The sequence below is a fragment of the Enhydra lutris genome, unplaced genomic scaffold, assembly GCF_002288905.1.
Source record: "Enhydra lutris kenyoni isolate GAN:26980312 unplaced genomic scaffold, ASM228890v2 scaffoldscaffold48, whole genome shotgun sequence".
In the NCBI taxonomy this organism is placed as follows: domain Eukaryota; kingdom Metazoa; phylum Chordata; class Mammalia; order Carnivora; family Mustelidae; genus Enhydra; species Enhydra lutris.
The window spans coordinates 81,559-223,431 of record NW_019154132.1 but is presented as its reverse complement, the minus strand read 5'-3'; the positions used below and the strand labels follow the sequence as shown (position 1 = coordinate 223,431).

The window sequence follows — 141,873 nt, the reverse complement described above, 5'->3', positions numbered from 1 at the left end:
GACTTTATCTCATTTGATCTTCCAACCAAATCTGCCTAGAGGGCAGGGCAGGCAATATTCAGCCCCATCGTACAGATAAGGAAAGAGGTCTGCTGAGGTCCAAATAGTTTGCCAAGGGACACATTCTGGCCAATAGTTCTTTCTCATAGTCTACAGGCATTTGGCTTCTTGTTGCATTGATCTTTCAGAACCAGCCTATGAATACAGGCCTGTCAGTCTGGAGGTGGCATGTTCATTCCAGTTGGGCACTCACTGGTTAGGACAACTCGGGTAAGATGTAGTCTTCCTGACCTTGTTCTCCTTGTCTGTGAAGAGGAGGTTGGCAGCAGGCAATCACTGAACCTTCCTCCAACCCTAAATACATTTTTTTTTCTGCTTTAACATGAAACCATTAATGATATTCCAGTGGCCTTTTTGGTTACGGTAAATTCCAAGTAAGAAAAGCTGTGTTTTTTTTTGTTTTTTTGTTTTTTGTTTTTTAAGTAACTGACCGAACCACTGGTCTTCACTCTTTATGAAGTCATATTCACTTTGAGGAAACTGGAGGAAAAAAGTACTGCTTCTCAGCCACTACTCTCAAGTCTTTAATCCTTTGAAAAAAAAAAATCTAACCTTATAAGCAACTTAAACAGGAGATGGAATACACTGGAAATGAACTTATATGTTAAATGCTTTGACTGAACACCCAGTTTAAAGGAACTGATTTGATCTTTCTTTGTAAAGTGATAAATCTGAATACCAATATGGTATGTAAACATGATTTTTTTTTTTACACAGAGTAGCATACACTTTCCTAATTTAATTTGCAAAGTCCTCTGAATTTCTTCAGTGAAAGAACTTTGCAGAGTTCCATCATGAGCATTTCCAGAACACAAGCTGTTCAGGACTAGTTTGTGAACTCTTTTAGGCCACAGAACTAATACATGTGGCTTTTCTTAGGCAGGGTATAACCCACTTTCAGGTTTACAGGAAATTGTACTGGTCATTTTTATCAATTATACAATAAAAAGTCATAAAGTCAAAGAGGTTAAGACAATGTTGTCTCCTTTCCCTTTGTTTATAAACAACTGTTCCTTTTCGTCTCCTCTTCTTGCCAGTATTCCAAGAAGTCTCTTTGTGACATTTCTTTTCTCTCTGACTTGTTATGCCTCTACATAAATAATGACGTGGTTTCTAACTTGATACTGCCAATTCCCTTCACCAAGACAACAAAAATTCAAATGCAATAACTCTGGGTATTTTCTGAAAATTGAAGCAATAGGTGAAAACCAAACAGGTTTGTCTAATTCCACCCATTTGTAGCAGTTCATAATGTAGGTTCGTCATCAGCTGTTTTTTCAGCTGAATATTGTGAAACAACACACCATTATTTTTAAATAAAGTTCTGCCTCTGAGATTTAAGGGCATTTTGGGAGGTAAAGTATATCTTCAGGAAAGGTTAGATTATGCTCTGATAGCAAGTCCCTGAAATCTCAGGGGCTTACTACTAAGCAGGACTACTACTTGTTTACATGAGTTATTTGCTGGCTGGTTATCACTACTCTGAGAATATGCTTTGGTCACATAGCATAGAGAAATAATACAGGTAAAAACACAAACTGATTCTTTAAGCTTTATATCACCAGGACTCATGTTCCCATTATGAGGTAAGAACTACACTGAAGGAAGAATTGCCTGGAAGTAGCATCTATAAGGTAGGAGAGAGGAATGGCCTAGGAGTCCTGGGAGGACCCAGGTGAATGACAAGTTCTCAGACAGGGGCAGATGGAGAGGTAATTAGAGGGAAAGAAGAGTACATAAGAGGTTCTGTGGATATGGTATAACAAGGTCAGAGATAACTGGAGATTTTCCAGGCTCAGAGATTGGGGGAATGATATGACCAAGAACCTAAATAAAGAAATCTGAAGGAGGAAAAGGTTCATGGGAGACTAGACAGGGGACATTTGAAATGACATCCCAACATCCAGGCTGATCTAGGTAGGTGCTGTAGTTCCTTTGGGGTCACTGTCCCTTTGATCCCTTAGCATTTGAAAACACAGGATTATTCCTTGCTCACCTTTGAACCATAGCATCTAAATGTGCTAAGTGCCTTGTAGCAATAAGCTCTAAAAATGAATGTTGTTTTGCCTTTAAGGGGATGCTTTGGGGGACAAGAATACAATGGGATCCTCACTTAAAGGCTGAGGAGTCTCTGGTGAAACAGCAGCAGACCTGTAGATGGAGGTTAGCTTGTGGGACTTATAGGAATTAGGGAGTAAAAACCTATAGGCTAAATACCTATGGAGTCAGGAGAAGGAAGAAGGACGGGGCAGGAAGAGAAGCTAACTAAGAGGCAATGTCTACCAGAAAGGCCTCAGCCAAGGCTGCAGAGAGGTTTAATGGAAGAAGTGATCTTAGAGCCGAACTTTGCTGGGAGAGCTGGGGTTTCCAAGGCAGGGTAGGGTGGAGGTACATTACAGGTAGGGGAACTGTGGACAATGACCAACAGGCTAGGGAACCCGAGCTTTGGTGTAGGAACTAGAGGGAGGTTTGGCACCTGGAGCAGGTAGAAGAGGAGTGGGTGGGAGAGGAAAGACATTCTGGCCATTTGGGGAGGATTCACAGAGGGTGTTTTAGAGTGAGAAATTGTTAGTTCCTCCTTTGCTCCATACTTTATATACTAGAATGGCCTCTGTCACACAGGAGTTTAAGGGCTTTACACACATTAAGTGATTTTTTATCAAGAGTGACTAAGTTTATTTTAACTTGGGTATTAGGAAACTCAAAAAATCCTCTTTTCAACACTCCTCCACACATGTTTAGCTTAAAAAATCTGAACATATTTTCTTTTTAATGTTCCAAGGCATTAATAAAGGCAGCTGATTTGTCCTGTTCTAGAAGTGTGAGAGGGCTCCCAGGCTAAGTCAAGTGGAAATTGGATTTGGACAGTGGTTTTGATACGTTCTCCACCTATCCTATAAAGCCACTGGCAGCTCGGAATGGACATCTTTGGAAGTTTGATGTGGGATCCCTGCTTTGGATCTTGAGCTAGAATAAAGGGCTGGCCCTCCAAGGGCCTTCTGAGTCTGCCTGGGGGTGAGTGGGTATTCCCCTAAGGCAATGTAGCAAGGCACATGCCCACGAGGCCACACACTCATTCAAGTCTGGATATTTGGGGGGAGCACAGAGGGCAGCACCAGGCCTGCCCCATCTGGTTTGGAAGTCCATCCCACTCCCCAAACAGGATTAGATTAGAACTTCTGCCCTTTCAACCTCACTGGTGCAGCTTGGAATTTTCCCTTTAGACTCTTGTCCACCAGTGTCAGCCTGTTGGCAATGCCAAACCTCATTTCTGATACTTCAGAGAGGCTTGTGACATATTTGAATATAGTCTTAATAATTTTTCACTATAATCCAATGGAGAAGTAAAGCAGGCATTACAACTCTACTTCAGAGAGGAACATTTGAGATCAAGGGGTTTTTAGAGGTGTCCCTGTCAACAGAAGGAACTGGGCAGCAAAGAAAGCCCTTGGCCACATGGCTTGCTGATGTCCACAACCCCCTGACCTCTGAATTTGCACCTGCCATTCTGCCAGTCTTGCTTTCTCTCCTCAGGCTGGTCCTGAGGAAACAAAGCCACTCAGACTTGGCCTTTTCTGTGTTTTGGTAGTCCTGCAGGCTTGGCTTTTGGCCCCTGCTTTTTCTTGCTAACTTACTCCTCACAGTGCAGAGTGCTGCATGATTTTGCCCCACTTGCCCCTCACCCCCACGCCCCTCCCCTACAGAGAAGATGAGGCAGAAGGTGGGACTGCCCAGAGAGCTTCCCTTCCGCCTTACCTTCCTGTCCAGAGGGAGTTTCTGCTTCCACTTATAACATGTTGATACGGCTAGATGAGTGAATAAAGTAAAAACTGGAGGCAGCACCATGATGCCAGTTCTGTTTCCCTCTGAGCATTGCAGTCAGGTCCAAGTGCTTGGTAAGATGTATGTTTGGACTCTGCCTAGCCATTTCACCTCAAACTTTCAAAGTTTTGAAAGGGTGTGTGTGAACAGGGTAGTAAGACTTGTGAAGGGGCTCACGGACCCTCAGGGCTGGACATAAGTCATTTTGGTGGCATTCAACTTGACAGGGTACAGTTGCAGAAAATGTTTGGGCATTCTTGAAAGGCATGTGTTGTTATAAGTTGTTTCCATAGTGCTTACCTCATAGCACCAGATAATGGCACTTTTTATGAACAGCAGAGGGCTTTAAAAGACTGATTCTGCTCACAAGTGCCTGCACTCCTCCCTGCTGACCTTGTGAGTGCCTCACCAGCCCTTCTCTCCTCCCACCCATCTGGGTCCTTTGTGTTAGCCCCACCCTGGCTATTCAGGCTATCTTTGTTCTCCTGCAATTCCTCCCAGGCATCCAGCTCACAGAGCCAACCTATGTTAGTGAACTAACCTGTGTCCTTCTTCCAGTTCAAACTGAAATTGTGGTTTTGAAACTCCCTTCAAAAATTCCCCCTTTCCTCTAAATGTAGTGGTTTTTTTTCCTTCAACTCTTTACAAAATATTATTTAAAGCCAGTAGGCAGTACATTTTGAATAATCCCATGGATTCATCTGTCCTTTTCTGCTCACCAAATTTGATTCTCTGTTTTTTAGTCTCATCTGTCAAGTGTAAAAAGGAACCAACTTCTATAAAAGATAAGCCTCAGAGGGGTTATGCTGTGAACATTTCAATTAAGCTTCTTTGGCAGATGTACTTTTCTTTTATCTTGAACAATTAATGTGTCACTATAGTCCCTGACAATGTAGTCACAGTTCATAAATGAATTCTTAAATGTTGTACTTGGGTGTGTTCATCCTGGGTGACCTACACAGAACTTTTGGGAGGCTTAACATGCTGTATTTTGTGAGTCTGTGATATATATGACTCTTTATTTTATAAATTAATATGCTGTATCTTGTTTGGGTAAACTTTTACTGTTTATTGGCTTCTTTCTGCAGCATTTGTAACAAAAGTCCCCCCAGTACATCCTTTTTTGCCACCATTTTTATAAATTTGAAATCAATATTCTTTTTTTAAATGGAAATTTCCCACTTCCTTCAATGTTTCTTCATTTTGAAAATCAAGTTTAGGGTCCATCAGTAAAATTGAGTTCTAGGATATGTTTATTTTGATTCCCATGCTAAAACACCCTTTAGATAAATGTATATTTTGTAGATGCTATTTTTGTATTGACCTATCAAATAATTTTTAGAAAAAAAGTCTATCCTTGAAATACTGAATTACCATGCACAGATCTCAGGAGTTTTAGCTCTCTCCTCACCATGGGTTTTGTAGACACATGTCTCCCTACTATTTTGTGATCAGACTCCATGAACTCTGCTGCGGTGCATTCCGCCCGCACCCTCAGCCTCATTGCTCTTCATGGCTGTCAGAAAGAGATTTCTGTTCACTTTCCTTTGTCCAGTTGCAGAGTTCTCAATGTGCAAAAGTATAGCCACAGGAGGCACTTACTTTTCCAGGGGCTGCAAACCCCATTGTGAGACCAGGTCTCTTAGAGAAATATAAGCAGGTGCCTACATTATGTGATTTTGGGGCATTGTAAGTCCCACTCAACTACCACACCATTTATTCCCTCTTCAGTGGTGTCCTGGGCTGTTCTTTCCATGTGGCAGTAAATATTCCACTGTGTTTTTCAGGTCCCTTCTCTAGAGTGGTTGTGTGAACTGTCTAGGGCACCCATTCTCTCTCAATAAGACATTCTGCTGCAGGTTCCCTCCCTCTTCTCGGGAGGCAGCTTGCTAACGGAGAGTCCTGAAATTGACAGGAGGACACAACATTTCTCTTGTACCCTTTCAAGCTGGAATTACATCCTGATTCTCAACGAAGCCTGATTTTATTCTGAGACTCTCATTTATTTCAGATAGGGTACTTTTATGAGGCATAGCACAAGGCACCTAGGAAGACATAAGGATAACCATTACATGGAGCCTACCACACTATGGACCTGGACCATGCACACACAATTTACCCACAGGAGGAAATACAAAGCAGAGTGAAATATAATTATGACAAAATGGAAAAAGAGAAGGGCAATTGAGGGAACTAGAGAGCCTCATGAAAATGGCATTTGACCTGAACCTTGAAATCACAAGGTTTCAATACCATAGAAGAGAAAAGGACACTCTAGGCTGAGACCAAAATGGACAAAGTCCTGAAGTATGACAGTGGGGATATTGGTAGAAGAGCATAGTCCAGGGTAGAGGTGAGGATTCAGGGTAAAGAGGCCAGAAAGGACACGTGAAGCCCATCAAGGGAGACCATGGAAGGCCTTGAAACAAACTATTTTGTTGGCAGAATGTTGGTTCTTTATCATCACTGTGATCCTAGAGATTCAGACTCAGTCAGTAGAACTAGGAATCTGCATTTCCATCAGACAATGGAAATTTTGATTCAGAGGTCCCAGGACCAAAAGACTTTAGACAACATATAGCAGCAGGGAGGTACATTAACAGTTTTGGAGCAGGAAGTGTCACAACCCAACTCAAGTTTCAGACACACAACTTTGCAGTGGGTACAGCATGGATTGCAGGTACAAGAGCATGCAGGTGGAAGGTCTAGGTATTTCTGGGTCTGGGGCACACCCTGGGGACCAAAAAGGTCACAGAGAAGGAGGCACTGGAGCAGTCATGACTCTGAGGTGTGGCAAGAGAGGGAGACACCAGACATACTGAGAACAAGGAACAGGAAATGATGACAAAGGAGTGACATTTAGGATGGAGGGTGTTAATTCTATCTTGGGAATTTGGGCTTGAGGCACCAGAAGGATGTTTGGGCTGATTGTGCTATAAAAAGTAGTTGGAATTCAACTTTGGAAGCAGGTTAGGTAGGGGATAAGGCATATATGGCCTACTGGCAGACAGGGAGATAGCGGAGGACTCGTTAACTATCTTAAATATAGTGGATATTTCAGTTAACAGCAGGCTTCTCTATTTGCCTGCCCCAAACTTGTAAGGTTGGAGGCAATGGGAGGTCAGGAGGAACTAGGTTTCCTCTGACCATGGATGCTGATCACTTCCCTCCAAGGAGGTTTCATTCAGTGTGGCTGTGGAGTGGCTCTGGGTGGGAACGACCCAAGGTAACTTCCTTTAAAGGCTGCTGTAAGTTCCTTTGTCCTGGAAGGTAATGCTGCTCTATGCCATGCCCAGTCAGAGCAGACTTGTTGGGAGTTGTGAGGTAAAGAAGGAAAACAGGTGCCAAGTGTGAGCCGGCAAAGGAGGGAAGATGGGGGAGCTTCCTATGAATACCGTGACTTTTAGGAGGATTCTTCTCCCAAACTGTTTTTGAAACATGAAACTTTTCTGCCTTGCCCTGGAATGAGGGCGTCTGGGAGACAAGCATTTAGTCAGGGACCCGTTTGCATGGTCTAGGTGGACTGTGGGGATCAGTGTTCTGTGACAAACTACAAAGAAGCCGACCTAACACCTGGTCTACAGCTTACTACGTGTGTTTTTTTTTTTTTTTCCACTGATTCCGCAATCATGTTTCACTACAACCTTATGGAGAAGTGAAGCAGACATTATGATCCCATTTTTAGAGATGGACACACTGAGATATATGGGGTTATTAGAGGTGTCTGATGTCAACAGAAAGAACTGAAGAGTGAGGACAGCCCTCAGCCACATTCCTCATTATGAAATGGGCTCAAAATGATTAATATTGAAACAAATGTTCAGCTTCATTAATAACCTCTCTTTCTGGAAAGTTCTTTGCACTTATCTGTGCCTGCTCTTTGCCTTTCATCAGGTGTTTATTCAAAGACCACCAGGCAGGGGAACTCTCCAAGCCAACACTTGCCTAATCCTGCCTAATCTTCCCATGTGGCTCTTCACAATCTACTTCTGTAACTTGACTTTTTTAAAAAATTTTTTAATTTTAGATTTAACAGAAGAGTTGCAAAAAACAGTACAGAGAGTTCCCATACACCTTTCATCCAGCTTCCCCTTAGGTTAACATTTTATTTATGTATTTATTCACTTACTTACTAACTTAGTTACTTACCTATTTATATTATGTTCAGTTAGCCACTGTATAGTACACTTAGTTTTTGATGTAGCGTTCAATGATTCATCAGTTGCGTATAACAGCTAGTGCTCATCACAACACGTGCCCTCTTGATAACCATCCCCTGCCTACCCCATCTCCCCACCTGAAACCCTCTGAAACCCTCAGTTTGTTTCCCAGAGTCCAGAGTCTCTTTTGGTTCATCTCCCTCTCTGATTTCTCATCCTTCAGTTTTCCCTCCCTTCCCCTATGGTCCTCTGTACTATTCCTTATGTCCCACATATGAGTGAAACCATATGATTAATGTCTTTCTCTGCTTGACTTATTTCACTTAGCACAATCCCCTCCAGTTCCATCCATGTTGATGCAAACGGTGGGTAGTTAATCCTTTCTGATGGCTAAGTTCTATTCCATTATATATATGAACCACATCCTCTTTATCCATTCATCTGTTGAAGGGCATCTCGGTTCCTTTCATAGTTTGGCTATTGTGGACATTGCTTCTATGAACAAGGGGGTAAAGGTGCCCCCCCTTTTTTACTACATCTGTACCTTTGGAGTAAATACCTAGTAGTGCAATTGCTGGGTCATAGGGTAGCTATATTTTTAACATCTTGAGGAACCTCCATACTGTTTTCTTGAGTAGCTCTACCAGCTTGCATTCCCACCAACAGTTAGAGGGTTCCCCTTTCTCTACATCCTCGCCAACATTGTTGACATTGTTGATGGCTTAACTCAGCTTACTAAAGTGTGAGCCCCATGAAGATAGGGACTTTGATGCTCTTGCTGATTGGCATAGCCAGTGCATAGAACAATTTCCACCCATATTAGATACTCAATCAGTGTTTTCTGAATAAATAAGCAAATGATCACTGAAAAGAGAAAATTCATACCCATTTAAATGAGATCAAAGACAAACCATATGAGACCCTTGACTCTGAGAAATAAACTGAGGGTTGCAGAAAAGGAGGTGGGTGGGGGAATGGGGTAACTGGGTGATGGGAATTAAAGAGGGCATGTGATATGATGAGCATTGGGGTGTTATATTCAACTAATGAATCACTGAATATTATATAAAAACTAATGATGTACTATACCTTGGTTAATTGAATTTAAATAAAAAATAAATAATAAATGATACTTTATGAAGCAACATCTGTATGGCTGAAATAAACAGTCTTTCTAAAAAGCAACTGAACATTCTTAAAAAATGTTTATCTCAGCATTTGTTACATAAAGTTTGGAATTAATTTAAATATCTAATCATTGAGGAGCAATTAAATATATGTTAGTACATTCACACAGTTGGGAAATTTATTTATGAAAATTTTTGTTAGTTTGGGGAAAATGCTTATGATATAAAGTTAAGGGAAAAGAGCAGAATGCAAAATCGTATGCCTGATATAATCTTAACTGAGAAAAATGCACAAGAGTTAGGGAAAACCCCAACATGTGTGGTGAGGTCACACATTATTTATATAAATTGTTTTTATCTCATTTTTTTCTGATGTTTACACTTTTAGGGGCATTGAATGATATTATAATCAAAACCATCAAACAGTTCCTTAAGAACAGAAAATTAACACATATTAAGATTCACTGACCAGGGGCACCTGGGTGGCTCACTTGTTGGGCATCTGCCTTCAGCTCAGGTCATGATCCCAGGGTCCTGGGATCAAGCCCCACATCAGGCTCTCTGCTCAGTGGGAAGCCTGCTTCTTCCTCTCCCACTCCCCCTGCTTGTGTTCCCTCTCTTGCTCACTGTATCTCTCTCTGTCAAATAATGAATGAAATCTTTAAAAAAAAAAAAAAAAAGATTCACTGACCATGTTGATTTATGTCAAATGCTGTGACAGTATCTCTTGACCTCCACTTTTACTCAATCCCTCAATCTATGCCAGCCCTCCATTTTCTTCCTTCTTACTACTAAGTTCATTTCTTAAACACATCTTTGATGCAAATTACTCCTATTTTCACATATATGTTTTTTTCTGCATTGCTTGCAATCTGGTTTGAGTTGAAGCTCTTGGCAGGGAAATATAGAACTTCATTGTCAAAATTTGAAGATGATATTCTGGGTTAGGTATTTTGGGGAAATACAAAGATATATTAGAGCATGGTTCCTTTCCTTAATAAATTTTCAGTTGGGAGCTCTAGTTCTTTGGTCTTTGCCTTGGAGGAACTACTTTTATTAAACCACCAATGATATTCTTTGGCAAAAATCCAAAGGCCTCATCCCTTTTCTGAGCCTCTGAGCTTCTGAGTTTTGTTGATTAAACTGACCAGCCCCTATTCTGTGACATCCTACCTAGACTGGTCTTCAGCAGGAGTCTGCACCCTTAATCATAGCTTTCATAATCCTTTGGGCTCTAACAGAACTCCTTTCCTGCTTCTCAGAATCTCTAGGGCTCATAGCACTCTTGAATCAACCCCGATTATCTGACCAAATACTTCAAAGATGTTTATCGTCATGACACCAATTACTCTCATAACCTTGGGCCCAGTGGCCTATGCTGCCCTTTTCAACCAAAAAAATTTATTCTCAAAGTTTCCCTCTAACCTCTACCATACCCCTGTCTCCTAATGATTCAAGTGCTTTGTCTTTAGCAGGAAAAGGCAGGTTTCTCTGCATCTGGGAATATTTTCTTCACAGCCATAATTCAACCATTCAACCACAGCTTTCTACTTCCTCTTCCTGGACTAATCCTGTCTGTTCTACTCACCTTGATAGGCTGTCCCTTTTCTTTACACAAAGTCATATCTTAGAATATGTGTAATACCTATGGACTTTTTTTTTTTTAGGGTACAGTGATATGTAACTTTAAAAAAAATTTTTTTATTTTTTATTTTTTCAGTGTTCCAAGATTTTTTTTTTAAGATTTTATTTATTTATTTGACAGACAGAGATCACAAGTAGGCAGAGAGACGGGGAGGCAGGCTCCCTGCTGAGCAGAGAGCCCGATGCGGGGCTCGATTCCAGAACCCTGGGATTATGACCTGAGCCGAAGGCAGAGGCTTTAACCCACCGAGCCACCCACGCGCCCATGGGTAATTTTTTTTTTTAAGATTTAATTTTTTTATTTGAGAGAGAGAGACTTTGTGGAGACAGAAAGAGAGAGAACAAGAGCAAGGGGAGGGGCAGAAGGAGAGGCAGGCTGTCTGATGAGCAGGGAGCAGGACACAGGGCTCCATCCAGGACTCCAGGATAATGACCTGACTGAGGGCAGACACTTAACTGACTGAGCTACACAGGTGTATGGGCATGGTTTTTTAAATTGATTTTTATTTATTTAATTTAAAAACCACTTTATTGAGATATGATCGACATGTAAAAAGCTATACATATTTAATGTATATAACTTGAGTTTGGGGGTAGGTATACATCTGTGAAAATCATCATCAAGATCAAGGATGTAAATACATGCATCACCTCCCGAAGTTTCCTCTCATTCATTACTATTGCTATTGTTGTTGTTGTTGTTATTGTTATTGTTATAATTTTGTGATAAGAACACTTAACATATGGGATGCCTGGGTGGCTCAGCTGGTTAAGTGTCTGCCTTTGGCTAAGTTCATGATCTCGGGGTCCTGGGATCCAGTTCCACATCAGGCTCCTTGCTCAGTAGGCGCCTGCTTCTCTCTCTGCCTGCCCCTCCCTCTGCTTGTGCTCTCTCTGTCTCTCTTACTAATAAATAAAATCTTTTTAAAAAATAGAACATTTAATATAAGATCATCCTCTTGGCAAAGTTTGAGTATGCAGTACAGTACTATTAGCTATAGGCACTACACTGTATAGTGGAACTCTAGAACTTACTCATCCTTCAGGAAAGTTTGTACCCTTTGACCACCACCTTCTTCTATCCCCCTCCTCCTGGTTCCTGGCAATTTCCATTCTACTTGCTGCTTTTATCAGTTTGACTATTTAAATTCTAATTATTATTGAGATCATACAGTATTTGTCTTTCTGCATCTGGTCTATCTCAGTCTAATGTCCTCCAGACCCATCCATGCTGTCACAAATGGCAGAATTTCCTTCTTTTTAAAAGGCTGAATAATATTCCATTGTATGGATATACCACATTTTCTTTATGCATTCAATATAGTCATGTTTTTAATCTTTGTTTTGTGTATTTCTCTTGTAATATCCTTCTTCCATCTAATAAGTTCTAAGGGCAAAAGTGTGTTTCCTATGTCTTTATTATTTTCCATAGGACTTAAAATAGCACTCTGTACAAAGTAAGCTGCCTGACAGGAAAAATGAGAATTTGGGGAATTTTTCAAATAAATGTTACTTTTTCAACCTGCTATTGAGACAAATAAGATATTTGCGTTTGCACTATCTTAAAGGTCCATCTACACAGGCCAAATTCAGGTGCTTTTTCTCTTATACTTCATTTTATCTCTAGAAACCTCAGAGATACATTTTACTTGACTCTCAACCTTGTCAGATGATATCCAACTCCACCAGAGTAAGATTAAGCATCTCTGTATCCAACTCTTCCCCTTTTGTTTTTCGGACAGCAGATCACCAGAGATGTTTTTTTGATGTTTCCTAAGCCTTTCCTTGTTTTTCATGGCTTTGACACTTTGATGGTGCAAGTGAGTTTGTAGAATTTCCAAAAATTTGGATTTGTCTGAAGTTTTCTCATTATTGATTCTATTGAAGTGATGTGTTTTTGGCAGGGAACCCATGGAAATGCTGTATTCTCCTATGTGCATCTTATCAGGGGTGCACCAGCTGACAGATCTCCTTGGTGATGTTTCCTTAAGCACTTCGTTAAGGTGGTTGCAGAGTTTCTTCACTGCAAAGTTACTATTTTTCTCTTACTGATCAATCTCTTTGGGGAAATAGGTTAAGACTGAAAATATCCTGTTTCTTCTCAGGCTTAGCCCAGTGTTTTTTGTATGCATCAGAGAATCTTGCTTGCAATGATTATTAGGATATTTGTCTATTGGTGATTTTGTATTTCCCTTATTTCTTCCGTATTTATTAACTTGAATTCTTATGTAAGGAAGAGTTGTTCCTTCTCTGTCATTTATCTATCTACATCACTATAAACCCATGAATATTTATTTTTTCTGTGGATTAGGATACATTATCTCTAATTTATGGATTAGAATCCATTATTTATTTGTGAGATTATCCGGTAAACTCAAATTATTCTAATCTTTGCCAATGGGAGCTCATTCAAATGGTCTCTTGTTCCTTCCCTTTCTTTTTCAAACACTTCCTATTTTCTGGCCCTGCAAGTCTCAGGTTTATCTGGCACTTTCCTTACTCCAAACCTGGAATCAACCACTTCTTTTATTTAAATTTAATTCCAGTATAGTTAATAGTACAGTGTCATATTAGTTTCAGTAGTACTATATAGTGGTTCAAAAATTCCAAACATCACCTGGTAGTCATCACAACAAGGGCACTCCTCAATCCCCAAAACCTACTTAACTTTCCCTCCCCTCCTCCCCTCTGGTAACCATCAGTTTGTTCTCTACAATTGAGTCTATTTGTTGCTTTGTCTCTTTCTCTTTCTTCCCCTTTGTTGGTTTGTTTTGTTTCTTAAATTCCACCTGTGAGTGAAACCATATGGTATTAGTCTTTCTCTGATTGATTTATTTCACTTAGCATTATACTCCCTAGCTCCACCCATGTTTTTGCAAATGGTAAGATTTTATTCTTTTTAATGGCTGAATTATATTCCATTATATATGAGAGTCAACCACTTCTCCACAAAATCCATCCTTACATTTTAAAATCTCTGCTTCCCCATCATAGTTGCATTCCAGTCACCAACTTCTCATGGAGACTTTGGTCCCAGGAGAGTGGGGACCTTGCTTGTCTGGTCATAGCTATTTTCATACCACCCAAAGCAGCCCCTGACACAGTTTAGGAGCCCACTCTTATCTCCTTTGGGGACTTCTCTTTACTCAGTAGAGAGATCTGGTGGATGGCCATCAAAGAAATTGTGGCTTTGAAGCAATTCCAGCTTTTGCCAGCCTGGGGAGCTTGAAACTAGGAATCAAATCTCTATACTCATTTCTCTAAAACCAGTTTTTAATGCAACAGAATTTAGGAGAGCATGTCACTCCATATACTTGAATGCTACTTTAAGCAGTCAGGAAACAGGAATATGGTGTAGGACACCTCAGTAACTATTTACTCATTATGCCTGGTATATAATATGCAGTACTGACACAAATTCCAAATAATTCATTGGCACACACTCACCAAATTTATAAGCCAACAGTTGAGAGCCAGGCAATGAGCTGTTCATTCAGGTTGTCAAAGATGTACAAGAGTATTTGGAGTAAGGATGACTCCAAATAACAAGGTATGAAGCATTATAGCTGCTTATTGTTGTTAAATGCATCAAAAATAAAGTACTTTAAAATTTATCTCATTGACAAAACATTCTAACTAAATGAATGTTTCAAAAATAAATCCTGAACGTCATAAGATAGGTCAGAACAATCTCTCCATTTGCTATTATTGCATTGTTAAACCAAGGAGTTTCACTGCTTGGATTCACGAAGATTGATGAATTGTGGCATATGACAATGTAAATAATAATTCTATACACCTTACAATGAGGAGCCAAAGGTTTTGCTATCTTACAGAATTGGTAATTGTCAGTCCTGGCTCCCAACTCACATTGCAATATTGCAAGATAACAACTAGGAAGCTATTTGAATTTTTGGACTCACCTTTGGGAGCTAGAAGTAAAAAAAAAAAAAAAAGTGGGCAGAGTTGAAAGAGACACCCTTATGTTCAAATCCCAGCTCTTATTCCCAGTCTTACTCATTAGGCACCTACTATATGTCATGTATGTTAGACCCTAGAGAGATAGAATAATGAGTAGTAGGCAAGAGAGGTGAATTCCTCCTCTCATGGGTCCATATAGACCCATGGACATTTATTTTATTCTATGGATTAGAATCCAATATTATGATTATAATTATTTTTCTTCTCTCAACTCTTCCTGCTTTTGCCATTGGCTTCATCAGGTTGAATTTTGAGCCCTTTTGGTTTGTCCCCATCCTTTTTTGAGTGCTTTGCTCTTTTCTGACTCCATAGGAGGAGATAAAATGTTAAAAGAGCAATTACAACAACACAGCACTACCATGCCTGAGGTGCTTTCACCTAATAGGACTGACTATACTCTAAGCCTGTGGGATAAAGGAAGGGCTAGGGAGCTGGGAATAGTAAGACTGGTGCCTATTCCTGTGTACCATGCACAGGGGAGTGGACAGAGTGTGCAGGGGAACTGAAAGAAAGATGCAGACTGAGTGCTAGTGTGGCATGTGGCCAGAAGACAGCCCAGCAGGGCTAGATGCTGCAAAGGGTGTTGGAAGTCAAGTTAAGGAGCTCAGACATCATTTTAAGGGCAACTGAAGCTTCTAAGCATTTTAAACATGGAAATTTTTAGGATTAAACTAGATTATACCTAAGATAATGTTTTGCATATAAGAAGCATTCAATAAAGAGTGACTACAGCTACCATCCTGCCACCATATCTACTGATACTGTTGCTACTATAATTACTGTTGCTGCTACTACTATTACCACTACCACCATCACTGCTACTTCTACTGCTGCCACCTCTGCTGCTGCTATTCTGCTACAACTATCCCTGCTACTACCACCACCACTGCTACTGCTTTTATTGCTCCTACAACTATCACTGGCATTGTTGTTACTATTATTGCTACTTCTGCTGCTGCTGCTGCTATGACTATTACTACTTTTATGACTTTATCCCCAGTTGGGAAACTATAACCAAAGGTTTTTTTTTTTTTTTTTAAGATTTATTTTATTTATTTGAGAGAGAGAGAGAACAAGAAGGGAGAGGGGCAGAGAAAGAGGTAGGGAATACTCAAGCAAGCTCTCACTGAACATGGAGCCTGATGCAGGGCTTGATCCCACAACTCTGAGATCGTGACTTGAGACAAACTTAAGAGTTGGATGCTTAACTCACTGAGCACCCCAGGAGCTCCCAAATTTTTGCTTTTAGTGAAATCTTTGCATATCTGAGAGCCTCCAAATTGGATACTAGCCACTCCATTACCCCCTCTGTTAATTTATAGGGAACTTGTTCAGACTCAATGAATGTAGTATGTGAGAGTCTGGGGAGTTGGTCCAAGGTCCTTCCAGATTTGAAGGAGCTCCAGGCTGGAGAAGACTGGTCTACACATGAAGTTAGGGCTCCACTTGAATCTTTATTACCTGCTACCATGTTAGTCTTTGGTTCATAAAAAGGTTATTTCAATCCAAATACATTTTCTCCTTTAGTAAGCATGTGTTGAGTATCTACCACATGCCAAGTACTATTCTAGGGGCTGGTATACAGTTTGTATAGGGTAAATCCTGGCACCCTCAGAGCTTACATTGTTAGTGAGCAGAGCATGAAAGGGGTGTCAAAATAATATATTAGAATATCTATTTTGATTTGTTTTAATGTTGAACTCATCCTTAGCCTAGTGACAATGGCCCCATTTTGGCCACCCAGGTGGCCACAAGGCTCTCTGATCCATACAGGGTTGTCATAACAGGAGGTGGGCCTTCCTGAGGCAGACACTGGTAATGGTAACTTCCTTGGTGATCATCTCAGTACACTGCAGGGACCTCCTTAAGAGGATTTGCAGGTAAAGTCTTCTGGTGTTAAGTAGACAGCCCCAGAAAGAACTATTTGCTAAGAAACTATGAACAAAAGGCAGTAGTAAAAAAGAGCAAGCAAATAGAAGAAGGCAGAGCCCGTTTTCCTAAGTAAAATCTCTTTGTCAGCTGTCTTTTCAGATTAAAAACATTAGGTACTAATATGACAAGATCTGACAAGAAATCAACCTGCCACATTTAAGAGTCTAATGAATGGGATTAGTATCTCACAAAAGACTCCAGCACCTTGTATCATGTGAAGACACAGTAAAGCCAGGAAGAGGGTTCTCACCAGATATCAAATCTGCTGGTGCCTTGATTTAGGTTTCCTAAATTCCAGAAACATGAGAAATAAATGTTTATTGTTTAAGCCACCAAGTCTGTGGTAGTTGGTTACAGAAACTCAAGTAAATGAATACAATATATTTCCACCCTTTGTCATTAACATTGAACTTCATACTAGATATATATTTTACTCTAAGATATTAGCTAGTGATTTCAATCCTATGCCAGGGGATGAGGAGTGTGAGCTCAAGCTTTTTCTCCCTTGACAGAGATGCATTATGTAAAAGTTTGAAGTACACTGGCTTAGAATCACCCCAGTCTTACACTCATCAAATGTATGATTCATTTGATAACACTTATGCCAGGCAACATGTTGGAAGCTGGGGGTGCTGAGATGAGTAATACACCAACCCCAGCCTCAAGGGGCTTTCACACATGCACACACACTGCATAATACGGGTGACATGTGAAATGCCAGTAAGTTCCTGAAGGATGAAGTTCTGTGGGTGCAACAAAGGATGTGGTGGGGAAGCAGGGAGGGTTCAGGGGATAAGGAGTTAAGTCCAAGAGGAGATGGGGCTTAGTTGCTCCCTCTGAGACAGGCTTCTCCAATGAAAAAGAAGCAGGCCACCCTGAGGCGTCAGTTCACTCAGAATCAAGGAACATCTAGGATGTACAGCATACTTCAGGGACAGCAACATGTCCCAGGAGGGAAGCTGGCAACCTGCAAGCTGTTGACAAGGGCACATGTTTATGGCCACCAGACTCTGTCAAATTGTCCCACACACATCCCATTGCCCAGGGGCCACACAGCCTCTCCTAGGGAGCTGAAGGACTGTAACAAATGCCAGATGAACTTCCCAGAAATTACCTACAGACCTTGTGGTTTCCAAGTGAATCTCACTGTCCTGGGAAGGAGAGTGCCACACATCTCTATGAACATACTGGCTTCATCGGGAGCCACCTAAATTTCAGTTTCTTTCACCTCAGTCCTACCCCCAGACCCTCCCCCGGAGGCCACTACAACTGTGATCTGGGCCCCTCATTCTCTTAACTATTTCTAGCCTTTATGTGTCCATGTGTGAAGAAAAGATTAAAATTTTTGCTTGTTTTTAAAGGTTATAAAAATTATATTCATAACATTTTCTTTTATAGTAAAAAGTAAATATGACAAAATATTAAATTACCAATTCTTATAGTAGGAACCTGGCTATTTGCTAGATTGTACTTTGTATATTTTACATTTTAAAAATATTTTTATATTTTTATTTATTTTGTAGTTCTTGTAGATCATCTTATTAGATGGCTTAGGATTTTCCAGTAAAGCTCAGGGACCTCAAGTGGCTGACAGCCCTGCTCCTTAGCTCCATTCCATTAAAAGTTCAGAATCCAGACTTTCTTAGCAACTTCTCTGAGACATTTACATGAGAGCTTACCAAGGGTGGGGCAAGTGCTCCTTCTGAAGCTGTCAGTATGGTCCTGCCCACAGAGCACATCTCACAGGGAGCCATGCGGACCTGTATACAAAGGATCCACTGATCTCTTTGGATTCCTGTTGGCCTCATCCTGGCTCCAGGACAAGGCATGAAATCATGCGGGCATTTTTGCCTCACACCTTATAGCACCTTGGCTCCTATGCACTATGTGGCAGGGTCAAAAACATGCCGACGGGGCTGCCACATTCAGTTTGAGTCCTGGCTACACAATTTCTAATTATGTGAGCCTGACCAAATTCCCAATAGACTGAGAATGGAAATATCAGTGCTAATATGACCCTGAATGACATGAGGCTTATAAAACCCTTGACAAGTTGGTGATACCATCTTCCTCTAGCCATCATCCTGCTCTCTGTGATGGAATAAAAAATGAAATAGACCTACTTTCCCTTCAGGACCAATAAAAGTACTTCTTCTTCCTAATGATAGTATTGCATGGGTTAAAAAAACTCTTGTCAAAATGTTTGTGCTTTTTCAGTGGAGGAGACAGTATATAAATACAAAATAGCATGTTCTCTCATTTTGAGGTGCAGGAAGCCAGTCTGCCAAGCATTGGATGACTTGACAATATTGCACCATCTACAATTGACGTCACTTTTCCCTCCTGGTTGCACTTCAGGTCATGGTATGTCTCCAAAGTTGGGATAAACATTTCTGGAACACCATTTAAAAAATAATAGTAATTGATAGGGTGCCTGGGTGGCTCAGTTGGTTAAGTGTCTGCCTTCAGTTCGGATCATGATCCCAGGGTCCTGGGATCCCTCCCTGCATCAGCTCGCTGCTGAGCTGGGAGCCCACTTCTCCCTCTCCAGCTCCCCCTGCTTGTGCTTCCTCTGTCTCTCTCTCTCTGTGTCAAATAAATAAATAAATAAATAAATCTTAAAAATTAAAAAAAAAATAATAGTAATTGAAATTCTCTTATTTAAAAAATGAGTGTCTCCAAAGAGGACCTAAGAATGAGAAAGAGATCATAGAAGTCAGGCTTAAAAATAGGAGGGAGGTACTGAGCAAAGGGGAACTACTGTCAAGATAGAGCCGGGGAAGATGTTTAGGAGTAAAGTTCTAAAAAGCAACCATTTCCTGCTGAACTGAGAGTTTCTGGCTCCTAGAGATTTTTTTAGTTTTCCCGGGTGCACAGAGTAGCCCCCAATGGAAGAGCAGTCACATTCTTAAGGGAATAGTAAGAACAAAAAACAACAACTGCTCCTTTCTGAGATTCTAAGAGCTGCATCCATTCATCGGTTCTGGAGAGAGATGAACACAAGTAATTCTAAGAACACTTCCCTTCTCCCATCATTGGAAATCAAAATACTTATCTCTGGAAAATTTTTTTTTTTTAAGTTAAATTGGGGGAGGAGGACTTCACTTACATTTCCTATCCTTGAGACAAAGAGAGAGAGAGAGGAAAGAGAGAGAGAGAGAGAAGTTAAAGGGAAAGCCACAATCTAGTATTCTACTCTACTGTGTGAAATACAATTTGATCTGGTATTTCTGAAGAGTGTTTAAATACGCAGATCCATGACTCCAGATAGCACTTCTGAAAAATACTCTTAAGGAGAAAATCACGACTTGTAAAACTATTGTGTGAGGGTGTGCAGGGGAATGCTGTACACACCAGCCCCCTACACTCCCTAACTTCCTTTTGTGGAGATTGACTTTCTTTTTTAAAGATTTTATTTTATTTATTTGAGAGAGAGAAAATCTCTAGGAGACTCTGCACTGAGCCTGGAGCCCAACTCGGAGCTTAATCTCATGACCCTGAGATTAGACCTGAGCCAAAACCAAGAGCTGGACTCTTAACCTACTCCACCACCTAGGCCCCAGAAATTGACCTTCTTTCACCTCTCACTAGAAACCATGTTTGTCTTGTTTGCTGAGGTATCCCTGACCTAGAAGACTGAATGGTATATAGTAGGTGTTCGGTTAATACTTGTTGAGTAAAATGAATAACACTGAAAAAATTGGCTGCAATCTCAATGACCAAAAAAATAGAATCTGTCTTCCCAGGATTTAGCACAGAGTAGAAACACATTGATGCAAGCAAGGAGATCAAGCATAAGATCTTGGAATCCTTTCTAGAATGAAGGAGAGCAGCTCAGAGAAATGACTGAGTCTCCAGCTGAGGCAAGAGTCTTTCTGAGCTTCTCTGTAGAATGGAAAACATGCTCATGGGATAGCATGGACTCTTAAGTTCATAAGTATTCACTGTATTAGTTTTGGTGTCAAACGTTTGCATTAGTGCAAATCTAGTTGTTAGCAGGTTTAGCCAGGCGTAGAGAGTTTAGGCTGAAGGAAGCTCTACAATTTTGAGTAATAAGAAATCAAGAGGTTTTGCCTTGGTAAAGGTTTGTTTCATGCAGATGGTGCTGGCTTGATTCCTTTCTCAAAAGCATCCTTTGCCCCATTGTTGGCCACTTGAGATCTTTCTGTCTTGTTCCAACTTCACAATAGGGCTTAAAAAAGGAGAGAATATAAATCAAGTAGATTATAGTTATCAATCAGTGTGGGTTTTGTAATGATGATATAGAATTAGACATATTAACAAGAAGTGTCACCTTATACTTTTGGGGGTAAAAACATCTGCTGTAAAAAAATATCTCTACTATATCACTTATACAAAACTCTACCATCTATTTATCTATCTATGCATGTATATATCTGTGTACCTGTCTCTTTACCTACCTAGAGAAAAGAAAGAGAAATGTTCAAGAGATGTTAAGATTGCTTATCTCTAGGTGAAGAAATGGAGAAAATTTTTTACTTTTTTCTTTTATTTCATATACATATATACTATTTCAGTAATTAGCATATGTCATTTTTATCTTTAGGAAAAAACTCTACTTGTTTCATTTTTTCCTTTCTTCCCCTATGATCCTCTGCCTTGTTTCTCAAATTCCACATTATCATTGAGATCAAATGATAATTTTCTTATTTCGCTTAGCAAACCTCTAGTTTTATTTTGAGAAACACACATTCATGTGCACACACACACAGACTAAGGTTTATCATATTCTTGAACTTCAAATCCAGGTAGGTCATTTGATCACTCAGTTGAATCATCTGTCTTGGAATGACTGAGCTGGAACACTTCCATGTGAAGTTATATCTTTTTTTTTTTTTAACAAACTGTACTTTTTTAGGGCGACTTTAAATCCACAGCAAAATTAAGAGGAAGGTATAGACATTTCCCATATGCCTCTTCCCTATGCCACCATCAACATTCCCTACCAGAGTGGTACATGTTACAATTGATTGGCACATCATGATCACCCAAATTCTATAGTTCACAGTAAAGTTCACTTTTGGTGTTGCACATTCTATGGGTTTGGACAAATGTATAATGGCATATCCTTCATTATAATATCATAGAGTATCTTCACTGCTTCTATGCTCTCCCTATTCATTTCCCCCACCCCTGCATCTACTGATCTTTTTATTGTTGGAGTTACATCTTTTTAAAGTCAAATTTTTTCTTCATTTTTAATATGATTTTATTAATTAAAATTTTTAATTAAATTTTTAATTAAAATTTAAAAAATTAATAAAAATGTTTTATTATGTTATGTTAGTCACCATACAGTACATCATTAGTTTTTGATTAGTATTTCTTCTCTCTTTGGAATTTGGATTTAGATAAAACTTGGTTTCAATCCTGGCTCTACTACCAGCTGTGTGGCTCTAAGCAAATTACTAAACCTCTCACAGTGTAAGTGTCCTTTACTATAATATAACACAGACACATAAAATCTATCTGGCAGTGATGAATAAATGTGTACAGAGTGCTTATGGTAATTCTGAGTAATATGTGTATGTGTGCACACATGTGTGTATGTATGTATTGTATGTTTTATATGTTAACACATATATGCATACATTTGTGCATGTCTCTACAGGCACGTTGTGTGTGCAGCTGTGTGTATACATGTGTGTGCATGTATTATGTGTGCATGTTTATGTATGTACATGTGTTTGTATATGGATGTATATTGCCTCAGTTTACTTCCACCACATATTTCTGATGTGATTTACTATTAGTGTAAACAGAAGGTGCTAATGAGACTCAGATATTAAAGGGCATTAAAATGTAGAGGAGCTGCCAGAAGACTCCATTCTGCTTCCTCTCTCCTCTCAGCCAGCATACCTACTCCCAGTCGTCCACCTCCTTGCCCTTCTCTGTCCCTGCCTGCATCTGGCAGGACTGAGGTGGAACTGCTCACTGGAACAAAAGAGGGGTCAGAGTGAGGAGAAGTTGCCCAGGGAAGCTAAGACTCCACTGTTTATTTGTCAAATTCCCAAAGGTACTCTCTGCCAAGTATGGTTTACTGACTCATGTCACATCAGTCTCCTTTTATGTTATCAAGCTCCAAACAGAGTACTTTGTTTCTAATTCATCATCATACAAAACTCAAAAGACCTAAGAGATAGAATTCCTCCTCTTGGCATCTCAACTACCCTAGAGAAAAAAAAAAATCAAGCAGTCAGTGAGTCCCTGGTCTCAGATGAAACAAAATATTTTAATTCTGGCTAATTTCTTCTTATTCCCAAGAGGGGTTTTAATGCACCAAATGCTCGTGATAAGAACCCTTTATTTTTGTTTTTTCAGATCTGTTTTCTTTTCATCTCTGCCCCTATGAACCAAGATTAAGAATAACACATTAGATTCAAAATTCTGGAGCTGAACTGACAAAAGATAACTAGAGAGCGTAACATTGGTGGTCATGTCACAAAAATGATGGTGCAATTTGTTGTTAAGTAGACAATGTACTTTATTAAATGCCTTTATTATGAACCTTCCAATAGTTCCTGCAGCTTCCTGGGAATTTATGTCGTATAAGTCATCACCACTTGCTTATTTTTTGTTGTTAAATTATCACAAACAGATTGTATTGAGATCTCAACCAGGAAACAAGAATTGTGTACTCTTCTTTTCTTGTTCAGTGCAACCTACCAAATAAGACTTTAGAAGGTTTTAGAGTTTTCCTAAATGGTAAAATAATAAATAATAATAATAATAATAATAATAATCTGTTTCACAAATGAGTTAATTTTTAAACATACATAAACATTAGACAAACAGAACCCTAATACAAAGACATGTAGTGTACATCAAAGGGAGGGTTTCCATCATGCAACATTTGGTTGTAAACATGTAGCCTGATGATAAGTGAAAATTCAGTGACGTTTAACTCTAGGATTCTCAATCTCAGCACCACTGACACTGTGGTAATTCTGTGTCATGGGGGCTGCCCTGTGCACTGCAGGCTGCCTAGCAGCATCACTGACCTCTTTCTATTAGGTGCCAGTATCAGCCCCCATTTCAATGGGTGACAATCAGAAATGCCTCCAGATAACCCCCAGTTAGGCCAGTGTCAAACCACTGGTCCAATCTACCAATGATCAGCCCTCAACTCCAATAAAGGACAAACCAGGCTATTCAATAAACATGAAAGAAACACCAATACTTGCTATGCCAAAACTGTACGCTAGGTGAAGGAAGCCAGACAAAGAAGACTATACACTGTATGATCCCATTTATGTGAAATATATTGCAAAGGCAAATCTACAGAGACAGACCGTAGCTTAGAAGCTGTCATTGTTGTGGATGAGAATGAGTTAACTGCAAATGGTCATGAAGGATCTTCCTGGGATAACCAAGTGTTCTGAATCTGGATTATGGCTGTACAACTTGGTAGGTGTACTAAAAATCACTGAATTGCATACTACCGATGATGAATTTATGGCTTGTAAACTTGATCTCAATAAAATTGTTCTTTTTTAAATGGAAAAATAGGAGGATAAAATATATTGCAGAAGAAGAGAAAACATGAGGAAAACCCAATTCCATATATTTCCTTTAACTATGGGAAGTAGTCACCTAAAAACAGAGAGATCAGATTCCCCACATTCTATAAACCTAAATGACCGTTAGAGCAAGCCACAATATTTTGCTAGCCAGACAGCTGCAACGTCTGTTAGCACCTGATGCAACTCAACGGGCTGTTTAATTAGTTCTGGTGTGTATCTTTCTATGGAAAATAAAGTGTATGCATGGTCACCCATGTTCAACATGGCAAGAAAGAAGACAGGGTGATTATTAGGGGTTTGTCTTACAAGACATTCTATGTTTTCTGTTAGCATATAAAATAATTCACATTCATGATGAAACATGCCTAGTGTGACACGATATATGAAGTGTAAAAAAGTCTGAAACCACCCAGAATCTCCCTGTTGCCCATTCAAATCTCTGCCACAGTAAAACAAACAAACAAACAAACAAACCCTCTTCTTTGGTGTGCATTAAATGACAGCTGTTGTTGCTACTCAAAGAAATTCTGGGGACTCTCTTATAGTAAAAGGACAGCACATGTCTTCTTGGAGAATGTCCAGTTGCTGTTTAAATTATTTACTGTATAAAATGTGCATTCTTTGTTTAGAGGTCTAGTCATTTTTAGGGGGTTCATGACTTGTCTGGGGTGTTAGCAAAGGCGTGGGGGAACCTTCCCTGTCAAGTTAGAAATATTAACTTGGCCATATACAACTTTAAGAGAGGCAGCACTTGAAATTTCTAGAATCTTCAGCTCTGATGGAGCTAAGAAAAGAGAGAAATGGGTTAGAATTGGGCCTTCTGGATGGTTATCCCAAGACTTTAATCTGGCAAATTTTTTGCATAAAGGAAGGTATTGACAATAAATTAATCCTCCCCACCCATCCCCCCCATTCAGCTAGAAACTATGGGATCATGAAAGGGAAGAGATAATTTCAATAATTTAAATTTCCCCCAAAGGCCACACCACAAAAGATACTTTCTTCTTTTAACAACTCTATGTATGCTATGTTACAGAACATTACAATTCTGAGAAATTCTGCCCCTATGATTCAGGGCTAGTAATAAACTCTGCCCCCATGATTCGGGGCTAGTAAACCAGAGACATCATATTCAACCTGAGCAAGAAGGCAGCCAGGAAGGCCATATGTCCAACCATGATGCTTGCCAACATTTCAAGAAAGTATTTGAAACAATAAATAATTCTAATTAGGCCCAATTTACAAACTGGAGTCTGAGAGCAGGAAGGATGCTGATCTACCTGATTAAATCCCACCAATTTCCTAGAAAATGTAATGTAGAACATTCTCTTTGATTTTTGCTGATCAGCTATGATAACAGGCACTGAAATATTATCAGGAGAACAGTACTTGCCCCACGCATAGTCTGTGAAATGTACAAACAATTTTGCTAAGCAGGATTCAGGCAACAAACACATTTTAAAATTAAGCATCTCCTAAAATATGGAACTAAGGAAAAAGTGACATTGCTAGAGAAGAACCAAACATTTTTTTTCACCTGAAATGTTACTTTTTTTGTTAATAAATAAATATAAGCATCAAGTAATTTTGAAAAATTTTCTTTCCATGTATTGACAGTTGCCATGCTCCATAATCAGGTAAAAAAAAAAACCCATATTGTTTGGACAAAATAAAATCTTAGTTACCTAAGTGGTATAAATTAGGTTATTTTCTGAAATACTAAGTTGTCTTTTACTTCCAAAGAACATAATAGTATTTTGCTTTTCAACCTTAGTGTTTTAAACTTATAGAAACCGAAGTGTAGGGGTATTATTTCAACCTCTTGACTATGTTTACTCTAGCTAAGAAAGTCAGAGATATATTCACCATTATACTTAATCGTTGTTGTTTAAAATATTTACTCATTGTCTCTCAAAATGGTTGCCATAACCACTTTTCAGTTACCCCATTGCTTCTTCTCCTACTCAAACTTTTCTTTGGAAAAAGTTGACTCTTTTCTGTGGAACTCAGAAGTTTTTTGGGGTGTTTTGTTTTTGTTTAGGAAAAGTTTTAGGGCAAGACAAATTTTTACCTCTGGATAAGAGGACATTGACTCTATGGTCTTTTTTTTTTTTAATTTATTTATTTATTTGAGAAGGAGAGAGAGAGAGTGCATGAGTTTGGGGAGGGGCAGCGGGAGGAGTGACATTGCTAGAGAAGAACCAAACATTTTTTTGGAGGAGGAGAGAATCCTCAAGTAGACTCTCTGCTGAGCATGGATTCCTAATGTGGGGCTGGATCCCTGGAACCAGATATTGTGACCTGCGCTGAAACCAAGAGTCAGATGCTTAACTGACTGAGCCACCCAGGTGCCCCAACTCTATGGTCTTAATGGTATATTAACTTATAGCTGATGATTTGGTATTAAACTGAATAGCTGTCAGTGGTCCAGAATTATATTTCTTAAAAAGTGTAACTACACATTTGATGTCTAACTATAGATGGTGACCAACCCTTCACTCCCCCGCACAGAGTCCCAGGAGCACATGGGTACTCCTTCTGTGTGAGCACCTGCACCTGACCTGGATCAAATTCCCTGCTGTTTGCTCAGTTCTTGGGCCACACTCCCTCACTCCCACTCCTGTATAGCTTCGGCTTTGCTCCTTGCTTCTTTCCCACACTTTTGTCTTTCTCAGTTCTTCTAGCTTGGTTTTTCTTTGCTTTTCCAGCAGTGCTCCCAGACAGACCCCATCTCTATCTGCTGCCCCTCCTAATCTAGATGTCACCCACTGGCTTGTCCAGACTTCTTCAGTGGATCCTACAAAACCAGTTCAAATCCATACACCTCAAAGACAAGATCAGATTAAAATCCTTGAGAAAAGGAATTTTCTTGCATAAATGTATCATGTAGAGACAACATTCCCTCATAGTCTAGTTAACTGTGGCCTCTTTTACTATTTGTTTCTGCTTCATTAATTCATAAATCAATCCATTGAGAACCAATTATGTCATATGATAAAGTTGCCTCAATCTTTGTTTCTAAATTATTTTGGCAGGTTATCTTTGTGTTTTGCTCAGATGAAGAGCTCGTTGTCCATTGGTTCCAACATGGTGTAGTGCAAAGAGCACTGGACTAAGAGTCAGAACTGAGTTCCATCTAGATCTGGATCTGCTAGTTAGCCCCTAAATATGGATGCTGGTAATCCCATAGGTTTGTTGGGAAAATGAATTAATATATGTGAAGTATTTCCTAGATGGAAAATATAAAGCATTATAAGATTGACTGAATAAAAGTAATTTTTCTTTATTTGGGTGGGGGGGCAAATTTTCATAATCTCAGAAAGAAGCTATTGGACAGAAAATTGAGAGTCTAAACTTTTGCTCAAGAAATCTGAAGAAAAGATGTTGTAAACTAAAACAGACATATATACCTGGATACTGTTCATGCATAGCACTGTACGAAAGACACTTCAGATCTGAATCTGAAGTCTCCCTGGGGACCCTAATCATCAGTGTGTTGGCTTAGGGCTCATCAATCGTGTTGTTCGATGTTAGCTCACACCTTTTCTAGAGAGGTGGGATTCCAGTAATAGACACTATGTATCTCTAAAAAGTTGCTTTAAACAGCCGTTTCAACTGGTACTGTGAACTTTGTTCAGAGCTAGTTTCACAGCAAACAATCAGCATCAAACTCTTCTGAGAAATGAGTGTAAATTGTGAGAAAGGCAGTGAATGAAGAAATCCAGGAAACAGAATAAGACTATCAGATAGTAACTGCCTGGATTTGAGTGAAAGGTGACAAGGTCAATGATAGTCTAAGAAATATATAATAATTTAAAAATCAAAGCCACAAGAAGATATGTGAAGCCAGCAAAGTACGGATGGACTCTGGTTGAGGCTGCAGAAGCAATTCACACAAGGAGACACTTTCATCTGCACCCAGAGGCAGTCTTCAACCCTCTTGAGTAGACATGTAGGCTCAGCTGGGCAGGGGTCTGACCCATTGCTGCACGCATGGTGGGGCTGTCAAAAATTTGGATTGATTGGGGCGCCTGGGTGGCTCAGTGGGTTAAGCCTCTGCCTTTGGCTCAGATCATGATCTCAGGGTTCTGGGATAGAGCCCCGCATCGGGCTCTCTCCTCAGCAGGGAGCCTGCTTCCCCCTCTCTCTCTGCCTGCCTCTCTGCCTACTTGTGATTTCTGTCAAATAAATAAATAAAATCCTAAAAAAAAAATTTGGATTGATTGACTTAAACACACAAAAAAGGAAATGAATATGCTAGCCTCTTATTTGTTTAAAATGCAAAATAGCAATAGATTAGGAGGCTGGTGCAAAGGCCTTGATAATAGAAATTTTAAGAGACTAAGATTGAATTCTCAAATATTTGATTTTATTATTATTTTTTTAAAGAAAGGCTCAGAAACAAATGATGTCAACGTGTAGGGAAGATGTTGAAGCTCCAGGTGCTAAACCAGGTCCTGTCCATTCCACAGAGTGCTCGTATTTCTGCAATTCCCAAAGAGGCAAAGAAGGTCCCAAGTACATTTCTTAAAAATTGGGTTGGTGGGCAGGAAGGACTCAGTGAACAGAGGGGCTTTTTATTCACAGATTGCTGGTCCAGAACATAAGAGATGGCAAACATGTGGCTCCAAGGAGACACATTGGCAAGGAAACAGGAGAAAAGTTGCAGGAGTAAAAGCGTAGATTTTGGTGCCCTGGAGTTCTTGAGCTGGAGGACAGAGAGGGGAGTCAGGGGACTCTTGGCTGCAGCGGGGTCGGGGGATCGGGGACTGAAGCCATGCTTGCTGGCCCAAGGAGTGTAGCAACCACCTAAATAAAGCAAGGCCACAAAAGGCTCTGACAACAGGCAAGGCTGGGAGGAGCAGAGAAAACTACAGGACCAGTGATTTGAACAAGAGTTCATGGTAGAACAGAATATGAGCACCTACTATGCACCAGGCCCTACCTTCAAGAAGCTGAAGGTCCATTGGCAGAGGCTTATACTTTATGTTAGAGAAATGGACTTAATGATTTTCAGCACAGGGGAAGGACAAATTTTATGACTCGGCATCATCAAAACTTCACAAATATTTAAATTAGGTCCCATCAGCAAACAGAGGTGTACTGGAGGGGGTGGGGTGCCTGGGTGGCTCTGCCGGTTAAGTGTCTGCCTTTAGCTCAGGTCATGATCTCAGGGTCCTGGGATAGAGCCCCATCTCAGGCTCCCTGCTTGGCGGGGAGCCAGCTTCTCCCACTGCGCGTCCCTCCCCCAGTTTGTGCTCACTGTCTCTCAAATAAATCTTTTTTTAAAGATGTGTACTGTGATTTTTGCAATAGAAGAAGTAATCTTAATAAATTATATGTACATGGGATTATTTTATATCTGACTCTATGAAACATATTAAGGGAGATGGCAATTTAAAGACACACAAATGGGCATTCTTTGACAAAGAGAAAAGGGGAAACTTTAGCCTCCATTGGCCTCTTGTGAAATGTAGAATTTCTTACAATGAGCCTCTTAATGGAAGGAATACCCACAAGAGACTAGCACAGGGAAAATAAGACAGCTTTCTCACCCAGTGTCCTCAAAACTAACCACAGTAATCTTTAATTATCTTTGAAGAAAGAACACAGAAAAAATGAAAGAAACATGTGAAAAGCTGGAGAATTTTCATTATTTTTTCACTGCTGTCTCTACAAGGAAAATAAAATGGAAACAGTTAGCCAAATCTTAGGTGGTAGGAAATGTGATAAAAGTAAATTAGAATAGGGAACAGGGCACCCACTGACACAGGCTCTAGTGAAATCATACAGGTTTTCAGGGCCTCCATTATTGCTTAAGGAGAGAGGACTGATACAGAATGAAGAAAAGTGAAGCACATAAAAATGTGTATTGTTTTTCAAGAAGGACCTTGTGAACTTAGAAGCATACTTGTGCATTTGACACGTGATACTCTGTTACAAGTAGTGATCGTGGAATGAAAAAAGAATAAGGGACATGTTATGCATGCTGTAAAAATGTTCTTTTATTGAATTTTATATTGGTTATCACGTCAATAAATAAAAACAGAAATATCACAGTAAAATGAAAAAGCCATGTATGAATACTTTTTAATTACAATAATGTGTATGTTGAAAAATGGGAGAAACATATACCTAGTTGTTGGTCTGTGACATTAATGAATAATTACAATTTGTTTTTGAGCCTCCTCAAATTTATTGATGACTTCGTCAAAACAGAACTTCTCCTTATGTTAGATTTGTCGATTGATCTTCACTCTTCATGGATCATAGAACACTTGCTTTATTTTAATTTTGAAAAATTGCTTTCAGTGGAGCAACATACATACGAGTAGTTAAGAAAGGTGTTAAACAAAAGGATAAGATTGGGAGAGATGCAAAAAAAGAAGACATTTCACATCAAATTCCATAAATAGCACATCTGTATTTCTTTGGGGCCAATTCTGGTGGTCTTCTAATATGTCTGCAATCAAAAAATTGTAAGGACAAGCAAAAATCCAAGTGGCCACTCAGAATGCCAGACTGAAGGGACTGCATGTAAGATCCTTGGGTATGTCAAATCTACTCTGCACATGCAGAAATGCAATTATCACAAAGTTTGGATTCCAGATCTTTCTGAATTTACTAGAAAAGAAAAAACAAACAAAAAACCCCCAAAACAATAGACAAGCTGATTCCCTATGTCCCAGTCCCGCCCATTAACTGGGAGTTCTCCACATTTATTTCCATACAGAACACGCTGTTAATAAAGGATATAATAAAAACATGGACATTTTAAGCTTATGCATACATTGTTTAGATTTGGAACTTAGATCAACAGGGGACCTGGGTGGCTCAGTTAGTCAAGGCTTGGACTCTCAGTTTTGGCTCAAGTCATGATCTCGGGGGTCATGGGATCAAGCCCCAAGTCAGGCTCTGTGGTCAGTGGGGAGTCTGCTTGTCCCTTTCCCTCTGCTCCTCCCCCTGTTCTCTCTCTTTCTAAAATAAATAAATAAGATCTTTAAAAAAAAGAACTTAGACAAATAAAATAATTTTTTTTGGGGGGGAGATATATTTTATCACTGGAATGGTTTAAGACTGCGGGCTCTGGCTGGTAATAAAAGACAGATTATCTTTTAGTTGTTACTAAAATTTGTTTTTTTCAGGGGTGCCTGGGTGGCTCAGTAGGTTCAAGCCTCTGCCTTCGGCTCAGTGGGTTCAAGCCTCTGCCTTCAGCTCAGGTCATGATCTCAGGGTCCTGGGATTGAGTCCTAGATAGGGCTCTCTGCTCAGCAGGGAGCCTGCTTCCCCCTCTTTCTTTGCCTGGCTCTCTGCCTACTAGTGATCTCCATCTGTCAAATAAACAAATAAAACCTTAAAAAAATTTTTTTTCAATAAATCTCTGGTGGCTGCTGAGGCTGCAATCATTGTGAGGAGGGACATTTGGAATCCCCTAACTCCTGGTGTTGCTTTCATGCTTCCTCAACACCCAGCTCTAATCTGAGAACTGAGGAGAGAGGAATGAGAGAGGAGTGAGAATGGGACAGGAGGACAGAGAGGACAAGGGGAGAAAGGGAGAGGAGGCATGGGGAGGAAACAAGGGGAAAGGGCTTCTAGTTGCCAGAGACACCCAATTGACCAAGCTACATTGGAGGCTCCAACACTGGAGTTTGGGTGTATTCTGGGCAGCCCTGCTGTGTGAGACACTGGGGAGAAGTATCTCTGCAAGGCTGCACTTTAGCACCAGGTGTCCCTGGAGAGTGTCAGGCTGTCTTTCCCTGCAAGCATGGTAAGTGTCGCTGAGCTCTGGCCTCTCAGGGCTGCCTTGCTTGGCAGCTCAGGCCATTCTTCTGGGGCAATCAGTCATGCCTGCTCTTAGGCTTCTCTGGTGGAGAGAAGGTGGGGCTATTTTGCAACCTGACAGCCCCACTGGCCCATAAGCCTCCTGCCCTCCTGTCACCAATAATCTTTTGTACCCCTAACTCTGTTTTTGCTTCTGGAGAAAGCAAACCAGCACTGTCTGTCACTACTTCAAGATGGTCATTATCTATGTTGCCTCACTTGGTAGATTCATCTTTGGAGAGGTCCCATGGGGCATCTGGTCCAGGCTATGAGCCTGTTTCCCTCCTAACTGCTCTACCTTCCTGCTTCCAGCCCATTCTGATGGGCCCAAATCAATCCAAGGCCCACCCACATCTACCCACAGTTTACAGTTCAGGACAAGATTAGCCATTTTACTTTCCAACCCTCACCTCCCTCATAGTCATCTCCAAGACAGGTCCTGGACTCCAAGTACACTCTGTTCACTCTTGTTTGTGCCTTTGCTTGCATGTCACCCTCTGCCCAGGATGTCCTTCACTCTTCTTCCAAGTTTTCCATCCCCAGCAGGACACTCTCCATGGCCTGCATTCATGATTCTGTGCTCCGCATTTGTTCACAGAATATTTGTGAATATACACAAGGCTCTCTCCAGCTCAAAATCTGAAGACAAGGCTGCCCTGCCGAATTTGTCCTTTCCCTCATGGCACATAGTGCTAACTCTGTAAGCATCTCATGACATAGTTTTCCCAGTGAGCCGCAGGCAATATGGCATGATTGAGGCACTGCAAACTATCCTCCCTCCTCTTCATGGGCTTCAGTACAGGGGGTAGGGGCCTCTCACATGGGCACAATTTGTAGCAGAGGCTCAGATGTCATGGCTGATGGCCTTAATGTTAGAGGGTGTCATTTCTCCAGAGAGGCCATAAGAAAGCACAGATCAGCAGGGGCATACTGGCAGACATGGATGCTTCTAAAAGCTTTCTAAAGATGAAAGCAGTGAGTCACAGGCCAAGCTCCAGATAGCATACTTCAGGACAAAGTGTGTAGGAGAACCCAGGCTCCCCACTCAGGCCCACTTTTAGTATCAGCTTGTTGACACTTAGATACTTCTTGGAAGCTTGTGGCACTTCCTCCATCCTATCACTGTGTCTCCACCCACCAGGGCTGCCTATTGTACGGTAATCACACTGTTCTGTCCCCCGTGGACGTGGCATGCAAAATCCTCTGCTGGCCAGCTTCCCATTAGGTACAGGGAGATAGGACAAGAGGATAATAGATGGCAGACTTCTACTCTGCTTCCTCCCAGTCTCCTTTACTTCTTAAAGACCTGCCCTGCTTAGGCACCCCTTCATGGCTCACTTTTTACTTGGCTCTAGTAACTTCATCTCTCAGCCCTGGCCCTCAGCCCCAGGGATTGGAAGGAGGTCCTGTCAGTCTCTGGTTGCTTTGACATCTACTGTTGCTTTCCACGTCTCTGTCCTTGATGAATGTTTCCATGTGAGTTATTTGACTTGGGTGGCAGCAAATCCCTGAGCTTCTTGAAAAAACTTCACTGAGGTTCCTCTATTTGTATAATGATGGCACATCAAGGACAGAATACCATCTGCTTAAAGTACCAGGCACTCTCTTTCCTCTTCCTGAACACACATTGCCATTCTATGTTCTTGCAAAGGGCCTCCTGGGGCCCTAGGGTATCTCAGTACTCTGCCTGCTACTCTAGGCTAAATCAGAAATACCCAGTCAGAGGTATGTGTGGCAGCAATAGTGTACACACAATGGCCAGGCTTTGATGGAAAGAAAAAAGAAATGCCTTTCTCATGTGCCTATTTAACTATACTTAGCAATCTTCCACCTTAATCTTCCCACTAGGCCTCTAATCTAACATAAACCCACCTTCAGAAAAAAACTTGAACATGAGTACACATGACTGTTGGCATTTTATTAGCTTAGCCTCCCAGGGGTAGTGGCATTTTGAAAGAAGTAGTGACATTTAGGCACACCTGAGCCAGATTCCTTGGATTACAATCCTCACTTGGTCACTTTCTGGCCCTGAGACTGGGTAATGCTCAAGTTTTCTAGAACTTAGTTTCTCCCATAGTAAAATCTATCCCATAAGATTGTTGTCAGAAGAGATTTCAAGAAAAAGTCTCAATGCCAGCTTCTCTCCCACATTAAGTGCTGAATAACTGTTGACCATCAAGAGGCTGATTGTCTTGTAACCTACATGGGAGCTCTTCACAATTAGAAAGGCCTTTCTAGACACATAAAATGCTACCCAGAAAGGCTATGAGGCTGTCTCTGGGCACATCACTGTGCCATGACACATGGTATCCTCTAGCTCTGCTCATCTCTTCTACGGAGCTTCTTTACTCCAGTCTTAGAAGTTCCCCACATGAGTGGGTTGCCTCCTCTGGGACTTCCCCAAGGTATTCCAGAGAATGGGGATTAAAATGGACCTTAGTCAGGCCTGTCTGGCCTGTGACTATCTTGGCTGCCTGGTCACCAGAGAGACCTTGGCCTCTCATCTCCTCCAACCTACTCTATCAGGACCTGTGCCTTTCTGCTCTTGGAAGGTGGAAGATGATGGGGAGGGGTTCTGGCAAAGCAGAAAATAGGCCTGTCTGCTGTAGGATAGTGAATTATCAAGGCATGAAATGGGCTTTAGCCCACATCTTCAGTACACCTCTGGGATGCACCTGATTTTGGGAGATTCATGAAGGCTTCTGCAAACAGTTGAGAAATGGTCCTCTCCTTTCACACCTTCTTGCCTTTCTCTCTGCCACCACATCAGTGTGGCTTAACATGAACCAAGGAGAATACAAACATCTGACCCCTGGCACGTGACAAGCTTCTCTAGGGACTCCCATTCTGAGGAAGCTCAGTGCTACTTGGGTCTCTTGCCTTGAAGGGCACACCCTTTGCAAAGCAGAAGGTGACATTTCTTTAGTGCACATGTGGAGGGTTTTTGATTTTTATTTTCCAAAAAGGCTCCATATCAGTGCCTTGGGAAAACCCATAGCCAACAAACAAAAGGCAAACCTGCTCACCAGAAAGTATGGTTCCTGTTTGTGCTGGTTTGGCCACTTCTGGTGAAGGGCACAAGAGGCTGAGGGCAAAGCACTTGGTGATCGATCAACAGACTTGAAGGGGAGAGAGGGACCAACACCACGTTGATGGCAATGTTCCATTCATGACATATTTGCTTGTCACTGATATGTGTCCTGGAAGACTGAGAAGCTAAATGGAAAGGCCACTGTAATGCGGCCTCCTTGGGTCAAGTTGGGCAAATAGACAAATGGTGTGATCAGCATAAACTACATTATTTCTAGAAGAAATTGTTAACCCCACAAAAATCAAAGTTATATATTTTTTTAACCTCTGGCTCCTATCTAGTTTTCTTAAGTAGGTCTTTGAATGAAGGATGTGCTCAGGTACAATCCCATTCAAAATTATCTCCTAACCCCACCTCTAACTAGTCAACATCACACTCAGAATGTTGAACTGCCTAGTAATTTCAGTCACCTGCTAAAATAGCTCTTTTGACACCAGACTTTAATAAGTGAACTGGAAACTTCAGGAAAATTAACTGCAAATTACTAACTCTTGATCAACAGTTTGCATAGATATCCAGAGCCAAAATAAACCCAAACTTGCAGATGTTCAAATACGGACTGGCAGTTCTTTCCCCTGATGGAAAGAGACACAGGCACAGCACTTGCAACGTTTAGTCGGATGCTTATTAGGTGGTTAAGCCTTAGCTGCAAAATAGATACTAATTTTGATTACTAATTTTGGTACTGGCTGAACTAATTATGTCCTGTTACTGCAGTGACAGGTCTCAAGATCTAGAGTGGGGATAGGAAAACAAGAGCAAAGTGTCAAGATCTGTCTGCATGATGAAATGTGGCCAGTGCATTACATGCATCCAAGTCCATGACAGTCTCAATGAGCCCAAGGCCTCAGGAGACCCTACTAAATTCTAAGAAGTGAATGATTGATATGCTTAAGCCTCTGGTGACAAGTCAAATGCAGCTTTTTTCCCCCTCCTTCTTCGCAGTTTCTCTCTTTCTCTGGGCAATAAAAAGGAAAGGGAAGAAGAACTTCCCTCTGAAGTCTTGGTGATTTCTTGTTAAGTACATATATAAATGTAAGCATGTTGAAAGCACATTCTTAATAAAATTATTAATAACTTAGGGTCAGGATGGGAGGAGTCATCTAGTGTGGGATCACAGGGTTTTGATTTTTAGTGTGTTCCCTATTTTTATGACTAGATACTGGTGTGCAGAGCAGCTCTTCGTGACTAGCTCTAGTTGTGCAATATGGGCTCTGACATTTCCTTGGGTGCCCCAAGTACCTGCCATTTAAGGTACCGGAGCTCAAGTTACCCTTGATGTAGCACACATGACTCCCCTGAAAGCTAAGGATTTCTCTAAAACTAATAAAAACATAAGACACAGGTGTATGTGCACACACACACACACAGACACACACACACACACACACACACACGCACACAAATCACCAGATTTTATAAGCTGTCTCTATGCAAGAGGAACACAAAACAGACCCAGAAGTTGGAAGTGAGGTTCCCTGCTGAGACAGAAACTAGAAAGAATAGGCACCCAATAAATAAGAAAAAAAGCCACTAGTGGGAACCTATCCCCACAGAAAAGCATAAATGCTATTGAAGACACATAAGGATACCCAAGGTTAATGAAGGTGCTCTACGTATTGCAAGGAACACTGGGTGTGGTGCATGAACAATGAATCTTGGAAGACTGAAAAAAACAAAATAAAATTTTTTAAAAAATGAAGTTGCTCTAAAAATGTGATTTAAGTCCAAGATCACCTTGGGCAGAGAGAGTACATAAACTTGATGGTCCACTAGACCCTGGAAAGGTAACTTCAGGGCGCAAAACAGGAGCCTGGTAGAAATACCACTTAAGTATGTTATGGGAATATCAATCTGATTATGGGGCACACCAGATCAGGATTATCCCCCGCCTCCTGCCAAGGCTCTTAGCTCCATGTCCATCTCATAAGACAATGCCTAATGACTAATTTGTCTTCCTCCAAAATCCTGACACTGAAAGAGAGATAGCCTAGTGAATAAAATTGGTTTTCATAAAGCTACTTTTTTTTTTTTTTATCTTTCACAAAAAATTACAAAATTGGACATTTGACTTCCACATTGTTATGAATCTAGTTCCTGGGAGTCTGTCCTGGGTGCATGGATAAATTTGACCTAATTTGCAAAGCTGGGATGATTGTCCTTGGAGGCCCCAGGTCTGGCAGTCCCCTTAAATCTAACCTTGACATTTCAGAACCCACACACCGACATCAAAGGAAAGTAGGATGTTGACACAAAGGACCATTGTGTTGGAAGCTAGATTCCAGAGTGAAAAGGCCACAAAACCCATAGTCCCCCACATTCAATCCAGTACTGAGAGCATTTGTTTCTCCCTTCCCAAACTCCCTCAAGCCTAAATCTATTTGCCTTCTTGGTCCCTCTTCATCTCCATCACCATGATCCTGTTCAGGGCATCATCTTCCATCACCTGGATGACTAAAACAGCTGCCCCTGACTGGCCTCCAATATGGACCCTCCATTCTCCACCTACATGCCAACCAACCATGGTACCTGCTTGCTCTAGCAAGTTTAGCCAGCCCCCACCTCTACTCATTACATCTGCATAATGGCATGCATGCTTCTTGTGAGGCTCTAAGCTCAGAAATCAGCCCTGTGGGAAGCTGGCAGGGCACGACCTCTGAGCTTGATTAGCTCCAAGGGCTAGTATAAGAAGTAAACCAGTTACTGAATACTAATATATATACAGATACTAAGCAATGGTATCAACCTGGCTGACTGGGCCCTTGCTTGTGTATACAGTTTTGTCTGTATCACTTACTAACACTGCCCACTCCTTGGTTCTTGCTTTAGTCACACAGAGTATCTTAGGGTCATCCCAGTGCACTGTGCTCCTTCATGCCACCATGTTAACACACATGCTGGGCCTCTGCCTGGACTCCCCTTCCTCCCACTATGCCCAACTAATTTTAGCTCTTAAGCTTGAAGTCTCAAATTAGGTATTACTTCTTCCAAGATGCCTTCCCTAAACACTGCCTTCCTCACCCTGAAACTGGAATGGTTTTTCTCTTCCCCTCCCCTGCCACATAGCACCAGGAGCACCTAAACTAGTCCTTATGACCCACTCTGTAATTCTCAATTTTCCTAACTGCCAACTCCACTGTTGGGGCCCCAAACAAACTCCACAAGGAGAAAGGGGTGTGTGTGGGGGTGGAAGCAACCAAAGAGAGGTTCTGGCTTCAGCAGCCATATTGCTTTGCTGCAGGGGTGCTGGTTCTCCCTTGACCCTCATTAGAGCCTTATAAATTTCTATGTTCAAAGTGCAGGGGCAGCTCAGCTCCTCCCTCTCACTTAACCCACTGATTCGGAATTAAAAGATCAAAATTCAAGCAAAGCAGAACTAACATTTTCAGTTTTGGGTGTATTTTTTGGCCTCTTTGAGACGTGAATAAATAAAATAATACCCTCTGTGAGTTTATAAAGCTTTACAGTGATAGTTTGTAACCCACAGAACACCAGACAATTATTAGAGGATTATTGTTGGTGCCAGATCTGGTCCTATGGCAAGAAGAGGGGGACAGAAAAGGATGTCACGCTGTGAGGGGTGGGTGACCCTACTGGACTGAGGCCATCACCAAAACACCTATTTTCCTAATTCTGCTGCCTCGTGTCCTACACACAGCACAGAGGTCTTGCTGAGGCTCTGTGCTTTTCCACAGAGACAAGGCTCTGGCACACCCTCACGAGTGGGAAGTGGAGATATCTCAGGGCTTTTAAGGCTGGCACATGAGAGTACTCAGAGGTTCCTACAACTGGATTACCTGGGCTACATCTAGACAGGCCTGTTGAGTCAGAATAAGCATTTTAATGACTGACACTGATCAGTGAATATCATCCCACACCGGCAGGGGCTGCTGCCAGTACAGAGGGTCATCTCCATTCCAGCCCCTTTCCTGTGCCCTTGTCAGGAGCTTCCAGGCATTCAAAGCAGACACTCAGAATACAGGTGAAGCCTGCCACCTACAGTTAAAGGGTCCACGTATATTAGCTCCTGTATCCACCTGCCCTTAGTTCAGGCCCAAATTATCCCTGGAGTCAAAAGTTAAATCTCCTTCTTCTTCCCCTGGATTTAGACAAGGACAATTTAGGAAATGGACTTAAATCGCTCTTCAAGCCAGTCTGTGTTTCTTCAAATTAAAAGCTAAATATGGAATGAGAGTAAACTTCATTCAATAATGTGCAGCCAGTGTTCATGGAGCACCAGGGCTACGCAGCCTTGTGGCAAATGCAGTAATTCCATTAGTGCCACATAATCAGTGCTCATGTGTGGGCAAGAGAAATACGAGTCCAATTTCTGGATTTCTTTCTGTTCACATTGAGGATCAATTTTTCTCTCATGGTGAAATTAATTCACTTCTCCTGAGTGCTCTCTGTGCTACCTTCTGGAGGAAACTGTGGCCTCTGCCATTAAACCAGCATTACTGCTACAGGAGCAGATTCCGATCCTGCTTCACAACCCTCACAGGCAGAAACACATATGACATCCACACTTCAGCCAAGGAAGAGTGCATTGCATATGAAGTTAAATGCTCGGTTGCCCTTTGTTAACAAAAATGTGTAGCTTTTGGTAAAGTCCACCAAGGAGAACACAAACCGTGGGTAGAGCACACACCAAGAAATATTTCCCAAGCTGGGGAATTTAAGAGCACATGAGCAGAGTTTACACAGCACAATTCTCATGAGAAGCAATCATGATTACTAAACAGTTACCAAAACAGTGCAGCAGGGCTCTTGAGATTGCTTTATAAATCCCAAAGTTAAGGTTAAAGAAGTTGCTGTAGCAGTGGCATTAAGGTAAAAATATTTTCTCTTGCTGAAGAGTATCTTTAGTTCTCAACATATATCATTACACATATATTCAGTTTAAAATGAAAAACAAGTTACACATCACTTCTGGAAACTTAAAAATAAACTCTAGGTTGCTTTTCTTTTTGGCAGCACCAGCCTAAACTCTGCGGCTTTGCACTATTTCAGAAACTTCAGGTATATTACAGTCTTCTGAGAAAGGCCCAGTACTTCAGAATTCCTGCAGTAGCTGTGGAGAAAGAACATTACTGGCAACAAAAATTAAAACAACATTTCAAGACCTACAGGAATATATTTAGATGTTCATAAATGTACATACATATTTAAGCATTTCAGCTAATATCCTAAATACTTTTTTTTTTAAAAGATTTTATTTATTTATTTGTCAGAGAGAGAGAGAGAGAGCGAGAGTGAGCACAAGCAGATAGAGTGGCAGGCAGAGGCAGAGGGAGAAGCAGGCTCCCTGCTGAGCAAGGAGCCCGATGTGGGACTCGATCCCAGGACTCTGGGATCATGACCTGAGCTGAAGGCAGCCGCTTAACCAACTGAGCCACCCAGGCGTCCCAATATCCTAAATACTTTTTCTGTGACCATATTTACATTTCTTTTTGGTTCAAGAAAAAAAAAAAAAAACGTACTTAATAGACAAATTGTTTCAGCTGTAGGTAGAAAATTCCATGGCCATGCTTCTCTTTCCTGGTGTATATCTGGGGCCTTTGTGGGTGAGTAGAATTTCCCCTGGTCCCCAAAGCAGCTCACCTGTGACATATGCTTTATATGCATGGGGAAAGCTGCTCTTCTTAGTCAGAGGCTCTGTTGTTGGTGGGATTTGGAGAAAGTGGGCTGCAACATCTTTTTAGGGAGAAGGCAAGTAAACTTTTTCATTCTTGTGATTTTTGTGTGCTTAAACAATTTGAGCTGGCATAAAAGACTGGACCACAAAATTGCTCACAGAATTCCAGGATCCTGTTGCTCCATGCTGCAAACTGCAGATGCTCTCCAGCCCTGTTGGGCTTGGCCTAAATGTAGAATTTTACCCACCAGAAAGCATTACTGGAGCTCAAGTAGAAATTTTAAATAGCTCAATGATACTGATGCTTTTGCCCTTTGGATTCAAAAGCAATCATGACGAAACATTTCCAACAATGAGCTGATTATAATAACAAAAATACTTTTTCAAAAAAACATTTAATGAGGTAGCTGAGATCAAATATCAAATCCACAGGATATACGACGGTGCTTAATAAGTACGCAGGCGTTTTAAAATGTATTTTTAAATGCAAACTTGCTACAGTGCCTAATAAATGCTCTTTCTTTCCAATTCCTGAAGATGCATGCAGATGTTGCAAAGACACCCTTGCAGAATTACAACAGCAAGAAAACAAGAGGTTGAGAGTAAGTGAAGCTGGACAAGAGGAGAATGGAAGAGAGCTCTGGGCATATAGCTTGGGCTGATGTGGTGTGGTTCCCATGGAACTGAAATATGGTCAGTGCCACTGAGAACTTACACCAAGAAGAACTCAGGGACATTATGGGTTGAGATGAGGGTCTTGAGGTGGTAGGAATCACAGCTTAGAGCACTTTCATTAAGATTGAGGCAATGTTCAGAGCACAGCCCCACACACCTTTCAGGGCCCCTGGAACTACCCTCAGGAGGGAGTCTGGCTTCCTGCTGCCCTCACCATGACCACTCTGGGTTCGGTCTGCTCCCAGCCACAGGCTTGTTTAGGCTGAACAGCTTTTAAGATGCTAACTTCAAATGATTTCCATGTGGAGTCTTGGACAAAAGGAAAGGTGGTGACACCAAGCCTGGCATCATGGATTCTGTGACTGTTCCAGCAATATGAACATTTGGAGTTCACACGCCCACCCGCATGGGCACACACGCTCACTTGCCTGCACACAGGCGCATGCATGAGATGGTGCGGGGCAGTCAAGCAGACTCTCCAAACTCAGGCAGGGCAGGAGTGGGCAGGATGAAGGGGCCTGGGGCAGGGCTGGTGGATTCATGGAGAGGGAACCTGGATCCACCTTTGCCACCCTCCCTTTCCTGTCCTCCATGGGGGCAGCCAGCACACCCGGGCACCCAGCAGAAATGCACTGAAGACAAGGGATGGAAAGGTAGGCACCAGATCACTCAGTTACTAGGTCTCCGTCGTATAGTTGCTGTAGGCCAAAGGAGGCAGGGTCTGAAAGCTGCTCCACCGCCTTGTACCAGGCTGGGACTCCACACGCCCTTGCTCTTTATATTTACCCAGAATGTTTTTGGCTTCTTCTGCATCCCGCAAAGGGCTCTCTCCATATTCTTCCTTCAGCCACTGCCGGTACTGGAGAAGTTGAAAACATAACCAAAATGTCACACACACACACACACACCCCTGCATCTACACAGATTATGCCTGTTACTTAATGGTACAGATTTTGTCACATGTAAACAACGAATAAATGGGTGTTGGGCAATCATAGGTCTGTGGTTGGCCAGCCAGTGTCAAGCCAGAGAAATAACTGCTTCTTCCAGGTTTTAGCCTGAGGACACGAAAACAAGCCAAACCAAGAAAATGGCACTTGGCCCAAAGAGAAATAAACAGACGTTAATATGGGGTCTGAAGATGGTAAAAGACAACATCCCACAGCTGCAACTGGTGAACAAGGGGCCAGTGACGACTTTAATTGGGATGCAGGTGGGGCATTCTTGTCCTCTCTGGGCCTTTCAAACTCCAACCTCCATGATCCTAGGTGTGTACAGAAAGACTGAGGCATCTTCCCAGAGGATGCTGCTCACATCACCGAAGTCCCTTGAGCATGGTTACCTGGTGGACTTCATGCTTCTCGAACTCCTGGAGCTGTCTCTGGAAGCCCAGGTTGGGGTTGGCACAGGATCTCCCTGCACGCACAGTGTGCAGGGCATCCTCCCAGCCAAAGTCGGTGACGGTCATGATGTATGCGATCACCAGAGTCACACTCCTGGAGACGCCCGCCAGGCTGCAAGGGCCAAAAGAACCCACAGAGGCAAGGGGTTTTAGTCCATGAGTCTATCTCTTGATTCATTGAGATCAGGGGATTCTGTGGATCTCATTTTAGAAAGTCTTCCTGCCTTGGATTATGAGTGGACAGCAAGCCAGTATGAAATTACTCAGAAACATAGGCATCAGTGTCTGTGTTAGCCTCTTTTTTTTTTTTTTTTAAATTTTTTACAGATTTTTCTACTATCGCTTCTGGCACCAGTTTTATGATTCTCTATGCTCCTGAGCCCTTCTTCAGATAGTCCCCATTTCCTTGGGCAGAAAAAATAACTAACTAAAGCACGTTGAGGGAACTTGAAGGGTCTGGGATCTATGCAATAAATCTATTTACAACCTGCACAGTTTAGAAGGTTTCATTTTTTTTTTAGGTCTGGTTTTCTTAGATAAATGAAGGCTAGGTCTATAACTGAAAGCCCATTAAATACAGAAGCTCTTATGAAACAGTTTGTATTCTTCTTGAAATAACTGAGCAGAGCACAAGAGTGGTTACATTCCACGTGCTCTGGGATGTGGGGGTCAATAACGGTTAATTATATCTAGCCGGCTGAGTAAGGGGACCAATTTTAAATGCATATGCAAATTAAGGTGGTCACAGAAGGCTGTGCTGCGTCAGATTTAGAGTGTTCTAGCAACGGTTTAAGATGGGGAAGTTTAGCAAAATTCTCATTTTTAGAAAGGCCTATCTTAGATTTATATAACCATATGAAATACAAATTCCTAGAATATCAGGGCTACACATATTCAAATGATGATGATAATAGTAATAATAATATAACCATTCTTACATAGTGGCTCTTCCTTAAGCTTTTATATCAGAAATACTGAGAGAGCTTTTAAAAAATACATCCTCTTTGGCTGCAAACCTGGAGACTCTAATTCACCAGGAGCCACAGAATCCCAGGGACAGGATTATAGACCTCCCCTTATATGGCTCCAACTGCATCCCCTCAAATTCCTTAAAGCAATGTAGATGAACATAATAAAATCTACAATTTGTTACATGTCCTACTCTTTTTTAAAGTAAAAAAAAAAAAAAAGTAAATCACACAATCTTAAGAACTGCATAAAACCAGCAAACTATTTCTTTCTAAAGCAATCAAACTACTATCCCTGCTTTCCTAATATAGATTACAGACCCTTAGAAGAGATTAGTTTTCATGAATGGCTCCTCTGGATATCATGCACTGGATCTCTTCTGTCATAACAGAACTGTCACCAACTTCAGCTGCAACCCAGCCCAGGAGACATCACTTTACATTTCCAAAGAGCTTTCACTAAAGTAGCAACTTCTCTGGGGAAACTCAAAAGACTGTTAAGCCTTTTTTTTTTTTTTTTTTTAAATCTATTTCACAACATAATATTGTCTTTTAAAATATCCGAGTATAATCGACATGTGTTACATACTTTCAGGTGTACAACACAGTGATTCTATAAGTTTACATTATGCCGTGCTCACCATAATTGTAGCTGCCATCTGTCACTATCCAACCCTGTTAGACCATTGACTGTATTCCCTACACCTTTATTCCTATGACTTGTTCATTCCATAACTGGAAGCCTACATCTCCCACTACCCTTCACCCATTTTGCCCATCCTCTTCCCCCTTCCCCTCTGGCAACTATCAGTTTGTTCTCTGTACTTATAGGTCTGGTTCTGCCTTTTGATTTTTTTATGTGTTTTGTTTTTTAGATTCCACATATAAGTGAAATCATATGGAATTTGCTTTCTCTGATGGATTTCACTTAGCATAATACCTCTCAGTCTAGCCATGTTGCTATGTTGCTGTAAATGGCAAGATCTCTCTCTCTCTCTTTTTTTAATGGTTGAGTAATATTCAATATGGAGTCTGACTCAATATAGAGAGGAAACATGCTCAGCCTGCACTTTGATAAACAGCAGAGTTCTGGCTCCAGAATGTTGGCTGCTGGTTCCTTTGACATAACAGTTATGTAGATGAGTATGAGTACTAGCGGTAATGAATATTTCATAATGCATATTTTCAATTCACTATATTGTACACCTGAAAGTAATGCCAACTATATTTCACTTAAAAATAAAACAAATAGGGGTACCTGAGTGGCTCAGTGGGTTAAGCCACTGCCTTCAGCTCAGGTCATGATCTCAGGGTCCTGGGATCGAGCCCTACATTGGGCTCTCTGCTCAGCGGAGGGCCTGCTTCCCCCTCTCTCTCTGCCTGCCTCTCTGCTTACTTGTGATCTCTCTCTCTCAAATAAATAAATGAAATCTTAAAAAAAAAAATAAAAAAATAAAAATTAAAAAAAAAGTAAAATATGAGAGCTAACATCCACTGAGAGCCTACCATGAGCCAGGCACAGTGCTAAGAACTTTGTGTGCATTGTCCTTGGGTTGCGTGTATTATAAAATTTTCTTTGCAGTGTGTATGTACTCATTTATATGTATTCATATCCATACAAAGTATAGCTGAATGCAGGTGGAGAGCTGTATATAAACTGTTTGATTCTAAGAGTCTATTCAGATCTTTTCAAAGCAAAGTACTAAGCTAAACACATATAAAATCCCCCATCTGTAAATGGAGAAGAAATGGTCATTCTGGTATTACACTCATGCAGTGCTAAACACGTGCTAAATACGTGATCAAAACTCTCCAGAAAGAAACAGTGTTTTGAAAGAGCACTGAGGTTTCAGGGATGATCCCACAAAATCTGTACCCTCCATAGGAGGCTATTCTAAGGGAGTAATGGACATGAGCTAGAAAAGAGGTTCCTGTCCAGTAGCCTTGACAGACCCTACAGAAATCCTAACTGTGAAAATGAAAATCCTAAGTGAAAATGAAAAAAAAAAAAAAAATATAGCGTTCTCTTTCATCAAAAACAAATGATGACTAACAAATGGCAGGGGTCAGATGGAGTGTGTATTCAAGATTCAGAGAGCAGACAGAACTATTAGGAGATGAAGTAACTAATCTAAACACACAGAAAAACCCTTGAGAGAAATCAGGCTGAGCAGAAATACCAAGCTATGATTAGGCAGAGGCATACATACCAGTGTACAAGACAGCCCTCACCCCTGAGGCGGCACTCGTGAATGAATTTAATACTTTCTTTGAAATGTCTTGTCCTGTGGGGGGAGAAAAAAGAGAGAAGTGACATCTCTCTACTTTACTCAACATATGATGAAAAGAAAAATCCGCCTGAGGTTTCTTGAAAAGGTCTCAGAGTCCCACAGCTTCAAAACCGTGGTCACACTGTCTGGGGCTGGAGCTGCCTCAGCTTTAGAATCTGTCACACACAATGCTGGGACCTGGGGAGGGCTGCCCATCTTCTGGGATTTTCAGAATTTCTCCGCAAGGAATCCCTGAAACACAGAGTTGCCACTGACTGGTATGTGTGGGGGGTGGTTTCTGCCTAGCCCAGGGGTCGGTTGGAGCCACTGAATGTTCAAGAGCATACTAGTGACCCCACAGTGATGATCTACACACCAGCTGTGCACATTCAATACCATCCAGGTGAAGAAGGTGCCTGTATCCTGCAGGCTCCCCAGTGCTAAGAGGTAGTTTACTTTTGATGATCTGAAAAACCTAATAATACTCTCCCATATTGGTCTCCCTTGACTTTGTTACATCCTGTCAGCATGTTGTCAGAGTGCTGTAGGAAAAGGGAAAAAAGAGCTCCAATCCCTGCTCAGCCACTTACTGGCTGTGTGACCTTGGGAGAGTCACTTAGTTTCCCTTAACTTCAGTTATAAAGTGGAAATAATGTCTTATAGGGTTGAACAAGGTGATATATGTCAAAATGCTTTGCAAACTCTGAAGTCCTTTATGACAATGAAACCATGATCCTTACTTCTTCTGACTCTTAGCTTTTTTAACACTCTTTCTCCTGCATGCATGTACCAGCATCATTTAGAGCATGTTCTGGACTGACTGGTGGGTTAATTATAAACACTCCAAGGGCACCTACAGAGTACACGCTTTTGGAGGTCTTCTGCCTTTGATTGACTTACAGAGCAGCAAAACACCTAAAGTTGCCCATGGTATAAATTCATCCTCTTTTAAACACCAACTGAATACTATTTACTGAACACTGCAAAGCTGCGGGAGGTTCATGGAAGACTGAAAATTATTTTCCAACCACACAAGCTAGGTCTATTGTTTCATGAAGGATAACAGGACAAATGAATGTAACAATGAGAAATTCAGGTATGGCATAACAAACTCAGCCAGGTATTAAATACAGAAGAAACTTAGCAACCTAAGTAGAGGTGTCCAGCTAGATTAAGGTGGAGAGACAAAACAGGAAACTATAAATGCACATGCATACACATACATATTCCATAACCAGCCATAAGGCATGATCAAAAGTCCTAGGGAATCGAACCCAAGGACCCCAGACTCTTAGCTAAAATCTTTAACTATGAGAACATTACAAGACACACTTCCGCTAACTTTCCCAGGCACAAATGCTCCCAGACATACACTTATAAAATGACTCCAGGCATTGCAACTATACTCACAAACACTGGCTTGCTCTAAAGCAGGCAAGAAAAGATTCCTGCTGTAATTCCTGAAATCTGAAATTCAGTACTGAAAGAGATCTCAGAAAGGATTGTAAGGCAGAAGGCTGGAAGCCAGGCAGTGAAGCTGAATGCACAGAGGGGTGAAGGGATGGGGACACTGTGATGTGACTGGCAGAAGCCTGGCCCACTGGAGATAGGAAAGAAAGCTCGGTGCTGTTAGAGCTTGTCTCTCAAGCAAAAATAGTCTGCAGTGAAGCCTTCCAATTTTTAAGTATTGAAACTGCAGCAGACATCTTGAGTTGTGCTGATTTCATTTGGGGCAGCAAAGTTTGTCAGGATAGTCCCCCTTCCCTCTAATTCCAGCCATGGAGAAGTAAAGAAAAGGTTGTGGGGTGGGGACTACTGGAAAAGTTTTCTCTTCCTAATGAAAGTTATCTATCTCTGCCCCAGTTTTCCTGCTAGGAAACTGGAAGTAAGCGTCATGTTTATAGCTGCATCAGCTGCCCTGTAACCACAGGTGATAAGCCCCTGGGGTGGAGAGGCAGCAGGATGCAAAGGAAGACCTCAGGGTACTGATGGCCAGGCCTGGGAGCACCCACTACCACGTTTCTTAGTCAAGGCTTAAAGTAAATTTCTCTGTAACTTAAAACATCATCACCCTGCTACTTTAGTCAAATACAATCTACCTGATAGCAGCAACCAATTCAACAGTTTTAAAAACACTGAGCTAGGTGGCAGCTGAGTGGCCCAGTTGGTTAAGCTTCTGACTCTTGATCTCAGCTCAGGTGTTGATCTCAGGGTTGTGAGTTCAATCCCCACATTGGACTTCACACCTCAGTGTGGAGCCTACTAACAAAATAAAAATAAAAAATAAAAGAAAGTAAAAACATTGAGCCAACTCATCTGGCCTAGGAGTGGCTACAGGCTGCCCACCTGCCGTCTGCTTCATGGTTTACACAACGCAGCCTGTCCTCCTCTGTTGGTCACTGTACATACCAGACATGCCAGAGGGTAGGGTGGGTCTGACTGCAGATCCCAGTACCAGGACAGGCTGCCCAGAACTCAAAGCTCATCCCTGACTTCAGTCTAGCAGTGGCCTAGAGGGTACACATTTGTCCACTAGGTCGGCCATGCTGGGGGAGCCAAAGGTTCTGAGAGTCCTCTCCATGCCTGCCTATACTCATGCCTGTCCTTTACGGGTCTCTTTCTAGTTGAGCAGAGCTGCATCTGAGACAAGATGGGTAGGGAAGAACACAGCAACCAGAAGAGGAAAAACAAATCTCGAAATGAATGACAACTGCCTGAGTAGTGAACAAACCACAGACTGCTCCAGAACACAGTGCAAAGGCCCGAGTAACGTGAAAGTTACCAGGGCCCTTGAAGTGAGTAGGACTTCGTGTTTTAGGGGAACACGGTCAGTGCCGTGGAACTCACCAAGATCTTGCAAAGTGATAACAAACAAATCCCTTTACTGAAACCTGAGAGTGGGAACAACTACTTCTATCTGGCTTTTATTCCTGCATGTACCAAACCACATGCACGATGAAACCCAGGTCTTAAATACTATCGGGTATATCTGGATTCAAAAGTCAGTCTTTCCTGTCCTTTCTCAGGATAAGACAGTGGGGTGGGAGTGGGGTCAGTAGGGCAACATGCAAACCTGCCAGAGCCTAGAGAGTGTGTGTGAAAGAGCTGAAGGGCCAAGGAAGTCATGAGGAGGTGCCCCCACTTTGCTCCTTGCCAGCCCTTTCCTCTTTCAGTTCTAAGTGCACCAACCTTAAGTCTAGGACAAACCTATAGATGGCTCCTGCCCACCACCATGTTGGCGCAAGGGCTGTGGAACCCCAGGGCAGACATCTGTGAGAGGACAGCTCACAGCCCAGCCCAGGAGTGTAAATGATGCCACCGAAGAGATGGCTCAAAGCCCCACCACAAAACTTGACTCATAAACACAGTTGGGCACAAGGCCACACCAAGCAGACATTCCTAGAAGTGCTTTTTCCAAGTAAAGCCAGGAGGCAGGAACATTTACTACTGCTTTGGTGTGTTGCAGGGAGCGGGGGTTATTTCCAGGGAAGCTGATGACATAAACTCTAGCGCTGGTCATTAAACTCCCTCCTCCACACAGGAAATACCCGCGACTCTGGCTCTTGTTGCCCAATTCTCCGATGTGAAGCAGAAGCACACATCTTAAGCACCATCCCACCACAGGCTGTTACAATGAACATAGGTTCCCTATTCTTGCTCTTCATTTTGTTTCTCTTCATTTTGTACCCTCACTTCCGTACAAAGACATGTGTATAAGTTCTGTTGGAGGAAAGCGAGTGGGGCTCATCCACCTATATGTGTCACAAACTTACCTCATAGTGCTTGCTGCTGCCAGCAATCTGAAAAGAACACCTTGGGTAGGGCAGAGGGCACTTCAGAGGAGAACCCTCCTCTGTGGGGGCTCAGCAAACTCAGCCCTGCAGTTGCCACTGTCCCCCTTTCTCAGTTTGTGCTGGCTGTCCTCCCCTTGAAGAGCCTCCCCCCTCTCTCTGTCTGGAGGTCAAGAGACAGGACCAGCCAGGTTTCCCTGACCTTCGGAGATGCACAAAACAGATGGTGGATGGGATCTAGCAAAACTACACCCCATGATGCTCATTTTTTGAGGCTGACAACTAGTTCTTATTCCAAGACTATGAGATATGGAGGCTGTGAGATCACAGACAGCCTGTGACAGCCCACAGGCAGACTGTGGGGTCAGAGACAGCCTTCTCCTGCTGAGGACTCTGCTTATCTGAGCAGTAGCCCAAGGGATCTGGTCATGATCCCTTGATCATACCCCTTGAATGGTAGCTGGGCTTACTCCAAAGCCAGCAGTATCAGAGCAGGCTGTACTGAGAGCAAAAGCCATGGAGACTCAGGACACTTCTCCTTCTCACATACATACACATGTGTGTATTTATGTGTACACACAAACATATATGTGCATGTATGTTGTATATGAAAGCAAAGGAGGAGAAAACAAGAAAGATAAGCACTCTTTATTTTTTTCCTCCTGAAAAAAGAATGCTTAAAAAAAAAAAAAGCAAAAAAGCAAAAAGCAAGCCGGTGGAAAGTTCTGAGTGAGTGAACCTGTGCTCTGGAAGGTGGGCTAGGATCAGAAAGCTGTTTCTCCTGGGGCAGGATTAGCACAGGCCCCCAGGCTCTGTGTGGGCCCAGCTGGAACACAGTAAAGCTCTCACCCCACCCAGAAGCAAGCAGGAAGGAACATTATACAGTAGTACATGGCAGAGCTGCTCTATCGGCACGCAGTTTTGAACACACACAAACTACTCATATATCAATGATGTCCCAAATTTCATATGTCCTGCACTTAAACACTGTTTTTAACTGGGGAGAATTAAAACACACATGTGGTATGATCATGCTTTTCATTTTGCCACATAAGTTCATTTTGAAAACAAAACAAAACCCTCTTTACCACCTACTATAATGTAATTTCACAAAGAGTAGCTGAACACTAGAAAAACAAGGAGGACATAGTTTAAGATTAAAAAATAGTTGGGGCACCTGGGTGGCTCAGTGGGTTAAAGCCTCTGCCTTCGGCTCGGGTCATGATCTCAGGGTCCTGGGATCGAGCCCCATCGGGCTCTCTGCTCAGCGGGGAGCCTGCTTCCTCCTCTCTCTCTGCCTGCCTCTCTGTCTACTTGTGATCTCTATCTGTCAAATAAATAAATAAAATCTTTAAAAAAAAAAAGGAAGACTAAAAAATAGTTAAATTCAAAAAGTCAAGTCTTATGGAAAACTCAATATGCCTTTTCTGAGTATTTCTCATTTCTATGGGCTGCAAAGTCCTCAGGGGTCACGGGTGAGCATGTGTGTGTGTGCACACAGATGCTCAGGTAAGTATGCTTCTGTCTAGAAATAGGACCACCACAGCACTCTAAGGGCCCACATCACTTTGATCTTGCAAAGTTGCTTTTTAATAATTAAAACAAAAACAACTGTAAATGAGTGAAAGAGAGAACTGGATGTACAGAAGACATCAGCTAAACTAAACAAAACATACACAAAAAGATAAGGAGGTAGAATAAGGCAAGGAAGTTTTACTGATACTTTAAATATAAGCTTACTGTATTGCTAATACCTCTTCTCCCCACAAAAACCTCAAAAAATTTAGAGACCTGCTCAATACTCAAACCACTGAATGTCACAAAGGCTCTATTGTAATGATGCAATGCTACCAACTCCACAGCACAGATCAAACTTTCCTGGACTTCAAGAAGATTAAAAAAGATTTAAAAAAAGTAATTATTCCCTTAACAATGTCTAAATACAAAATACCAATTTAATAAATATTAATATAAGAATGAGTAGTTCTTTATTCATTGATAAATTAGTTATTTATTCATTAATTAAAGAAGTATTAATGTATTTTCAGAGTGAATTACAGTAATTCCCTCTCAACTAGTTCACTCTCAAGTAGTTCACTCTCAAAATACATTAATAGTTCAGTAATTCACTCTCAAAATACATTAATACTTCTTTCTTGGATAGACAGCAAATATAATCTTATTTTTAAAAATGCTTAGAGTTCATAAAAAACACTTTCACTTATCTACCTTATACTACAAAAATTGTGTTAGATAGGTATTTTACAGATGAGAGAAACGAGGCTAAAAATGACCTGTATAAGAAACTACAGAGAGAAAGCAAAAGCAACTATTTCTCAAAGTCTGAGAAATTCTAGCCACATCGGCCAGAGAACATGTGGCCTGTGCATTTGATATAAACTCAAGGATGCCTCTAATTGTGACAAATCATGCAAAACATACCAACCTGGGTCTGTGGGGTTATAATGACTATGAGAACTTGAACTTTCACATTTCCTGACTTTGAAAGGCAAGGTGGTTGGGGGAACTAAGCTAAAATTTTAATGTACTAATGTTATCTCCACCAGGTTTCTGTGTTTTAAGTTCCTGGAAGATCAGAGGGGGAGTTTATGAGGATTAAAGCCACGACAGAAAAATGACCTTTCTGGGCAGTTTACAGCCACTGAATACCAAGTGAAGCAGTTAGTTTCAAAAGGTCACAAACCTCTTACTAAGCGTAATTGGCAAGAAGAATTCCTGTTGGTGTAAGTATCTGTGGGGAGAGACTTAGGATATTATATTAAATATATATTATATGTATTAAATTATATCCCAAGTGAGAAATAATTTTAAAAGTTTGTAAGTTTAAAACAGGGATACAGTTTTCTAGAATTTATTTTGTCATTAAATATAAGAATTCTAGGCATCCGTAATTGAAAATGGCTAGACTAAAGAACTACTAGTTCTACTCATCTGAGTTACCCAGGGCATATTTTCCAAATGACAGACATGATTTCTCCTGTTTTTGTTAACCAGAGCATTAATATTATTTATCTCCTGACCACCTACATTGGTTAATTGTACAGAAAATAAAGGTTCACATTAGCCTATATGTTCCTAATATTTGCTGAGTAATTACTTCAGGCTACCTGCAGTGAGGTGGGTCATATAAACAGAATTAAGTGTTTCACTGGCTATGGTCTAATTATATCATGAAAGCATGCTCACTGTTAAAAGGCACATTATGCTTCCAATAAAATATTTGTAACAAGTAAAGAGAAACTCAAGCTATTTCATAGGCTGTCTCTTAACATACAAAGTATACTCATATTCCAAACTTAACTCCACAATTCCCATGTAACTTCAGTAGAGCAAGAAGTATTTATAGAATCATGGACATCGATGTGTCCAAATCCTTATTTAATGCATAAATTTGCTATTACTAATGGATTAAAACTAAAAGTTTCTCCAAAGAATCACATGAGTGCCTATGAACATAATTCCCAACAAGAGAGTGCCAGCTTTTCTGCCTTTCGATGAGTTATGGCCTTGACTTTATTTTCCAACTGGATCAGAGGTTGTACTGCTATAGGACTTCACTCAAAATAGCAGCAGTGGCACATTCTCCTCAAGTTCTCTCTGTCATTAGCTTCACACTTGGGTGCTATAATAACCACCTACTGGAATCCTACACTACACTTTCACCAAGATGTGAGGAAAGGGCTAAAAAGGGAAATCACTCATCTTAACAAGACCTCTGCACATATTTGGGATGGGAGAGAACAAATTCAAATCTTATGGGCTGGTCCTCTGGACCCAAGGTGACTGTGTTTGGGCTGGTTTTGCCAGATCTGAACTGACCCATGAGACACTGCAACTCAGAGAAATATTTTCTGTCACTCTGGCCTTTCCATGTAAAGAAATCTTTCAAATATTCCACTGAAGTGGGCCTCCTGAGCACCAAAAATTGTTATTTCAACTATCTTCTTTTGTAACTCTCAAGATATATTTACACACCCTGAAGACAGTAAAAGTATACTCTGATTTTCAAAAGTGCTTAGAGTTCATAGATATGTGATCTGTCTTCAAAAATCCTGAAGGCAGGAATTTTTCAAATGAGGGAACTGAAGCTCAGATGGGTTTAAATGACTTGTCAAGGTAGATGCAACTAGTTTTAAAGGTAAGATATCTAACATCAAGGTCTACTGCTTACTTGTTTATATAGTGTAGGGCTGCTCAATGCTCAATCTTCATTTCATACATCAGTCATTGTCCTGGACATCAAGCCCAGTGCTTGGCTCCTAGCAAAGCTGAAAAATCCTGGGGGCAATCGAGTACAGGTGGCTACCTTCTCTGACAACAAATGCCCAGAATGTGTTACAATCTGATTCCTCCAAAGAGTCATTGCCAATCAGGTATTGACAAGTTCACAGTACATTAGAATCTCAGTTTGAGATAAGAGCAAAGCAACTGTTCTAAAAATAGCCACCAAAACATGGGCAGAAGATTGCTGTGGTCTCCAGAGAAAGGCAGTGGCTCACTTCCTTCCGTATACGCCATGCCCTTCCAACCACTTCTGTTTCTTGACACGACTAGTAACCAAGGAAGTTCTCTGGTGCTTCTTCTCCTAGACGTAGGCTGCTACAGTTTTCCTAGTGATCCTAGTAAAATCTTTCCTCCACCATCCTCGATTTTAAAGATTGACTTTTTCTGTGAAATACAGAGTTAGTGTGAAAACAAGTCGTGCATAGAATGTTATCTGTCCCTGCTTTCCAATCTACCTTTCCTGGTCTAACTCTATACCACCTGTCTCCTGTCCTACCCACCTGCTTTCCCACATCTTTCCCCACAGCAATCGATCTGACTCTGGCAACGTTTTTTGTTTTTTCTTCCCCCCAAACAGGAAGATCTCTCAAAATTATTGTATAATCTGTGAAAAATCTGCTGTCCAGCAATAAAAATCAAGATTGGCTGATGTTTCAGTGTTCAATAGCTTTTAGAGATGCTAGACAATTGGGATACTAAACAGAAGATTATGTGGTATGTAATTCCAATGTGCAGGATTTGTAAGCAATAGAGCTTAAGAATCGTGAAGGATGAATCCTGATAGGTCTGCAGACTCCCAAATTTACAAACGCCACCTTAGCTTACAACTTTCCTAATAAAATGCGGTAATGTGTAATACTAGCAGGGTTGTTGTATGTGACATGCAATGTAAGCATGAGGCCAGCCTGAGAAGCAGAGGCTGGTGTCTACTAGATACACTGAATGGCTCAGTACTTCAATTCTGCTCCAGTCCCTCAACCTGCAAGGTTCAAATCCATGCTTCAGTAAAACTTAACTCCATACCGTGGTCTTTCTAGGTCACTTTTAGACACCAAATAGTGTGAATGTTTAAAGCTGTGAAGTGCTGTGGGTCTCCAAAGAGCTGTCCCTCATTCTGCTGAAGCCTAACCACAACCTAATTATTGTCACCTTTCCTTTTTTACTCTTTAATTTGGCTCCTAGAAAATTTAAAATTACCTGCATGGCTTACATTTGTGGTTCATAGTCTATTTCTACTGGATGGTGCTGTCTTAGACAAAACCCATTAGCTTCTTTAAACCTTTGCTTCTAGAGAGAGGATAAACATGCTAAAAGTTTGGTTTGAGGCATCGTTTCTAAAAATGAGCCTCTTCTTGTAGATATCCCATCAGTCAGTGTTATATAGTTGAAGGACTGGTAAACAAACAGTGTGCCTCCCGCTACGGCTCTAACTTCGCAGCACAGACCTCTATGCTTGGCATCAAGAGTCCCATGGCTCTGATGATGTCACGGCACTTAACTTGCTTGACTTTACTGGTCTTTATTCATTTTTAATATCTCCAAAAATATAGGAAAAAAACCACTTACAGGTTCTGAGATGGTGAATCCGCTGCTGGAATGCACAGGTATTTAACCCCCTGTAGAATAATAAAAATAAAATAAAAAGATGATACTTAGTGGAGAATACTAGTTAAAGGAACTGTTTACTCAGATCAAAAAATAAAAAGTAAAAAGGAGAAGTTTTTCCCTCATCCTTTGTTGCCAAGGAACCAGGGGAAACTTTTTAATTAAGGTTCCTGGTTATTTCCTTGACCGTGCATATGAATATTCATGCTCTGGCTTGCAAACCGTTTGTAGGCTTATATAAGGTTTATCAAAAAAGTGAAATAATTGAGTGCTTTCCAGTAAGTGTCAACAAGTTTCAAAACTATCATTTCAGATGCTTGTTTACATATTCAACATTTTAAAAAAATCTATTTCATTTAAGATCCTAAGTGACCAAAAAGGAAGCACTTTAAGTAAAATCCTTAACATGATGACTAAATTACAATGTTATATTACAGAGTATTCTACATCAAATTTTAGTAATTGGAAAATTATAGTTTCCCTGATACATTATTGGGAATTTACACATTCAAAATATCTTGATTTATTTTTTTAAAGATTTTATTTATTTATTTGTTATAGAGGGAGAGAGAGAGAGAGACAAAGTACAGCAGGGGGAGTGGCAGGCAGAGCAGGCAAAGGAAGAAGCAGGCTCCTCACCGCCCGAGCAAGGAATGCAATGTGGGACTTGATCCCAGGACCTTGGGATCATGACCTGAGCTGATGGCATATGCTTAATGATTGAGCCACCGAGGCATCTCTATTTTGATTTTGCTTGTTTTTCAAAAGAGTAAAAGTTTGTGTACCAAACTCACATTTTTTTAAAAGAATGGCCTAATTTGAAAACCAAAAAAATGAACTTCATTTAGGTCTCCATAAAAATCTATAAAAAAATGTCTGTGTAAATTCATGCTATAAAAAGCCATGCTAAATTTAAGTTTTATTAAAAACCTGGTTGTTTGGAGCACCTGAGTGCTCAGTCAGTTAAGTGTCTGACTTCTCAGGTCATGGTCTCAGGGTCCTCAGATTGAGCCCCACATTGGGCTCCCTGCTCTGCAGGGAGGAGTCTAGCTGTCTCTCTGCCCCTCCCCCTGCTCATGCTCTATCTCAAATAAATACATCAATTAATTAATTAGATAATTAATTAAATATATTTTTAAAAAACCTGGTTGTTTCTTCTTCAGAGGGATTTATAGTTCCAAAGGTCTTCAATGTCATGTAAAAAACAAAATCTAGAAATCTCAGCAATCTTTGCAAAACAATATGGTTCTGTGAGAACTTAGAGGAACCATTTTTAAACCCTTCCTCCTTTGATAGCCTAATCTCATAGGATCTTGCCACCATGTCATGAAAAATAAGTAGGGGAAGAAACACATCAAACACTAAAAATTAACCAATCTAAGAGAGTTAATGAAGGAGAAACATATAGAAATATATAGACTACCACAAGTACCTCAGCAAATAAAGTCATAAAATAACTTGTCTTTTAGAATTATTTGAATTTTTTTGCAGTTGATCATTAAAATTTTATTGCTAATTCATATGAGGCATTTCTGTGGTGTATTTACTAATGTAGTCTAGTAAGGAACATCCAAATTTGTGGTTGCCCCAAACTCTTCTAGACCTCCACACTTTGATACTTCAAGACATTGTGAATTCTACTTTTCCAATACAGAATCCATGTAAACTACATTTCTCAATCTCCTTTGCTATTAGGGTGTAGACTCAGGACCTGGTTTCATCATATGACACACCTACTTGAGGTGGATTTGGAAACAGGACATGGGACAAGTCAGATGGGTAAAGAGCACCTGCTTGGCAGGTGCAGGTGGCAGTAGAAGCAGGTGGTTCTGGGGGCAGACGTGGCAGCAGATCTCACCAGTTGTGTGATGTGGTCTGAGTGTTGTTCCTTTAACTTCAGCTGAAAGTCTGTTTCTCCAGCTCTTCTGAGAACATAAGCTCTCAACTATCTCTTAACAAACACCTTCCTGCTTAAACCAGTTGTCTCCCACTAAAACCTAAAAGATAAATTCTCCCACTAAAACCTAAAAGATAAAATTCTCCTAGTATTAGGAGAGGTCAGAAAAAAAAAAAACAAAACATTTTTCCTGCTTAATTCATATACACATACATTTTTTTTCCCCAGCTCTGGGTCAATCATTACATCTTCCAACAAACTCTTGAAGATGAGTTTTACTACTGCTTCTCCATGTGAGAATACTTTACATGAGACCTAACAGGTTTGAACATGTCAAGGGTAAAGTTTAAGGATAAGCTGCCAGACTATGCTCCTCCCGCATTCAACCTTCACTTTGTCATCCCTAATTGCCTCCTTCTGTCTGTCCTCATTTTTTCCTGGACTCTGGGCACTGGGCTCTGTTGGAAATAACAAGGCAGTTGTCTGAAGTTCTAAAGCACCTCCAAACCCAGAGAGGTATTAAAGCAGTGATTTAAAAGGAAAGAAAATGGAAAAGGAAATGATACTGTAAAAAAAAAAAAAGTAATTTCACTACTTCCCTTCATCAGGGCCAAACAAGCTTATTGGTATAGATACACATACTGATCATTTCATAAATCTGTCACTGGAATGACTCATTTACTTTTTTTCTTTTACTTTTAAGTGAGAGTTGGCCATGGATCAGGTCCAGAAGCTTATGAAATTCTTTCCTCCCACACACTTCCTCCAATTCAGACCAGAACTTCCAGAGGGATGGGAAGGATTCTCAGGTTTCCACCCTCCCTACCATTGTGACTGTCACCTGGGTAACTTAAATCAATCAAGAATGCTGAGGTGGAGCCCCTCCAACATAGGATAAAAATGCTTGCCTGTCACACATGCTGATGGACAGCCACTTAATCCTAACAGAATCTAAAATCACCCCAGGCCATACGATGAGAGGAAAGAAAAAAAAAAAATAAAAAAGAAGGAAAGGAAGAGAATGGGCCAGAAGAGGAGGCTAAATAGCTCTTAGCTTATTAAGAGCATTCACCATAAATTCCAATGGCAGTGTGATTGGAAAGCACCTCACTTCCTTCAGGTGTTCCCTGAGTGGGGTCCCATTCCCCTTTTTGGTGCCTGATGAGAAAAAGAAAAGGCTGCTGGCCCCATACGGCAGGAGTAAGATGCAGGAAGATGGCAAAGGGTATCCCTCCCTTCAAGCCCACAGATTGATGAGGAGGCAACTTTCAGCCATGCTGGGCCCCTTACCCTCACTAGCTGGGATGGGCATGTGGCAGCTACAGCTTCCCATCTGTGAAGCTTCTAAGGAGGAACAAAGTAGCTCTCAGCCACAAGTTTGGGGATCCCCTACTGTTAAGGAAGGACAGAGAAAATAGAAAACATAAGATCATGTTCTGTCAAAAGTAGAACAACAACAAGAACCTTCCTTGCCACATAGTAAACACTAAATATCTGTTGAACAAGGTGAAAACCAATTAACATGAAGATCACACTACAGGAATAGTACACAGGAAGAAAACTATCATAAAGTGCCCATGCCTGGGGACCATAAAAATAAGAGAGCTGAACTTTCAGCCATGACATAGGAAGGGCACACTGCAGGCACATGCTCCAGACACCAGCCTCCTGCCTGTCCATACCGCCAGAACTTGGTTAAGAATCAGCTCACCGTGATCTACAATAAGAAGGGAACAAACTATGCAAATACAGTAAAGAAAGGAGTCAAAACTGTCAAAGAGGTTCAGCTGCTCACTGCCCAAGAACATCTATTTATCTTGGCTTAGTCATTAACAAAGCACGAAAAGTATCTTTCTTGCAGGCCACAGACTGCAGAACAATACAGTACCTGAAAAAAGTCTTCAGATGCCTGCACATGTGTACAATTCATGGCAGTTAATTACTAATTCAGAAAGCAGCAAGAGTGCTGACAGCATTAAGGACCTCAATGCTACAAGCTGGAGAGACTTAAAATTGTCCTAGTATTAATGGAATCCCCTCCCCCCCCCCCGAAAAATCATTTTCTCATATTGAGGTTTTTAGAGATAGAGATATGGGGCAGGATGTGTTTAGCTAAATTATGGAAAACATGACAAATGAAGCAAAAAAGTAACAGATCTTATTCTAGGACAAAATTCTAGAATAATCTGAAAATCATAAGTAATAAAAATAACAGAGGGGAGGTGGATGTGGAGATGAGTGAAATAGGTGAAGGGGATTAAGAGCACATTTATCATGATAAGCACTGAGTAATGTACAGAATCCTTGAATCACTATATTGTACAGCTGAAACTAATATAACACTGTATGTTAACTACACTGAAATTAAAAAAATAACAGCAATGTTTCCATTCCTACAGGATTTGCTATGTGATATTTGCTCCTACATATTACCTCTTAAACTAAAAAACAAACAAACAAACAAAAACCCAACATTAAAACTAAAATTATCTTCTTTGAAAGAAAATTATTACATAGATAAGAATTTAGTACTTTTCATGATGTTCCAAAACAGTGATTGGTGGAAAGCCAATTAATATTAAACTTCATGGAGCTAGTAAGTGTCAAGTTACAGATTTTCAATTTAGGCAGCTAGCCAAAGAATACAAAAACCAGTTTAGCTAAGGGAAAGGGCTCAGTCTATGCTTTAAGACTGTCTTGATTTCTAGGAGGGACAAAGAATGAGCAGATAATTTCTTCTGACTACATAGCATTTTAAATGGCCTATAACATCCTGAGAATGCTATTAATACTGATAAGGTGAGGACCAGAAGGAAGAAAAGGCAAAGAATTAAGAAAAAGGCTCATATTTACACTGACCACATATACACTGAATATTCATAATAACAGGCAACACATCAGTTAGTATTACATAGTGTGGAAAGACATTAGGAAAATACCAGAAAGAAGTTAGATTTCAATGGGATCATCCAAAGAAATTTTGGGGGGTGAAGTTTTTAGGTTAGGTTTTGAAAGAGACAACAAATATCAATTGATTGAAAAGAAAGTTAGAAAGTATTTCAGAGATTCTTCTTGCACAAAGTTTAAGGCTTTCTAAGTCCTTATTCTCAAAAGTTCTAATATTTTTCTGTTTTCTGTTTCAACAAGCATAGTAACCACCAAAAGTAAGGTTTTTGCCTTTCTTTGGGGCTGAAACTAAAGATTACACTTAAAACGATACATCGTCAAGTACTTGAGAAATGGGCAAGATTCTGATTTCAGGACTAGTAAAAAGATCAAACTCTCGCTTGTTTCAAGTACAATTTCTAAAATTCACTGATCTTTTCTTTCTGAAACATAAGTAAGAGGCTTCTGGAGAAGCTAGCTGACATTCTACTTTTCTAAAGAAAAGAAAGATCAAGGCCTTCAGAATCTGTTTTCTCTCTCTCAGGAAAACTAATAAAATCAGTTTCTGCAAGGACTTATTCACAACCTAAGAGGAAACATGAGTAGGAGATAGAGTTACTAAGAGGCCAGAATCAGGAAATCCATGTGATGGAAAAGTTATTTTAGCTGCTAATAAAAGTGACTTGATCTTGGATCTTGGTTTCTCATCTGATCCCATCCAAATACCAATAGCAATATGGGTGTACAAAGGAGGAGTCTTCTGAAAGAGATGACATTTTTTCTTTGACAGTCACATTTATGAAGTAACAGAGTGGCACGCTGAAGTGGGCTCTGCAATTCCTACAGATGGAAATCTATTAACACTGATAATCTAATGCCCATTAATGAATTAAGCAAAGTAAGCTGGGGACCCCACTTAGAACTAATTCCCAAATTATCCAAAAATCTGACTCCAAAAAAGAAACAAAATTAAAAAAGAATTAAGTTTGATCAGAAGCAAGGCCACAGTTTATACACCACTATAAAAAACAAAAGTCTCTCCCACTTGAGACAATCATTCTGTACTTTTTATTGTAGTAAAATATACATCACATAAAATTTACCATTTTAACCATTATTAAATACACAGCTCAGTTGCATCATGTATAGTCACATCCTCATCACCACCACTCATCTCTAGAACTCATCTTCCCAGATGGAAACTCTGAACCCATTAAACACTAACTCCCATTAACCCTTCTCCCCATCCCCTGTAACCCCCAATTCTACTTTCTATCTCTATGAATTTGACTACTTCTACACTTTTTTTTTTTTTTTTTTTTTGACAGAGATCACAAGTAGGCGGAAAGGCAGGCAGAGAGAGATAGGGGGGAAAGCAGGCTCCCTGCTGAGCAGAGAGCCCAATGCAGGGCTCCATCCCAGGACCCTGGGATCATGACCTAAGCCAAAGGCAGAGGCTTTAACCCACTGAGCCACCCAGGCACCCCACTTCTGCATTTTTATATAAACCTAAAGGCAGGTAATCTGAAAAAATTAGTCTAGCCACACTCCTGAAGGTCATAGACCAAGAGATGGCAACTGCTGACTTGAAATTGCTCAGATGTACCTGCCAGGTTTGACAGCCTTACATTTCATGGAATATCTTACTCCAGAGAAAGCACAGAAAGATCTCCACCTAGGCTATGTATATGGATGCCATGTACATAGATGCTGAAGCCGGTACCTGGCCCATGGAGTTTGATCATTATTTCTCCTCAATTTAAGAACTTTCACATAGCCAGTAACATTTTTTAAAGGGAAAAAGTAGAATACAAAATTTTACCTGTAGAAAGATTACTTCTGGAAAAACTTTTGTATGTCTGTGGACTAAGAACTGGAAGCAGGCATAAAAGCAAAAAACAAAAAACAAAAACAGGGCTCCTGGATGGCTCAGTTGTTAAGCATCTGCCTTCAGCTAAGGTCATGATCCTGAGGTCCTGGGGTTGAGTCCTGAGTCAGGCTCCCTCTCCAAGGGAAATCTGCTTCTTCTGTCCCTCATCCCACCCATTCTCTCAAACTCTCTCTCTCTCTCAAATAAATAAGATCTAAAACAAAACCAAACCAAACCAGGTAAGGTCTAGGGGGTAAGATTCTTGATAATCTCCTTTTTTGTTTGTACTATAATAGAAATCTCATAGGAATTACTGTAGAAAATCACCACAGAAGATAAATACAGTCCTTGAGTTGTGCTACGTAACACATGTTCTGAGTCTAGGCTCTAAACTGAAGATGCATTTTCTTCAGGCACCCATTTGCCACTGATTCTTCCTGCACCAGCTAAATTTAGGAAACACTACTACAAATAACAACTTCCAAGAACTCTGTGGTACTTGATGGGGTGGGGAGGGGTGGGAAGGTCAGAGTGGAGAGACAAGATTTAGCCTTTGGTTTGATTTTGTGAGAAAAAATGCAAATGAGAAACCTCCAACACCTGTTGGCTTCTTTCAGGTTAGTCAAAAAACGACATACATTTGACTTGTCAGATCAACAGATGAGGACCCAAATGCTTATTTTTGCTCAAGTTATTTCAATGAAAGGCTAAAGCAGGCATGGTCAGCACACTGAATTTCCTTGAGCCAGCATGGGTGGGTTATAGGAAGGTGGTGAGGGAGATTCATGCCAGCTCCAACCTACCACTGAAAGCCCTCTTCTGTGATTTCAGTTGTGTCTGGCACCCTTGATGTATCCAGTGTGGCTCATGAAAACAGGGCCAATTTCAGCAATTTCTCCAAACCAAGTAATTCTACAATATTACTTAATGAATGTTAATGATAAATGACCATACCAAAAAAATTACCATGATTGAAAACTGATGCTTGGAAATCAGGAGAAATCAGCAGTAGCTACTTCAGAATCACAAGCTACCACTTGTTAAAGATATAAAGGTAAATTTGCCTCAGCTGCTAAAACATATCAGTGGATTCATCCTGTCTGCAAAGTAAAGATCCTCTTCAAAATCCTTCAGCACTTGTCTACAACTCACCTCCCAAGCTCACCTCCACCAACTCACCAAACTCCAGGTACCTGGCTGCCTGAGAATCTCTCCAAATGTTCTGTACTTTCCTGCCCACTCCTCCCCAGGATCTCTTCTTCTCCCCCGTGTTTGTTTCCTCTGGAATACCCTTCTCTTTCAGGACTCCTCCCAGGGGCACTCCCTTAGTGGAACCACACCTGATGTAACCCATCAGCCCTACCCACAGAGCTTTCCCTGACATCATCTCCCTCCACCTCAGGCTGGCTCCGGCTCCCTGTTCTAAATGCCCTGACACCACCCCACATGGCTGGCACACAGACTCCTGGAAGATGCCAGCATGGTTGGCAAAAAGGCCCATGTTTACTGGGACACAGTCACACCTGTTCATCTATGTATTGTCTAACGCTCCTTTCATGTAGAGGAGAGAGCAGTGTACTGTCACAGGAAACTTAGGACCCACAAAGCTCAAAATATTTACTATCTGTCCCTTGATTTTAAAAAAAAGGGCGCCTGGGTGGCTCAGTGGATTAAAGCCTCTGCCTTCGGCTCAGGTCATGATCCCAGGGTCCTGGGATTGAGCCCCACATTGGGCTCTCTGTTCAACGGGGAGCCTGTTTCCCCCCTCTGTCTGCCTGCCTCTCTGCTTATTTTTGTCTATTTCCCAAACATAATTGGGGGGGGGGGCATCTTCCTTGCTCTGTTTTAAGGATTGGCTGGTCAACATTCCACAGACTTCCTTTGGGGGCTTTCATTCCTTTGAAAGGGCAGCACTTCACCAAATCTTCCCTCCCCCACAGCTGCCACTGAAAGCAATCTGATGGTCTATTTTTATTTTGACAGCTGCATCCTCTTGCACTGGTCATAGAAGGAAGTCCCAGGCCACCTTCATTAGAGCCTGAGTAGGACTCGCAAGGAGTGAGTGAGCACTGGCTACCAAGGAGGCCAGAGATCCTTCCCTCACTGGGGTCATTAGGACCTCAAGATGACTGGTTGAGGCTATTCAACCACAATGCCACCACACATGCAGGAGCAGCAGCAAGAGAGGTTTCCATGAGAAAAGGTGGCTAGCCTCAGTTTAAAGGAACACTTAAAAAAACCCCAAATACTTGGAAATGTTATTTTGACTTTGTTAGCTACAAGATCATTTTTGTTCTTTAGGGCATAGTATCAGAGCATTCTATAATGCAGTTTAAATTAACCATTTACAGTAGATTTGGAATTGCTATCTGCTTGGGTGCTGTGGGGCTGGTCTCCTTGACAAGGTATTTCATTAATGTAAGGTAAAGTCCTTTTGGACCAGTTCCACCACTGTTAAGCCCCAACTGCTTTAAAAACCAGTACACTCTGAAACGATCTCTGTAATATTGTGCTTAGGAATAGTTTCCATAACCAGAAGGCTCACTTCAAGGTCTGGGCTCAGCTATGTTTGTCTGAGATGCCTTCTCCATGATCACACAATATCAGAAAAACTATCTCTTTGCAACCATTTAAAGGATAAGAGGACAATCCAAAGGCAGCTTTTCCACATGTTCTCTTCCTTCTTTGGCAGCTGGCTGTGCTCTTCACCAAGGGAATCTTATGAATTATCTCCCTTTAATTGGGGAAAAATCTGAGAAGCAAACAAGCATGTCCATATTGGTCCTCAAGAGAAGGAGGCTCTAATTCAGATTTTAGGTGCATCTACTTCTTTTCCCTCACTAGTGCTGTATGCAGGTATGGCTCGACTAGCTCAAACTTTGACCATGCATTTCGTTTGTTTTCCCATTAGAAAAGCAGATTAGAGCTAGTTGAAAATGCCACTGCTCAGTACTGAATGTTGAAACTCAACATCTGTACTAATTGTGGTGATAACTGAAAGGAGAAATAATTTCTCAATTCAAACCCAGGGCTTGACAGCATCCTCTGCCCCAGGACACACACAAAGGTCTACAAAACATGTCAGGAGTCAGACCACAGAGAGGGGGAAACACTTCAAAGAGCAGTACAGGCACGACGTGTCCACTTAGCCTGTGCTGAGATGATGACACTAGCTAGGTGCCACTGCTTTAGTCAGTTTGGATCACTTCCCTTGCAGCTGTGGCAGGCACAAGGTCCACCTGCAATGCCTACCAGCAATGAAGTATTAGGAGCACCTGAAAATGGCAAATTTGCTTAAACCAGTCTTCAGTAAACCACGCTACATTTAAATCATTCTTTTTCTTATGGCTAAAAACAACAGCACCTACAGAGCCATTGTACCCTGCTTTAGGTCTTAACCAACAAACCAACCAACCACATATAACTTCTCATTCCAACTCTTGACTGCAGACTCAAAGGCCCTTCACCTAAGAAGCCTGAAACCTGTTCAGTCCTCTTGGGCTACATGTCCTCTGCCACTACCATCATGATGCTCAGATTTCCCACGGGCTGCCAGCCACATGTTGTGCTGTCCTAACCTGCAACTACAAACATATTTCCCTTGGGATACTGACTTTGGTTGTTTCTTCCACACTAAGCTGCTCTTCACTTTTAAACTCCTTAGCAAAACTAGGCCCCTATTAAAGCTTTCCAGATTTTGCTGCTATATCACTCTCCCCCTTCCAGTGCTCATGGCACCGGAAGGGTGCCATGTTAAGGGTCGACAGCCAAAGAATGGCCAAACTGCATTGTATCTGCACCAGAGCTCCTTCTCTCCAGCCCTTCTGTGCCCTGGGGTGCCCCTAAGGGGATTTCTGTGCCTGTCTCTTCTGAACACTAAGCCCCATATTACTTCTCTTTGTATTTTATTCCCAATCCTTACTACAAGGTAAGTAAATATCTGCTGAATCTGAAGGAATACCTCCTAATTTAGCCAAAAAGAGAACTGAATATGGCCCCACCCTTACCCCACCACGCTGACCACCTTCTCCACTCTATAATCAGCCAACTTCCACACATCTTCTATGGCTCCAGGGCTTATTTCCCCCTTCCTGACCAGCCCGGAAGGGCTGCTCCTACTCAAGACATATCTCTCCACTGAACCAAACCATACTAGTCCTACAAGGCTGCCTAAACACCCCTCTTTACAAATCCTTCCCCAAATTCCCCAGTCTATTAACCTAAAGATCTTGTATAAATGGACAGAGCTTTTACCCTGTGCTTTAGCATTTATGGGCAATTTATGTAGTTGTGTCAATGCCTACTATCACTCCAGCTAAAGCACAGAGGGGAGACCATGTGCTACATTCTTTTTCTGAAGTCCTGGTTTGGAGATACCAGGAGATCTTGCCACTGGTATATTTCCCACTGAGGAAAAGGAGGGATGCAAACAAGGCAAGCCCACTTCAGAAACACAGCCCTCAGCACACAATGTGCTCAGGACTTGATTGCACGGGGAGTCAGGACAAGATGGACAAGACAGGGCACTCTGCAGGAAATATTAAAAAACAAAACTGGGACTTGAGGTAGAGAAAATTTTAGCAGGAGTGTTTTATAAAAGTCCAGTTTTGTGGAAAGGCTGGTCAGTAAGTTTGAGCACTAAAGAGAAGGTCCACACCTAAAATGCATAGTACTCTAGAAAGCCAGAGAAAAGAAAGATTAACATAGATCTGTTTCAATTAGAGACAAAAAAGCACTGTTTCCTTTCTAGAATCAATGAGGTACTAGAATATTTCCAGTCCCATTTAGTCCATTCATGCTGGAATTCTGGTTTTAGAACTCCATTTGCAAGTGAGCTTGTCACAGAAGGGTCAGCAGCCAGATGGAGCTGTATTATGCACTTGACTGCCCACACACATGGAACTCAGATACAGCTTGATTCAAGAAAGAGTGATTACTAGACAGTTTTCGATACCTACCATAATCATTTCTATTTGAGTCATTTCTATTTAAGTCTGGGGTTGGCTTCAAACAAATTTACCTCAACACATGAAAGCTGCTGCAAGACTTTGGTATGGTAGGTACCACTGATACTTGGGTGGCATCAAAGAGACTTTCTTAGAGAGGTGAAAACAACCGGGGTTCACTGGAAATAGTTGTCAACCTGAAAACCATGGTCAAACAATGATTTGTTTTCGAAGGCCCTGGACCTCGATAGTGTGATGTTTTTTGCAATGCCAGTAAAATAACAAAAATCATCCACACTGGATACAATGGCCAATCCAAACAGGAAACCTTGCCCAATGCTTCAAGTTGCATCACTAGGGAATCTGTGAATCTTTAAGAAAGGACATAAACTCATTTAAGTGAAACAATCAAGTAGAAGATAACTGATACCAAAAATAAAATCTATACAGTTGAAAGGTTTTTCTTGGGCTATCTTCTCCCTTTTAAGATTAAGATGATTGAAATGAATGGTTTATACCCCCTGATCATGGGCAACAAGGATGCAACTTGCCTAATGTTAAACATGCACATATGAATGCATAGGGAAAACTGTTACCACAGAACCCATTCCGGCCAAACCTGAACAACCAAATGCAATCTACTAGTCACTACTACAGACACCAAGAGTATGGCCACCCACCTGCTTACCTTCCTTCCCTACCTCCCTTCATTCAAAGAGAAATTATGAAGATACTTCTATTGTGAAAAATAAATAAAAATAAAGACAAAAGTGAAACTTATCCTTCCTACCCTCTTCTCCCATCCTATTCCACTTTACGATTCTGAGCAATCTAGTATGGTCCTTCTAGACCCTTAGCTGTTCATTTACATGCATATATATGTACCCACAGAAATATATAACTAATATTTAGTTTTACATAAATGGGATCATATTATGAACATTATTCTACAACTTGCTTCTTTTGCTTAACAATTACCTTTTCCCTGTGCATACATATAAACCTTACTCTTCTTTTTGAATTGCTGCAGAGTATTTCTTAATATGGATATATCATAATTGAACATTACCCTTCTGCTGAATGTGTGGGTTGGCTCCAATTTTTTGCCATTACAAACACAGTTGCAGTGAACATCATTGCCCATACCTCTGTGGGTATAGGATGAAACATGTGGCTTTCATCAGTTATCTCTCCTCTTAGGGGAAATATACTATGAGAAATGTGGCCTATAGCTCCTGTGATTTGAAGGTCATGAGCAGGGTGGGCCCCGGGTCCCAGGAGCTGAGGACTGACATGGGCCGCATGCAGAGCTGGGGGTGACACCATGCAAGTCTCCTAAGTGGCTGCCAAAGGAGGACCACAGGCAATGAGGATCTTCCTCCTGAACCAGAACACAAGCCCATGTACCTTGAATGTTCTCCCAGCTTTTCATGATCTGCCTATAAACTCCTTAAAATCTGAAACAATGCCTCAACCAACTCTGCCTCCACTTCAAGCTTGCTGCCTTGGCTGTGACAAACCTTTTAACTTTTCATTCACTGTGTCTTAGATATACTTTCCTCCTCGTAGGACCAAGCTTCTAATGCAAACCAAAGGTAGCTGAAGGATCCTTAAGAAATCAATCAGAAAGTCACAGAAGTGTCACAGGGGATTCTTGTTTCTAACTTAGCAAGAGGTTAATTCTGAACTAGAGTCCATTTGCTAACACTAACTGACATGGGAGGAACGGAACAAACAACCCACATAAGTGAGGTCGCATTGCATTAACCAGATCCTCTGGCTTCACTTATTACTCATGGTTAATAAATCATTCTTGGTACAGCTCTTTTTTCACACTCCTTAATGAGCCACAAATGACCAAAGATATGGTTTCTCACTTTGGTATGGAGCTGAAAATGCATGTGGCTCTCAGTTCATCAGTAAGCATCTGCAGAGGGGCCCCTGTGTGCCAGGCCCAGGTTGAGTGCTGGGGAAGACCAAAGAAATCCCAATGTGGCACCTGCCTGCAGTGAGCCTGAGGCCAGCTGAGGACCTTGGACACAGGCAGTGAAGAGCTAGTTCATCAAACAGTGGTTAAATGGCCATTCAATAAAATATAGAAGCTGTCAGAGTGTATACAATTCATCATCCAGTTAAGAGTACAAACTATAGCTTCTCTATAAAATATTATAGAGAAAAGGGAAGAAGTCCTGAGGTTGGAGGGTACTGGGAGTGTCCTTCTCAGAAGAAGGAAAGCTGGGGCTGAGCTGTGAAGAAGGGTAGGGCTTAGGGAGGCAAGAGGCTAGTAGAAGAAAGAACACACAGAAGCATAGTTTCTTATACTTTAAATACCATTTAGCACCTTGGTTCTAGTTTGCTTTACACTTGGGAAACCAGCTAAACTTTTGAGGTAGTGAAATGGGGTGGGTCACCAGACAGACATACAGCAGATGACCAAGGTCTGTCAAGGAAGCTCTCAGTCCCCCAGCACTGCTGTCCAAGTAGAATGAACATATCACCATGGTGAGAATTTTCTCATAAATAAGTGGCTAATAAAGACAGCAGTGTAGACATGTAAATAACAAGAAGTTTTAGAACCAGAAGACATGACCAACTATAAAGAAAACTAACAGAATTAAATTGTGAGCTAGGGCACCTCAAAAAAAAATGTCTTTAGTGTTAAAGGAAATACAAAATAGAACCATCAAGAATATGTGCCTTCTATGGCAACATCTTTTTCTTTGGAAAAAAAAAAACTTTGGTGGTTCAAAGTATAAAAGTCAAAACTTAAAATGGAAAAAATATATAGCCAAGCTGAACTCAAGTTCAAAACCTACCTTTTGTAAACATACAAAACCTTGGTTTGAATAGATGCATATAAACTACTGTTTTTTCTATTTAATCCTAAAATACACAACTTTTAAAAATTTAAATTATTTGGAGAATTAGTCCAGCAAAGGAATAAGAATACTTTTTAAAGCATTTTTGTTGATAGCAAAAAATAGTTTTGTTTCCTGCAGGTGCTCTGGTTAAATACACAGAATGAAAAATGAAACAAACTCTGAAATTTTTACATTAGAAAGATAGAGTTTTGTTTCTTTTTTCAGGGGAAGGGAGAAATCTTTCATTGCTCAATATTACTTCCTCAGCACCTATAAACAATATGGGGTTCCTGATATGAAAAAGCACCATCGTTGTGACAGCAATTTTTATCACCCTACAAATCTGGAGCAATCAGTAGGCACTGAAGACACACTCACAAATAAGGAAATACCCCAGAAAAAGCAAGCAACCCCCCAAACCAAGTCTTAAACATAGAAAGAGACAGAGGTTTTTTTCCTCTTAAATATTTTAATTACAGTTCTAGACTTAATTCCAATGTGAAATTAAGAAATGTGGCAATTAATTTTTCCACCTGGTCCTGTCACTTGTTGGAGGTGATATGAGCAAGTCACCAGGTCTGATTATGCTGTGAAGGAACTAGAACAATGCTATCTGCCTTGCTCGGCTCTCAGAGTTCTTAGAGGATTGAAAGAGATTGGTGTGACTGTCATGGATTCAGAGCTCTACCAGAAGTCATATCTTGGCACGACCAGCTTTCTTCTGGTTGGAATGCCACTGACCAGATTTTTCAAATTCCCAGTCATTTCCAAAAACCCAGTCAAACGTCTCCAAATTCATGTGGCAGAGGAGGGACCTTATTCTCTGAGCTTCTATAGCCTCTGTTCCTACTTGACCTCTAGCACTGAGGGCCTGTCCTAAGCCAGAGCTCTTCCTTCACTGGACTTAATTATTAGTCGTATTTATAAAATATCCACAATATATATCTTGTTTATACTCTAAGGGCTTCACTGGGGCAAATATTGGTATTGATTCACTTCTGTTATCTCCAGCATCTGTTCCAGGGCCTGGCATGTAGCAAGAACTCAACTGCTCAGTTAATCAATCACTCTTTGTCTTCAAAGGAAAGAACTGTCTGGACAAGAGGCTTGATAGTGTGAGGATGGCATTCACAGCAAATAAAACGAAACAAAAATTTTATTAATTAATAATAATGAAAAATAAAATTCTGTGCTGGTGCGAGTATGGGAAAACAGTAACTTTCATACGCTGCCAATAAGGGCACAAATGGGATAACCCTTTCCACAGCCAATGTGGCAATATCTACTAATACTATTTGCAGATTCACAAGCATCAGTCATGCAAGGAGAGGACCAAGACAGTAAGGCGCTCTGGGGGAATCTCTGGCCTGGGAAAGAAGACTCAGGTTTCTACCAAGCCACCCAGACCAACTATGGAATTATAGGCAAGTCCCTTCATGTCTCTGAACTTCAGCTTCTTTGTCTACACAGTGATAGAATCAAGGTAAGTGATTCTTGTGAATCTGTTCAGCTGGGATGTCTAAGTCAAACATAGAGCAGTAGGCATGGAAAGGGAGTCAGAGCGCTTCAGAATCTTAGATTTTAGTTAAGGGCTGACTCAAATGAATATAAAGGCCCTTAAGTTTCTACTGTTCCTAAAAATCTTCATTTTGGAAGATCTACTCCTCAGATACTCTTTTGCAGAAAGAGGAATTGGGGCTTTGGACCTCCTTCTCTTGGCTCACCACCTTGCCCCATGGTTCAAAGGATAAACAATCTTGTCTCATCCACTGGGAAGCACCAAAGATCACCTGGCTTCACTAGATGACCAGAGGTGAGGTGAGGCCCTGCCACTGCAAAGGCCTGAGAACAGCACCTTTTATTCTTTCATTGCTTTCCACCTATAGGGTTGCTAGAAAGGATACAAAACCCTGCTAACACTATGTTGGGAAACCTGTCTAAAAAGTACCCGAATAATAGAGAATCACATCTAATCTAAGTGAAATCACGATTTCTTTTAAAGTCCCTGCCAAAGTAAAATCAATAAATGCATACTAAAGATGAACTGAGCATGTTCATGAAGCTTTTCACAGTAAGTGCACTTTATAGTATCATCATTGGTCAGTGCAACAGGCTACAAATCATTACAGCCACAGAGGATGTAACAGGCACAACAACTGTGTAATCTTCCATTCTACAAATATTAGGCTCTCACAACAATCTATACTATGTTAATCTATACAGCCTCATTTGGTAATAAGATCAGGTTTGGCGCCTTTTCCTTGACCACAGTTGGCTTAGTTTACTAGTTATATAAGCACCCCTCTTAAAAAGTGTTCATCCTAGAGTCTCACCCTGGACTCTAAGGGATACCAGATCCCTTTCCTGAGTCCTTAATCTGAATGTTCACGACTGTATTCAGCAGAACATAGTCCCATGGGATGTTAATAGGTAGTGTGTCACATAAGCAGGCACACACACAAACTGGTTCCCTATTTAGAGTGACAAATGTGTGTCTTCAATGCAGAACTTGGAAGATTGTATTCTGTCAATAAATCTGTGAATCCTCCGGAGGAGCCTATGGTGTGCTAAATTCCCTAAACTTCTTTATATTTTTGAAAAGCATCATATCCCAGGCATACTGTTCAACTATCTATCCTTTTAGAATCTTCACGAAGCCCTTGACCTATGACCTCTGCTCTAGAAACCACATTGCACAATATGACTGCCCTCTCTCATTTAGCCTCCATCAGATTAAGAGCATACCTAATGATTGCAAAAGCCTTTGATACTTGATACTAAGTACCCAGTGCTTTTAAACCCATTCAGATATTTGCTGGAAATGAACCAAAGACGTACCTACAGTGTAGTGACCAATATACAGCTACCTGACAGCAGGGCTTGGAGAACTCCTGCATGGAATAAGTAGCACTGAAACCCTTCAATTTTAAACAATAACAACCTTGCCATTCCCACCTGGCCCCAGGCTAGTGCTGCCCAGAGTAAGTTAGGGGCCATTCAATAAACATGCATGGAGCTTTGAAGATCTTGGAACATGAAGGAGGTCCTAGCATCCCTTATCCTTCCACCTCTTATTAGGGCTTCTTATCAGGTTGGGGTTCAGCTTATTGCAGTTGCCTGGCTCTGAACACAATCTGTCCTCTCACCATCATCCCTGCTTTACTTCCTCCCAGAGCTGCTGAAGAATAAAATCCATCCCTCAATTCACCACCAACTCCAAACATTTTCCCTGACTCATCTCAGGCTGGGTGAGATCATGACTTCTGGAACTGAATTTAAAATTTAAGACTGGGGGCGCCTGGGTGGCTCAGTCCATCAGGCATCTGCCTTCAGCTCTGGTTGTGGTCCCACAGTCCTGGGAGACCCGTGTTGGGCTCCCTGCTCAGTGGAGAGCCTGCTTCTCCCTCTGCCTGCTCCTTTCCCTGTTTGTGCTTTTTTTTTTTTTTCTCTCTCTCACTCTCCCTCTATCTCAAATAAATAAATAAAATCTTTAAAAAAATTAAGATAGAAGAGTGCCTTTATGAAGAGGCAGAGGAGTAAACAACATTCTGAAACTTCGGAGATCCTGGCAAAACTCCTTTATCCCAGTACCTTATGTGAGCACATGAGTTCAAATAACTTTCAGTACCTGAGTTTTCCCCACTTCTGCAATCTGAGAGGTACTATTTTAATTTTTTTTATAAGAATGTATTCATGAATTATTTGTAAACTTAAAAATGAACAAAATGAGAGGGGCAACATTAACCTATGTTATGCTATAAAACAATGGTCTTTTAATGAATATGAAATCACAGGAAAGTACTTATAATTAAGCTGAGGGAATAATAGCATTCAAAGACTACAACAGGATGTTGCTAAGTAAAAGCTGTCTCTGAAGGAAAGGTATGGTTTCTCTTTTTTTTTCCAAAGCAGAATTTGTCCTTATAGACTGAAATATGAGAGAATAAAAAGGAATACTGAGGAGGGAAATGCAGTTTTCCCACAGCTCTGAGGTTTTTATACAAACAGTGTCTCTTTTTATGGGGTTACAGTCCCACCTATTTTACTTTCTAGGCCTTGTTTCCCACATGTAACCTGGAGAAGGTTGGACAAATAAACACTAGAGTTCTTTTAATTTCTAAAATCTGAAAGTCTTGCATCTAAACAGAAGTTACAATGTGAACATATTTAAGGCCCATGTTCACACATGGCAATGTGTTCCATTAAATGAAACATGAAGTAGTGAGGCAGGCCTGGAGGGTGAGAGTGGGAAGGACACCTATGTAATTTATTAAAATAAAGGAAACCTCAAGCCTCATCTTGTGATTTAAAGAGGAAGTTAATCATGACCATTTTGCATTTAACTTATTATCTTGGCCATAGCTTGGCTATATTTTAAATATAAACTATTGTTAATGGAGATGAAGAAACAGAGTAGCCATTTTCAAAGAAACTGTTAATCTGGAAAGAAATGATGTGCTGTTGTTCCTGTTTCCAACAAAATCATTCTGTCACACAAATTATAGCACCTTAAAAAACAACAACAACAACAAAAAACAGAGCCCAAACAACAGAAGGAAGTATGAGTTCACAGGTCTGGAGAAGTGAACGGAGGTTTCTTCACCACCTATGGCTCTCTGGTACTATTAACATTTAATAGAATCACTTATTAATCCATGTTCCCATTTCTTTTACAATAACTGAAAGCCAGCAACTCTAATGGCCAAGGAAAATAGATAAATTTAAAATGAAAAGTATACTATCTACTCTTGCATAATATGAATTTAAATGAAAACAGCTTGAACTAGGATTATTTCTTCTAGAACCAGTCACACCTCCCCTCCTAAAACCCACCCTAAAACAGAAGAACACGTAGGCACCCCAACCACACACATATTATTTTCTTTAAAAAGGTAACTTGGGCTCTGTCGAGGCTAATAAACAGAAATAGATTACTCCTGGCCAACAGCTCAAACCGTTCATTAGCATAAAATTGAAGATACGAAAATGTTTTTGGAATTAGTGTACAGGCAGACACACCCTGTTTACTTGAAAACTTAAACCTTAACAACAGCTTCTACACAGATAGCCTCTGTATCAGAAGCCCTGGAACTCTCCAATGACAATTTATCTTCTATTGTTTTTTTGTCTTTAAATGCAAATGGTATATAATTGAGCCTCAATGGAAAAAAAAAATCAAGAAATGAGGAACCTGAATTCTTTTGGATTCTAAAACCAGGGATAATATTGAAGGGAATGCAAATAAGTTTTAAACATCCTTAAAATCCAGAAGTAAATGCAGCATCAGCTTATTCTTTGGCATTTAGCCAAGAAAGCCAAACTAACAATGTAGCAAGAGAATAATCAGAGAAAGAATACACTCTTCCACCATGCCACAGACAGGGCACAGACACAAAATTATGACCTGGAAACAAAATTAATACGACCTGGAAACAAAATTAATATGGCCACAGGTACATAGCATTAACAGGGGCACACTAATGTCAGAGAGAACATGGTTGCCTTTGCTAATGTTTTACGCACTCCCAGGGAATACAAAGACACATGCACGTAGCTCTCCCTTACCTCCAAAAGAGGCCTGGCACTATCATGGACAGACAGAATATGTGTCACCTTGTTCTTACTCAGTTGCTCTGCATCTCTGGCGTCTGTTATAGAAGAAAGAAGATGATCATTTTATTCTTCACTGCAAGTGAATAATTTACAATGTTTAGCTAGGAAAAAATACAAAATGCCTTGCATATTTTTTTTTTTTTGCCTTGCATATTTCTTTCTTGAAACCTCAAAACTGACCATACCCAGAAAAACCTAGACCTAGGGAATTTCAGACTATTGCTTTAATGTATTACGCAGATAACTAAATTTATTTCCGATTGTCAGATTTTTTGGATATGAAGTGGTCCACTTAAAACTTTAAATGTATTTAGATTAATAAACATTATAATCATGATTGTTGCTCTTTAAAGAAAGTGAACCTATAAGGTCATTTTGTAGTTGTCATTTGTTATTAATGATCAATAATTTAAGTTAAAATCACATACAAAAGACCCACTTACTATCCACCCTCATGTCAAAGGCAGGGATGGGCTTAAACGCAGATTAGACTGTGGTTTATAACATCTATGATTCACTTCAAGGCAAAAATAAAAATGGAACATTTTCTGGAAATCCCAAACGGAATAAGTTATCAGTTAGCTATTTAATTATCTGCATATAAAACTAAGGAGACACCAAAATTTACATTCCCTTCTAGTGCTCCTACCTAATGCTGCATGAGAAAGACTGAATAAGTATCTTCAACTTGAAACCCTTCTGTTAATCTACAAAACAGGAGTCCAGCAAAAAAAGGCTCCCTGCATGCCCTTGTCCTAATCTGGGACAAACTTTTTTAAATGATACAGGGTAAAATGGACTGACTGAAATATTTATTTATCATGTTTCTAGAGAATATTAATGACATGGGAAAATGCTTAGGATATAATGTTAAGCAGGGTGTAAAAGCATGAATCAAACTATAAATACAATATGAACTCAATTTGTAAAAACATAATAAAGACAAACACACATACAGAGGAAATACTGCTATAGGGAATTAGCTCCAATAGTGATAATCTTAAAAAGATGGAATTACAAGAGCTTTAAAAATTTTTAAATATATATATATATGTAACACAAGAGGTTCTGAAAGTTTAACATGCCTATGAACTAAGTTGAAGCTCCAACTTAGTTCAAGATCTATGGCAAGGCAAGGAATCTGCAGTTGTTGTTGTTGTTGTTTAAATATTGTTTACGGGGCGCCTGGGTGGCTCAGTGGGTTAATCCTCTGTCTTCGACTCAGGTCATGATCTCGAGGTCCTGGGATCGAGCCCCGCATCGGTCTCTCCGCTGGGCGGGGAGCCTGCTTCTGCCTCTCTCTCTGCCTGCCTCTCTGCCTACTTGTAATCTCTCTCTCTGTGTCAAGTAAATAAAATCTTAAAAATAAATAAATAAATAAATAAAATATTGTTTATTTGTTTATTTATTTACTTAGGAAGGGGGAGAGGAAGATAAGCAGACTCTCTGTTGAGCACAAAGCCAGATGATCCTGGGGTAGATCTCATGACCCTAAGAGGAATCTACGGTTTTGAGAAGCTTTGATGATCATCCAAAGACTGAAAAACTTTCCTAAATGTTCTGCAATAAACATGTACCACTGTAAACTCAGAAAAAAAGTCTTTAAAAGTAATATTAAAATGTTGGTTTTAAGACCTTCTTCACAGTTCCAACCATCCCAAGCTTTAAATTGGGATGTGCTTAGCAGCCATCGACGTAACACGTATAGGACTCAATTCCAAACACCGCCCAGCCCCCCTCTGCCCCACAACTATCACAAGTTTTGGCATCAGTAAGTTGGAACTGAACAGGAACAAGAATCACTTAGGATCCCACTGGCAGCCAGCTTCCACATTCTCACCGAAAGGCAGTTTTCCCAATTCCCACCAGTATGTATGTTTTAGCCAAGTGGAGAAGCAAGATCAAGCTGGAGCTTTCAGTGTTCACAGTGGAGTGCAGATGAGCTATAGCAGTAAATGGTTCAAGGAGGAGCAGCAAGTCGAGGGCTCCAAACCAGTCTCCTGACACTCCAGGGCAGAATCTTCTGGATTCTGACCCTGCCCAAGATTTGAATTTTAAAGATCTGTTTAAAGAGGGAGTCCTGCGCGCTGGGTGGCTCAGTGGGTTAAGCCTCTGCCTTTGGCTCAGGTCATTATCCCACAGACCTGGGATCAAGCCCCACATCGGGCTCTCTATTCGGCAGGGAGCCTGCTTCCTCTCTCTCTCTCTGCCTGCCTCTATGCCTACTTGTGATCTCTGTCAAATAAATAAATAAAATCTATAAATAAATAAATAAATAGGGACTCCTGGGTGGCTCAGTCGGTTAAGTGTCTGCCTTCTGTTCAGGTCATGATCCCGGGGTCCTGAGATTGAGTCCAGCATTGGACTCCTTGCTCAGTGGGGAGACTACTTCTCCCTCTGCTCTGCCACTTCCCCTGCTTATGCTCCCTCTCTCACAAATAAATAAATAAAATCTTTAAAAAATAAAAAGACCTGGGGGGCGCCTGGGTGACTCAGTGGGTTAAGCCTCTGCCTTTGGCTCGGGTCGTGATCCCAGGGTCCTGGGATTGAGGCCCCCATCAGGCTCTCTGCTCGACAGGGAGCCTGCTTCCCCCTCTCTCTCTGCCTGCCTCTCTGCCTACCTGTGATCTCTCCCTCTTTGTCAAATAAATAAATAAAATTAAAAAAATAGATCTGTTTTAAATATACTTTTTCCTTTTTTATAAACAGCTTTGAGATAATTTACATACCATAAATTCAGCCTTTTAAAGTGTATGATTCAACTTTTTTTAGTATATTCAGAGTTGTTTAACCATCACTGCACTCGAACTTTAAAACATTTTCAGCACCTCATAAATATACTTTTATAACACAGATTAAAAATTAAAAAAAGTGGTTTGGTAATAAAAGTATACATTTTTGAATATGGAATGAGATCATAAATGAGACAACAGACTGTAGGGTTCCAAAGAAAACAGAAGCAACTCTTGGACAATGTTCCTTTTGCTCTATGCTCCTTTCTATTTTATCACAGTGCTGTGTGTACTGATATGCCACTCTGGGATTACCCTATCCCATAAGCATGGTATCTAACTACTTGAGCATACATAAAGCACTTAGTCAACATTTTGAGATGATGCCATTGGACTTCTTATTCTTTAGGACTACAAATTATTGACAGTTCTGGATGACTGCCTATAACCACCAGCACTAAGGCAACAAGCTGTGAATGCAGCTGTAAGACATGGGGTTATCAGCTTACTCACATGCATGTGAACAAGCCTGGAGGTTTCACACCAGCTCTCTTTGTGCACAAAATCAAAGGGGTGGAACTTAGTCCTTTGCTGCTCAAACCAGGGTCTGCCAAGCAGCATCATGGCATTACCCAGGAGCCTACTGGAAATGCAGACTCCCAGACCCCCTACATATCTACATGATCAGAACCCACATTTAAAAAAGAACCCCAGAAGACTATGTGCACTGTACACATGGAGCTCTGCAGGGCCTTCAGGGCATGAACTATGACTGGGTGCCAATGGTGCCCCTTCCCCACCATGGCATTTTGATGCCACTTCTAAGTCAAAAAACAACTCACAGCCTCTTGCAATTACAAATGCAATATTACTAATGCAACACTATTAACAAACAAACAAGAAGATTACAAATTAGAATTCACATGGAAAAAATCTAGAAGAATATACACTGGCCATGGTTATATTGGGATGTCAGTTTGGGGAAGTTTTCACTCTATTTAACATATTTCTATCACATTTGGATTTTTAAAATTTTCATTTTATTTTAACTGATGAGCCTACATTCCTTTCATAACCAGGAAAAGAAAAATAAAAAAAAAACACTATAAAACTCAACTGAATTACACTAATAAGTAAAATATTCAACTCCTTCATCGGTAAAACAGCTAACTGTACTCTTTTCTCTTTCCACCAACATTTCCTCTGGCCCCTGGACTCCTGCCCTCTCTTGCTGCCTGCCTCTGTCTACTCTCTGCCTCACGTGCCCTTTAGAAGAAGCAAATGTCATTTTTATACAGTGGGAACACTGAAATAGAAACACCTACCTGAACTTTCTCCTTTGTTGTGACATGTTCCCTTCGTGGAAGACCCCATCCATCACTGATAGGACCTTGCTAAGAGAGCAAGTGGATTCCTGGAAGATACTGTCTTCAAAAGGCAAAGTGGCAGCCACATGCTTCCTTAGGAAGGGGAATTAGTGCTCTAGATCTTATTCTGATACAGAAGATGTACAGGGGTAACCAGTGCTAAGATGTGCAAAATGCCAGAGTGGCCATGGCAAATATGCTAGTCCAACAAAGTCAAGCAGAATTGTTTCTAAACAAAATTAACAGAAGTGTATTTGAAGAAACACTAGAAAACAGTGCCATCAATATAAGCACTCTGAAAAAAACAGATATTTGGAAGGAAAGAACTTCTTTGGTAATGCCTTTCCAATATCACAGCACCTTGTTACACTGATTTGTGGACTCAAAAGCATGATCATGCAGGATGAGAGAGGGAGGAAAGAGGAGAAGGAAGGTCTCTATTTTAAAAGGACCTAATTCTCTCTGTTCTGACCCTGAACCCCAAGCCATGTTCTGAGTCTTTTCTCAAAAAACTTTTGCTTCCCAAATTGAGAATCTGCTCAGTGGTAGGTAAGTGATTCTGATCTGTTTTTCAATTATGCTTGATCCCACTGTGAAATTAATGAATCCTAGAGTTACCAATTATTGTACATAACTATAACTTCTAGAATTGTAAATTAGCTGTTAGTGTGTTCAACCTTTAGGTGGGTATATTTCCAACCTGGGATAGGGGCCAAAATGGGCAGCTCCTACCTGTTTCCTTCTGTACGAAATGGTGGGCTCTGATATTTATTGGTGCCAACCTTGGACAAGTTTTTCTGTGCCTCACTCTTCTCACCTTTAATGTGGGAAAATGGTAAGAGTACCATCTTAAAGGGCTAGTACTAGCCCTTAGTACCATCTTAAAGGGCTAATACTGGAAATACTAAATGAAATAAAATGCTTACAATAGTGCTTGGCTCACGTGTAGTAAATGTTATCATTGCCATCATTAATATTATTATCATTGGGACCAGATTAAGTCTCAATGCTGCAGTATGGGCTTCAATCTCCATCACCTCTGCATGTTTCCAAATATGTGCTTACTACAAAGACATCTGAATTCTAGCTCTTGTTCCACCACCTAATGTTCACCATTCACCATGCAGTTCTCTTGGGCAAAGTTAACAGCAGACTACCAGAGATCCGTGTTCAGTAGTTCACCAGGTCAGTCTTATCTTAACAACTGGGGAACCACCACTGGGAACCATGACCATTGTCACTGGCAGACAGAACAAAAACTCTGAGACCTCAAACATGTCTCTATGTATATAACCAGTACACACACATGGTGTGAGATTTGTTTCTCACATTTCTAGAATTTGTGGACATCTTCAATGAGGGCTTCTTCCGTCAGCTCACATCCATTTTGGGATCTGCCAAGTTATGAAACAGCAGATAACTGACCCCTCTTGGTCTGGGATGGAGCTGCTCTTCAAGCTTCCACTCCCACCTTCCCTTCTGGCTTCCGGGCAGAGCCAGCTGCAAGTTAAGGCACCTCAACTGAGAGACTCGTCAAAGACTAGACTCCAGAACCTGAGTTGGTTTGTGAGTTTTTCTCTAGGTGGAAGAATCACCAGGACCTGGTGTTGGAAAGTGTTTTGTGATTCATTGCAAGTTAAAAAAAAAAAAAAAAAAAAAGGAAGTTGCATAGTGACATGTAAAGGATCCACACTGGAAGGAAGGAAGGCAGGGAGGGAGAGAAGAGAGGCAAAAGAGGAGGAGAGAGAGGTGGGGGAGGGGAGGAAGGAGATAGGACTGGAGACTACTCAATGATTGGATTGAGACCACTCAATGATTGGATTGAGACCATATCCACTAGAACCAAGGCCTTGGTAACAGTGCCAGTCCACACCATACAAAAATGAAGATCTCTCAGAAAGTTTAAAAAAATCCATTAATTTTTCTTTATACATTTTTGTACTGGTTATTGTGTTGCAATAGGCACATATTGTTTGTAATTGAAAAAGAAAAGAAAATTACTAAATGAGACATCGTGCTAAAGCACATATGACAGCTGGATTCACTTTCCAGGAGCAGTCATGATCCTTTCACCTCAGTCTTCCATACTTGCTAGCTAATGATGATCAGCACCTACTGCATACCCAGTATGGCATGGGCGCTGTGAGTATCTAGCTCTCTTCCACAACAGCCTGAAGTAGGTGTGTGATTCCTAGTTCACAGATAGAGAGGGTGAGAGGGTGAGGAGAGCCAGACACTGGTTGACCCGTCATGTGCCAGACACTGAACTGAGTGCACTGGCTACCCTGTCCGGTTCATCCTCACCACAGCCCCCTCATGTCCAGGCTGTTACCCTGTCTAAGGGTAACATATGGCTCATGGACAGTGGGGGATTACCAGATTCCAAGGCAGACTGCCTCACAGCTTCTCTTCACAGTAAGACCTGCTCCCCTGTTCTGTTCCTGCTCTTCCTGACTCCGAACCACAGAAAACCGAAATGTATATCCACATCATACTCCCAGCACATTGCAACAACTTTCTGGAATGAATGAGTTAATTCACAGGCAACTCTATGGAGAGCAATGCTTCTTTCCAGCTTCTTGTCAATTCACTACACTATTATTCCTTTGCTTTAAATAAGCCTTCCACCTGGTTAGTGGTTAATAAATGTTTGGTGAATTGATGAGTGAATAAAACACGGCCAGATATAAGTCAGAATAACTGAAGATGACAAAAAAAAATTAAGCATCTGAACAAGAAGAGGTATGGGATAGTGTAGCCCTCTCTAACAGGTAAAACCCACAGCAAGAATCCAGAAACGTGAAGGATTCCCATGTCATTGAATACTTTGAAAATAGCTATAGATTTTTTAAACTTATTTTTTTTCACCATAGCACATACCCTCCCCAATGAAGATAGATATAGATTTTATTTATTTTTATTTTTTATTTTTGGATAGGTATAGATTTTAGTACAAAGAGATTTAAAATGTGCCTTAAAATTGTGCACACATGACTTTCTAGAAGAAAGTAACCTACTATGAATAAGGATAAAATTCTCATAAACTGTTGGTAGAAGTACTGAATTTGGTTGGTATGCATTACAATTTTTTATTTGTAAACACTTTCATGTAGCAATTCTATTTCTAGGAATTTATCCTAAACTCTGTTCTCAAACATAAAGACATTCTCCTGTCTTCATTAAAGCATTTAATAACTCCCTATAAAACCCCCAAAGATAGTTGCTCCTTAATGCAGTCCAGAGCTACTGCCTACCTACCACAAAGCACTTGTTGCTTTTTCAGAACTATAAAGCTTACTAATTTAGGAACTCTAGTACTATTTTTAAAATGTTCTAGCAGCAATTAGCAGCTGTCAGCTCCCTATGCTCAATTCTCTCTGAGGCCAATTAACAGAACTAGGAGCAAAAGGCAGTTAGGGGAAGAGAGGAGGAGGAAATAAACATTGTCCTGGGGCATTTTTGTTAATCAATGGGTATAGAACCTGAAATTTTCTGGGCTGTTCCTATGTATGTCTTATTAGTTTCTCATACTCTATTTTAGCACAATTTACTTTACAAAGGTGTCCCTTTTTTGAGGGTTCTGAGAAGTAAACATAGCATGCTATAGTATTTTTTTTTTTTTTTACCAGTTCAGAATTGTTTGGGGGAAGAAAACCTGACACAGAGCCACAGGAAAATAGATATACAGTGGTGGGATCTCACAGTTGAATGATTTGTAGATACAGTCATCATCTGACTATGAAAGATGCTCCTTTGTGCATATTTTAGTAATTATCTAAATGGCTAATTTACTATGACATTAAAGTAATTTAAAACATATTGGGAAGAAAGAGACTGTTTTTAGTCAGTTTGAACCTGAACTCAATTTTAAGGAGCTACCTGCAAACAGACAGAGTGTGTTCTTTCTTGTTCTAGGAGGGAGGAACTTCAGATGCTTATGAGAATGGTTGGCTGTCACCAGCCTTGCAGCCTTACAAGTTTCCTAAGTCTATCCCATCCTGTTAAGTATACACACCTCCATTAGTTGAGAGGTTAGGCACAAGTATAAGGGCCCAGCAAGAGGCGTGGACAAAAGTGGTGGCTATGTCCAGATTAGACTTTGCATAAACTGAGTCAATACCTTGACTCAAATCATGCTTGATTCCACCCTTGGTGGAAGTAAGTGCAAAATGTCCATCAGCAGATGAAGGGAAAAATTATATATATATCGTTAAAGAGGAAATACATTCTGACCCATACTACCATATGAATCAACTTTATGATCAGTGAAATCAGCCAAATGCAAGACCACTCATGTGAAGTACCTAAGCAGTCAAATCCACAGAAACAGAAAATGGAATGGTGTTTCTAGGGACTGGGGGAAAGGGAATAGTGTTTAATGGGCACAGAGTTTCAGTTTGGAATGACAAAAGAGTTCTAGAGATGGATGGTTGCAGAGCAATGTGAATGTACTTAATGCTACCTGAAGTGTACACTTAAAAATGGCATAAATGGCACATTTTATATTACGCTTATTTTACCACAGTAATAAGAAAGACAACTCACCTTTGAAGTTGCCAATGTATAGGCCAGGCAGGATCTAGAAGAGACACAGATCAGATGTCAGTGTAACAGACCTGAAACTGACAGGGTTTTGTACACATAGGCCCTCACCAGAGCAGTGGGAGGACATCCCAGGACTGCTGCCTGCCACACCCACTTCTCAGCACCTTCCCAGATAGCTAACAGGACCCAGCGTCCTTGTCTCCAGGACTTTGGCCTGCCCATGGCCACTAGGAAGCCTGCTCAAATAGCATGTGAATGGTTACACATTGGTGCCCATGAACTCATGGGACTTTGAAGACCAGAATTCCCCAAAAGATCTACATGTAAGCCCTTCAGTGCTCCTTGGCATTCTGAGAGTCTAGTCTGAAACCCAAGGGCCTCCAGCCCTCCACATCTCTTGCCTACCCTTCCCCTTTGACTCCACCTTTTCTCACGTCAGCATCCACCACTTAACCCACAACTCCAGCAAACCTCCCTTTGCTGAGGCCTTTATGCATGCTGTTCCCATGTCCAGTAGCTATGTTCCTACTCTTCTCTCAACCTTCAGGTCCTAGATCTGACTCACACCCTGAAGAGGCCTGTCCTGAGCCCAGGCTCTGCGGTAGACGCTGGCTTCAGCACCCACAGTCCTCAGTACTCCCCTTGCAGAGATATGTCACAGGGGTATTGCTAGGTGAAGCTCTGTCTCCTCTGCTACAATGGACAGCTGTTTGGACAGCAAACACATCCTGTCGCTTGCTGCTGTATACCTAGCTCCTGACCCAGGGCTTTGCTCATGATTAGTATTCAATAAAGAATTACTAAATGAATGAGTGAACTGCCCAAATGCACAAGTTAATAAGAACATAAAATTTGCTTCAAAATGTCTACTTTTCCTGAGGCAGTGGTTCTCAAGTCAATCCATCAGAATCACCAGAAGCTGTTAAAAATTCAGATTTCTGGGGAGCCCGGGTGGCTCAGTGGGTTAAAGCCTCTGCCTTCAGCTCAGGTCATGATCCCAAGGTCCTGGGATCAAGCCCCACATCGGGCTCTCTGCTCAGTAGGGAGCCTACTTCCCCTCCTCTCTCTCTGCCTGCCTCTCTGCCTACTTGTAATCTCTGTCTGTGAAATAAATAAATAAAATCTTTTAAAAAAATTCAGATTTCTGGGGCACCTGGGTGGCTCAGTGGGTTAAACCTCTGCCTTCGGCTCAGGTCACGGTCTCAGGGTCCTGGGATCGAGTCCCACATCAGGCTCTCTGCTCAGTGGGGAGCCTGCTTCCCTCTCTCTCTCTCTGCCTGCTGCTCTGCCTACTTGTGATCTCTCTCTCTCTTTGTCAAATAAATAAGTAAAATCTTAAAAAAAAAATTCAGATTTCTGAATAAGCTCTAGCCCCAGCTCCCATATAGAATGATTTAGTAGATCTGAGATAAGAACAAGGGGCTGGGTTTTTCACAACAACCCCCCCCTTTGCAAAATACAAAGCTAATTCTTGTCCTGCGACTAATTTGTATGACAGGTCTTAAATTCAAATACAGACACTGCTTTGGAAGTTACATCACCTGACACGATTTCCAAGTGCATAGAGCATACTGCCACTGCAGACCCCTGGTGACCTGGTGACACCCTCCTGTCAGCACTACCATCCCACATCCCCACTCAGCTTCATCTGCTTCACACTCCCTATTTTTTATTCACTTCCACCAAGAAAGCTGAAAGCAGCATGTTATAATATTCTTCACGTGTGCAGATTTCTTAGAGCATCTTCCTGACAAACAGCTTCTGTGCTAAAAATTAATGGCATCTGTGCAAGTCACCATAGGGGGAATGCACTGTGGCACTATCCAGGCAGTCTGATGGAGCTCAGTAATACTAGGTCTAGGGAAGGTTGCCAAGCCGAGGGACAACAGAATATAGTGACCAAAAGGGGACACTTGTGAGAAGGAAAAGAGACTCTGTTAATAATTACAGTTGACCCTTGAACAATGAGGGGTGGGACATCAACTCCCCACATAAGCTGAGAATCCATGAATAACTTCTGACTTCCCAAAAACTTAACTACTAATCACCTACTGTTGACTGGGAGTCTTAGCAATAAACAGCCTATTAATGCATATTTTGCATGTTATATGTATTACATACTATATTCTTACAATAAAATAAGCTAAAGGAAAGTAAATGTTATTAAGAAAATAACAAGGAAAAGGAAATATATTTACGGTATTGTAAAAAAGTCCTTGAGTAAGTGGACCTGCTGCGTAGTTCAAACCTGTGTTGTTCAAGGGTCAACTGTTCTCCTGGAAAACAGGCAAGGCCCAGAAGTGAGCCAGGTCACGGAGATGTGTGATCACCCTGGCTCACGGAATACTCAGGGAGGCAAAATTAGTTTGGAGTGCCCCATGTGACTGATTAGTCAGTTATATCCATGACTGAAGTCATAGCACTGAGGCAAGCTGGTTTAGGTCTGTAACTAGGAACATGTGAAACAGTATCTCAGAGGAAAACACCAGCATCCACTGCCAAGGAGCAAAAACATTTGACAGGTCTTTCTTGAAACAGAATCAGTCTTTGAGATCCTCCTGTGAGGAAGGGTGGAATAAATACTGTATTGTTCCTGTCTTAAAATATAAAAACAATACAAGTCCATCTTGGAGATGGATCAAACTGATATTCTCTGGCAGCTCTTGGCTGCATAGACTATGCTTTTTCAATGTGTAATCTCCCATTCTCCAGGGTCTCTCCTGTCTTTATTAGGAGGCGACATTATATACTAAAGGGCATAGTCATCACATGGCTCTCTTAGCTGACAGTAACAGCAACTTCCTCCTTAACCAAACTTTAGTCAGGCTCCTTTGAGCCTTCTTCTTGACTAGGCCTCACCTGTGGCCTGCCAGTTTTAGCAAAGAATCCTGCTAAGCCAGTTTATCAAGAATCCTCCCAATCTTGATATCCAATCAAGCTCATCTTCTCTACCCTTGATATTTAATCAAATTCTTTTCAATAATTTTCCATCTTTCCCTCACCTTGCCTGTTGCCTATAAATCCCCATTTGCTCCTATTGTATTAAGAGTCGAATTTGGGACGCCTGGGTGGCTCAGTTGGTTAAGCGGCTGCCTTGGGCTCAGGTCATGATCCCAGCGTCCTGGGATCGAGTCCCATATCGGACTCCTTGCTCGGCAGGGAACCTGCTTCTCCCTCTGTCTCTGCCTGCCTCTCTGCCTACTTGTGATCTCTCTCTCTCTCTCTCTGACAAATAAATAAGTAAAATCTTAAAAAAAAAAAAGAGTTGAATTCTCTCACTTGCAATAGTATCTCTACGTATTGCACTAGCCTCAAACAAAGGCTTCCTTGCCATTTTTAGTAAGAATAATTTTTCTTTTATAACATTGACCACAAATAGCTCCAGATTCATAAAACTGACAGTTATAATGAACCATAACATGAGCATGTATATTTGCCCCAAATCACAGAATGTACAACAGTAGATGAATGGTTTACTGATTCCTGTCACAGGTGGACTTCATGCTGGACACTCAGGATACAGGTGTGATGGGGAGAGATAGGGCCCTGCCAGAGGCATACTACTTCCCAAGGATTTTCAGGAGGAAGGAACACTTAGGGGACCTGCAGTTCAAGAGCAGTGGGTCAGGAGAGAGGGAAGGACAGGCAGGGGAGCAATGGAAACCACCAGTGCAGAGAAAGGCGGCTAATCTCTACCAGGAGAGAGCATGAGGGAGGCAGAGACACAGCAGAGAAGAACAGGACCAGGCTGTGGACCAGGCTGCATGCAGCAGACACAGGCAACCATGGAAGGCTTTCAGGGCTCTAGATAAAGTACCACTAAGATGATTAAGATGTGTGGGACCATTAGAAAGATATTTTCATGTATTTTTATTTAACATATCTTGGAAATGTCATGATAAAAATAGAGGAAAGGTAAAGTTGTGTATGCAGTCAATGTCTTCATTATCATATTACCTCTGTAAGGGGAACACTGGGGGCTGGTGGGGAGGGTCCAAGAAGGGCCATTTCTGTCTTTATCTTTGAACTTTTCTATATGGTTTCGATGTTCTAATTGTGTGCATGCTTTACTTCAATTTACTTTTTTCCTTTTTAAGTCAAGAGGGGTTATTTAGGGAAAAGATTATGGCCCAGTTTTGCTTTTCTTTTTTGTACTTCTACTGTTTTCTCTACCAAAATAAACTAATACACTTCATATTATTTTTTAAATAAAATAAAGCAAGGACATGAGATTAGATCACCTCTGTGCCCCGCTGCTCTAGAGCCATGGTTTTATGATTACTAAATCCATCCTTTAGAAGCCAACTCTAGTCAAGCTTCTACTCCCTGCACTGGTATCTAAAACATAACATTATCTTTCCACTCCCATTATCAATTCCTCAAGTCTCCTGATGATGTCACCTTCTCCCAGTCCCCTAGAATGAAAATCTGGACCCCATTCCCACCATGGCACTCCCCTCCACACTCCCTTGTGCCTCTCTCTGACCCGTGAGTTACAAAGTCCTAGCACAGTCCTGGCTGCTTCTCCCGCAGTCAGAGCATGAGCTCATACATGGGCTAGAGCAGTATCCATTGAACTAGCTTCTCTGTCCCATCAAATTAATTTTGTAAGGTCATATTCTCACTGGGTCATTTTCTAGATAATGTTTAGTAGCAAACCCTTTCCAAAGAAAATGAAAGCCAAAACTGAAATTCAACTGAAAATTTCAATTTGGCTTCCACATGATGGCTCCAACTTACCCCTGAAGGATTTCCCCCATTTCTCTCCAATTTGCAGCCAAACCAAGTAACCTCCAGTTTCCCAATACCCTTTACTGGTCCTACTTTGCAATATCACACTTCTTTGCTCTCAATATTCTCTTTAAACAGAGAAGTGATCCCCACTATTTGGGGTCCCTCATCCCCCTTGGCTATACTAAAAAATTATAAACCCTATAATAGACAATTATTTCACTGGTTTCCTAGCCTCTGAAGCCCTTTCCTATGTCTGAGGAATTTCCCCGCAATTTAGAGTCTTGGTAGGAAGCAGAGCCCAGCTCTTACTACAGAAGCTGCCAATACCAGATGACTGACTGCTTGCATTTGCCTTTGCTGCTGTGACACGGAAATGTGACAAAAGTGCAACAGCTGCTCCAGACCAGAATCCAGAGATAACCCACAATATTCTCTCCCCCAACAGGGGCAGTAGGGCTGGTAGCACATCTAGAACCCAAAATAGCATCAGCAGTATCTTGGAGCAGCCCCAGAAATGCTCTCACCAGATCAGTTCTAGGATCTGCTTCTGGCAAGTTAGCCTTAATCTAGTTCTCCCAACTTCCTGGCCATCCTACTTATTGTTTTGTGTTTTTTTATGGCTAATATTTTTTTATAAATAATTATTTTTATTAACATACATTGTATTATTAGCCCCAGGGGTACAGGTCTGTGAATTGTCAGGCTTACACATTTCACAGCACTCACCATAGCACATACCCTCCCCAATGTCCATAACCCAACCATCCTCTCCCTACCCCTCCTTTCCCCAGCAGCCCTCAGATTGTTTTGTGACATTAAGAGTCTCTTATGGTTTGTCTCCCTCCTGATCCCATCTTGTTTCATTTTTTCCTTCCCTACCCCCCAAGCCCTCCACGCTGCCTCTCAAATTCCTCATATCAGAGAGATCATATGATAATTTTGTCTTTCTCTGACTGACTTATTTCACTCAGCATAATACCCTCTAGTTCCATCCACGTCATTGCAAATGGCAAGTTTTCATTTATTTTGATGGCTGCATAGTATTCCATTGTGTGTGTATGTATATATATATATATATATATATATATATATATATATACATACCACATCTCCTTTATTGATTCATCTGTTGATGGACATCTAGGTTCTTTCCATAGTTTGGCTATTGTGGACATTGCTGCGGACTGTGGACATTGTGGACATAAACATTCGGGTGCATGTGCCCCTTCGGATCACTACATTTCTATCTTCAAGGTAAATACCCAGTAGTGCGATTGCTGGGTCGAACATCCTACCTATTGTACCCAAAGCAGCCACATTTGGATTTTGTTGCTTACAAACACTGACCCTGGTGTAGGGCTTTCAACCCAGTAAAAATGCATAAATGCAAATGAGCTGTACAGACCTTCAGGCAAGTCACAGACTAGCAAAGTCCTACCCACCTTGTAAGCAGCAGCCCCACTGGCACTCCAAAAAAGAGTTAGAGATCACTCCAACAGGAGATTCCTCCCCCACTCTGGACTTTACTCAACCTCATTAAGGACTTCACCACTCCTCAATAGCTCCCCAATTTGTCTGCTCCTCTTGAAACTTCGGTGCAGTACCTTTGTTCAGTTTCTTAGTGCCTCCCCTCTGACTTGTAACAGCCTCCTAAAGATCTCTCTACCTTTGGATGGATCCCTTCAAAGGAATCCTCAACCAGACTCCAAGTGCAAAACTATGTAACTCTTCAGATTAAAACCTTCTTAGGGTTCCAAGTAGCTGTCACCATAGAAACTAAATCTGGTACCTCAGCAATTGAGACCTTCAGGTACTGAAGTTGCTATGTCTGCAACCTCAGCCCCATGCCTAGTTCTTTCCCTAAACTTCCCCAGAGCTGAAGTAACCATTCAAAGATGCAGGGCGAGACCCCCAATTCTAGCATCCAGGTTTTAAGGGAAACAACCCAATTTTCAACTGCTATCAACTACATAAAAAAACCCCCCACAAAACCTTAAATATTTTGATAGACAAAACACATCTGCATGCTGACTATAGCCCATGGACATCAAGTTTATGACTTCTATCTGCTGCTTGCATCAGATATGATGTATTGTGAGTATGTTCTCTCTAAACTTGGATGGTTCTCCCTTGATTCCTAGTTACTCAAGTAAATGTTTCTTCAATGAATAGATGAACAAAAAGAGAATGTGAATAAGGTAGGAGGAAGTAAAGCAAGGAAAGCAGAGACATGAAAAACAATGATGAGTAAAGCCTAAGAAATCAAACCTTGCCCCTGTTCTGCCCTGGGCAGGTTTCTATAGGGGTCAGTGATGGTCACAGCAGCAGCACAGGGGCCAGTGCTGGATGAGAGCAGCATCCCAAAAGGAGGCCAGGTCAGAGTGCTGGCAAAGACCGAGGCTTAATCTTACCAAAATCAAAGAGCTAACTTACTAAAAATCAGTTAAGATGCACATTTCGTATGCATTTAAAATTTATTTTTTAAAAAGATTTATTTATTCCTTTGTCAGAGAGGGAGAGAGAGACCATAAGCAGGGGGATCAACAGGCAGAGCAGGCAGAGGGAGAAGCAGGCTCCCCACTGAGCAAGCCATCCCAGGACCTTGGGATCAGGTCCTGAGCCAGAGGCAGAGGCTTAACCGACTGAGCCACCCAGATGTCCCTAAAATTTTTTTCTTTTTTTCTTTTCCAAGTCTTTATCTAAACTCCAGTTAGTTAACATACAGTGTAATATTAGTTTTAGGTGTAGAATTCAGTGATTTATCACTTATATCCAACACTTGGTGCTCATCCTTATTCTCCATCAACCATCTAACCCAAGCCCAACCCCCCTCCCCTCCAGCAACCTTCAGTTTGTTCTCTGGTTTGTCTCTTTTCTGCCCCTCCCCCAAATTCATCTGTTTTATTTCTTAAATTCCACATATGCAAAAAGAAGACAGAGCTATGTCAGTAAACTTTAAACTCCATTTTCAAGACCACAAGAGTAAACTAGCATTTCGAGGGCCAAAAACAGAAAGTGAATGGCTCAATTCCAGTTTCTGTAGTTTCTTCCATATAGAATTACAAAATAAGAGAAAGGAAGGCTAACCACTGGCACGGTGCGAAATTACATTTTTTTGTTTTCAAGAAGAATAGAAACCCCATAAATATTTAAACTTCTACTCTAGTCAGCTTCATAATTCAAACTTGAAACAAAAAATTTGACCTCCCCCCACCCCAAAATTTTGACCTATCCACTTCCCTGGCATGATTGTTGCTGGTAATCCTTAAGTACAGAGAAAGAGAAAATGAAATGAAATAATTTTCCAGCAGAAAGATAGCTTATAGAGACCATGGAAGAGCAGAGTGTTCATCTGGGACAAAGTGGATGAATAGTCAGTCAATTCATGAAGTCTGAACTTAAGCCAGAAGCAAGAACACAAGGAAAGTGAAATCATTGCCACCTGGGAGCAAAGAAAAGCATAGATCAAAGAAAGAAGTTTGTATATGCAGTTTGGATATGTTTCAGAATGTTCTATGACTCTAGGATAAGAACCACCAGATTGGTCCTAATTGTCTTTGGGCCTCAGAAATAATTTTTATTCCCTCTGCAGAGGATGTTCTTCCTCCATTGTTCACCTGAGTGGTGCCTTGTCCTTTAAGTCTCCCATAAGATGACAGCTCTTAAGGAAGTCTCTCATGACCATTAAATTCCCTGTCACTCTCCATCACAACCCCTTGTTATTTTCTTCATCATATTTATCAGTACTTAAAATTATTTTATATTTGCTTACTTTTTTGATTGACCTTGAAGCAGGGGGTTTGTCTATTGTCTTCCCTGCTCTGTTTCAAGAGCCTGCCACAGAGTCCAGCACATAAAGAGATAATAAAAGGCAATGGAAGATGCTCTCTAGCACTCTTTCTAGTCAAAAAAAGATTCTTGTTTACTGGTAAAAGACTGTGTAGAGACAGGAAATGAAGGCAGACTCCTGCAGAAATACTTTGAAACCATGCTAAAGATTCTCCATGTTTAATGGCTCCTCTTGATCAATATCCTTCACACCCACACTATACTAACACTGTCTATACAGAAGTGCATAAAATCAAATCCTTCACCACAAAAAAGCACTTATGAACAAAACAATACTGCTTCTAAGGGCAATAAATATTTTGAGTTTATTTTTTAAACATTTCTCTTAGTGCTTCAAGATACCATGCAATCTAAGACCACCACCCAAACAGATTTAAGAGATAAAATTCAGATAAAATCAAGCAGCAGGACAAGGCTGTTGGGGGTGGGATAATCTTAATTCTTCCTAGGTCAGAAAGACCTTTCTGGGTTTCAAAGCCAGGAAGGAGGGGGAGAACTTTGGTGGATTCTGTGAAGGGTTAAATGTCACAGACTTTCTTAATGCCATTTGGCCATGGGCTTAACCAGTTTGCATTTGCAAAAGGATGAATCTGAGAATACTCTTGGAGCACCTGGGTGGCTCAGTCAGTTGAGCATCCAACTCTTTATTTCACCTGAGGTCATGATCTCAGGGTCATTGAGATAGAACCCATGTTGGTCTCTGCACCCAGCACAGAGTCTGCTTAAGATTCTGTCCCTTTCCCTCTACCCCCTACCTTCTGCTTGTGCTCTTAAAAAAAAAAAAAGGAAAGAAAAGAGAAAAGAATCTGAGAATAATTTTGTATGCACTTAGAATAAAGCCTTAAGCATTTGTTCCTTCAACATAAAATAAAACTCTAATGTTGAAAAGAAAAAATATCCAGAAGGTAGTAATGGGGACAGGAGACAGAGTACCAGCAAACAGCAGTCTGTCTACACAGCTGCGTACACGGTGTGCTTATCTCCCACAGAAGGACTCCTCTGTAAGCTGCCTGGGGCTGGATGACAGGGTCTTCCTGTCTTTCACATTCATTTCCCAGTACGGGCTCTAGCACAGTGCCTTGACAATAGCAGGTGCTCAATAGTATAATCTGATGACTGGGTGGATGGACAGATGAATAAATTATGAAGGTGGCCAAGTCAGGTGCTGTCACATGGTAACAGCACAAAGATGTCTAACCTTCTAGCCCCTCAACATATGAAAACAGAGCTTCTCAACCTTTAAGGCCCTATTCACCTTTTTTTTTTTTTTGCCTTCCTCTTTCATTTTTATTTTTTTATAAACATGTAATCCTATTCACCTTTTGATAATCATCCAGTTCTAGATTACCCAGACTTTCTCCTCTGAAGGGAGAAGCCTAGGCCAATGGCTCTCAATGGGGGACAATTCTGCCCTCCAGCTTATATCTTCGAATTCCTGGAGATATTATTTTTGGCTGTCACAATGGGGTAGGAGTGCAACTGGTACCTAGTGGGGAGAGGCCTTGAATGTTACTAAACCTCCTACAATGCAAAAGACAACCCCCACAACAAAGACTGACCCAGCCTGGGATGTGAGAGGGATGGGGTGGCTGGATTATGGACATTTGGGAGGGTATGTACTATGGTGAGTGGTGTGAATTGTGTAAGACTGATGAATCACAGACCTATACACCTGAAATAAATAATATATGTTAATTTTTAAAAAAAGACTGACCCAGCCCAAAATGTTAATAATGCAGAGGTTGAGGAACCCTCATAGGGGAGGATATTTATGTCTTTGATCTTTTCCTCTTGAACTAAACTTTCTCCACTCTACTGCCTTATCTTCCTAAGGAGAACAGAGCTATCCTTAACTAGTATCATTACTATAATCATTAATGGGACAAATCAACTCACACTAATAGCAGTGCACATTTGCACTTCACAGGCTGCAAGAATGTCTTCTAAAAAATTTTCATTTGCTTCTCTCAAGAATTTGGGAAGTATCATCATATTCATTTTTGAGCAAATGACACTAGATAAGCTAACCATCATTTCTATGAGTTGAAAGAGGTAAAGAAATTGAAGCTCAGGGATATTAAGTGATTTGTTCAAGATCACATGCATAAAGCAGCAGACTGTTAGAGACACCCCAAATCAGGCTTTGTGATAACCCTGGCCCCCTCGCTTTCACCACAGTGGACTTCTCATGGAATGGTGGTGGCCCAATGGAAATATAATGTAAGCCATATACATAATTTAAAATTTTCTAGTAGCCACATAAAAAGTAAAAAGAAACAGATGAAGTCAATTTTAATATATTTTATTTAAGTGAAATATATTTAGAATATTTATAATATACAACATATAAACATATTTCCGCAATCAACATACAAAATTATTCATAGAATGGTTTACAAGTTTTTGTACTAACTCTTCAAAGTCTGGTGTGTATTTTATACTTAAATCACACCTCACTTGCAATTAGCCACATTTTAGTACTCAATAGCCCTGTGACTAATGGCTACTGTTTTGCACAATACAGGTTGCATGTGTGTGTGTGAGGGTGGAGGGAAAAGAGAAAAGGAAGAGAGACATGGGGAGGTGTAGAGGTTCCTGTGGGTTAAGACCGACAACTTGAGGAGAGTGGGGTAAGTAGATGATGAGTGCGATTTTAGGTGGCATTCAATCTAGGTCAAGATCTGCTGGAGTAAAAATGTTTAAGCTGAGATCAGAAGGAACTGCTCAAAGTTACAGGAATAGTGGCAAAGTACATTGCTAGAATCTAGAAATTAAAAGCCTTAGCTAGAATTTGTTCATGTATGTCTTAAACTAGGCTTCATATTTTCTCCATCCGTAAAAGCAAGTTGATTTGCAGAATCAATGCTAACCATAGAAATGCTTTTCTAAAACCATTTACAAATAAAAATATACAATGCCCTTGGAACGAAAAGCATGATTTGCAGTATCTGTGCCGTAAGGTTATTAGGACAAGATTTCTTTCCCATCTCACAGAAGCTGGTCATCCTTAGCAAAAGAAAACTTAAGAACTAAACAACATAGATTTTTCTTCTGACTGCTTAAAGTATAGCAGTTTTTATGTACATTTCACGTCCTCATGGAGAACATTCTCACCATACATTCCAGTCTCCTGTGTGGCAAAACGTCAGGTCTACCTCAGTGAGGCAGACACAGCTTGTTACATAGGCAACGTAAGGCGAGAGGAAAGAGGCTTCTGTGTTCTAGCCAATCAAAGATGATGAGGAAGTAGAAAAAGAGAACCCAACAGTTGTAATCTATTATTTTTTAAGCCTCATATCATGTGCCTACAAGCTTATAAAATCTAAGCCTCACTGTAGCCATGGTAAATCAGTGTTTCTTACCCTTTGTGCAGATTGGGAAATGGACCCTCAGAGAAATTAAATAACATGACTGAGTTCCTAATGCTAGGTTTGAAACTTAGTTCCTGTTGATTGTGAAGAGAGTGGAAATCTTTCCTTTGTGCTAGGATGGCAGTTCATCCCAAATGAAATCTAAAGACTTTGAAAAGTAACCCAAAAAAGCTCCCCAGAGTTCTAAATTAATTGCAAAATAGAAAAAGCCACCTTCTCTTTTCCTTCATGTTTGACATTCATAGAGAGGAGAGAAAGGCAGGCAACTAAAATAATCTTTGATTACTTTTTGTGCAATTCCCAAGTAGACCCTCTGAATTGGCCAAAAATGTAATCACTAATGAGTTTATGGTGTGTCAGGCCCTATTTTGAGACTTCACCACACAGGGTAACTCATCTGATCTTCACCATAACCCCATGAAGTCAGTGCTGTTATTTTCATTCCCATTTTACAAATGAGGTGCACAGAGGTTAAGTGACCTGCCGAAAGTCACCCAGCTGGTAAGTGGCAGAGCCTGGACTCAAAGCCTAGGTGGTCTGGCTCATAGACATAATGCAGAGTGCCTCATTATGCTGCTAAAGATCAATTTAGTAAATGTCTCTAGTGGGATTAGATTTAAACTAAACAGCCTGTTGCATGCAAATGTCGTGTTTCTGTGGAGTCTTTGAAAACTCCCAGTTGACTCAAAGTTCTCTCAAGGCTCTGAACCTGCTACTCTTTTTGGTGAGGGCTTATCACGGAAACTCCTATCCTCGTTGTCATCTTATTAGTCTTAAGTATTATAATACCCCATGAGAAACAAAAATCTAATCTCTCTAGCCAAGCATTTTATTAGAGAAATCTGCCCCAAATCCTTCTTCATGTGCATTTTTTAAAAGATTTTATTTATTTATTTGCCAGAGAGAGAGAGAGAGAGAGAGAGATTGAGAGGAAGAAGCAGACTCCCCACTAAGCTGGAAGCTCCATGCAGGACTCTATCCCAGGATCCTGAGATCCAGGCCTGAGCTGATGCTTAATCAACTGAGGCACCCAGGCACCCCCTCTATGTCATGTTTTTATCTTGATCAACCTGAATCAATGATCTAATTGTGGGCTGAAGGAAGCATTATCATTCTAGGCAGGATGTGAGGACCCTCTGGATCCAATAACTTAACCTCCCATTAACTGCCAGGGTTGGTGCACTTCATCTGGAACCCAGCTGCCGAGCCTGATGGCTTCTTCTTTCCTTGCTGCTCTATGTCCTCCAAAAGGCATCCTGCCTGGTGAAAATCTAGCTGTCCCTCGATTTCAAAGGAAACCTAGCTTGTGACAGTGGGAAGCAAATACTTCAGTTGGTTCAACCTCAAGACTGTGTCATTTACCCTCGGCCCTTTCAACTAGCACAGCAGCTGGCTAATAGTAGGGACACAATAAATATTTGTTAAATTAATCACCTCTCTAAACCTATTCTGTTTCTGCATCTCTGCATTAGATATAGTGGCTCTATTTACAATATAAGATGATTATGATAATAGCAGCAAGAAATTCATTACTTTCTTTGAAAGGTAAAAAATCATGATATGAATATGAATGACTTTTGCTGAAAAGCCTTAATTTTGAAACTTAATCATTCACATCCTTAAGTATGTTATTTGAATTATAATATAAAAATACTATAAATTAAATGCTAAAAGCGGTGCAGAATGAACAACAAGTAAAAAAAAAAAAGTAGAAAAAAACAAAGGAAAACCAAGGTATGACTAACAAGCCCACCAACTTGTGGAAGCACCTTTATTGTTCTGTTCTCATTTAACAAGCAGAAGGTTCATGGTGCTGATGGATTTCAGTTTTAATGGGGACAGAATGCAAGTATTTATCCAAGAGAAATAATGTGTTTCCAATCTTGGTCACTGCCCACCCCGCCCCAAGAAAAAGCCCCACACAAGGAATACAATTCTGGTTACCATAAAGTCTCAGATATGCAGGCCCAAATCACACAGTTCTTCCATAAACTGGGTCGCAGAACACAAGAAACATGATGTGGGCAGGTGAAAAAGTTAACTGGGTACCCAGGATTACCTGTGGACTGCACTTTCTTCCCAACCTTAACTTCTAACACTCTCTATCGCACTTCACACTCTAGCTGAAAGATCCAAACTACTGCTAGTGCAGAGATGAAAGAGAAAAGAAAAGAAAGAACAGGGAGGAACGGAAGGAAGAAAGCAAGCAAGCCAGCCAGCCAGTCACATGGTTATATCTACCAAATATGAAAACTGATTCTATATGGATGTATGTGAGCGAATTAGAATGGGGACAGACAAGCTCTAGGCCGGAAACTAAGCTCTGATCCAGGACCACTTAAAGACCTGTGAAGAGGTACTTGCCTTTGCTGAGGGCTTTTTAAAGTTTTGTATCTCATTAAATCCAAAGTACCATATCACAAAATCCTTAACCCCTGGTGGACATGAATGCACATCCTAGGCAGCTCTAAACTGCAAGAGCTAATTCTTGTATCTTCCATTGTCAGGAAGGACACAGGCTATCTCACAATTTAGGAAGGGGCTTCTAGAGAAACTGAAGAGTCAACGGTGGGGGCCAGAAGAGAGACAAAAAGAAGACAGTAACATGGATTTTGTATAAGGCAAAATCAGCACAAGCAGCCAGCCAACAGGTTGCCCTTGTTACAGAAGCCATATAATCCAGCTCTGAATCTGTTTTCTCAACAACCCCCACCCTTGCCAGGTAACACCTCAGGACTTAGGTCTCTGCCAACTTCTCTGACCACACGAAGAAAAAAAAATGTGGGAGAAAGAGGAAATTAAATAATATAAGACACTTATCTACTCCAGTTTACTAATAATGTGGGTGGTGACGCTTCAAAAGCCGAGTTTGGGAGTTAAGGGGAGGAGAGAAAAAGAAACCACAATCCCTCTGAGCTCAGCTGAGGTCTCCGCAGAACAAGTGTCAACGTTTTTAAAGGGCACGGCTTGTTCTCAGTTGCAAAGCACACCGGCTGGCAGGGTAGGCGCGGGGGACTGCTTACCCGGAAGCCCTCAGGACGCCCGTGGCGGAGGGGGGGCACCCCAAAGACATTGACATCACAAGCACCAAGCCAGGCGCGCTGCCCCTCCTTCGCGAAGAGGGGGCACCCGTTGAGGGCTCTCCTTGCCCTGCAAACACCAGCCGGGGGGAAGCCTGAAAAGTGGAAGCAAAACCAGCACAAATGAAAGAAAGACACGTTACCTTGTTCATCCCATTCCCCATGGTGGCTGAATGCGAACTCTAGCACCCTTGGAAATGAGGTCGCAGGCTCACTAATGGCATGTTACAACAGGAGGGAGGAGCAGGTGGTGCGGGCGGGGGAGGAGGCCCTGGGGAGTAATTTCGTGCTCGCAGTATAAACAACAACAACAACAATCAGGGACATCCAGGCCACTCGGCTTGCTCCAGGTAGCTGGCCTGGATGGAAGAGCTTTCCGCTCGTCCGCCCCGGACTTCCCGGCCGAGCAGAGCAGAGAACTGGCGCTCTTGCCGGGAAATGGTCTCGCTTTGCCACTGCACGCCCCGTGAGCGCCCAATCAACCCTCCCCGGCGGCTCCCTGGGACTTGTAGTCAGGCTCCCGGGCGCTGCGACGGCTCGCCCCGCCCTGCGCAGCCCACAGCTTCCCGGCTGCGGGAGCCTGAGCCCAAAGCGCACGCGCAACGCGAGCGCCGGGAGCCGCTGCTATGATCCGTTGGGGAGGACTTCAGGGCGGGGGCGGGGCCTGGTGGTCGCGCAGGCGCCTCCCCAACCCGGCCTCAGCACGTAACGCAGCAACCTCCCCCGGGATCAGGGTCACCAAAACTCCCGCAGACCTTTTCCCCTGGGGCGACTGGGGAGACCTGTTACCAGTAGTCACCACCCTTCCTTGACTGCCTCGGTGAATCAGGTGCTAATCAGAGCCTTGGTCTTCGCAGCTCCCCTTCTTGGGTTTTCTGAGGGCGACAGTTTTAGGCCCGGGTTGGGGGATTCCTATGGCCCTGCCCCACCCACGAAGACCGAGAAGACTCACCCGGTGGGGAAAGGTGGACTCAGTGACTCATCTCTGGGATGACCTAACCTCCCTACTGTGGGGGAGCAGATGGCCAGATCTCAGACCTCATACTGTGTCATGAGACGTCTAGTATGTGCCCATCTTCAGATATAAACTGGCTGTAGTAGGTGGCTTAGCTGTGTTGATAGAGTTGCTTCTGGAAAGCCCCTGTCCTTGCTAAACAGCATAATGTCTGCATTATAATTGTGTCTACAGTAGAATACTTTCCAACCTATAGTAGAATTGTTTTGAGAATTCTGTCACTTCTACTAAGCAGCTTTCTTCCCTGGGGACGGAATCCTTGAGGTAGGGGTTTCTCAGTGTTATTTTTATTTCGTTAGCAATGCTCTGTACAAAATAGGTGCCCAATGTTAAATGAACATATATTATCAATCTAATATGGCTGGGCTCACCCCTGATGACCTTATTTCAGCTGCTCCTTCTTGCTCAACAACTTAACAGCCACACTGACTTTCTTTGTGCCTCTTGAACCTGCCAGGCTGGATCGTGCACTCTGTATGGGCTGTGCTCTCCATCCAGACCTAGCCCTTTGCAAAGCTGGATCTTTCTTTGAGGTCTCAGCCCAAATGTCACCCCTCCTCAAAGAGGCTTTTCCCTACCACCCAATTTAAAGCAGATTCTTAAGTCACAGTTAAGTTATCCTATATTTTTTCTTCATGGTATTTAACCTAATTGGACATTATCATATATGTTTGCTTACATTTTATCTGTCTCACTAAAAAGCAGCCTTCTGATGTAAAGGACCTTACCCATCTCATTCATTGCCAAAGCCACATGGTCTGGGATAGTACCTGGCATGAAATAGGGGTTCAGTATATACTTGTTGAATAAATTAATGAATTCTGGAGGACTGATACCATCAATTAGATTCTGAAGGATGCTGACATTTTGTAAAGAACTTCCAGATTCCATCTGAGTCATATCTCTCCTTGGACTCAATATATTTTCTGGGCAGTAGCAGGGACAAGAACCCTCATGTAGGAAGCCCCCACTCAGTGTTCACCCAAATTGTCTCCCATGGGTTGGTTGGAATCCAGACCTGCCCTCTTGCTTATGGAGTGTTTCTTCTCTACCACCTTCACTTCCTCTTGTCTTCCTCACCTTCCAGACACCTGGACAGCATATCTCCTATCCCTCTGCTCCTCACCATCACTATTTTTTTACTGCCTTCCTGCTTATAGATAACACAAGGTGGTTAGTAGACTGCCTGGGGGAGTCTGTCTGGGGAATCCCAAGACCAGACTTTGTTCCTGAATCTCATAGTGATCTTTGGCAAGATGATCAACTTTTCTGAACCTGTTTTTTTTTTTTTTTCCCTCCTCATTTTAGAGAGCATTGAACTTCAAATTTTTGAAGATCCTATTCAGCAATCAATGAACTACTTTTTCCCCTCCACTTCACTTTTGCTGTTGTTGTTTCCAGTAGACAGATGAACTTTCAAGAACATAACCAGTTCATAAGTTGGTACTTTCCAATAAATGGCAGATCCATATGAATTTTTTCTTCTGTAATCCATTTGGAACATTTCCGTTCTCTTACTCATTTCTTATAACCTCTTCTAAGCTCATAACTTGTGATGGTTATCTCTTAACAGTCAAAATGGGTACTCTGGTCTTCATAAGACCAATACTCTGGTCTTAAAAGATCCACATGATCAGAACTGATTTCAAATCCTCAAATTTTTATTTTTGGTTAAATGAGAAAAGAGAAGACCATTAACATCAGAAGTCAGAAGACTTATTTTAAAAATATATTCTGTGGGATGTTTCTCCATAAGAGACTGTCTCCCTTCACTCCCCTCATCCTATCCTAGAGCTTAATCCTACCTCTCTTTATCATCACACAACAATTAACAGTTTGTCATATCTTGCAAGTCTATGACTAAAGAAAAGGAAAAGGAAAAGTCTGATCCAGTTTGGGCACCAAGTCCTGGTTTCCTTTCTTTTCATTTTCACAGCAACACCTCTGAGATTTTCAGGTTCAGTTCTCCTCTTGAACGGGGGAACGGCCTATTTCCAAGTGCCTTTCTGTCTTCTTTTATTCTTGATAGCTCCTTATTATAGAAAGAAGGAAAGGAAGGAGACTCCTAGAAGAAGCTGGCAAGTTTCACATCTAAAGTAGAAACTATTCTTTTGCATTCTCTCTGGCTCATAAAATTTTTTAAATCATCACAAGCCTAGTGGAATCTCATGCCATATAAGATTTTTGCTTCCATTTTCTTTCCTTCCATTTTTGTGTCTCTCAAAACAACACCATGAATTTTGGTAATGACTCCAAATAAGTAAAGCCTTCACATGTGCATGGTGAAGAATATTCTGTTAAGCGGAGTTCATAGGCATGTGGTGAAGGATAACCACTTAATGTTGTATTTAGTGAGCAATAACTGAACTTTAAGGTAGTAGTGTGCAAAAGTCCACCAGCAGAAGCTCAACAATTAAAGTCAGCCAGATTATGAGGGATAGTACTGATAATTTCAGAGAATTGAGATAAACATCTGACCTAATGAAAAGGAGCTACATAATCTTCCTTGGCCTTTTAAACATTCTATAATCCAGAGTTTCTCAACCTCACTATTGCTGATATTTGGGGCTGATTTTATTTATTTATTTATTTATTTTTTGCTTGTGGGGCTGTCCTGTGCATTGTAGGATATTTAGGAGTATCCCTGGTCTCTATTACTATATGTTACTAGCATCCCTATAGTGTCATGACAATCAGAAATATCTCCAGTCTTTGGAGAGCAAAACGCATTTCCTGCCATTATCATCTGAATGATAGGGCCACATAGATATCGTCTTTCAGACATGAAATCTCTTTCTTTCTGTAACTTTTTCCTTCTTTCTTTCTCTTGCTTTATAACAAGTTAAATTTATACTAATAGATAATGTTAGTCTTCCACAGAATTCTTAGGCCATGCTGTCATAAGAACAAACTAAGAACAAGAAGTTAAAATGAAGAGCTAATATAACTAAAGCATGACTGAAAGTAAAGGAAGCTAATGAATTATGGAAAGAAGAAGAAAGATGGAGTCTAGAACTACCTAAGCAAAAGCACAAAACATTTTCTTTATTTCTTCAGAACTGCCCAGAAAGAGGTCACCCGGTTGACTGAGGCCATGCAGAGAAGCCTGATCATAAGAATGGGCTCCTCAGTGACCTCAGCCTTTCAAAAACCACCAGTTTCCAGATTTCCAAGCAGTCTTCTGATTATGACCTTGGTGTCCTCCTTCCCCTTAAGAGGTTTGGAGAGCTCAGATCTCAGAGCATAGCCATCTAGTGAGGTCAGAGAAGAGCAGTAAGAGGAATGGTTACATAGGTAGGTAAGCAGGGTAGAGATAGAGGGTCAGAGAATCTGGGGGTAGGTAAATGGAGAGATACTAGCAGACTTAGTTAGGAGTCAATAAAATCTGCTATGTGTAGAGTTTCTGGGAGTGTTGGCAGAGGTAAGGCCAGTGTTGGAGGAATGGGGTTATCAAGAAGTTTACAAAATGAACCCCTAGGCAAAAGGGGAAATAATAGCCCTTATTCCTAAAAATCAGGTAGAAAGAGACACTGTTGCCAGGCTATGGGTTATAACATGGATGCATGTTTATTTTGAGTATACCTAGCTTCCAAAATTGCAGGCTTCATGAGGACAAGAACCAGGTGTTATCCCTCTTTATATCCACCACCTACAATAGTTCCTAGTATATGGGGAAATTTTCTGATGTTTTTTGATTAAAGATAGAAAACACAACTGGGAGGTTGTTGCATTTGTCCAAATGTGAGGTTCACTAATAATTCATTCTTTTATATACTACTCTATCATCACCTCACCTACCTGTTTCTCCTTTTGTAGAGCAATTTTTATGTGAGATGGCTCTTTGATCTAAGGATGACCAAAGTCCTATTGTCCTTTGTTTTTGAAAGTGATGTAGTGCACACTGGTGTAATGGTGGTGGGCGGGGAAAGTCCTTGCATATAGTGCTTTCATGCATTGCTGTACTCTTGTACTCTGCCACTTGAGTTGCTATCATAGCTGTAGCTGGCAGAGCCCAGTACTGTCTGTAGTTCTGCCCTTGATATCATGTTGTTCTTTGAGCTTTGGTTAAGAAATCATTCCTGGTTTATGAACATCCATTTTGCTGGTTGGCTATGGTTATTTTCCTTGTCTGGAATGGTTTTCCTTGACCTCTGTACTTCCCTATCTTTGTCAAGAAAGGTCTACCTGAGACAACAAATGGTTCTTTTAAGACTTTCCATTGTTGGGGGCCTGGGTGGCTCAGTGGGTTAAGCCTCTGCCTTCGGCTCGGGTCGTGATCTCAGGGTACTGGGATTGAGCCCCTCATTGGGCTCTCTGCTTGGCGGGGAGCCTGTTTCCCCTTCTCTCTCTGCCTGCCTCTCTGCCTACTTGTGATCTCTCTCTCTTTCTCTCTGTCAAATAAATAAAATAAATAAATAAATAAAATCTTTAAAAAAAAAAAAAGACTTTCCATTGTTTAAAAAACAAACAACAGGGGCACCTGTGTGGCTCAGGGGGTTAAGCCTCTGCCTTGGGCTCGGGTCATGATCTCAGGGTCCTGGGATCGAGCCCCGAATCGTGTCTCTCTCTGCCTGCCTCTCTGCCTGCTTGTGATCCCTCTCTCTCTGTCAAATAAATAAATAAAATCTTAAAAAAAAAAAGACTAAAAAAAAAAACCCCAAAAAACAAACAACAATAACAAAAACCCCAGAACTTTACAAGGTTGATGATCCCAGCCCAAAGCTACTAAAATTTGAACCACTAATATCTTTTTAAATTCAGTAGAATAATTGTCTTTTTTAAAAAGATTTTATTTATTATTTGACAGAGAGAGACATAGTGAGAGAGGGAACACAGCAGGGGGAGTGGGAGTGGGAGAGGGAGAATCAGGCTTCCCGCCGAGCGGGGAGCCCGATGCGGGGCTCAATCCTGGGACCCTGGGATCATGACCTGAGCCGAAGGCAAACACTTAATGACTGAGCCACCCAGGTGCCCTACAATAATTGTCTTTTTAATCTGCCTGACAGTACTGATATAAGATATGGCTTGGGCCTTGCTTTCTTACCCTAACTCACTTGGGTATGAAGAGATACACCCGGGAGCCCTGACCAGTTACCTTCTATGTAGTACTATATTGCTGGCCTCTAAATTTTCATAAAGCCCTATTCAAAGTGACCACATGGCCTTATATCTAGTGGGAAGTGGGATGGCCCCTAAGTGTCCGTGGTCAGAGGATCACATCTATCTGCATTTATGACACCTGCATGGCCAGTCATCCTCTTAAAGGCACACTTCTGCTTCTTCATATGCCTTCAAGGGCCTGGGGCCACCCAGAAGTGAAGATAGAAAGGAAGATGTCAAGGGAAGCTACAGCTCTGAAGAATGATTGGTCAAGAGCAGCTCTCCTCAGCAAATATAACATCTATCTGCTAAATGTTACTTTAAGGTTTTTCTCTAGTAAAGAGCTTTGTGTTGGTTAGTTTTATTTGTTTGTTTCATCCTTTTTTGTGTGTGAAACAGAAATAGAACTAGGTCTGAAGATTCTTCAAAAAGTTTGGGTAGGGGGCTGGAGAGAGGAGGGGGTTTCCTCAAAGAATGGAATGTCCCAAGAGAAATTTCACTTGTCATGAGAGGGGAAGTCCATTTCATATGACATAATGGTGTCATTATTTAACACTCTGTTGGATTTTACATTTGTTAATTATTTATCATTATTTTGATTAGTCACTCATCTTTAAAACCCTGTGAATTATGAGAAAACCATCATACATAAAGAGCTGCTTGGGCTAGACTACAGACCAGCATCTTCTTTCCTATCCACACCAAGGTGCTTGTATTTCCCCAATAAAAACTTGTTCTGCAGGAGACTACCTTCTTTTCTCCTTTGCCCCCTAAACTCCACCCACTCCCCAACCCAGCCAAGACCTCAGCTATAGCCACGTTGTGTTATTCAAAGACCAGCACCCTTCAAGCACTGGTAGACTTGTACTTTTCACCATCTCGTTCACACCTGTGTGCCTTGTCTATGCAGAGCTTCAACTTCAGGTCTGTGTAAGTGACTAAAGCAAGAATAACAGCTGTAGAGAAATTCAAGCCGTTGCAGCATGGGGTACATTCAGTTCAAAGGAATTTCAAAGCCCTAAGAAAGGGCAAGATAGTCTAAGGCAAAGCTTTCCCTACTTCATTGATACACAACTTGCATACCAAACAGACTAGAACAGTGTCTCAATCTAAAAGCATTTATATTTGCCTTTAAAATGACATCAGTGTCTCCTCTAATCTGCTCAGGAATACAAGGGAGTGCTCTATCTCTCTTGTAATTGAAGGGTCCATGAAGTTGCTTTTTCCCTATCAAAGGCATAGTTTGTCTTGAAAGTGATATGAAATCTATCTCTACAGATAGAAAACTTTGTGATTTTTAAATGGCAGTTCCTCTTCCTGCTTGTCAAGGTTTTTGTGGGCAATAACAGAGGGGCTAGCACAGTAGATGGTTAGCAAGATAATTAGATAAATGATATATAAGGCAGTGTGATATGTGGCTATTTTCAATGCATGCTCACTGCAATGCTTTTTAAGATATGTACAATTTAAAATGAACTTTTGCTTTTAAAATCTCACGATTTTTGTTGTAGTCACAACAACCAAACAAGTGGAGCAGGAAGCTCTCTGCATTGTAATTATTTTATTCAAACCATGATATGAAGCTTTTTTTTTTGGTATAAAGGTATGGTTTGTGGGTTTTTCTTTTCTTGAGTAATAGCAAATCTAGAGATTTATAATCAGTGTAAGTGTTGAATCTGATTGCCAGATTTACAGAGCTGTCTGTTTTAGGACTGCAGAGGTGAAATATCTAATCAAATGGTTGCAGAACTACTTTGAAACAGACCATGTTCACTTCCAGTTATTAAGTATAATAGTTCCACAGAGTTAAGATAATAATCTCTTAACCTTCTTTACCTATTTCCTAAAGAAATATATGGTTTTTGTTTGCATCAGTCTCTTTCTGTTTGTCTTAACTTTCTTTCTAAAATATTTAATGATCACATAAAAAGAGGGAAGAGTTTGGTTCTCTAAGTAGGCATAAGCATCGATCATGTGGGGTGACCAACTTGTCCCAGTTTTCCCAGGATTTTCCTGGTTTTATGACTGAAAGTCTTGTGTCCCAGGAAGCCCTTTAGTCCTGAGCAACCCAAGATAGTTAGTTACCCTACAGCTATGCTGTATTTTGGGGAAATATGAATTAATTTGAAATGAGAACAAATACTTAATTTTCATTTAAGCATCTTCTTCTTTATTTAAAAATAGATCTATGTGTTTAATGTTAACAAGAAACAGTTGCCTTCCATTACTGGGAAGGGCCAGGCAGTTTGTTCATAGCTCTGAAAGCTGCACACTAAGCAAGAACTGGCTCTCCTAAAGGGTTGTAATGGGCAACTGATACTTTCTAGAAGGAAATATTGACTGAAGAAAAGTCAATGTCAGTATTTCTCCCTAGAGAAAAATACATTTTGATCTTTCCCAAAACAAGTCAAAAGTTGTCTTAGGTTCCATTTGAATATTTTCCTAGAAACTATCTCATAAATGAATCATCATCTTCCACTTCCTAAATCCCCTCATTGCCTACCACCCCTTAGTCCAGTTACTGGTCTCCAGGTGACATGGTCTTGGATGTCCTTGTACACGTTCCCCATCTCCAAGCATCGAGGCGTCTTATTTATTTATTCAACCAACATTTATTGAAAGCCTATATTCTAGGCATTGTGCCAGAAGCCAAGGATACAGAAATATAAAAAAACTGGCCCATTCTAAACTCACATTTATTTATTAAGTTTTTGGGAAAGGTCTCATACATAAATAATTTCCATGTACTGTGGTATACTTTGAATTTGCAAAATTTGCTTTGAGAACTTAGAGAAAGGCACTCATGGAACTGTCTTAATTGGCTCTTATTTCCTTATTTATGGCATGCAAGTTCTTCTGCTTCTTCTTTTTTTTTTTTTTTACTATGTTATGTTAGTCACCGTACAGTACATCATTAGTTTTTGATGTAGTGTTCCATGATTCATTGTTTGCATATAACACCCAGTGCTCTATGCAATATGTGCCATCACTGGGCTAACCCATCCCCCCAAACCCCACCCCCCTCTAAAACCCTTAGTTTGTTTCCCAGAGTTCATAATCTCTCATGATTCATCTCCCCCTCTGATTCTCTCCTCCCCTTCAATTTTTCCCTTCCTTCTTCTAATGTCCTCTATGCTATTCCTTATGTTCCACAAATAAGTGAAACCATATGATAATTATCTTCTTCTGTTTGACTTATTTCACTCACCATAATCTCCTCTAGTCCCACACATGTTGATGTAAAAGTTGGGTATTCATCCTTTCTGATGGCTGAGTAATATTTCATTATATATATGGACCACATCTTCTTTATCCATTTGCTGAAGGGCATCTCTGCTCTTTCCACAGTTTGGCTATTGTGGACATTGCTGCTATTAACATTGTGGTGCATGTGGCCCTTCTTTTCACTACATCTATATCTTTGGGGTAAATACCCAGTAGTGCAATTGCTGGGTCATAGAGTAGCTCTATTTTTAACTTTTTTGAGGAACCTCCACACTGTTTTCCAAAGTGGCTATACCAACTTACATTCCCACCAACAGTGTAAGAGGGTTCCCCTTTCTCCACAACCTCTCCAACATTTGTAGCTTCTTGCCTTGCCTGTTTTTGCCATTCTAACTGGTGTAAGGTGATATCTCAAGGTGGTTTTGATTTGAATTTCCCTGATGACTAATGATGATGAACATTTTTACATGTGTCTGTTAGCCACTTGTAAGTTTTCTTTGGAGAAGTGTCTGTTCATGTCTTCTGCCCATTTTGTGACTGGATTGTTTGTTTTTTGGACATTCAGTTTGAGAAGGTCTTAATAGGTCTTGGATACTAGCACTTTATCAGAAATGTCATTTGAAAAGATCTTCTCCTATTCCATGGGTTGTCTCTTAGTTTTGTTGACTGTTTCCTTTGCAGTACAGGAGCTTTTTATCTTGATGAACTCCCAGAAGTTCATTTTCACTATTGTTTCCCTTGCCTTTGGAGACGTGTCTTAAAAGAAGTTGCTGTGGCTGATGTTGAAGAGGTTACCGCCAATGTCCTCCTCTAGAATTTTGATGGAATACTGTGTGACATTGAGGTATTTCATATATTTTGAGTCTATCTTTGTGTATTGTGCAAGAGAATGCAAGTTCTTTATAAACATATATACTCACGTGTGTTTCAAGCACAATGACTTTGGTTATTTAGAGCTAGGAATATAAGATTGCCTGTCTTAATGCCACATTTTGAAGCTCTTGGTTCATAAAGTGTAATTTCTAAAAGTGTGGTGATATAGGGAGTGATGCATGTGCCTTATGTCTAGATATAATAAGGGCAGTGCCAGAATATGTTCTTGCTTAGAAGTCAAACTGATTCTCGGTTGTCAAAACTGATTCAAATTCTCACAGGTACCATCTTCAAGGGAAGACTGGACTTCAGAGAATTTGCAAATAAGTAAAAGATATATATATATATATATATATAGATATACATCTACATATATGTGAAATATTTAATCTTGTGAAGTGAAACCTGTTCTTCTATACTTCTTGAGGAAAACCTGGCATCAAGAGATAGATGGTTGATAGTGAGCTTAATCAGCAATCATATTTGGCTTATATTAAAGAAAATAAAATTATAGAACTCAAAGTACCTTTGACTAGCGTCAGATTCTAGTCTAAGGTATTTGGCTACTAAGGCACCAAAACGTTAAGTGATTTTCCTAGGGCCACACAGATAAGCAATAGCAGAAATTATTTGCTGTTTCAGGTTTCCCTCTCATTAACCAGGCCCATTCTCTGGGATTCCCTACCTTCCCACCACCTGGAAACTAGGTAAATCCATGACACAACTTAAAGCCTTCAGGACTTTAAACCCTGCTCCTAATTCAAACTGCTTTTGTAATTTTTATAATACCCATGATATAGTGATATTGTGAACATCCATACCTCAAAGGCTTGTTAAGATTCCAGCTGAAAACAAAGGGGTAACAGCTGCGTCATGTGGAGGGAAGCATGTGAGCAATAGCACAAAGGCTGGCAGCTGGAAAGTGGGTGGTAGTTATTGGCATAGTAGGAGAATGAGAAATTGAAGGTAGGTTAAGGTTGAGTGTGGTTGTATTGAATGCTACATCCCTCTGAGAATCATTTATTAGGAAGATTAACCTGTTATTAGTACTGAAGGTGGAACAGTAAGATCCACTAGAAATCTGTTTCCATAGCCTAGAGATGTTGTATTAGGGTTCTATAAAATAATCCTGGAGAGAGAGTGATGGCGGGATTGGGAGGAAGTGAGTCATTAGTCAATAATTAATTGTACAACAATTTTTTAGCATGTACTATACAACAGATACCAGGCTAAGCCCTAAACATACAAAAATGAAAAGGCCTGGTTTTTACCTCAAAGGAATTTGCAGTTCCATAGGGTACATGGACAAGGAGTCAGAGAGTTGCCATACAATGTGCAGCACATTGGAAGCAGGAGAGAGAAGTTGATAAGGGTATCCACAGAGTAGGTGCTAGAACACTATCTCAGCAGGAAATAGTATCCAATCAGATTGAACAGTCAGATTGTTCAAGTAACTGAAATGAAGATTTTCTTAGTGAAAGGTGTGTCAAGGTTAACAGAACCCAAGATAACTGCTGAGGCAGCAGGAGACTAAGATAGTGGGAAGCTGTTGTCATCCCTAGGTCTGGATCATGGAGAGGAAAACTATAATGCTTGGAGCCTACTAGAAGTTGGAGCCATGGCAGTGGGCCACCTGATTGGAGCTGTAGTTAAGGAGGGTTATGAGCTGAATTGTGCTCTCCAAACTTCATATGTTAATGCCCTAACCCACAGTACCATCACAGTACCTCAGCATGTGACTATATTTGGAAATTGGGTCTTTACAGAGGTGATTAAGGTAAAATAAGGTCATCTGGGTGGCCCTAATCTGAGTGCTGTCCTTATAAGAAGAGAAGATTAGGACACACACACAGAAGACCTTGTAAGGACACAGGGAGAAGGTGGCCATCTACAAGCCAAGTAGAGAGACCTCACCAAGGACCAACCCTGCTGCCACCTTGGTCTTGGACTTTTAGCTTCCAGTAATATAAAATAGAGAAAACCTCATTGAAAGATGGCTCTCAGTCCACCTAAAAGTCCCTTCTGAAAACTGTGTGGTTACACTGTTGTTCAAATAATGTTCCTAATGTAGATTGTATAATAATAAAGATAAGGTACTATGCACTTTTTTTTTTATTACAATAGAAAAACCTATGCACTTGTAAGGCCAAATAGAAAGGTCTTCAATACAAACATTTAAAATTCTATTTCATTGTGTATTAATTAAGATATAAGAAAGTAGGGGCACCTGGGTGGCTCAGTGAGTTGAGCCTCTGCCTTCGGCTCTGGTCATGATTCCAGGGTCCTGGGATCAAGCCCTGCATCGGGCTCTCTGCTCAGCGGGGAGCCTGTTTCCCCCTCTCTCTCTGCCTGCCTCTCTGCCTACTTGTGATCTCTCTCTGTCAAATAAATAAATAAAATCTTAACAAAAAAGATATAAGAAAGTACAAGGGTGCCTGGGTGGCTCAGTGGGTTAAGCCTCTGCCTTCAGCTCAGGTCATGATCCCAGGGTCTTGGGATCAAGCCCTGCATTGGGCTCTCTGCTTAGCAGGGAGCCTGTTTCCTCCTCTCTCTCTGCTTGCCTCTCTGTCTACTTGTGATCTCTGTCTGTCAAATAAATAAATAAATAAATATTTTAAAAAAAAGATATAAACATTGGGTTACAGATGGCTCTTCTTTTCACTACATCTGTATCTTTGGGGTAAATACCCAGTAGTGCAATTGCAGGGTCATAGGGAAGCTCTATTTTTAATTTCTTGAGGAAAGGGAGGTGAACCATGAGAGACTATGGACTCTGAAAAACAATCTGAGGGTTTTGAAGGGGCGGGGGGTGGGAGGTTGGGGGAACCAGGTGGTGGGTATTAGAGAGGGCACAGATTGCATGGAGCACTGGGTGTGGTGCAAAAACAATGAATACTGTTACGCTGAAAAGAGATTAAAAATATATATATAATTTAAAAAATTAAAATAAATAAATAAATAAATAAATAAAAGATATAAGAAAGTACAAAGATTAGAAGTTCTGGGTATATAGAAAATAAGGAGTATTGTTCTCACTCAAATAGGCAAGAGCTAGATAAACTATATATTTGTAACTTTTCTCGAACCTCTTAGACACCTGAAGTCTTAGTTTAACTAAGTAGCCCCAAATTCAAAGGAAGGCAAGTCTTCTCCAGGATAAATTGGATACAAGCACTTGCCCAATCAATGGTAGAATATGACAGGAAAAGATGTCAGATACCATAGAAGTAAGAGGTAAATATTTTCTGACAGATGCTAGAATCCAGGTATAAACTAGTGTGAGTGCCACCCAAATCATATGAAAATTTGTACCCACTCACAGGCTCTTCCCCACAGATTTTCACCAGATTCTCACTGGTGAGATTAGAAGCTAAGACAGGCAGAAGATTGGAAAGAGCCTCTTGTGGTGGTACAGACATAGAGGAGGGGAGCAATGCCATTGGGAAAATCATGAGTCCCACCCAAACCCTTCTGCCCTATGGAACTAAAGCTTTGGCTTGAAACCCAGAAAATAAAACTGTTATCCTTGAAGAATTTAAATTCTAGTCAAGGGAGGTAACACATAGTAACCTAAAATAGTCAAAATATTTATATAATTTTTATCCACATTCACATCCTGTGAAGCCAATATTGCCTTGGCATCACAATCAGACAAAGACAATATGAGAAAAGAAAACCACAGACCAATTTTATCAGGAATATATTTGTGAAAATCCTGAACAAAATGTTAGTAAGTAAAATCTACTTATATGTAAAAAAGCAATAGATTATGACCAAGTGAGATTTATTCCTTGAATGCAATGTTGTTCAATATTGGAAAGTCAAACAATCTAATTCACTATTTCAATACAATAAAGAAAAAGAATTACCATTTGGATAGATCTAAGGAAAAAAATTTGACACAATCTAACATCCATTGCTGATAAAATGCTCAGCAAACTAGGAATACAAGGGAACTTTCTCAACCTGAGAAAGATATGTGTGTATGTATGTATATAGCTATACTTCATACTTAATGGTGAAAACTAAATGCTATCTCTTTAAGATCAGGAACAAGGCCAGTATGTCCACTCTGACCACTCCTATTCAACATCATACTAGAGATTCTAGTCAATGTATCAAGAAATGGCAGGGGGAGAAAGAATAGACACTGAAAAGAAAGAAATAGGGGCACCTGGGTGGCTCAGTGTTTCAGCCTCTGCCTTTGGCTCAGGTCATGATCCCAGGGTCCTGGGATCGAGCCCCGCATTGGGCTCTCTGTTTAGCGGGGAGCCTGCTTCCCCCCTCTCCCTGCCTACTTGTGATCTCTGTCTGTTAAATAAATAAATAAAATCTTAAAAAATATATAAGTAAATAAATAAAGAAATACAACCATCTCCATAGATGAGATGATTACTTATATAGAGAATCTTAATATAAAAAAAATCACTAGAACTAGTAAGTGAATTTAACAAATCCACAGGTTACAAGATCAATATGAAAATAACATTTTTTATAAAATAGCAATGAAATAATGGATATTTAAATTTTAAAGAATATTGCCATTTTTTCCTTAACATATATTATTATTTTTTTTTTAAAGATTTTTATTTATTTATTTGACAGAGAGAGATCACAAGTAGATGGAGAGGCAGGCAGAGAGAGAGAGGGAAGCAGGCTCCCTGCTGAGCAGAGAGCCCGATGCGGGACTCGATCCCAGGGACCTGAGATCATGACCTGAGCCGAAGGCAGCGGCTTAACCCACTGAGCCACCCAGGCGCCCTATATTATTTTTTTTTTAAGATTTTATTTATTTATTTGTCAGAGAGAGAGAGAGGGAGAGAGAGCGAGCAGAGGCAGACAGAATGGCAGGCAGAGGCAGAGGGAGAAGCAGGCTCCCTGACGAGCAAGGAGCCCGATGTGGGACTTGATCCCAGGACGCTGGGATCATGACCTGAGCTGAAGGCAGCTGCTTAACCAACTGAGCCACCCAGGCGTCCCAACATATATTATTATTATATTTTTTGGTTTTATTTAAATTCCAGTTAACATATAATTTAGTGATTGAACACTTATGTACAACAGCCAATACTCACCATTAGTGATCAAAACTTACATACAACAGCCAATATTCATCACTTAGTGCACACTTAATCCCCGTTACCTAATTTAATCCATCCCCACCCACCTGCCACTTATAATAGCTCCAATAAACATGAAATACATAGATATAAATCTAATATGTGTAAGGTCTATGTGTTTAAAATTAACAAAATACTAGTGAGAGAAATTAAAGACTAAATGGGAAAGTATACCATGTTCATGAATTTAAAAACTCAATATTGTTGAAATGTAAAATCTCCCCCAACTTGCTCTATAGATGCAATATAAATCCCATTTATATTCCCTGATTCCTTATAGAAAACAATAAGCTGGTTCTAAAAATTTATATGAACAGTTAAAGGATCTAGAATTATTGGATAAACAATAAATTTCCTATAGGTTTAAGCACACTTAGTTGAGTTTTATGTTGTTGCAGCTGAAAGTATCATAGCCAATAAGAAAGCAACTGTTTTGGCAACAATATTTCTTAATGATGTCCAAATGTAAAATGAAAGAGTCTTGCCAATTCAGGATGATAAAGTCATTAAAGATATCTGAAATATTTATTTAAAATATTTTCTTCATAAGATGTTCAATGAACGGTAATAAATAATAATATTTGTCAAGTATTTGCTATAGGCCGGAACTCTTCTAAGTGCCTTAAATATATTAACTTGTTTAATACTTACAGCTTTATGATTCAGGTACTATAATTCTGTTTTAATTGGGAATTAAGAGTTAAGAGAAATTAAGAGAAGGTATATCCTCATCATCATGTGCTGAGTAAGTGGAAGGAATGTTATTTGTACCGAGGCAGAGTGGCTTCACACAGCCATTACTCTAGTGTGAATTCTTTCTGTACTATGCATATTTACTTGCTATTTTGTATTTCATTTTAGATAATCATACAATCCCACATGGAATACTAAAAACTATTTTAATAATAAAATTATTTTAAATGCTTAATAATATTAACGAAGTTCCTATATGTTGAACTGATTAAAAGAATCAGACTTAGAACTTTTTGTTTTTTTTTTTTATTTCATGTACTTACATTTCTAGATATCTACTGTGACTTTAATTCTGCTAAAAGGACAACATCTGCTAAATATTTGCCTTTGCTTGGCTGAGTTCATCTAAGTTGGTGGAGGAAGCAATAAAGAGGAAACATAACTCTAGATCTAATTATGAAGAACAACACATAGCAATGTAGAAGTATCTTTGTCTCTTTAGAGTAAGGACTAACAAAGGAAAGACAATAGTGGGCACATCCAGGCACATAGCTGAGAATTTGGGAAAACATATTTTATTTTTAATTCAGAGAATATGTGAGTTTAATTTTACAAGTCTGTATTATTGAATTACTGAAGATTCTTTCAGTTCTAGCAGAGATGAACTGAATTTACTAAGATGTTACTATATATGTATCAGTTTTCTATTCCTGCTTTAATAAATTACTGCAAACTTGGTGGCTTAAAACAACACACATTTATTAGTTTACAGTTCTGTAAGTTAGAGGTCTGACATGGGTCTTACTGGGCTGAAGTCAAGGTGTTGACAGGCAGACTTCCTCTCTACCATCTTTAATGTCTTAGCTTTCTGCTGTTCCTGCTGCAGTTCCAGGCACTATGTCTGTATTGAAGGCCGGAAGGAAGAGGAAGAGCTATTTCAGAATCCCTCCTCCAAATTCCTCTTATGCATCCTTGATTAGAATTGGATTGTATGGACACTTTTTTTTTCTTTTGCAAGAAAGGATGAAAAATATAGTATCTGATACAGATAAATTATATTGTCTGGAAAGTCATCTCATGAAACCATCATGGGAAGTATATGGGGTTTTTAAGCAAAGAAGAACAAAGGAGGTTTTTGGGTAGGCAGTGAACAATGGACCATCTACAGAATCAAAAGAAAAATAAAGCAACTGAGAGAAGAGAAATACCCAGTATGTCTCTAAGGATTTGATCATCAGGAATTTGTGAAGCTTCTCTCCCTGGATGCTATAGTAATATGATTCTCCTCTAAAAACTCCTCATCTTTGTATTCTTACTTCCAGATTTTAAACCCCAGAAGAAACAGTTTGGCTCAGGTTAGGTCAGATGCCTGCCCCTGGGTTGATTCACTATGGCTCTGAGGTCAGTGACATTTATGCAGATAAGTCCTAACCCTGGAAGCCTATCTGTGTTTGGGGACTGTTCTTAGAAATGGTAATTATGAGATGGACCTTTAACCAAGAGATTCCAGTTACATTTACAAAGTAAATATGGATGAAAGACATGTAAAAATTAAAATTCTGACTAGTTGGTTATGTAATGATTTTATTATGTGATAATAATGGCCAACACAATGTAGTAGCAGAAGTTTTTCAAAATGAGATTGGAATATTGCATTATCACTAAATTAAATTGATATTACCATCTTATATAACTCATTTAATAAGGACTAAAGTTAATGTGCTAATTCAAAGAACATTCTTGATTATGAGCTCTTCTAAAATTCAGTATAGGGAGACATCAGGAAAGATGATGGAGTAGGAAGCTCCAGAAAGTCGTATATCTACCTAGACAACAATTTTGTTGGCAGATTCTTGTCTGGCAAAAATATTTTGGAACTCTGGAGTCTATTTGAAGTTTTGCAGCTTTCAGAGAAAGGCTTGTTGGACATTTAAGGATTAGGATATTCAAAAGCAACTGCTTATATGGGAGAATTTAGAAAGTTATCCCACATGCCCAGAGAAAGAAGCAGATTCAGACAAGACCTGAGAAGACCCTAAGTTTACACTGTAGGTTCATCCCCAGCACAAGCCATCCTTCAACAATTAAAAAGCATAACCCCTCAACATAATAAAAGCCATAAACAAGGTCATGGTTAACATCATACTCTATGGAGAAAAGCTAAAAGGTTTTCCTCTAAGAGCAGGAACAAGACAAGGAAGCCTGTTTCTGCACTCTTATTCAAAATAGTATCAGATGTTCTAGCCAGAGCAATTAGGGAAAGAAGAAAAAAGAAAGAAAGGAAAAAAAAAAAAAAGGAATAAAGGAAGGAGGGAAGAAAGGAAGGAGGAAAATACATCTAAATTAGAAAGGACGAAGTAAAATGGTATCTATTTGCAGATAACATGATATTACATATAGAAAATCCAAATTTCACTGAAAAACATCTAGAATAAATTAAGTAAAGTTACAGGATACAAAATCAATATGCAAAAACCAGTTGTATTTCTATATACTAACAGTGAGCTATCACAAATAGAAATTAACAGAACAATTCTGTTTACAGTTTCATCAAAAATAATAAAACATCTATGAATAAACTTCACTAAAGAGGTGAAAGTCCTGTATATGAAAACTGTAAGACATTTGTAAAAGAAATTGAAGAAGACACAAATAAATGGAAAGATTTACTATGCTCGTGAATTGGAAGAATTAATATTTTTAAAATGTTTATACTACCCACATCAATCTACAGATATAATGCAATTTCTATCAAAATTTCTATGACATTTTTCACAGAAATAGAACGATCTTAAACTTATATGGATCCACAAAAGATCTTGCATAGCTAAGGCAATCTTGAAAAAGAACAAAGCTGGAGGCATCACTCTATAATTCAAAGCTATAATAATCAATACAGTATGACACTGGCATAAAAACAGACATATAAATCAAGCAAACAGACTAGAGACCCCAGAAATAAACCCATAGAGATGTGGTCAGTTAATTTATGACAAAGGAGCCAAGAATATACTGTGGAAAAAGACAGTCTGTTCAATAAGTGGTGTTGGAAAAACTGGACAGCTGTAAACAAAAGAATGAAACCAGATCCCTATCTTACACCATCTACAAAAATAAACTCAAAATGTATTAAATAATGAACACAAGACCTAAAATCATAAAATTTCCAGAAGAAAACACTGGGGATAAGATCCTTAACATCCGTTTTTATAATAATTATTTTTAAATTTTACACAAAAAGCAAAGGCAACAAAAGCAAAAATAAACAAGAGTATGTCAAACTAAAAAAGCATCTGCATAGGAAAGGAAACCATCAACAAAATGAAAAGGCAACTACAGAATGGGAGAAAACATTTGTAAATCATCTGATAAGAAGTTAATATCTAAAATATAAGGTGCCTTGTTAGCGCAGTAGGTAGCGTGTCAGTCTTATAAAATATGTATTGAACTCTTATAACTAAATAGCATAAAAATCTGAACAAACAATGAATAAAAAACCAGACAATTTTTTAAAGAAGACATACTGATAGCCAACAGATACATGAGAAGATGCTCAATATCACGAATCATGAGGGAAATGCAAATCAAAATCACAATGAGCTATCATCTCACACATGATAGCATGGGTGTCATCAAAAAGACAAGACAAAGGGGCGCCTGGGTGGCTCAGTGGGTTAAGACCTCTGCCTTCGGCCCAGGTCATGATCTCAGAGTCCTGGGATCGAGCCCCGCATCGGGCTTTCTGCTCAGCAGGGAGCCTGCTTCCCACCCCCCCCAACTTCTACCTGCCTCTCTGACTACTTGTGATCTCTGTCAAATAAATAAAGTCTTAAAAAAAAACAAGACATAAAAAAAAAAAGACAAGACATAACAAATGATGAAAAGGGTGTTAAGAAAAGGAACCTTTGTTCACTATTGGTGGGAATATAAATTGCTACAGACATAGTGGAAAACAGTATGAAGGTTCATCAAAACATTAAAAATAGAGCTATTGAGTGGAGGAGTCAAGATGGCGGAGAAGTAGCAGGCTGAGACTACTTCAGGTAGCGGGAGATCAGCTAGATAGCTTATCTAAAGATTGCAAACACCTACAAATCCAACGGGAGATCAAAGAGAAGAAGAACAGCAATTCTAGAGACAGAAAATCAACCACTTTCTGAAAGGTAGGACTGGTGGAGAAGTGAATCCAAAGCGACGGGAAGATAGACTGCGGGGGGGAAGGGCCGGCTCCCGGCAAGCCTCGGAGCAACGGAGCACAAAATCAGGACTTTTAAAAGTCTGTTCCGCTGAGGGACATCGCTCCAGAGGCTTAACCGGGGTGAAGCCCACGCAGGGTCAGCGTGGCCCCAGGTCCCGCAGGGTCACAGAAGGATCGGGGGTGTCTGAGTGCCACAGAGCTTACACGTATTAGAACAGGGAAGCCGGCTACAGAGACAGAGCCGAGAAGTGAGCTCTAAGCTCGGGGTTACCTTGAACCGGTCACAGGCTCGGTCAATTCGGAGCGTGGCCGGAGGCCAGGGTGACGGGAGTAATTGGGCACTGTTCTCTGAGGGCGCACTGAGGAGTGGGGCCCCGGGATCTCGGCTCCTCCGGGCCGGAGGCCGGGAGGCCGCCATCTTCATTCCCGCCCTCCGGAACTCTACGGAAAGCGCTCAGGGAACAAAAGCTCCCGAAAGCAAACCCGAGCGGATTACTCAGCCCGGCCCCTGGTAAGGGCGGTGCAACTCCGCCTGGGGCAAAGACACTTGAGAATCACTACAACAGGCCCCTCCCCCAGAAGATCAACAAGAAGCCCAGCCAGGACCAAGTTCACCTACCAAGGAGTACAGTTTCAATACCAAGGAGAGCAGCGGAATTCCAAAGGAGGAGAAAGCAAAGCACGGAACTCATGGCTTTCTCCCCATGATTCTTTAGCCTTGCAGTTAATTTAATTTTTTTTTCACTTTTTTTCTCTTCTTCTGCCAAATTTTTTTTAGCTTTTACACTTTTCTTTTTTAACATTTTTTAACTAGTTTATCTAATATATATATATTCTTTTCTTTTTTATATTTTTTCTTTATTCGTTTTCTTTTTTTTAATTGTTTCTTTTTTTTTTCTTTCTGAACCTCTTTTTATCCCCTTTCTCCCCCCTCACGATTTGGGACCTCTTCTGATTTGGTTAAAGCATATTTTCCTGGGGTTGTTGCCACCCTTTTAGTATTTTACTTGCTCCTTCATATACTCTTATCTGGACAAAATGACAAGGCGGAAAAATTCACCACAAAAAAAAAAAACCAAAAAAAAAGAACAAGAGGCAGTACCAAAGGCTAGGGACCTAATCAGTACAGACATTGGTAATATGTCAGATCTAGAGTTCAGAATGACGATTCTCAAGGTTCTAGCTGGGCTCGAAAAGGGCATGGAAGATATTAGAGAAACCCTCTCGGGAGAGATAAAAGCCCTTTCTGGAGAAATAAAAGAACTAAAATCTAACCAAGTTGAAATAAAAAAAAAACTATTAATAAGGTGCAATAAAAAATGGAGGCTCTCACTGCTAGGATAAATGAGGCAGAAGAAAGAATTAGCGATATAGAAGACCAAATGACAGAGAATAAAGAAGCTGAGCAAAAGAGGGACAAACAGCTACTGGACCATGAGGGGAGAATTCGAGAGATAAGTGACACCATAAGACAAAACAACATTAGAATAATTGGGATTCCAGAAGAAGAAGAAAGAGAGAAGGGAGCAGAAGGTATATTGGAGAGAATTATTGGAGAGAATTTCCCCAATATGACAAAGGGAACAAGCATCAAAATCCAGGAGGTTCAGAGAACCCCCCCTCAAAATCAATAAGAATAGGTCCACACCCCGTCACCTAATAGTAAAATTTACAAGTCTTAGTGACAAAGAGAAAATCCTGAAAGTAGCCCGGGAAAAGAAGTCTGTAACATACAATGGTAAAAATATTAGATTGGCAGCAGACTTATCCACAGAGACCTGGCAGGCCAGAAAGAGTTGGCATGATATAGTCAGAGCACTAAACGAGAAAAACATGCAGCCAAGAATACTATATCCAGCTAGGCTATCATTGAAAATAGAAGGAGAGATTAAAAACTTCCAGGACAAGCAAAAACTGAAAGAATTTGCAAACACCAAACCAGCTCTACAGGAAATATTGAAAGGGGTCCTCTAAGCAAAGAGAGACCCTAAAAGTAGTAGATCAGAAAGGAACAGAGACAATATACAATAACAGTCACCTTATAGGCAATACAATGGCACTAAATTCATATCTCTCAATATTTACCCTGAATGTTAATGGGCTAAATGCCCAAATCAAAAGACACAGGGTATCAGAATGGATAAAAAAACAAAACCCATCTATATGTTGCCTACAAGAAATTCATTTTAGACCCGAAGACACCTCCAGATTTAAAGTGAGGGGGTGGAAAAGAATTTACCATGCTAATGGACATCAGAAGAAAGCAGGAGTGGCAATCCTTATATCAGATCAATTAGATTTTAAGCCAAAGACTATAACAAGAGATGAGGAAGGACACTATATCTCAAGGATCTATACACTCAATAGAAGGACACTATACACTCAAAGGATCTGTCCAACAAGAAGATCTAACAATTTTAAATATCTATGCCCCTAATGTGGGAGCAGCCAACTATATAAACCAATTCATAACAAAATCAAAGAAACACATCGACAATAATACAATAATAGTAGGGAACTTTAACACTCCCCTCACTGAAATGGACAGATTATCCAAGCGAAAGATCAACAAGGAAATAAAGGCCTTAAATGACACACTGGACCAGATGGACATCACAGATATATTCAGAACATTTCATCCCAAAGCAACAGAATACACATTTTCTCTAGTGCGCATGGAACATTCTCCAGAATAGATCATACCCTCAGTCCTAAATCAGGTCTCAACCGGTATCAAAAGATTGGGATCATTCCCTGCATATTTTCAGACCACAATGCTCTGAAGCTAGAACTCAATCACAAGAGGAAATTTGGAAAGAACCCAAATACATGGAGACTAAACAGCATCCTTCTAAAGAATGAATGGGTCAACCAGGAAATTAAAGAAGAATTGAAAAAATTCATGGAAACAAATGATAATGAAAACACAACAGTTCAAAATCTGTGGCACACAACAAAGGCAGTCCTGAGAGGAAAATATATAGCAGTACAAGAAAGGTCTCAGGTACACAACCTAACCCTAAACTTAAAGGAGTTGGAGAAAGAACAAGAAAGAAACCCTAAACCCAACAGGAGAAGAGAAATCATAAAGATCAGAGCAGAAATCAATGAAATAGATACCAAAAAAACAATAGAACAAATCAATGAAACTAGGAGCTGGTTCTTTGAAAGAAGTAATAAGATTGATAAACCCCTGGCCAGACTTATCAAAAAGAAAAGAGAAAGGACCCAAATAAAATCATGAATGAAAGAGGAGAGATCACAACGAACACCAAAGAAATACAGACAATTATAAGAACATACTATGAGCAACTCTATGCCAACAAATTTGACAATCTGGAAGAAATGGATGCATTCCTAGAGACATATAAACTACCACAACTGAACCAGGAAGAAATAGAAAGCCTGAACAGATCCATAACCAGTAAGGATATTGAAACAGTCATCAAAAATCTCCAAACAAACAAAAGCCCAGGGCCAGACAGCTTCCCGGGGGAATTCTACCAAACATTTAAAGAAGAACTAATTCCTATTCTCCTGAAACTGTTCCAAAAAATAGAAATGGAAGGAAAACTTCCAAACTCATTTTATGAGGCCAGCATCACCTTGATCCCAAAACCAGACAAGGATCCCATCAAAAAAGAGAACTACAGACCAATATCCTTGATGAACACAGATGCAAAAATTCTCACCAATACTAGCCAATAGGATTCAATAGTACATTAAAAGGATTATTCACCACAACCAAGTGGGATTTATTCCGGGGCTGCAAGGCTGGTTCAACATCTGCAAATCAATCAATGTGATACAACACATTGATAAAAGAAAGAACAAGAACCATATGATATTCTCAATAGATGCTGAAAAAGCATTTGACAAAGTACAGCATCCCTTCCTGATCAAAACTCTTCAAAGTGTAGGGATAGAGGGCACATACCTCAATATTATCAAAGCTATGTATGAAAAACCCACTGCAAATAGCATTCTCAATGGAGAAAAACTGAAAGCTTTTCTGCTCAGGTCAGGAACATGGCAGGGATGTCCATTATCACCCCTGCTATTCAACATAGTACTAGAAGTCCTAGCCTCAGCAATCAGACAACAAAAGGAAATTAAAGGCATCCAAATCGGCAAAGAAGTCAAACTATCACTCCTCACAGATGATAGGATACTATATGTGGAAAACCCAAAAGACTCCACTCCAAAACTGCTAGAACTTGTACAGGAATTCAGTAAAGTGTCAGGATAGAAAATCAATGCCCAGAAATCAGTTGCATTTCTCTACACCAACAACAAGACAGAAGAAAGAGAAATTAAGGAGTCCATCCCATTTACAATTGCACCCAAAACTATAAGATACCTAGGAATAAACCTAACCAAAGAGGCTAAGAATCTATACACAGAAAACTATAAAGTACTCATGAAAGAAATTGAGGAAGACACAAAGAAATGGAAAAATGTTCCATGCTCCTGGATTGGAAGAATAAATATTGTGAAAATGTCTATGCTACCTAAAGCAATCTACACATTTAATGAAATTCCTATCAAAGTACCATCCGTTTTTTTCAAAGAAATGGAACAAATAATCCTAAAATTTATATGGAACCAGAAAAGACCTCGAATAGCCAAAGGAATATTGAAAAAGAAAGCCAAAGTTGGTGGCATCACAATTCCAGACCTCAAGCTCTATTACAAAGCTGTCCTCATCAAGACAGCATGGCACTGGCACAAAAACAGACACATAGATCAATGGAACAGAATAGAGAGCCCAGAAATAGACCCTCAACTCTATGGTCAACTAATCTTTGACAAAGCAGGGAAGAATGTCCAATGGAAAAAAGACAGCCTCTTCAATAAATGGTGTTGGGAAAATTGGACAGCCACATGCAGAAAAATGAAATTGGATCATTTCCTTACACCACACACGAAAATAGACTCAAAATGGATGAAGGACCTCAATGTGAGAAAGGAACCCATCAAAATCCTTGAGGAGAACACAGCCAGCAACCTCTTCGACCTCAGCCTCAGCAACATCTTCCTAGGAACATCGCCAAAGTAAGGGAAGCAAGGGCAAAAATGAACTATTGGGATTTTATCAAGATCAAAAGCTTTTGCACAGCAAAGGAAACAGCTAACAAAACCAAAGACAACTGACAGAATGGGAGAAGATATTTGCAAACGACATATCAGATAAAGGGCTAGTGTCCAAAATCTATAAAGAACTTAGCAAACTCAACACTCAAAGAACAAATAATCCAATCAAGAAATGGGCAGAAGACATGAACAGACATTTCTGCAAAGAAGACATCCAGATGGCCAACAGAAACATGACAAAGTGCTCCATATCACTCAGCATCAGGGAAATACAAATCAAAACCACAATGAGATATCACCTCACACCAGTCAGAATGGCTAAAATTAACAAGTCAGGAAACGAAAGATGCTGGCGAGGATGCGGAGAAAGGGGAACCCTCCTACACTGTTGGTGGGAATGCAAACTGATGCAACCACTCTGGAAAACAGCATGGAGGTTCCTCAAAATGTTGAAAATAGAACTACCCTATGACCCAGCAATTGCACTGCTGGGTATTTACCCTAAAGAACAAACGTAGTGATCCGAAGGGTATGTGCACCCGAATGTTTATAGCAGCAATGTCCAGAATAGCAAAAGTATGGAAAGAACCTAGATGTCCATCAACAGATGAATGGATAAAGAAGATGTGGTATATATACACAATGGAATACTATGCAGCCATCAAAAGAAATGAAATCTTGCCATTTGCGACGACGTGGATGGAACTAGAGGGTATCATGCTTAGCGAAATAAGTCAATCGGAGAAAGACAACTATCATATGATCTCCCTGATATGAGGGAGAGGAGATGCAACATGGGGGGTTAAGGGGGTAGGAGAAGAGTAAATGAAACAAGATGGGATTGGGAGGGAGACAAACCATAAGTAACTCTTAATCTCACAAAACAAACTGAGGGTTGATGGGGGGAGGGGGGAGAGGGGGGTGTGATTATGGACATTGGGGAGGGTATGTGCTATGGTGAGTGCTGTGAAGTGTGTAAACCTGGCGATTCACAGACCTGTACCCCTGGGGATAAAAATATATGTTTATAAAAAAAAATAGAGCTATTATATGATTTAGCAATTCCATTTCAGGGTATTTATCTGAAGAAAATGAAATCACTGTCTCAAAAAGATAGCTCCATCCCCATATTCATTGTAGTATTAAAATAGCCAAGACATACATGTATTCCATGGAGTACTGGGTGTGATATATAAACAATGAATCTTGGAACACTGAAAAAATAAAGTTTTAAAAAAATAGCCAAGACATTGACTCTCTCTGCTTGACTTATTTCACTCAGCATAATCTCTTCCAGTCCCGTCCATGTTGCTACAAAAGTGAAATAAGTCAAGCAGAGAGAGTCAATTATAGGTTTCACTTATTTGTGGAGCATAACAAATAACATGGAGGACATAGGGAGATGGAGAGGAGAAGGGAGTTGAGGGAAATTGGAAGGGGAGGTGAACCATGAGAGACTATGAACTCTGAAAAACAATCTGAGGGTTTTGAAGGGGCAGGAGGTGGGAGGTTGTGGGAGCCAGGTGGTGGGTATTAAGGAGGGCACATATTGCATGGAGCACTGGGTGTGGTGCAAAAACAATGAATTCTGTTACGCTGAAAAGAAATAAAAAAATAAAAATAAACAAACAAAAAATAGCCAAGACATAGAAACAACCTAGGTGTTCATTGATGCATGAATGATAAAGAAATATTATATATATATATGTATATATATACACATACATATGTACCCACACACACATATGTGATAGACTACTATTTAGCTATAAAAAACTCCTGCCACTTGTGATTACTTGGATAGACCTTGAGGGCATAGTGCTAAGTGAAATAAGTTAGAAAAATATAAGTAGTGTATGATTTCATTTACATGTGGAATCTAAAAAAATCCCTCAAAAATAGAACTTAGAGAGTCAGAAAACAGATTGATGGGTACCAGAGGCAGTTGGTGGGGCTGCTGGAAATAAAGTTGGTCAAAGGTACAAACTTCCAGTTACAAGATAAATAAGTTCAAGATATAATATACAGCATGTTGACTATATTCAACAATACTGTATTGTATATTTGAAAGTTGCCAAGACAGTAAATCCTACAAATTCTCATCATGAGAAAAAATATTTGTAACTATGTGAGGTGATTGATGTTAACTAAACTTTTTATGGTGATCATTTTGCAACATATACATATATAAGTTCATTATCTTGTACACTTGAAACTAATCTTGTATGTTAATTATATCTCAATAAAACTAAAAAATGTATTACAGAAATGAAAGTGGAGCAAACAAAAAAATAAGGAAGGTTTACACAAGTTAAATTCTTTTTTAAAAATTTAATTTAATTTTAATTCCAGTGTAGTTAGCATACAGTGTTATGTTAGATTTAGGTGCACAAAATAGTGATTCAATATTCCAAACATCATCCAGTGCTCATCACAACAAGTACACTCCTTAATCCCCATTGCCTATTTCACCATCCCCCCGCCTTCAATCTCCCCTCTGGTAACCATCAGTTTGTTCTCTATAAATAAGAGTTTACTTCATGGTTTGTTTCCCCCCCTTTTTTTTCTTTGCTCATTTGTTTTGTTTCTAAAATTCCACATATGAGTGAAATCATATGGCATTTATCTTTTTCTGACTGACTTATTTCACTTAGCATTATACTCTCTAGCTCCACCCATGTAATGCAAATGGCAAGATTTCATTCTATTTATGGCTGAATAAAAGTACAGTAAGACATTACCTCACACCTGTAAGAATGGCTAAAATCAAAATCACAAGAAACAAGTGTTGGTGAGGATGTGGAGGAAAAGGATTCTTCTTGCACTGTTGGTGGGAATGCAAACTGTTCAGCCGCTCTGGAAAACAGTATGGAGATTCCTCAAAAAGTTAAAAATATAACTGCTGTATGATCCAGTAATTGCATTACTGGATATTTACCTAAAAAAATGTAAAAACACTAATTGAAAAAAATCTAAAAACAGCATTATTTACAATAGTGAAATGATGGAAGCAGCCCAAGTATACATCAGTAGATAAATGGATAAAGAAGATGTGTCACACACACACACACACACACACACACACACACACACACACACACTCACACACCCCAGAATATTATTCAGCCACAAAAATGAATTTCTTGATATATTTTTCCATTTAAACAAAACAGTGCATCAAAAGATACCAGGAAGAAATCATGTGAAAGAGAGGAAAAAAAAAACCTACAAAGGTTGAATTTTGTGGAATTTGGAATAGAAAAATTGCTAATTTACTGCAGAGTGGAAATGAAATAGGCTATGGCATCAAATTGATTTGAGTTTAAATAATCGTAACTCCATTCAGTAGGCATGTATCCCTTGGAAAGTAACTAAGGTAAGCCAGTCTCCTCGAGTATAGCACAGAGAAAACTATGGCTTAGTGTTGTGATGAGAATAAGGTGATGGTATAAAAGTGGCTTATGAGGTAGCTATAAGCACAGGACCCCACTGGTGACCAGTTGAGCAGGTCTCAGCTTGGACCTGGTTATCTGTGTTTTGAAAAGCTCCCTGGATGATTATACTGCATGGGCAGGGTAAATAGACATGCAAATATCTCAATGTCTAGGACATGATATGTATGTATAATCTTATGTACAATTTATAGGACTTCTATCATCTTTCATTAAGGCTGTGATATCTTTTTTTTATTAAACACAATGACAAAATCTAAGTGAGAAATTTAGATATTTTGCTTTAAGAAAGAGAGAGAGAGAGAAGATGAAGAAGAAGGAGGCAGTGGAGGAAGAGGAGGTAGAAGAAGAGGAGGAGGAGTGGGGAGGAAGAGGAAGAGGAGGAGAAGGAGGGGGAGAAGAGGAAGAAGAAGAAGAAGGAAAAAGAAGGAGGAGGAGGAGAAGAAGGGAAAGATGAAGGGAAGGAGAGCGAAGTAGAAAGAACTAAAATAAAGAATACAAATACCATTTATGGTCTAAAGCAGTAACATGACATTTAAATATTCAACACGAGGGACACTAAAGGTTTTTGACATATAGCATGTGTAATTTTGCTGAGGCAAATTTGAATCATTTCTATCTCATAATGTATAGAATGAACTCACTTAGTTGATCGATGTATTTACTCAATGATCAGTATCCAAATCATTTGGGTTTGGTTATACTGTATTCATCACCATAAATACAAAGTTTTGTTCTTTATGAAATTGCCTCAAAAGAAATTCAACTGCTATGATACAAATATATTTGCAAGTTTGGAGAAATGAAAAGGTTTCAGAAAATATTCTCATGAACTTCAAAAATCTATTATACAACTACATATTTTAAAAATAAGGTAAGTGTCTTATCCCATTTCATATATAACTTCCAGCAATAAAAGTGACATGAAAATATCAGAGTGTGTGACATGTGCCCCAATGCACTCAATATTTCAAAAATTAGTCTGCCTTTCTTTCTTCTGCTTCTGATTTCAATAGTTACCCAATGAAAAGATTCAAATGTCCAGTTTTTAAAAATTATAGGGCATACAAAAAAAAAGTAAAAACCAAGAAAGTCTGACTCATTCAGAGGTACAAATGAATTGACAGAAATGATTACTGAGAAAGACCAAGTGAGAGATTTATTAGACAAAGACTTTCCTTGTTTAAGTTTTTATTTAAATTCCCCATTAGTTAACATAGAGTGTAATTATAGTTTCAAGTGTAGAATTTAGTGATTCACCACTTACATACAACATCCAGTGCTCATCCCAAGTGCCCTCACCAATAGCCATCACCCATTTAACCCATCTTCCTACCCACCCCCTTTCACCAAACTTCAATTTGTTCTCTATAGTTAAGAGTCTTTATTATGATTTCTCTTTTTTTTCTACTTATGTTTATCTGTTTTGTTTCTTAAATCCCGCATATGAGTGAAATCATATGGTATTATCTTTCTCTGACTGACTTATTTCACCTAGCATAATACTCTCTAGCTCCATGCACTTGGTTGCAAATCTGAAGATTTAGTTCTGTTTCATGGCTCAGTGTGTGTGTGTGTATGTATACTCTGTATATATATATATAGACACACACACACACACTATATATATATATATATATATATATATATATATATATATACATACACCACACGTATATATACTATACACATACACACACAGAGATACATATATATGTGAGTAGTAACTGATTGGAGTTACCATTATTTAATATATACGTATATAATATATGTGTAACATATATGTATTTGTGTATAACATGTTTCTATACATATATGTATGTAAATGTACTCAGTTACCATTCATATATATGCATGCAATATATATAGACAATGTACACACCAACATCTTCTTTATCCATTCATCACTTAAGGACATTTGGGCTTTTTCCATAATTTGGCTATTATTGATAATTCTGCTGTAACCATCAGGCTACATGCATCACTTCAAATCAATATTTTTGTATCCTTTGGGTAAATACTGAGTAATGCAACTGCTGGATCATAGGGTACTTAATCTTTTCACTTTTTGAGGATCCACCATACTGTTTTCCAGAGTAACTGCACCAGGTTGCATTAGCACCAACAGTGTAAGAGGGTTTTCCTTTCTCCACATCCTCACCAAAGTTTGTTAATTCCTGTGTTGTTAGTTTTAGCTGTTTTGACGGTGTGAGGTAATAGCTCATTGTAGTTTTGATTTGTATTTCCCTGATTATGAGTAATGTTGAGCATCTTTTCATGTGTTTGTTAACTATATATCTTCTTTGGAAAGATGTCTATTCATGTCTTCTGCACATTTTTATTTGGATTATTTGTTTTTTGGGCATTGATTTTCATAAGTCCTTTATATATTTTTGATTCTAACCCTTTATCAGACCTGTCATTTGCAAATATTTTCTCCAATTCAGTTGGTTGCCTTTTTTGTTTTGTTTGTTTCCTTCACTGTGCAGAGAAGTTTTGTCTTTATGAAGTCCCAATAGTTCATTTTTTATTTTGTTTCCCTTGCCTCGGGAGACATATCTAGTAAGAAGTTGTTATAGCCAATGTTGAAGAGGTTACTACCTGTATTCTCCTCTAGTATTTTAATGGTTTCCTATCTCACATGTAAGTCTTTCATCCATTTTGAATTTATTTTTATGTATGGTGTAAGAAAGTGGTCCAGTTTCATTCTTCTGCATGTGGCTGTCCAGTTTTCCCAACACCATTGGTGGAACAGACTATCTTTTATCCATTAGATATTTTCCCCTACTTTTTCAAAGATTAATTGGCTATGTAGATGTGGATTGATTTCTGGGGATTTTTCTTCTGTTCCATTGATCTAAGAGTCTGTTTTTGTGCCAGTACCATACTATCTTGATCATTACAACTTTATAATGTAACTCGAAATCTGGAATTGTGATGCCTCCAGCTTTTCTTTTCTTTTTTTTTTTTAGCCCAAGATTGCTTTGGCTATTCAGAGTCTTTTATGGTTCCATAACAAATTTTAGGATGTTTGTTCTAGCTTTGTGAAAAATGCTGGGGGTGTTTTGGTAGGGGTTGCATCAAATGTGTAGATTGCTTTGGATAATATAAACATTTTAACAGTATTTGTTCTTGCACTTCATGAGCATGGACAATTTTTCCACTTTTGTGTCATCTTTAATTTCTTTCATCAGTGTCTTATAGTTTTCAGAGTAAGATTTTTACCTCTTTGGTTAGGTTTTATGGTTTTTTGGTGCAATTATAAATGGGATATATTCCTTGATTTCTCTTTCTGCTGCTTCATTATTGTTGCTGTATAGTAATACAACAGATTTCTGTATGTTGGTTTTGTATCCTGTGACTTTACTGAATTCTTGCACCAGTTCCAGCAATTTCTTGGTGGAATTTTCTGGGTTGTGTCATGTCATCTGCAGATAGTGGAAGTTTGACTTCTTCCCTGCTGATTTGGATGTCTTTCATTTCTTTGTGTTGTCTGATTGCTGTGGCTAGGACTTCCAGTACTATGATAAGAATGGTAAGAGTGGACATCCCTGTCTGTTACTGACCATATAGGAAGCTGTCAGTTTTCCCCTGCTGAGAATGATATCAGCTGTAAGATTTTTGTATATGGCCTTTATTATGTTGAGGTGTGTTCCCTCTGTCCCTACTTTGATGAGGGTTTTTAGTATGAATGGAAATTATACTTTGTCAAATGCTTTTTCTGCATCTCTTGAAATGATTATATGGTTCCTATCCTTTTGTTTATTGATATAATGTAGCACGTCAATTGATTTGTGAATTTTGAACCACCCTGCAGCCAGGAATAAATCTCACATGGTCTTGGTGAATGATTCTTTTAATATACTGTTAGTATTTTATTGAGAATCTTTGCACCCATATTCATCAGGGATATTGGCCTGTAGTTCTCTTTTTTAGTGGAGTCTTTGTCTATTTTTTTTTGATTATTTAAAAAAATTTTTATAAACATATAAGGCATTATTAGCCCCAGGGTACAGGTCTGTGAATCACCAGGTTTACACACTTCACAGCACTCACCATAGCACATACCTTCCTCAATATCCATAACCACACCATCCTTTCCCTACCCCTCTCCCCCAGGCAACCCTCAGTTTGTTTTGTGATATTAATAGTTACTTATGGTTTGTCTCCCTCCCAATCCCATCTTGTTTCATTTATTCTTTTCCTACCCCCCAAACCCCCTATGTTGCATCTCCACTTCCTCATATCAGGGAGAGCATATGATAGTTGTCTTTCTCTGATTGACTTATTTTGCTAAGAATAATACCCTCTAGTGCCATCCACATCGTCACAAATGGCAAGATTTCATTTCTTTTGATGGCTGCAATATATATAGATAGATAGATAGATAGATAGATAGATAGATAGATATAGATATAGATATAGATATAGATATATCTATCTATATATATCTAGCACATCTTCTTTATCCACTCAACTGTTGATGGACATGCAGGTTCTTTCCATAGTTTGGCTATTGTGGACATTGCTGCTATAAACATTTGGGTGCACATGCCCCTGCGGATCAGTACGTTTGTATCTTTAGGGTAAATACCCAGTAGTGCAATTGCTGGGTCATAGGGTAGCTCTATTTTCAACTTTTTGAGGAACATCCACACTGTTTTCCAGAGTGGTTTCTCCAGCTTGCATTCCCACCAACAGTGTAGGAGGGTTCCCCTTTCTCCTCATCCTTGCCAGCATCTGTCATTTCCTGACTTGTTAATTTTAGCCATTCTGACTGGTGTGAGGTGGTATCTCATTGTGGTTTTGATTTGTATTTCCCTGATGCCGAGTGATATGGAGCACTTTTTCATGTGTCTGTTGGCCATCTGGATGTCTTCTTTGCAGAAATGTCTGTTCATGTCCTCTGCCCATTTCTTGATTGGATTATTTGTTCTTCGGATGTTGAGTTTGGTAAGTTCTTTATAGATTTTGGACACTAGCCCTTTATCTGATATGTCGTTTGCAAATATCTTCTCCCATTCTGTCAGTTGTCTTTGGTTTTGTTGACTGTTTCCTTTGCTGTGCAAAAGCTTTTGACCTTGATGAAGTCTCAATAGTTCATTTTTGCCCTTGCTTCTCTTGCCTTTGGCGATGTTCCTAGAAAGAAGTTGCTATGGCTGAGGTCGAAGAGGTGGTTGCCTGTGTTCTCCTCAAGGATTTTGATGGATTCCTTTCTCATATTGTGGTCCTTCATTGATTTTGAGTCTATTTTTGTGTTTGGGATAAGGAAATGATCCAGTTTCATTTTTCTGCATGTGGCTGTCCAATTTTCCCAACACCATTGATTGAAGAGACTTTTCTCCATTGGACATTCTTCCCTGCTTTGTCAAAGATTAGTTGACCATAGAGTTGAGGGTCTATTTCTGGGCTCTCTATTCTGTTCCATTGATCTATGTGTCTGTTTTTGTGCCAGTACCATACTGTCTTGATGATGACAGCTTTGTAATAGAGCTTGAAATCTGGAATTGTGATGCCACCAACTTTGGCTTTCTTTTTCAATATTTGAGGTCTTTTCTGGTTCCATACGAATTTTAGGATTATTTGTTCCATTTCTTTGAAAAAAAAAAATGATGGGATCTTGATAGGGATTGCATTAAATGTGTAGATTGTTTTAGGTAGCATAGACATTTTCACAATATTTTTTCTAATCTAATCTAATCTAATCTAATATTTGCTCTAATTCATGAGCATGGAACATTTTTCCATTTCTTTGTGTCTTCCTCAATTTCTTTCATGAGTACTTTATAGTTTTCTGAGTATAGATTCTTTGCCTCTTTGGTTAGGTTTATTCCTAGGTATCTTATGGTTTTGGGTGCAATTGTAAATGGGATTGACTCCTTAATTCCTTTGACATCTTTTACATCAACCACAGCAACTTCTTTCAAGACACACATTTCCAGTGGCAAGGAAAACAAAAGTGAAAATGAACTTTTGGAAGTTCCTCAATATCAAAATGTTCTGCACTACAAAGGAAACAGTCGACAAAACTAAGAGACAACCCACAGAATGGGAGAAGATCTTTGCAAATGACATTTCTGATAAAGGGCTGGTATTCAAGACCTATAAAGACTTTCTCAAACTGAATGCCTAAAAAACAAATAACTCCGTGAAGAAATGGGCAGAAGACATGAACAGACACTTCTCCAAAGAAGACATACAAATGGCTAGCAGACACATGAGAAAAATGTTCCACATCATTAGCCATCAGGGAAATAGAAATCAAAACCACATTGAGATACCACCTTCTACCAGTTAGAATGGCAAAAATTGAGTCAAGAAACAGCAAATGTTGGAGAAGTTGTGGAGAAAGGGGAACCCTCTTACACTGTTGGTGGGAATGTAAGTTGGTACAGTCACTTTGGGAAACAGTGTGGAGGTTCCTCAAAAAGTTGAAAATAGAGCTACCCTATGACCCAGCAATTGCAGTACTGAGTATTTACCCCAAAAATACAGATGTAGTGAAAATAAGGGCCATTTGTACCCCAATCTTCATAGCAGCAATGGCCACAATCGCCAAATTGTGGAAGGGGCTGAGATGCCCTTCAACAGACAAATGGACAAAGAAGATGTGGTACATATATACAATGGAATATTACTCAGCCATCAGAAAGGATGAATACCCAACTTTTGCATCAACATGGATGGGACTGGAAGAGATTATGCTAAATGAAATAAGTCAAGTAGAAAAAGACAATTATCATATGGTTTTACTTATGTGTGGAACATAAGGAATAGCATGGAGGACAATTAGGAGAAGAGAGGGAAAATGAAGGGGGGGGATTAGAAGGGGAGGTGAACCATGAGAGACTATGGACACTGGAAAACAAGCTGAGGGTTTTAGAGAGGAGGGAGTGGGCATTGGGTCAGCCCAGTGATGGATATTAAGGAGGGCATGGAGCACTGTATTATACACAAACAATGAATCATGAACATTACATGAAAATCTAACAGTGTACTACTGTATGGTGACTAACATACCATTATAAAAAATGTTTTAAAAAACCCAATAGGTTAGCAGCAACTTAAGAACTTTTCTTCTCCTTGTAGGATCAAATAGCAACACAGGCATAGGGTTCTCACTGCCTTTTATGTTGTGCATAACTTTCCTCTGAAGCTCTAGATGACTCCTAGTACAGTGGCAATATGGAGTGAGAGATGGCCACAGGATGAAAGAGAATTACCAATAAAGCAAAAATAAAAATGGTGTGTCTGGAAAGATGACCGTATGCTGCTCATGGTGTTCCAGCCAAGGCACCAACAGCCAACAACAGAGGGATTTTTCTGTATACCTGAGTGTGGTCCAGAGTTGTACAGGCCCATAAGAAGAAAGCTTGGTTTTCATTCTAAAGCAGAAGCCTGTGGGTGGGAAGGGGTTAGAGGCCTGGCTTGGCTGAAAATAAGTTTTTGCCAACTTATTGTTGGCATTGTGAAATAGACACAAAGAAAAATCGATTCTAGTTATAGAAGGAAAGTTCTATTTGTTGTCCACACAGGTTTAAGGTTATAAATGCAAAACTCCTACTTGATTCTAACAGTTTTTTCTAGATCCCCCTTTCCCCATAACCATTCCTTAAAAAGTTCCCTCAAAATCTGGGTTTCCAGAAAAATGGAGAAGGGCAATGGGGTGATGAAAGACCCAGACTGGTAGGATATTCTGTGTAGCTGTTCTTTCAATACTTCTCTTTCTCGCTTGGGCTTATGGATGAATACAAATTATCTAATTTTATTTTGTAAATCTGCAAAGAGTTCAACCTCTTCTCTCTTTGCTTTCTCCAGAGAAATGTTTCTCTCTCTGTGAAATGATTAACCACACTCCCTCTTACAGTCTTCAGTGTGTGGGTGGGTGCCTTGTTCTAGATGAGATAAGTTTCTTTTCTGTTCTGTGATGTCTGAAAAAACGGAAGAAATGAAAAATGTCTAGAGAGGGAGAGCACAACAGATGGAGGGAAATCAACTCACCAGAGGAAGTCTCCCAAATCTTTTCACTTTCCCTTTTTTTCCCTCTCTTTTTTGAATGGGAAACTATTTCTTTTCACTGATCAACATTTGTGTTCACATATCATGGTTTTGGAAGAGACCCCAAGACCTCTGAGGCTGAGCTGGGTTTACTATGGAAAAGGGTAGAGAACATAAGAATGAGATTGTCTTGATAATCATGAATTTCTGAGAAAGAATTTGGAAACAACCTACTGATACATTGAAAAGGCACATAAAGTGCTAATAAGACACAGCTCCCCAATATTCCAAGCAACAAACATCAGATACTTTGAAAAGAGAGGACATTTATGGACTATTTATTTTTATTTTTTCTCATTATTACTTTTAAAAAATATATTTTATTTATTTGATAGATTTTTTTTTATTTTTATGTATTTATTTGACAGACAAGAGATCACAAGTATGCAGGGAGGCAGGCAGAGAGAGAGGAGGAGGCAGGCTCCCTGCTGAGCAGAAAGCCCAATGTGGGACTTGATCCCAGGACCCTGGAATCATGACCTGAGCCAAAGGCAGAGGCTTTAACCCACTGAGCCACCAAGGCACCCCCTCATTATTACTTTTAATAGTGGAATTGATCAAATATTTTATCCAGTCACACAAAGGACTCCCAAGTTAAACATTGTATGCAAATTAAATACAAAGCCTTTGTAAAACAGAACTCTACATTTAAATACATTGGAAATACTATTTAATGGGTCAACCTAGTTCTTTCTTTTTAAAAATTTTTTTTTTTATTTTTTCAGTGTTCCAAGATTCATTGTTTATGCACCACACCCAGTGCTCCATCCAATATGTGCCGTCCTTAATACCCACCACCAGGCTCACACATCTCCCCACCACCCTCCTCTCCAAAACCCTGTTTGTTTCTCAGAGTCCACAGTCTCTCATGCTTCATCTCCCCCTTCGATTTACCCCAATTCACTTTTCCTCTCCTTCTCCTAATGTCCTCCATGTTATTCTTTATTGTCCACAAGTAAGTGAAACCATATGATAATTGACTTTCTCTGCTTGATTTATTTCACTCAGCATAATCTCCTCCAGTTCCATCCATGTTGATACAAAAGTTGGGTATTCATCCTTTCTGATGACTGCATAATATTTATAGACTACTTATTTTTCAATATGCATGTCGTGATGAGCACTGGGTGTTATATGCAACCAATGAATCATTGAACCCTACATCAAAAATGAATGATGTATTATACAGTGGCTAATTGATCATAATAATAAAAAAGGAAAGTTGCATTCTAAAAAATAAATAAATGAATAAATATGTACATACCAGCAGTGAGAGGAGGACATCACTTTCACTTCCTACTTTTCTTCCTCCTGTGTCTACCTATATCTCTCTATCCCTCAATCTAGGTCCCCCTAGACAATCCTCCCATTTGTTTTATCTACTTTCTTCCAGTTATCCTGGCTAATAAAGATTCCGAGGCTGAGAGTCTGAAAGAATGAATACGTCTTTTCCAGAGGCAGATATTGAGGTCTTAGTCTGTGAGTCTTCACAGAAGTGACCTTATTTCACACCTCAAAGCTATCTCCTGAGCTCAGCCCTTCTGATGACTTAGAGCAGCTCCTGGTATAGAGTTCACTCATTAGGTTAAAACTCAGATCCCTCCTTCTCTTTTGTGTGTGTGTGTGTGTGTGTGTGTGTGTGTGTGTGTGTGTGTGTAATATATAAAGTATTTTCTATTTAAGACTTTATTTGTCAGAGAGAGAGAGAGAGAGAGAGAGAGAGAGTGCCCAAGCAGGGAGAGCAGAAGGCAGAGGGAGAAGCAGTCTCCCTGCTAAGCAAGAAGCCTAGTGCAGGACTTGATCCAGGACCCTGGGATCATGATGCGAGCCAAAGCTGGATGCTTAACTGACTGAGCCACCCAGGCATCCCATGTGGGGCCCCACAGTTTAAGGAAGTCACCCTTTCTGAGCCTCACGTTCTCATATGGAAAATGATGACAGGAAACAGCGTTACCTTGGGGACAATATAACATTGTCCTGTCTGTCTCACAAAGTGAGAACTCATAAACGAGATGATATTTGCAAAGCGCTTTACCTGAGCTGTTCTTCTGCCACTATTTATTATTATTATTAAGTCTTTTCTAACTCAATTTGCATTTCTAGGATAAATATTTCTTAGCTGAACAATGAAGTTGTGGTTATTCTATATAATAGTTATTGCTTTAAGCAAGCCTGCCTACACTATTGCCAAGTTCAGAAAAGAAGGAACACTCTTCTTTTTTTTTTTTTAATTTCTTTTCAGTGTAACAGAATTCATTGTTTATGCACCACATTCAGTGCTCCATGCAATACGTGCCCTCCATAATACCCACCACCTGGCTCCCCCGACCTCCCACCTCCCGCCCCTTCAAAACCCTCAGATTGTTTTTCAGAGTCCATAGTCTCTCATGGTTCATCTCCCCTTCCAATTTCCCTCAACTCCCTTCTCCTCTCCATCTCCCTATGTCCTCATTGGTATTTGTTGTGCTCCACAAATAAGTGAAACCATATGATAATTGACTCTCTCTGCTTGACTTATTTCACTCAGCATAATCTCTTCCAGTCCAATCCATGTTGATACAAAAGTTGGGTATTCATTCTTTCTGATGGAGGCATAATACTCCATAGTGTATATGGACCACATCTTCCTTATCCATTTGTCCATTGAAGGGCATCTTGGTTCTTTCCACAGTTTGGCGACCATGGTCATTGCTGCTATAAACATTGTGGTACAGATGGCCCTTCTATTCACTACATCTGTATCTTTGGGGTAAATACCCAGTAGTGCAGTTGCAGGGTCATAGGGAAACTCTATTTTTAATTTCTTAAGGAATCTCCACACTGTTTTCCAAAGTGGCTGCACCAACTTGCATTCCCACCAACAGTATAAGAGGGTTCCCCTTTCTCCACATCCTCTCCAACACACATTGTTTCCTGTCTTGCTAATTTTGGACATCCATCCTAACTGGTGTAAGGTGGTATCTCAATGTGGTTTTAATTTGAATTTCCCTGATGGCTAGTGATGATGAACATTTTTTCGTGTGTCTGATAGCCATTTGTATGTTTTCATTGGAGAAGTGTCTGTTAATGTTTTCTGCCCATTTTTTGACATGATTATCTGTTTTGTGTGTGTTGAGTTTAAGAAGTTCTTTGTAGATCCTGGATATCAACCTTTTATTCGTACTGTCATTTGTGAATATCTTCTCCCATTCTGTGGGTTGCCTCTTTGTTTTGTTGACTGTTTCCTTTGCTGTGCAGAAGCTTTTGATCTTGATGAAGTCCCAAAAGTTCATTTTTGCTTTTGTAAGGAACACTCTTCTAAAGAGCCTTCGTCTTCTTCCCTTGTCTTTGCCAGCATAGCAGTGTTTGGGGATTTGCTGTCATACTACCTTCACAATTCATTTGAAAGAAAGAAAAAACATGACTTTTATTGAACCAGGAAGACCTCAATTTAAATTCTGGCTGAATAGATTTGGGCATACTTTCTACTTAATGAGCCTCAGTATCTGTATTAGTTTGCAAGGACTGTCACACCAAATTACTAAAAATAGGGTAGATATAAGCAAGAAGAATGTGTTGCCTCCCTGTTCTGGAAGAAGAATCTAAAATTAGGGTGTCAGCAAGACCATATGCTCTCTCTTTTCTACATTCTGGTGGTTTCTGGCAATCCCTGGCATTCCTTCTGTCTCCACATGGCCATCTTTTCCCTATGTGTCTGTCTCATGTCTGTCTCCTTTTCTTAAGGACAACAGAAATATTGGATTAGGGACCCATCCAACTCCAGGTACCTCATATTAACTAACTACATGAACAAGGGCCATATTTCCAAATAAGGTTACATTCTGAGGTAGTGGGAGATATAAGGATTTCAATATGCCTTTGAGGAGGTTACAGTGGAACCCTTAAAAATACCATGATAATAAAATGGGGCAAATAACTCTCCTTTGCATTGTTGTTGTGAAGATTAAAAGCAATGGAACTGAGTGCCTGGCATACATAGCAAGTTCTCTGTGAATGGCAGTCTTTATTGTTGTGGAATTCCTGCTCTGGGTCATGAAGGACACCAAGCTCAAGGTAGTCCCTGAGCAACAGTGCATCTGGGACTGAGAAGCAGTTCCACAAGCCCTCAGGTCTTTCCAGGAAGCTACCATGAGCTGCTCCTTAACAAGAGGTCCCTCCTTGAAGGAAGTCAAACACTTATACTACATGCTGCAGGTCTCTAAATATATTTAGCCAACACTTTAGTTCATGTAAGAGAATATGTTAGGATAGAGAATACTATACTTGGAATGGGAAGATCTGGGCTTTCATAGGGACTTGAACACTAATTTGCTGACTGACTTTGATGAAGTCTCCATGTCTTTGTTTTCTTATGGATAGAAAACAGGTGTTTGACCAGATGGCCTTTCAGGTTCCCATCAGTTCATGTATTCTGTATAGTATGTTTCTCATATTCTCACCCTCCCACATTGGTTTAAAAATGAAACCAGGAATCTTTTTTGTTCACTAGGGAGTTAAGTCTCTATATTATTGTCATTTGATTTTTCCCCCCCACATCCATTGTTTTTTGAAAATGTAAAATTTGGGGCACCTGAGTGGCTCTGTCAGCTGAGCATCTGCATTTGGCTCAGATCATGATTCCAGGGATCCTATGAACAAGCACCACATAAGACTCCCTGCTTAGCAGGGAGTTTGCTTGACCCTCTTCCTCTGCCCCCCCCATTCTTGCTCTCTCACTTGTGCTCTCCTTCTCTCTCTCAAATAAATAAATAAAATCTTTAAAAAAGAAAGTGTAAAATTAACATATGTTTATTACATAAGCATTAGCATTATGGAAAAGTAAATGTAAGTGAAAAAAAATAATGTAGTGTTGGTATGAATGAAGAGCAATTTCCCATTTTGATATGTCATAAATGTTTTCACCACAGTAATCATTCGTATGATATAAACCATTCTCAAAAGGCACCAGAACCACAAATTATATATAAATATATAAATGGAAGCATGAGCTCAGAGCAGCAGAGAGGAATCCATGAGGCAAACACTGTTGGCTAACCCAACTCCCATCCTCCTTCCATTTGTACTTCTACTATAGACATAAGTATTGAGCCTGTTCAGGCTCTTTTGCATCCAGGAATAGCTATGTGGCACAGTCCTGGCTATTAAAGTGGAAAAGGAAGTCTACCAGGAAGCTTGCATGATAGTTCTTACCATCTAAACAAAACAAAACAAACAAACAAACAACATAAAATTCTGGCACCACCTTTTCCTATTTCTTCTTTTATTGCAAAGGGAAGACCTCAGACTGGAGCCATCTTGCAACCATAAAGGAAAGACAACAAGGAACACAGAAAAGCTGTTTCTGATATTGGTGAGCTCATGAGCCAGCTGCTGGACTGCCTATTGCCGCACTTCAATTTTTTTGGTGATTAAATACTGTTTTGAAGTTCTGATCTCTAGTACTTCAGAACATAGTTATATT

General features: G+C 40.2%; 1 protein-coding gene across 2 annotated transcripts; it reads right to left on the bottom strand.

The window, feature by feature from the left end:
- Positions 1–36,857: 36,857 nt before the first annotated feature.
- LOC111156695 (dual specificity phosphatase 22) lies at positions 36,858–100,116 on the bottom strand. Of its 2 annotated transcripts, XM_022517724.1 has the most exons (8): positions 99,728–99,926; positions 84,551–84,584; positions 75,859–75,941; positions 55,795–55,844; positions 46,073–46,147; positions 42,835–43,006; positions 42,279–42,351; positions 36,858–40,253 (listed from the first exon to the last, which is right to left on the bottom strand). In XM_022517724.1, exons 1-8 carry the CDS (start codon positions 99,746–99,748, stop codon positions 40,207–40,209), a joined length of 555 nt encoding a protein of 184 aa, XP_022373432.1. In that variant the 5' UTR covers positions 99,749–99,926; the 3' UTR covers positions 36,858–40,206. The 2 variants fall into 2 exon arrangements, with proteins under 2 accessions (XP_022373432.1, XP_022373431.1); XM_022517723.1 differs by lacking the exon at positions 36,858–40,253 and having other exon boundaries at positions 40,631–42,351; positions 99,728–100,116.
- Between the last annotated feature and the right edge of the window lie 41,757 nt (positions 100,117–141,873).

What these genes read in the sequence shown, in the direction of transcription:
- LOC111156695 (XM_022517723.1), bottom strand. Translation starts at nt 99,748, where the DNA reads ATGGGGAATGGGATGAACAAG. An exon ending in TGGGGAATGGGATGAACAAG is followed by an intron (nt 84,585 to 99,727) that starts GTAACGTGTCTT and finishes TGTCTCTTCTAG; the next exon opens with ATCCTGCCTGGCCTATACAT. An exon ending in GTGCCAGGCCTCTTTTGGAG is followed by an intron (nt 55,845 to 75,858) that starts GTAAGGGAGAGC and finishes ATTATTCTACAG; the next exon opens with GGGGTTAAATACCTGTGCAT.